This window comes from Mobula hypostoma, chromosome 11 (assembly GCF_963921235.1).
Source record: "Mobula hypostoma chromosome 11, sMobHyp1.1, whole genome shotgun sequence".
Classification (NCBI taxonomy): Eukaryota; Metazoa; Chordata; class Chondrichthyes; order Myliobatiformes; family Myliobatidae; genus Mobula; species Mobula hypostoma.
The window spans coordinates 95,790,977-95,915,898 of record NC_086107.1 but is presented as its reverse complement, the minus strand read 5'-3'; the positions used below and the strand labels follow the sequence as shown (position 1 = coordinate 95,915,898).

The window sequence follows — 124,922 nt, the reverse complement described above, 5'->3', positions numbered from 1 at the left end:
AGGCAGAGGGGAGGAAGCTGTTCCTGAATCATTGGGTGTGTGTCTTCAGGCTCCTGAACCTCCTTATTGAGGGTAGCAATGAGAAGGGGGCACATCCTGGGTGATGGAGGTCCTTAATAATGGACACTGCCTTTCTGTGGCATCGCCTTTTGAAGGTGTCCTGGATGCCCATGATGGAGCTGGCAGAGTTTAAACTTTCTACAGCTTTTTCAATCACCTGTAGTGCCCCCCCCCATACCAGACGGTGATGCAAACATTTGATCGCTCTCCACTGTCCCTTTGTAGAGATTAACACAATGACAAAAACACGAGAGATTCTGCTGATGCTGGAACAAGTACAAAATGTTAGAGGAACTCAGCAGGTCAGGCAGCATCTGTGGAGGGAACTAAACAATTGATGTTTCCAGCCGAGACCCCTCATCTGAAATGCCCACTTCGCTGCCGCTGCTACTGTGTGGTAACCGGAATCTCCGGAGCAGAAGGCCCCGAATCCTCGGCTTTGCGTGTTTCAGCGGCTGGGGAGAGGTCGAAGGCCCTCGGCAGAGGATGGCGCTCAGGAGGCTGTATCGGAGGGGCTGGTAGGAAGCTCGAAGTTTTCGGATGGAAGGACTCAGTGTTGGCTGTGGTTGGCTGCTTCCAAGGCATCGGCAAGTTGACGGTGCCTGGAGGTTTATGGCAGGGAGTCTCTCCTTTTTGCCGCCTGCTATCGGGGACTCGGGAGTCGATCGACTCGGGACTTCTGAGACTTTATCTACCATGCCCATGGTTTGTTCTTCATCAAATTATGCTATTGCTTTGCACTGCTGTAACTATATGTTATAATTATGTGTTTCTGTCAGTGTTAGTCTTTGGTTTGTCCTGTTTTCTGTGATATCACTCCAGATATCATTTCATAATGCATGTATGCATTTCTAAATGACAATAAAGGGGACTGAGTGTTCACATAATCTAATCTAATCTAATCAGGGCTGGACAATTAATTAATCATGATACCAATGCAAATCTGAGAGAGAGAAAAAAAATACAGGTTCAGTTCTCTGTTCTGAGAATTCTCTGTGGAAATACATGGATATTTACCACTTGCTCCTGGTGGCCGCCACAACTTTCTTCACAGAGAGGGAATTTATAATAATTATCATTGTTTTAATGTAGAAGCGTTGGCTTAGAGTCATGAAAAAATACAGCACAGAAACAGGTCATTCGGCTCATCTAGCCAGTGCTGAACCATTCAAACTGCCGAGTCCCATCAGCATGCACCGGGACCATACGGCCCTCCATACCCCTACCACCCATGCCCCTTGAACATTGAAATAAAGCTGGCATGCACCACTTGTGCTGCCAGCTCATCCCACACTCTCACGGCCCTCTGAGTGAAGAAGCTCCCCCCACCCACCCCCGAGCTCCCCTTAAACTTTTCACCTTTCACCCTTAACCCATGTCCTCTGGTTGTAGTCCCACCCGACCTCAGTGGGAAAAGCCTGCTTGCATTTCCCCCACCTACACCCCTCATAATTCTGTCTACCACTCCTCAGAAGTTACTGTTCTACCTTTAAACGCTGTTTAATTATTGTGACTTCTGAACCACTGGCAGTTCAGTGATGGCCCAGTACGGAAAGAGAGACATAGACCCAGAATGAATAGTTCACTACATTTTAATAAAACCAATCTCAGAGTTGTATTCTGCATACTTACTTTGATAATAAAACAAACCTTTGAACCTTATCACGCCCTGAACAAGAAGGCACAGCAGTGCCTCCACTTCCTAAGAAGATTGAGGCAAATAGGGCTTCCCCCACCCTCCATTTTGACTGCATTTTACAGGAGCACCATTGAGTTGCAGCTCCATCTGGAATGGGAGCAGTAGAGCATGGGACAAGAAATCCCTACACAGGACTGTGAGAACAGCTGAGAAGATCATAGGGGTCTCCCTACGATCCATCAGGAACATTTATCAGGAGCGCTGTGTACTCAGGCCCTTGATCCCACCCATCCATCCAGCCAGGCAGGAGACTCCGATGCATAAAAACGAGAACGGTCAGGATGAGAAACAGTTTCTTCCCTCAGGCCGTTAGGCTTCTGAATTCCCTGCCACATCGTATTCGAGGTGTCACTGGTTAACCTGTTCCATACCTTACAATATTTAATAGTAATGCACTTTAGTTTGCTATTTATGTGTGAGTCATCTGTAGATTTTATCCGTACCTTCATAAGTTATTGTGTGTTACTGTGCTTTACATCCTGGTTTGGAGAAATGTTGTCTTGTTTCTATATACATTATAAGGTTATATATGTTATATACATGTATATAGTTAAATAACTTGACTTGACTTTAATAAGAACGAAGGAAGATAATAAACCCTAGGCCAACCGGCATTCAGCAGATCTGCAACCTGCCACACTCCCTGAGGGAGGTATTCCTCTGCGAAGAAGCTGCCGTGAGACAATGCCCAGAGATACTGTCACTCTGACATTTCCGTTTCAGAGCAGAGAAATGCTGTGGTTAAAGGGAATGGCTTGTTGATGGTGACAGCTGCTTGTTGGCAGAATGCAAACCAAGTTATTCCAACTGATGCCAGTTTATTTTTGTAAGTTGACTGGAGGAACAGAGATATCCATGAGCTGGTTTCTCTGATTCCCACAGATTTCTGTCTCTTGCTGACGTATTCACATTCCTGTGCTTGGTAACTGTGGATCGAAGATGCCAGCTCGCATTCACTGGGCACCAGCACTGGGAAACTGCTAGAAGAGCTCAAGGAAGGGGAGCAGGACACCACCCAGCCCCTCAAACCTGTTCCACCACACAAAAGGGTCATGGCTGATCCACCCAACCAGAATCAGATCTACTATCACCAGCATACATCGTGAAATTTGTTAACGGTGCAATGCAATACATGATAATAGAGAGAAAAGGGAAAACTGTGAATTACAGTAAGTATATTTATTAAATAGTTCAATAAGTAGTGCAATAATTAGGAAATAAAAAAATAGTGAGGTAGTGTTCACGGGTTCAATGTCTAATCAGAAATCAGATGGCAGAGGGGAAGAAACTCCCTGAATCGTTGAGTGGGGGTCCTTAATGATGGACGTCACCTCCCTGAAGATGACCTGGATACTCTGCAGGCTAGTGTCCATGACAGGGCTGGATAACTTTACAACTCTCTGCAGTTTACTTCAATCCTGTGCAGTAGCCCCCCTTCCCCATAATGCAGCCAGTTAAAATGCTTTCGACAGTACACCAGTAGAAATTTGCAAGTGGTTTTTGGTAACATACCAAATCTCCTCAAACTCCTAATGAAACGTAGCCACTGTCTTGCCTTTTTCATAGCTGCATCAACATGTTGGGTCCAGGTTAGGTCCTCAGAGATACTGACATCCAGGAACTTGAAATTGCTCCCTTTCTCCACTTCTGATCCCTCTGTGATGATAGTTGTGTGTGTTCCCTCGTCTGACCCTTTCTGAAATCCACAGCCAGTTCTTTGGTCTTACTGATGTTGAGTGCAAGCTTGTTGCTGAGATACCACTCGACTAGTTGATATGTCTCGCTCCTGTATGCCCTCTTGTCACCATCTGAGATTCTGCCAACGATGGTTGTATCGTCAGCAAATTTATAGATGGCATTTGGGCTGTGCCTAGCCGCACAGTTACGGGTGTAGAGAGAGTAGAGCAGCGGGCTAAGCACACACCCCTGAGGTGTGCCAGTGTTGATTGTCAGCACAGAGATGTTACTTCCAACCTGCACAGATTGTGAACTTCTAGTTAGGAAGGCGTGGATCCCGTTGCAGAGGGAGGTACAGAGGCCCAGGTTCTGGAGCTTTTCAATCAGAATTGTAGGAACGATGTTGGAATCCATGTTCGTTGTATACTCTTTCATAATAACCCTCAATTTCCCCACTGGTCAGATATCTCGCTACCTGAGCCTTAAATGTGATCAAGGACTGTGGCAAGGAATTCTGAAAACACACAACCAGCACTGAAGAAACGAAATCCTTCCTCATCTCAGTCTCAAGTGGGTGCATCCATTTCCCCCCACAGTGCCCTCTTTTCTGAGATCTCTGTATTTACCCTGTGTAATCCACACACACACTGTATGTTTCTCAGTAGGGAAATTCTGTAGATGCAGAACATCTGAAAAATAAACCTGTAGATGACGACGATATGAAATGATGGGCTCAGTTTTAAAAACAAAATAAATTTTATTCATAATAAAAAAGCTTACAAGAATAAACAGTTCACTGCCTTTTCATTCTTTTCACACATGGTCATACTGTTCGGTTACATTCATACATATTAATAGTTCTGCTGCCACTCATGTAGCACCCTAGGGTGGTGTTCTATCTACTACGATAATTGAGGAGCTTTCTCCCCCCCACAGCCCGTCCCTCTCCAGTAGAAGAACCCGACATTGTGGTTTCAGTGCGTCCCTCAGCACGTACTCCTGCAGCCGAGAATGTGCCAGTCGGCAGCATTCTCCCACGGACATCTCCAAGTGCTGGTAGACCATCAGATGCTCTTTGGTCGGCCCAAAATTTTTGATGTTTGCCTCTGTGTGCATCCCCGGGAACAGCCCGTAGATCAGGGAGTCTTCTGTCATGCAGCTGCTGGGGGTGAAATGGCGCCACAGACTCTTTCATCTTTCTCCGCACCCTCAGTCAGCAAAGAGGTGACGTACCTCAGCAACGATGGGCTCATTGCTCAGTCCAGAAGCCGGCAGCATTCCTGACTGGGGGCGAAGAGTTACTGCCAAGTCCCCAGCTCACAGCAGTGGCAGCTGGTACACAGAAGCTTGTGGACTTGGGGCAGGAATAGACTGTCGACTGTTCTACCGTTCAACAGGATCACGAATTGACGTTAATCGACTCCAGCTACCCACAGCAACTTCCCACCCCTGGCTTATTAATTAGCTATGTACCTCTGGGAAATAAGAACAGCTAATAACTATAACTAAATAGCATTAAATAAAGAAGAATGCAGCAACTATTGAAATGGTATTAATTGTAACTACCTGGCATAAAGGAGGCAACACACACAAAATGCTAGAGGAACTCAGCAGGCCAGGCAGCATCTACGGAAGAGTGTTTTGGGCAGAGACCCTTCATCAAGTGAGTCCTGTTTACTCTTTTTCATAGATGCTGCCTGGCCTGCTGAGTTCCTCCAGCATTTTGTGTGTGTTGCTCGGATTTCCAGCATCTGCAGACTTTCTCTTGTTCAACGTAAAGGAAGTGTTGATTTGAAAGTGATTATCCCCTGGGAAATAGGGGTACGGCGAAACACCATGGTCTCAGTTGTTGTGTCATGTGAAGCTCTGGGGTGCAGCTTACCTCCTGGGAGACCACACATCCAGAAAGTGTTGTCAGTCAGAATCGCTGGAGTCCCAGTGTGCAGAACCCAAGCAGCAGCTGGAGTTCTACAGTGCACCTAGCAAGCTGAGAGCTACATGACCAGTGTGTAGGTAGGGGTAGTATGGGTGACCATTAGACCAGGAGTGTACAAAGATTCCCCGAGCTCATTTCATCGGAGCCGGGGTTGTGGGTTCACAGTAACTGTCGAGAAATTAGCCTCAGCCAAACTAGAACTGTCACACTGATGGAGAGTTGAATATCGCCAAACCCCAGCGACATCAGCAGTCACTCCTCCCATGCCAACAGTAACAAGGTGGCCAATGCTGGAACTCATGCAACATCAACTGAACCAAAATTGTATTGCCTCTGATTAGTCTGATTAAGGATGGTCAATTGCCAAGGGAATGTTGCAACGGTCAGCACCACAGTTTATTGAAAATTGTACTTTGCTTCTCGTTCCATTTGGATGGACTTCAGTTACACTCTGTCAGGTTAAAGGAAGAGAGCAGTCACAATGTGCTGATGTGAACCTTCCTTGGTTTCTTTGGATTTACTTGGCATACGAGGATCATCAGATTCCACCAGGCTTGGTTGACTTGCTTGAGCTACTGGGATTGGTGGGTTTGCTGGGATTGGTGGGATTACTTGAGCTACTGAGATTGGTGGGTTTGCTGGGATTGGTGGGATTACTTGAGCTGCTGGGATTGGTGGAGCTGCTTGAGCCACTGGGATTGGTGGAGTTGCTTGAGCTGCTGGGATTGGTGGAGTTGCTTGAGCTGCTGGGATTGGTGGTACTCAAGCTGCTGGGATTGGTGGGTTTACTTGAGCTGCTTGGATTGGTGGGATCGGCAGGGTTGGTGGGATTACTTGGGCTGCTGGGATCAGCAAGTTTGGTGGGATTAGTAGGATTAGGATTTGTGGGATTGGGATTACTCCAGCTGCTGGGATCTGTAAAATTGCTTGGGCTGGTGGCTTCAGTGGGCATGGTGGGATGGGCAAAGGTGTTGTCATCGATAGGCTTGCTGGACCTTCTAGAACTACTGATGCTGGGATTGGCTGATGCCGCAATGGATTCCATGATACTTCTATTCAGATCAGGGAGGAAGTCCATGATGGACTGCCGCTTGATACTTGAACGATCTTTCTCAGCCTCCCCTTCCTCAGTATATTGTTCATCTTCAGTGTTACGGTAGTGAGAAGTGGTGTGGACAGACAAGACTGGGGTCACAGGGAACGGTGATAAGTCTGAGACGTGGTAAATCTGAAACAAAGTACAATGATAATTGGTCACTATTTTAGATATAGGCAATTATATCAATTAGCTTTATACATCAAAAATTCCATTATTGAGTCATGTAGTACAGGAAAGGCCCATCATGGCCGTGATGATCATTGGGTACCCATCTGTTCTAATCCCACTGAAAAGCATGTTGTCACTGGCCTTCTGCACCTTGGTGATTCAGCTGCATGTCGAGAAGCCTTGTTAAATGTGGCGAGTGTCTCTGCCTTCAGCACTCTCCGAACTCCAAGCACTCGGCGAAGAAATTCCTCCGGTTATTCCAGATGGGAGTGCGTCACAGCAACGCATCAGCCGTGCTCCAGAACACAACAGCTGCAGCACGTCGTCTCCTACAAACAGAGTGGGGAAGTGCAAGAGCCCTGAGAGGGAAGTGAGTTACTAACCACACCGATGAATTGCTTCCCAAGCTTCCCTTCCGGACCTGCTCATGGAACTCGTAGCGGAAGGGGAGGAAAGAAAGCTGGAGAAGACATTCAGAAGGCTCTCAGAGAAGTTGGACGACTGACTGTGCAGTGGGTCTGGTGACTCTGGTTCAACACTTATCACCAGGTACAGGAGAACCCTGAAAGATCTATAATTATATTATGAGCAAACGGGGTAACTCGGGAGAGAATAGGTTCCTTAATGATCAGTGTGGAGCTACAGAAGATGGGTCAGGTCATGAGTGAATAGCTTTCTATATTTACCTTGGAGGTCAGGGAGGTCAGTGAGTCCAGGGGAGAGACAGTAATATCGTGAAACATTTAGACGTTATGAAAGGAATAAAGAATTGAAGAGACACACATAAAAGTTGTTGGTGAACGCAGCAGGCCAGGCAGCATCTCTAGGAAGAGGTGCAGTCGATGTTTCAGGCCGAGACCCTTCGTCAGGACTAACTAAAGGAAGAGCTAGTAAGAGATTTGAAAGTTGGAGGGGGAGGGGGAGATCCAAAATGATAGGAGAAGACAGGAGGGGGAGGGATGGAGCCGAGAGCTGGACAGGTGATAGGCAAAAGGGATACGAGAGGATCATGGGACAGGAGGTCCAGGAAGAAAGACAAGGGGGGGGGGACCCAGAGGATGGGTAAGGGACAGAGGGAGAAAAAGGAGAGTGAGAGAAAGAATGTGTGTATAAAAATAAGTAACAGATGGGGTACGAGGGGGAGGTGGGGCATTAGCGGAAGTTAGAGAAGTCGATGTTCATGCCATCAGGTTGGAGGCTACCCAGATGGAATATAAGGTGTTGTTCCTCCAACCTGAGTGTGGCTTCATCTTTACAGTAGAGGAGGCCATGGATAGACATGTCAGAATGGGAATCAGATGTGGAATTAAAATGTGTGGCCACCGGGAGATCCTGCTTTCTCTGGCGGACAGAGAGTAGGTGTTCAGCAAAGCGGTCTCCCAGTCTGTGTCGGGTCTCGCCAATATATAAAAGGCCACATCGGGAGCACCGGACGCAGTATATCACCCCAGCCGACTCACAGGTGAAGTGTTGCCTCACCTGGAAGGACTGTTTGGGGCCCTGAATGGTGGTAAGGGAGGAAGTGTAAGGGCATGTGTAGCACTTGTTCCGCTTACACGGATAAGTGCCAGGAGGGAGATCAGTGGGGAGGGATGGGGGGGACGAATGGACAAGGGAGTCACATAGGGAGCGATCCCTGCGGAATGCGGGGGGGGGGGAGGGAAAGATGTCGCGTAGGGAGCGATCCCTGCGGAATGCAGAAAGAATTGAAGGGTCTCAGTCCAAAAGGTCAACTGTTTATTCCTTTCCACAGATGCTGCCTGACCTGCTGAGTTCCTCCATCATTCTGTGTGTGTTACTTCGACTTTCCAGCACCTGCAGAACCTTTTGTGTTGATGACATTAAGAAAGAAGAAGTGCTGGATGTCTTAAGGTGTATAAAGGCGGATAAATCCCAGAGACCTGACCAAGTGCACCCTCAGGTGCGTGGGAGGGAAGAGATCTCTGGCAACTTGGCTGGAGATTTATTTGATCTCCCCTAGCCATGTGCGAGACACCAGAAGACAGGAGCTGACTAATGTCATCCTCTCCTTCCTGGCACTTTTCTTGTGCACTTTTCTCTGGACCTTCTCGAGAGTCAACAAATCTTTACTGCAGCTCAAAATTGCTCACAGACTGGTGTCGGTACTATCACTGTTTGCCATTTACATTAATAATGCAGATATGAATGTAAGAGAAATGATTTGCAAGTTTACAGATTTCATGAAGATTGGTTGTTGTAGTTGATTGTGAAGACGAGAGGCTCAGTTTACAGGAAAATATTGATCAGTTGTTAAAATGAGCAGAACAGAACAGATGGAATTTAATCCTGATAAGTACAAGGGAGGACCAATAAGTGCAGGACATACACGGTGAACTGCAGGACTCTCAGAAGTATCAAGGAACAGAGGGAGCTTGGGATACAAGTCTAAAGATCCCTGAAGGTGGGGGGTGCAGGTGGATAAAGTATGTGAAATGTTTCACTCAATCTGCTGGAGTTAAAATATAAAAGCTGGAAGTTTATGGAAAACTTTGTTAAAGATTGGTTAGGCCACAGTATGTGTGTTCATGCTGTGTGACATTCTGTCTGTTATACCACAGGAAGGACTGCACTGGAGAAAGTCTCAAGCCTGCTATGGGCGGATGAAGCATGTAGTTTTGCGAAACTGGAGTGGCTGGTCTTGTTTTCCTTGGGTGAGGGGGAGAGATTTGGAGGAGAAGTCTAAGGAGGAACATATTTACTAAAAGAGAGGCTGGGATCAGGAACCTGAGAGCCTGAGGAAGCAGAGAGTCTCAGTGCATTTAAGAGGTATCTAGTTCAACAGTGGTCAGTTACACTGGACAATAAAGATCAGTTCGTGAATACTTTTGTATGGATCTTATGGATTTTTGGCTGCTGATTGTGAAGATCACCACAATATTTCCCTATCTCACACACACCGAAGTTTGAAATTGTCCATATTTGTCATTTCAATTCATAATCCAAGTCAGAATAACCGATGCCATAATTAAGGAAGGGATTTTTGTTGGTCCACAAATCAAACAGGTCATCAATGACAGGCAATTCCAAGAACTTGTAGAGGGACTGGAGAAAATTGTATGGAATGCATTGAAGGGTGCTGCTGAGATTTTTCTTGGCAACTACAGAGCACCAAGCTACATTCAGCCGGTTGACAACATGCTTCAAGGATACAAAACTATAAAGTACATGTCACTAAAGATTCATTTTCTTCATTCCCATTTAGACTTCCACCTTGCAAATCTTGGCACTGTCAGTGCTGAGCATGGTGAAAGGTCTCACCAGGACATTGTTGTCGTGGAGAAACAGTATCAGGGCAACTGGAATCCATCAATGCTGGCTGATTATTGTTGGACATTTAAGTGAGAAGCTTCATATACTGAGTACAAATGAAAATAATCAACAGAACATTTTTAGCTTAGTTGAGCTGAGCAAAGCATCAGCACCATTATGCAATTAATCACATTATATTCAATAAAAATTAGTTTTTCTCCAAATTCCTATGCAATACATGTAGCCTTAAACTATATTTGAGTCGAAGTGGTCTACAAAAAACAAAATGAAATCTGAGGAAGCAACACTTTTGAAAAAACTTGTTGACCGCTGTGTGGTCCAAGTGCTGGGAAATGGGACTTATTTAGTTAGGTACTTGATCGTTGGTATGGGTATGCGAGTGGGGGGAGGGGGTTGCTGAAGAGCCTGTTTCTGTGCTGTATCACTCAACTATATCTCAATTTCATCTCTCCAGGACTAACATAATCTATAGGTCACATCAGCCTCCCTCTACTTCCTGAATACGTGTTGCCTGGAAGATGAAGTTTCTAATGTTCCATGTAGTTGAGCCAGGCAGCCAGAAATTCCATCTGTAGAATCCTAACCAGTTGCTTATCTTTATTCCAAACTATGACTTAAAGCTCACCCACCTCCACCTCCAGAATGTTCAGCATCTCTCGATGACCAGAACTTGTATGAAGCGTTTTACCAACTACTGAAGCTCCTGCATCCCTACTTTATCTATCTCTGAAGTTTTCTGCTTCTAGCCCCAAGTTTAGGAAGGTTGCTAGGAATGGGGAATTGGGATTGAGGAGATCAGAGCTACTGGACTTCAGGGAAATTGGGGAACACAGTAAATAAGGGAAGAGGAAATGGGATTGGCAGGTAGGGATGTAGGGATTGGGAAGATGGGGGTTGAGTAGGAGAACGGTTACTAGGGACAACGGGAAAGGACTGGGAAGTGTGAAAAACAAACTCAAACGGGATTCAGCAAAGGGACAGAGGGAAAAGGGATATAGAAAGTGAAAGAGTTCGGGGACAGTAGATGTAGGGTTTGAGGGTTGGGAAAGGCGTGAGAACAGGAGTCTGTGAATGGAGATGCTATTCATGGGTTTTAGGATGGGATGTGATTGGGAGGGGGAAAGGGTGACATTTGGGGAAGGGGAGATGAGAGACCAGATGGAAAGATAGGGAAAGAAAGGCAGGAACTGGTCAACATAACTACAGATGGAAGACAGTGGGAGATGAATGTTTTATTGTTTATTGGAAAGATACCATCTCTGGCCACTGACATGGTAAGTGTGGATAATGTCTGGGAGAGGGGCAGACTTTTTCCTCCTCAAGCTTCTCTTTGATTCCTAGTGCAGTTTTATTAATTTATTTTGTTACTTACACTTGAAACTCCTAACACGTTGTGGCTGAATTCATTGGGGAAAGCTTTGGCAAGAGCCAGAAGCCTGGCATGATTGTAATACTGAAAGAAAAAGGGTAAATACACAGTTTAAATGAATTGGGGAAAATAGCCCTCTCATTCCTCCTTCCATTCACACATCATTTCACCCCTTCCATTCATGTCTGCCCACTCCCCCAATCACCCTTCCCTCTCCCCCACTCTATTCACTCCTCATTCTAAGCATTCATACCATTCTTCCCTTTTGACACACTCCTCACATCATCATCATGTGCTGTGTTGTAAGACGGAGGTGACTGGTCTTTGACCATGATTGCTCTTGGCAAATTTTCTACTAAGGTAGTGGACACCTTCTGGGCAGTGTCTTTACAAGACAGATGACCCCAACCATTATCAATACTCTTCAGAGATGGCCTGCCTGGTGTCAATGGTCACATAACCAGGACTTGTGATGTGCACCAGCTGCTCATATGACCATCCACCACCTGCTCTCATGGCTTCACGTGACCCTGATCAGGGGGGCTAAGCAGGTGCTACACCTTGCCCAAGGGTGACCGGTGGACTAGCGGAGGGAAGGAGCACCTTACATCTCCTCTAGTAGATAAGTACCTCCACCCTGTCACTCCTCTCTACAAACCTTAAATCAGTAAGTTTCAAAATGATTATGAAAGGGGACGGGAATAGTCCAAAAACTAACTGTCTGAACTGAGCAAAGCTCAATTTCAAAATCATGAGATGGTATCCAGACATTGTAAACCAGGAGTGATTTCTTGTTGGAAAATTTACCTCCAAAAGTCCTGTAAAGGTAAAGTAGTGAGAGCTGTAGGCCAACATGTTCTCACAAGACTGAAGGGTAAGAACAGCAAGTTTACAGACTGGACTCTGGATTAAAGGATCTTGAGGATTTGATACAGAAATATATGGTACTGTAGGTCCAGAGAACTGAAAGTAGGGAGAGGCCCTTCAAGAAGATAGAGAGTGCAAGGGAGTTTGAAAAAATTATGAGGGCAAAGAGGGTTGATGAAATATCACTGACAGATACAATCCTGAAGCATTTCATGTATTGTAACGCAGAGGATACAAAAGCCCAACAGCATGTACCACCAGGCTCAAGGACAGCTCGGTCCCACCGTTATATGACTACTGAATGGCCAACTAGTACAATAATGCGAACACTCGACCTTCCTCTTCAACTGAATCCTCAATTCCTAACTGGAAGACCAAAGTCTGTGCGGATTGGAAATAACATGTCCACCTCGCTGATAATCAACACTGGTAAACCACATGGATGTATGCTTAGCCCACTGTTCGACTTTCTCTACATCCATGACCATGTGGCTAGGCAAAGCTCAAATGCCATCTATAAATTTGCTGAGGACACAACTATTGTTGGCAGAATTTCAGGTGGTGACAAGAGGGCATACAGGTGCGAGATACATCAGCTCATTGAGTGGTGTGTCAGCAATAACTTTGCACTCACTGTCAGTAAGACCAAAGAACTGATTGTGGACTTCAGAAAGGGTAAGATGAGGGAACACGAACCAATCCCCATCAAGGGATCAGAAGTAGAGAGAGTGAGCAATTTCAAGTTCCTGGGTATCAATATCTCTGAGGATCTATCCTGGGCCCAACATATTGATGCAGCTACAAAGAAGGCACAACAGCAGCTATATTTCATTAGGAACATAGAACAGTACTGCACAGGAACAGGCCATTCGGCCCACAATGTTGTACTGAACCAGCTAAAAAGCAAATCAAAAACAACCAAACACTAATCCCTCTTACCTACACCATGTCCTTCCATCTTCCTTACATCTATGCGCCTATCCAAACATCTCTTAAAAGCCTCTAATGTATTTGCCTCTATCACCATTCCAGGCATCCACCACTCTCTGAGTAAAAAACTCACCCCTCACATCCCCCTTGAACCTACTCCCTCACACCTTCAATGCATGCCCTCTGGTATTAGACACTTTAGTTTGAGGAGATTTGGTATGTCACTAAAGACACCCACAGCTTTCCACAGAAGCACTATGGAGAGCATTCTAATTGGCTGCATCTGGTATGGGGGGTGTTGTTGTGGGTCTGCTGCACAGGTTGAAATAAGCTGCAGAGCATTGTGAACCTAGCTCCATCATGGGTGCTAGCCTCTGTAGGGTATTCAGGACATATTCTCATTCAGGCGCCTCCATCATTCAGGTCTCCCATCACCCAGGACATGCCCTATTCTCATTGCTACCATCAGAAAGGAGGTATATACTTACTGTAATTCACTTCTTTCCCCTCTATTATTACATACTGCATTGCACTGCTGCCACAAAGACAACAAGTATCATCATATATGCCAGTGATATTAAACCTGATTCTGATGATCTGCCCCATCACGACCTTACACCTTATTCTTGCTGATGCACTATCAATTACTCCAAAAGACTGGAAGTAGAGTAACTACTGAAAGGCTTTTATTAACAGTAAAATGGATCCCCGTCCATGCTGTATGTCTGTCCTGGACTGTGGGAGCAGCAGTGACACAATTGCCTTTATTCAGGGGTCTGTGGGGGGAGCCACAGGAGCAGTCAGCAGAGGGGCGTGTCCAGACAGGTAACCCACTTACAACCTATATACATGGTTCACCACAGTTGCCTGCACTACACTTTCTCTCTTGTAACACTTTATTCTGCATTCTGTTATTGCTTTCCCTTGTATTATCTCAGTGCACTGTTATGATGAATTAGGAATGTCCCACAGAGCAAAGTTTTTCACTGTATCTCGGTGTATGTGACAATAATAAACCAACAATTGATACCAATAATTAGCAACGATTTGTTGGTGGTAGATCTTGTCTGACTAATTTAATTGAGTTGCCTTTGATGAGGTAGCTAAATGTATTGACGAAAGTAATGCGGTTGATGTGTGTTACAGACATCACTGAAGCCTTTGACAAGGTCCCACATGATGATTAGTCTAAAACAGGGGTTCCCAACCCTTTTTCATGCCATGAACCCCTACCATTAACCGAGGGGACCGTTGGGAACCCCTGGTCTGAAAGGTTAGAGCTCATGGGATCCAATACCTCAAAACTGGTTCAGTATAGGAGATAGGATGGTGGTGTAAGTGTTTAAGCAGTTCGAGTTCATAGGACTAGATGTTTCAATCCCTTTGATAAGCAGATCCTAACTCGGGTCATAGCATAGAGATCTTGAGGTGGGGCTTGGTGGGTGGCAGATGCTTCCCAGGGGTCATCAGGTGGGCACTCCCTTTCTTAGATGCTTCATTGGTTTAAGACCAGAAGACAAGACCATAAGACAAAGGAGCAGAAGTCGGCCATTCGGCCCATCGAGTCTACTCTGCCATTTTAAGTCCACTACATCTCCAGAGGGCTCAACTGTGCAAGCCGGCATTCCAGATGCACACCCCCTTCACATCTGGCCACCCATGGGTCATTTTAGGGCCCAGTGGCCGTCACTCCTCTTCATCCATAACCAGCGGCTGCTTCGCTCGGCTACCTCCGAGAGTTCTCTTATAGCTTACCGCTGGCCCTAGCCTCGGGCTCCCAATCCCTTCAGCCATCTGACCATGGAAGGAGCCACAAATACTCTGCACAAGAACTGATTGCTGCTCATAGGATCCCCTATTTTCATTGTTTATATTAATGAGTTTGATGTCAATTGAGGTGCTATGATTAATAAGTTTGTGGATGATTAGTTTTGTTGTTGATAGTGAGGGAAATATCAGGTTATAGAATGATGTAGATCAGCTGGTAAATTGGACAGAACAATGGCAGAAGGAATTGTCCCTGACAGGTGTAAGATGATAATTTTGGCAGGGTCAGATAAGGTAGGGCAGGGCAAAAATCAAAAAGGGCCACTTTTCAACATAATTGTATAAGGGCCAGTAAAAGCAAGCCTGAAGGCTTTGTGTGTCAATGCAAGGAGCATTCATAACAAGGTGGATGAATTGAATGTGCAGATAGTTATTAATGAATATGATATAGTTGGGATCATGGAGACATGGCTCCAGGGTGACCAAGGATGGGAACTCAACATTCAGGGATATTCAATATTCAGGAGGGATAGACATGAAAGAAAAGGAGGTGGGGTGGGGTGGCGTTGCTGGTTAAAGAGGAGATTAACGCAATAGAAAGGAAGGACATTAGCCGGGAAGATGTGGAATCGATATGGGTAGAGCTGCATAACACTAAGGGGCAGAAAACGCTGGTGGGAGTTGTGTACAGGCCACCTAACAGTAGTGGCGAGGTTGGGGATGGCATTAAACAGGAAATTAGAAATGTGTGCAGTAAAGGAACAGCAATTATAATGGGTGACTTCAATCTACATATAGATTGGGTGAACCAAATTGGTAAGGGTGCTGAGGAAGAGGATTTCTTGGAATGTATGCGAGATGGTTTTCTGAACCAACATGTTGAGGAACCAGCTAGAGAGCAGGCTATTCTAGACTGGGTTTTGAGCAATGAGGAAGGGTTAGTTAGCAATCTTGTCGTGTGAGGCCCCCTGGGTGAGAGTGACCATAATATGGTGGAATTCTTCATTAAGATGGAGAGTGACATAGTTAATTCAGTAACAAAGGTTCTGAACTTAAAGAAGGGTAACTTTGAAGGTATGAGACGTGAATTAGCTAAGATAGACTGGCAAATGATACTTAAAGGGTTGATGGTGGATATGCAATGGCAAGCATTTAAAGATCGCATGGATGAACTACAACGATTGTTCATCCCAGTCTGGCAAAAGAATAAACCAGGGAAGGTCGTGCACCCATGGCTGAGGAGGGAAATGAGGGATAGTATCAATTCCAAAGAAGAAATATACAAATTAACCAGAAAAAGCAGCACACCTGAGGACTGGGAGAAATTCAGAGTCCAGCAGAGGAGGACAAAGGGTTTAATTAGGAAAGGGAAAAAAGATTATGAGAGAAAGCTGGCAGGGAACATAAAAACTGACTGTAAAAGCTTTTATAGATATGTGAAAAGAAAAAGATTGGTTACAACAAATGTAGGTCCCTTACAGTCAGAAACAGGTGAATTGATTATGGGGAACAAGGACATGGCAGACCATTTGAATAACTACTTTGGTTCTGTCTTCACTAAGGAGGACATAAATAATCTTCCGGAAATAGTAGGGGATCGAGGGTCTAGTGAGATGGAGGAACTGAGGGAAATACATGTTAGTAGGGAAGTGGTGTTAGGTAAATTGAAGGGATTAAAGGCAGATAAATCCCCAGGGCCAGATGGTCTGCATCCCAGAATGCTTAAGGAAGTGGCCCAAGAAATAGTGGATGCATTAGTGATAATTTTTCAAAACTCTTTAGATTCTGGATTAGTTCCTGAGGATTGGAGGGTGGGTAATGTAACCCCGCTTTTTGAAAAAGGAGGGAGAGAGAAACCGGGGAATTATACACCGGTTAGCCTGACATCGGTGGTGGGGAAAATGCTAGAGTCAGTTATCAAAGATGTGATAACAGCACATTTGGAAAGCGGTGAAATCATCGGACAAAGTCAGCATGGATTTGTGAAAGGAAAATCATGTCTGACGAATCTCAAAGAATTTTTTGAGGATGTAACTAGTAGAGTGGATAGGAGAGAACCAGTGGATGTGGTATATTTGGATTTTTAAAAGGCTTTTGACAAGGTCCTACACAGGAGATTAGTGTGCAAACTTAAAGCACACGGTATTGGGGGTATGGTGTTGATGTGGATAGAGAATTGGTTGGCAGACAAGAAGCAAAGAGTGGGAATAAATGGGACCTTTTCAGAATGGCAGGCAGTAACTAGTGGGGTACCTCAAGGCTCAGTGCTGGGACCCCAGTTGTTCACAATATATATTAATGACTTAGACGAGGGAATTAAATGCAGCATCTCCAAGTTTGTGGATGACACAAAGCTGGGCGGCAGTGTTAGCTGTGAGGAGGATGCAGGGTGACTTGGATAGGTTAGGTGAGTGGGCAAATTCATGGCAGATGCAATTTGATGTGGATAAATGTGAGGTTATCCACTTTGGTGGCAAGAACAGGAAAACAGATTATTATCTGAATGGTGGCCGATTAGGAAAAGAGGAGGTGCAATGAGACCTGGGTGTCATTGTACACCAGTCATTGAAAGTGGGTATGCAGGTACAGCGGGCGGTGAAAAAGGCAAATGGTATGCTGGCATTCATAGCAAGAGGATTCGAGGACAGGAGCAGGGAGGTACTACTGCAGTTGTACAAGGCCTTGGTGAGACCACATCTGGAGTATTGTGTGCAATTTTGGTCCCCTAATCTGAGGAAAGACATTCTTGCCATAGAGGGAGTACAAAGAAGGTTCACCAGATTGATTCCTGGGATGGCAGGACTCTCATATGATGAAAAACTGGATCGACTAGGCTTGTACTCTCTGGAATTTAGAAGATTGAGCAGGGATCTGATTGAAACGTATAAAATGCTAAAGGGATTGGACAGGCTAGATGCAGGAAGATTGTTCCCGATGTTGGGGAAGTCTAGAACGAGGGGTCACAGTTTGAGGATAAAGGGGAAGCCTTTTAGGACCGAGATTAGGAAAAACTTCTTCACACTGAGAGTGGTGAATCTGTGGAATTCTCTGCCACAGGAAACAGTTGAGGCCAGTTCAGTGGCTATATTTAAGAGGGAGTTAGATATGGCCCTTGTGGCTAAAGGAATCAGGGGGTATGGTGAGAAGGCAGCTACAGGGTTCTGAGTTGGATGATCAGCCATGATCGTACTGAATGGCGGTGCAGGCTCGAAGGGCCGAATGGTCTACTCCTGCACCTATTTTCTATGTTTCTATGTTTTTATATATCATGAATGGAAGGTTTCTAGTGAGGACTGAGGAACAGCAGGTTGTTGGTGTACAAGTCCAGAGATCCCAGCAAGGGCAGTGAAGCTTGCATAGAGTATGAGAGAGAAGTCTTCATAAAACATTGGTTAAACCACACTTGGACTCCATTGAGCTCGTGGCACAGACGCAGTAGCTTTGTAAGTCCGTAGGGATGGTTTTAGGAACAGAGAGGGGAGTTAGAGGTCGGGTTAGGATTTAGGGACAGGGATGTGAGGGAAGTTAGAGGTCAGGTTTGGATTTAGGAACAGGGATGTGGGGGGAGTTAGAGGTCTGGTTAGGATTTAGGGACAGGGATGTGGGGGAGTTAGAGGTCGGGTGAGGATTTAGGGACAGGGATGTGGGGGAAGTTAGAGGTCGGGTTAGGATTTAGGGACAGGGATGTGGGGGAAGTTAGAGGTCGGGTGAGGATTTAGGGACAGGGATGTGGGGGAAGTTAGAGGTCGGGTTAGGATTTAGGGACAGGGATGTGGGGGAGTTAGAGGTCGGGTTCAGGTTTAGGGACAGGGATGTGGGGGAAGTTAGAGGTCGGGTTAGGATTTAGGGACAGGGATGTGGGGGAGTTAGAGGTCGGGTTCAGGTTTAGGGACAGGGATGTGGGGGAAGTTAGAGGTCTGGTTAGGATTTAGGGACAGGGATGTGGGGGAAGTTAGAGGTCGGGTTCAGGTTTAGGGACAGGGATGTGGGGGAAGTTAGAGGTCGGGTTAGAATTTAGGGACAGGGATGTGGGGGAAGTTAGAGGTCTGGTTAGGATTTAGAGACAGGGACGTGGGGGAAGTTAGAGGTCTGGTTAGGATTTAGGGACAGGGATGTGGGGGAAGTTAGAGGTCAGGTTCAGGTTTAGGGACAGGGATGTGGGGAAGTTAGAGGTCAGGTTCAGGTTTAGGGACAGGGATGTGGGGAAGTTAGAGGTCGGGTTAGGATTCAGGGACAGGGATGTGGGGGAAGTTCGAGGCTGGGTTCAGGTTTAGGGTTAGGATTGTGGAGGTTAGGTCTCCATGCTGCGGCTGAAGTCCAGCGCCATGGACAGGTGACGAAGGACATTTGGAGTCCAGGCCTCAGCTCTGCCTTTGAAGGCCGGTGACATGAACGCGGACGTCCGTGAATGTCAGGTAGTCCCAGGTCGTTGGGTCCTGGGAGTGGATGTTTGTGCAAGCAGGAGGCACAAGGGCAGGTCAGACAGTGAGCCCAGAGTTCGAGCCGGAAACTCCTCAGCCTGGAGAACTAGAGTTGGAATATTGTCCATGTATGTGGGTAGGAGGGAGGAAATGGGCCTGTTTTGCTTTTGTTGTTTAGTTGTTTGTTGTGTTTTGTTTTGTTTTTTCTTGTTCTGTTTTGTTCTGCCAAGTATTGTGGGATCCTTGGGTGTGTTGGCTTGTAATGCAAATGATCCTTTTTACTGTACATGTGATGTACACATCTGAATCTGAGTATTGTGCACGATTCTGATCACTGCATTATGTGATTGTACTGGAGTGGGTGCTGAGGAGATTTACCGGGATGCTGCCTGGGATCAAGCAGCTCAGTTTTGAGGACAGACTGGATTTTTTTTCCCTGAAGTGAAAGGGGCACCTGATAGCGGGGCATAAATATGGTAGACTGTAAACATGGGAGGTTCTGCAGATGCTGGAAATCTAGAGTAACGCAGACAAAATGCTGGAGGAACTCAGCAGCTCAGGCAGCATCTATGAAAATGAATAAACAGTTGATGTTCCAGGTCGAGATCCTTCATCAAGACTGGAAAGAAAGGGGAAAGACAACAGAATAAAAAGGTGTGGGGAAGATAGCCAGAAGGTGATGGGTGAAGCCAGTTGTGTGTGTGGTGGGGAGGGAGGGAAGATAAAGGGCTGGAGAGGAAGGAATCTGATAGGAGAGGAGAATGGAACATAGGAGAAAGGAGAGAAGGCAGGGTACCAGGGGCAGGTGATAGGCAGGTAAGGAGATCAGGCAAGAGGCCAGATTGGGGAATAGAAGAGGGAAGGGGGAGGGGAAGAGAAAAAAATTACCAGAAGGAGAAATTGATGTTCAGCCCATCAGGTTGGAGGCTACCTAGACAGAATATAGTGTGTTCACCACCCTGAGAGGGGGCTCATCATGGCAGAAGATGGCCATGGACCAACATGTCAGAACAGGGAGGAGGATAAAAATCAATATGGTTGGCCACTGGGAAATTCCGCTTTTGGCAGATGAATCGGAGGTGCAAGGAAATTTCTCCTCGTGGCAGGGGTGCTCAAGCCCAGAGGTCATGGGTTGAAGGTGAAAGGTTTTAAGAGTGGACCGAGGAAGATTTTTCTTTACTCATTTTACAACCTGGAATCCATGGCCTGAGAAGGTGGTGGAGGCAGATACGTACATACTCCATCTAGAAAGCTCTGATTCACCAAGGGATATTAAGCTACAGACCAAGCACTGGTAAGTGGGATTAAAACAGAAAGGTACTTGTAGGTCAGCGCTGACATGGTGGGTCGAAGGACCTGTTCTATCCACTATAAATGTCTGACTCAGTCCATTTGGGATTCTACTCTTGAGTTACCCAAAGATGCTGGTGAAGGACAGTTTGTTTCTGAAGCTGGTTGCTCTGTTCACAGGGTCACTTTCCTCCACCAGGGGTAGGGGTGACATCAGGTGAATCTTCAGAGGCAATTTTAGAAGCCAAAACTTTGGAAATATAACTAACAGTGTAAACAACACATACAGACTTCAGGTGAATCAGAGGTGATGCATGGCAGAATGGGATGGAGAACTGACAATTAGTGGGACAATAACAGGGTGCAGGGACAGCAGATATCTGGGAGATATCTATGGTTCTTTGCGGGAATGGGACCTGTTCTTGGGGTTTCATAACCAGCCGTTGTTGTTCAGCACGTCAAGGGCTTGGCCTAAAAGTCCAGCTCGGATTTGGAAGCCTAGGATCTCAGGGCTCTGGAGAATGGCGGATCGAGGGTCGGTGTCACGACAGGAGACCCGTGTGTCGTCGGGGGAGTCGGAATATCTGCTGTTGTGTGCCCAGATTTTTGGGCACAGAGCTCGAGAAAAGTGACATGGGGGACTTTTAACATCGTAAACCAGTGAGTTGTTTGTTATGTCTCCCTGCTCGCTGGGAAAACGGAGACAGCTCTTTCTCCCTTACTAGGGAGACAGAGAACCTGTGGTATGTCGAATGCTGGGCAAACAATGTAGTCTTTGGGGTAACTGCAAGTCTGTGTTTTTACCGTTGCTTTGCTCACGCTTGAGTGCTTGGTGGCGGGTGCCAATGCTTTTTTTTGCTGGTGGAGGGAGGGGTGATTGTTGCTTGCTGCTGCTTACAGCGGGAGGGGGGAGCTGGGGGGGGACTTTGGGGTTCTAACATTTGACTGTCATTCATTCTTTGGGGTACTCCTCTGTTTTTGTAGATGGTCGTGAAGAAAAAGCATTTCAGGATGTATGTTGTATACATTTCTCTGACATTAAATTGTACCTTTGAAACCCTACCTTTGAGTGTTACTCAGAGAAATAACAGGGTGCAGGGACAGCAGATATCTGGGAGGGTGTTACTCAGAGCATTGAAAAAGCTGCTGCAAAAGTCACAGAGATCCTTGGCTCTCGTCAATGGAACCGTTTCCATTCCTCTCCTTCTGAACCAGTCTCCATGTCCCACAAATTCATAAACCTTCATAGATCCATACAACAATATACCAAGGTCTTGTCCCTTCTCCTTTACTCCTTTGTCAAATGGTGCAAGCTGAATCATCTGCAGCTCAGCATCAGTAAGACAAAGGAGATGGTGATGGACTTTGGGAAGAGTAAGCCTGCACAGCTCCCTGTTACCACTGATGCTGAAGACCTACAAGACAGGATATATGAGGTCATTATTACCCTTGTCCATTAAACTCTATAATGAGTCACCCTATAGCCAGGGAAGTGATGACCCCCTCCTGTTAGAGGTAACATTTTTAAATTTTTTCTTACTTCTCCTCTAATATGTGTATATCTGTACACTTGTAACACTGCTGTGACACTGCAATTTCCTTTGGGATCAATAAAGTATCTACCTATCCTAATACAGTGGTCCCCTTCCTTGGCCATCGGCAGAAAGCATATGAAAAGTAATCTTCTCAATATGGATCCATTCTCCCATGGAGGTCAGATCCTGATGCAGCTCAATCTTCTTAACTAAAAGGTGACAGCTCTCACGAACCAGTCCACCATCTATCAGGTCTCTGCAGCACTTCCTGCAGATCCCATTGATGGGACTGAGCATGAACCCACATTGGACCCACATCTCATTGTTACCCATTACAAAAGGGGCTAGTCAGGCTTCTCCAGTTGTAAACATTGATACTTGAAGGACTCAAGAAACTGCAGAGGGAAATGGGCATCAGCTGACTGGCTTTGTAACTAATTCCTGACTTAGCCTTATGTCGAATCTTGTGAAGATAAGCAGCTTCCCATTGTCACTGGTGAGATGACTGTGGGGAAACTCTCCCTGTGTACTTCTACACGGTTCTCTTCAAAGCTCTTCTTACCCGGCCAAGGTAGTTCCAATCCAGCAGATCAGAGAGGCGCTCAGTTCGATTTCGCTGGATGATTCTCTGGCGTCGGGACTGTTGACAGAAGCTGTACAAAAACGAGGTGAGCTGATTGCAGCACTCCTCCGGACTCTTAAAGCGGCGATCCAAGATGTAGATCCCTGGGAGAGAAAGATCAGTACATTCAATACAACTTACTTCCCATGCAAAACCATGGGCATTCCTGGTTGCTTTGGAATTCTAAAGCAGCCTTGGTCAGTGCCCATTGATGACATTGCTGAGAGTTTCATTTGGTGTCTGTCCCACTCCCACATTTGATCAGATTAATTGACCAAACCTAAATATTGTCTACAAGCACCTGATTTCGAGTAGAGGGATGTCAGGGCTAAAGGACCAGAAACGAGGAGGACGGGGTGACCTTATCTGATTGCGGCTCAGACAGCATCGATCACTGATCCTCACCGTATACTGATGGGTTTGTGATGTGTTCCTCCATGAAGCAGCCGAAACCAGAGAGGTTAGTGGAGACACTGGGAATTCCCAGCACTGTGCATTCGGCTAGAAGAGGAAAAAGCACTCAGAGGCAGATCAAACACAACACAACAAGCACTACACATGGGGCATCCCACACCCTTCGTACCTCCGCAGTCCCTGGTGTCGCCATTTCTGGAATACATAGAACTATACAAAATTCAAAGTTCAAAGTAAATTTATTATCAAAGTACATATATGTCACCATATACAACCCTGAGTTTCAATTTCTTGTGGGCATTCTCAATAAATCTCTGGAATAATAAGCACAACAGAATCAGTGGAAGACCCACCCAACCAGGAAATTTCAAGCACAGTGTTCAAGGATATTTTCAAACTCTCACTGTTACAGGCAGCAGTTCCTGTTGTAGCATGGGTTGAAATCACCGGAGAGACAGAGTCACTGGTAGATACAAAGCAGCACACATAAAAGTTGCTGGTGAACGCAGCAGGCCAGGCAGCATCTCTAGGAAGAGGTGCAGTCGATGTTTCAGGACGAAGGGTCTCGGCCTGAAACGTCGACTACACCTCTTCCTAGAGATGCTGCCTGGCCTGCTGCGTTCACCAGCAACTTTTATGTGTGTTGCTTGAATTTCCAGCATTTGCAGAATTCCTGTTGTTTGCGTAGATACAAAGAAGCTTCTTTATTCAACACAACAAGGTACAGCAGGCACCATACGGACGGAGACGCTTTCAGTAGAAAGGTCTGCTAGCCCAATGTGGGCTCGATATTTATATGCTAAACACAAAGGCAATCGCTACTTAAAAAGTTATAGACAATGCTTCCTATTGAAGCTACATACAAAATATCACACCATCCTTTCCTTCCGACGCCAACATGTCTGGGTTGGTATCCACAGCCTTTAGGAATGCAAGTTAAATCCACAATACATTTATTTGGCATTTTACGAGCTAACATAGAAGACAATTAATATTTATAAAGTATAGATAATGCTGTCTTCAAAACTACAGCATCAGGTGAAACTATGGTGCCAGAAGCATCTGGTATTCACACCTTTTTAGGAAGCGCATTGTTGTGGACTCAATCCACAGTACTTTGTCAAATAGAAGTCTGGTGGCCAAAGTCATTTAAGTGTAAATGAATCATCTACCAAAAACTCACTCTAACAGTTCCCACTTGCTTCTAAAAGGCAACAATAATGCCAATACCCAAGAAGAATAATGCGAGCTGTCTTAATGACTATCACCCAGTAGCACTCACATCTACAGTGATGAAATATTTTGAGAGGTTGGTCATGACTAAACTGAACTCCTGCCTCAGCAAGGACCTGGATCCATTGCAATTTGCCTATCACCACAATAGGTTAACGGCAGACGCAATCTCAATGGCTCTTCACATGGCCTTAGACCACCTGGACAACACAAACACCTATGTCAGAATGCTGTTCATTGACTGTAGCTCAGAATTTAACACCATCATTCCCGCAATCCTGATTGAGAAGTTACAGAACCTCGGCCTCTGTACCTTCCTCTGCAATTGGATTCTCGACTTCATAACTGAAAGAACATAATCTGTGTGAATTGGTGATAACATCTCCTCCTCGCTGACGATCAACACTGGTGCACCTCAGGGGTATGTGCTTAGCCCACTGCTCTATTTTCTATATACCCATGACTGTGTGGCTAGGCATAGCTCAAATACCATCTATAAATTTGCTGATGATACAACCATCATTGGCAGAATCTCAGATGGAGACGAGAGGACGTACAGGAACAAGATATACCAACTAGTGGAGTGGTGTCACGGCAACAACCTGGCACTCAACATCAGTAAGATGAAAGAGCTGATTGTGGACTTCAGGAAGGGTAAGACAAAGGAACACATACCAATCCTCATAGAGGGATCAGAAGTGGAGAGAGTGAGCAGTTTCAAGTTCCTGGGTGTCAAGACTTCTGAGGACCTAACCTGGTCCCAATATATGGATGCAGTTATAAGGAAGGCAAGACTGCGTTAGGAGTTTGAAGAGATTTGGTATGTCAACAAATACACTCAAAAACTTCTATAGATGTACTGTGCAGAACATTCTGACAGGCTGCATCACTGGTATGGTGGGGTTACTGACAGGACCGAAAGAAGCTGCAGAGGGTTGTAAACTTAGTCGGCTCCATCTTGGGTACTAGCCTACAAAGTACCCAGGACATCTTCAAGGAGCGGAGTCTCAGAAAAGCAGTGTCCATTATTAAGGACCCCCAGCACCCAGAACATGCCCTTTTCTCATTGTTACCATCAGGTAGAAGGTACAGAAGCCTGAAGACACACACTTAGCAATTCAGGAACAGCTTCTTCCCCTCTGCCATCCGATTCCTAAATGGACATTGAACCCATGAATAGTACCTCACTTTTAAAATATATATTATTTCTCATTTTTTGCACAAATTTAAACTATTCAATACAAGTATACTGCAATTTATTTATTTATTTATTATTATTTTTCTTCTATATTTGGTATTGTATTGAACTGCTGCTGCTAAGTCAACAAATTTCACATGCAAGCCGGTGATTATAAACCTGATTCTGATTCTGACCAGGGCATTCAGCCAGAATACAAAAAGCAGAAATAATAATAATAATAATAATAAACAAATAAGCAATAAATATTGAGAACATGAGATGAAGAGTCCTTGAAAGGGAGCCCATAGGTTGTGGGATCATTTCAGTGCTGGGATGAGTGAAGTTATCCCCTGATGGTTGAGGGCTAATAACTATTCCTGAACCTGGTGGTGTGGGTCCTGAGCTCCTGTACAGCACTGAAACAGGCCCTTCTTGCCACCTTATCTGTGCCAACCACGATCCCTGAATGTTCATGTGTAAGTCTCAATGCCTCTTAACTATTGTTCTGAAATCTGCTTTAGCAACCTCCTCAGTCAAAAGTGTTCCAGGCACAAACCTCCCCCTGCACAAAAACATCTCACCCTTAAAACCTCCCCCCATCACCTCAAACTTTTGTCTTCCAATATTCAATATTTCCACCCTCAGAAAAAGACCATCTACCCTCCCTGTGCCTCTCATCATTTTATAGCTTTATCAAGATGCCCCTGAGCCTTCATCACTCCAGAGAACATACCAGAAGCCTGTCTAACCTATTGACTTCCAGACCTGTATCGCTATACAGGGCAGTTGTACTGTGTGCAGGAAGCTCATCCATCCCAAACAGACTGAAATTTCCGGAGCTCAGTTCATCATCTGTACTGATCTGAACATGAGGAGCTGTAACCAGTCCCCATCATTGTCTAAGGGCCTGAATATCATTGCAGAATCAACCTTGCCAACCAGCTCTTTTTAATAATATCATGAGCCTATGCTGGGGAATGAGCATTGGGGTATTAGGAAGCGCTTGTTAGGACAGAGATCTGTCTAGGTAGCCTGAAGAGCAGATCCACATAGAGAATGCAGACCTTAAGCTGAAAGGAGCAATCAATTCCACACTCCCAGTATTTATTTATTGATTGAGCTACAGTGCAGAATAGGTCCTTCTGGCCTTTCGAGTTGCACCATCCAGTAGCCCCCCACCCCCCACAATTTAACCCAAGCCTAATCACAGAACAATTTACAATGACTAATTAACCTACCAACCGGAGGAAACACACGGGGTGAAGGGGAGAACGTACAAACTCCTTACAGGCAGAGGCGGGAATTGAACCTGGGCCGTCGGTACTGTAAAGCGTTGCACTAACCACTATGCTACCTTGCTGCCATTCACACAGTCCCAGTCACAAGGATGATAAAGAGTCTGTGATGTGGAAAATGGAAATTGTGCTGTGCATCATTTAATTTATTCAAAGTTTCAAAGTACATTTATTATCAAAGAATGTATAAATTGTACAACCTTAAGATTTGTTTGTCACAAAGCAAGAAATCTGAAAGAACCTAATTTTAAAAATAAAATAAAGACCAACACCCAAAGTGCAAGAAAAGGGGGAATAAACACAAATCATGCAAACAACAGAAGCGAGGAACAACATTCCAAACCAAAATGAGTCCTTAGGTCCGAACCCCAGAGCAGCCCAGTGTCAGTTCATCATGTTAGCAGGTATGGAGCACAGCAGCCAGGGTAATCTTCATAGCCTCAGCACCACGAAGAGAGGAATGAACATCATGGGAGAGCAAGAAAATCCAGCTCTCGCCTCTGATCCTGACATCCTGTCTTTCCAGTCTATCTGGGTCAGTGTTTAAACTGTCTAAACTGCGTATCATACCTCGTACTAGGACCCGGACACCACTGCAGCGAAAGGCTTTGGGCCTAGATCACGCCACCCAGCAACTCGCTCCGGGCCCAGATTTCACCATCCAGTCCAAACACTGAAGATTGTTGAGCCATAGGAAAATTCAGGGTTAAGAGGATGAGACAAGAAAGTAGACTAAAGGACAAATGTTGAATGAGTGAAGATCTTCCTGAAAGGTAGAAAATGCTTGAGGAGCATATGGCCTGCTCCTGCTTCTAAAGTTCTTATTTAAAGTTACTGAAGAGGACCTGAGTGCTGTTGTAATGAGAATGGGGTGTCTCTGTGCCAGGGACTCCGGTTCAATCCTGCCCTATGGTGCTGTCTGTTATGACTTTACGTGTTCTCCCTGTGACCATGTGAGTTTCCACTGGTGATCAAGTTGCCTCGAACATCCCAAAGATATGCGAGTTAGCATGTTCATTGGTCTCTGTAATAGCCCCTGGTGCGTAGGTGAAAGGTAGAATTTAGAGTGAGAATGTGCGGAGAAAGGGAATTGGGATGGATGTAGGATGGGAGGTGTTGAGGTGTGTGGAGTGTCCAGGGAGGGGTAGCACCTCTGCTGAATGGCTTGTTGTGCTCGTTCTAGGGCACCTTACTCACCTTTGGTCCCCACTGGACACAGCTCTCACCCGTGGGTCCAAGTAGCTGTTAGGATTCGACAGCAGCCATGCTCCGGCACACCACTTTGACAGGCACGTTAAACCAGGCGGGGGTAGCTGGGGGGCCTCGTACCTCGGTGAGACGGGGACATGCCTGTCCTAGCGTGCAAAGTCAGGTCCAGCGGACTGGGTGGCTGAGATCAACAGGGAGATCCCAACGGCCAGGAATTCGGTTCTGCAATGGTTTGTGGAGAGCGAAGGGCACGACAAGGCGCAGAAGACGACGCGGTCATCCACCGTAACCAAGGAAGACCCTAGTTGTGATGACTACTCATACCACTGGACCTGGACTTCTGAGGCCAAAAGAGTGGAACTGCCCTAGTGCAACGGCTTTTCAACTTTAAAAACTCTTCTCCCAAAGGAATCCTATCATCGTGGGACACGACAGACGACCACCAGGATGGGAGAATGTGGTCAACACAGTACTGGTGGGCTGACAGGCCTGCTCCAACACCCTGTCTGTTCGTCTGTGCAACTGGATCCCTGATGTAATCACCTACGTATCTCAGTCAGTGTGTGGGCACGTCGCCAAGTGGTTAAGGCATTGGACTAGCGACCCGAAGATTATGAGTTCGAGTCCGAGGCAACGTGTTGTGTCCTTGAGCAAGGCACTTAATCACACATTGCTCTGCGACGACACTGATGCCAAGCCCAATGGGTCCTAATGCCCTTCCCTTGGACAACATCGGTGTCATGGAGAGGGGAGACTTGCAGCATGGGCAACTGCTGGTCTTCCATACAACCTTGCCCAGACCTGCGCCCTGGAGAGTGAAGACTTTCCAGGCGCAGATCCATGATCTCGCAAGACTAACGGATGCCTTTAGTATTTAATCTCAGTCAGTGCGGATTAGTAACATCTCCTCCACAATAACCATCAGCACAGGTGCACCACAAGCCTGTGTGCTTAGCCCCCCGCTCTAACTTTAAATTCCCTGGCGTTATCATATCAGAGGATCTGATCTGGTACCAGTGCTTAAGTACCATCACAAGGAAGACACAGCAGTGCCTTAACTTTATTAAAACTTTGTGTACATTCAGCATGTCACCTAAAATTTTGACTAATTTCTATGGGTGTACCTTGGAGAGTATCCTTACTGATCGTTTCACAGCCTTGTATGGAAACACCAATCACAGGAACAGAAACATCTACAGAAAGTAGTGGATACGGCCCAGTCAATCTTGGCACTATTGAACACATTTACAAGGAGCGCTGTCACAAGAAAGCAGCATCCATTATCAAGGAACCCCACCACCCACGTCATGTTCTCTGCTCGCTGCTCCCATTGGGAAGGAGGTCCAGGAGTCTTAGGTCCCACACCACCAAGTTCAGGAACAGTTATTATCCTACACTCATCAGGCTCCTGAACTGATGTGGATAACTTCACTCATCAAATCTGAACTACTTCCACAGCCCACAGACTCACTTTCAGGAACTTTACAACTCCTTTTGTCGGTAACATTTAAATATTTATTATTTCCGCAATTTGCATTCTTTTGCACATTGGTTGTTTGTCAGTCTTTATGTACAGCTTTTCATATGTTGTATTGTATTTCTTTATTTTCTTGTAAATGCCTTCAAGGAAATGAATTTCAAGGTAGTATATGGTGACATATACTGTAGGTACTTCGATACTAAATTTATATTGATCTTGTTATTCAAATAATTTTAAATAAATGTAATTGTAATTCAAATAAAGGAGCAAGGGTGAAATAAAGAGGGAAAATAATTGAATAATAAGACAGAGAAATAAAAGAACTCTCCCTTCAACCTGAAGCAGGAGTCACACCCCAAAGGGACAAGACTTCACATTAATCAGGGACAGGGGAGTTACTGCATAAAGCCAGAAGAGGAAAGTGCGGTTTGAAAAGCCTCCTTCAGTCATCTGTTTAGACCATCTGTGCCATCAGCTTCTGTATGTTTCAAACAGGAGTGCTTTGCTGCACTCATTAGAAGTTACTTTTGGCCTGTGTAGTAGCTAAGTCAATATGACCTGTTATCCTTGTCAGCAGTCTGGTTCCTGTGGCAGTCAGTAACTCCCTCACTGGCAAGTGTGACATGTTGAACTTCAGGAGGTCAAATGTAAATAGACAGTGCACTGATAATGGCAGGATCCTCAGTGTTGATGTGCAGAAGATCTTGGGCTCCAAGTCCAGGTACTGTCTCCAGAAAACCATCTCACCTGTGAAGCGGCAATTCCAGGTCAAACATGAGTCACTGGCGAATGGTTGACAGCTGTGGCAGGGCTTGAATGCTATTACCTCTTACAAAGTGGAACCAAGCAATACGGGAGACAACAGAGCTTAGCTTCCAGATGAGCTCAATGCCTTCCATGCTCACTATGACCATCAAAACATGGAGGAACCTTCATGAACTCTCACAGCCCCCAGTGACCCTGTGATTTCAGTCTCTGAGGCTGACATGAGAGCATCTTTCAGGAGGGTGAACCCATGGAAAGCATCCAGCCCAGACGGGGTGCCTGGTTGATCAAATGGCTGGAGTGTTCATCGGTATCTTTAAGCTCTCATCTCAGCAGTCTGAGGTACCCCACCTGCTTCAAGCAGGCTTCAGTTACCGGTGCCCAAGAAGAATGTGAATAGCACCTACATCCACAGCGATGAAGTGTTCTGACTGGTTGGTGATGAAACATATCAACTTTTGCCTGAGAAGTGAGTTGGATCCACTCCAGTTTACCTACTGTCACAACAGGTCCACAGCAGATGCCATTTCATTGGCTCATCACTCAACTCTGGAACATCTGGACAGCAAAGATGCATACGTCAGGATGCTCTTTATTGATTACAGCTCAGCATTCAATACCATCATCCCCTCAAAACTAATCAATAAGCTCCAATACTTCCTTGTAAAATGGATCCTGGATTTCCCCACTTGCAGACCCCAGTCAGTTCAGATTGGCAACAAAATCTCTCCCACAATCTCCATCAGAACAGGTGCACCACGAGGCTGTGTGCTTAGCCCCCTGCTCTACTCACTTTATACTAAAGACTGTGAGGCTAAGCACAGCTCCAAGGCCATATTTAAGTTTGCTGATGACACTACTGTGGTCAGCTGAATAAAAAGGTGGTGATGAATCATATAGGAGGGAGATTGAAGATATGGCTGAGTGGTGGGAGGGGCAAGTTCGGGGAAAATGAGCAGACAGGTTGTCTACACAGAGTTGGGTGGGTGCCTTGAATATTCTGTCGGGAGGGGAGGGTGCTGGAGGCAATACAAATGAGGCATTCAAGAAGTTCTTAGATAGGTGCAGGAAAAAGCAAGATATAGATGTTATGTAGAGAGGAAATAAGTTCAGTCCACTTGCTCAGATACATCCACTCCGCCTAGTTCCAAGTGCGAGTGCTGATTCCTCCACTCACCTGGCGTGTAACCCCAAGGCTCATAGTACGAGGGAAAGACTCCCAAATGACAACCACGTACAAACTCCTCGTAGTCAAGTGGAAGCAGTGGGCTGGTGGATGACAGGAACTCTGGATGGAAGATCACCTGGACAACACAAGCCTTGTTACTTTTGCTCCTCCCAAAGTGAAAACCCATCACCTGATTATGCCTCCAGAATGCAGAGGAAATGATATATTGCTGGGAGAGTGGCACAGAGGGTAAGATAGATACGTGGATTTTCTCTTCACCCCACACCAAACCCTCCAGTCTCAAACCTTGCACCTTGGACAATGCAGCTTTCTCAGTACATACCCTCCAGCTACAGGCAGTCACATGGCCCAAGCTGTGTACGTCGTGCTAGGTAGATAGAGAAGGGTTTTTGTTTCACTGCTACCTGGGTCCCCTCACACAACTCCATTGCTACTCCCCGCACTCATGCAGATCTCAATATCTTCATCACTTTTGCATCCTAATTCCCCGCTCGCTCCTTCACACAGTTCATCCCCAACTTCTCCCCTTTCCCTGTCTCCATCTCATGGGCTAGCTATCAACATCCCCAGCACGCCCGCATAACTCCCACAAAGTACCTTGACTTTATTTCCTCCCACACCATCTCCACTGAACTATTCCAATCTCTCAGCTCCTCCATCCCTGTCACATTGGCTTTGATCTCAAGACTTACTGCACAGATGCCTCAGTGAAATTTTTCTCCTTCCTGAAGCATGGCTTCCTTCTAATATAGTGGAGAGAGTTCTTGTCTGCATCTCAACCATTTCCAACACCTCCAATCTCACTGCTCCTTTTTCTGGACAGAGCAAGACAAAGAATCCCAGTTCTCACCTTTCAACCGCACCAGCCTCCACACATACAACGCATTAGTTAGTTAGTTACTGCCTGTTACACTGCTGGAGTTTAGGACAGAAGCCACCAAATATGCACCAGATCCCACTTACAGACTGACCCCTTAATTAAATGTGTCACATTCTGGGGTTGATCTCCATGGCCACAGCCAGTAACTCCAGTTGGGAGATGTTCACCACGAAACAGCTGTGATCAGATTGGACATGCCTTCCTGCTCTCTATTTCACAACTCTCACGTTCTTTTGTCTCTCTTCTCATTCTCTAACTGTTCCCATTCAGTCCCTGACCAGTAACCAGCTCACCCACACGTCACCCCAGTTTCACCCTCTCAGCAACGCCCCTCCCCCACCCTTCCTGCTGTTTAACGAGCTCTGACAAAGAGTTAACTGCTTCTCTTCCCACAGATGCTTCCTGACCTACCGAGTATTTCCTACATATTATGCTTTTCTCTGAGATTTCCAGCACCTGCAGTTTCACTGGTTTGCATGATTACTGCATGTTGCACCTTGAAGTGAGATGACTGTCAGGAAGCGTCTAGCTTCTGACCCATATTCCAGAATATTCCGGGACAGAGGTCATTCTGCACACTACAGATCACTAGGCGCCTTTAGATTGTGCGTAGCAGGAGAGACATTTGGAAAAAAAAGTGAACGGGGGGTGGCTGAGACACTCTGGATGCCACAGGTTACTGGGAGCTGTTGGATTGTGCATAGCGAGAGCGAGATTTAAAAAAGTAGTAAGCAGCAGCAGTTGGGACAGTCAATGTGCCACATATCATGGGGTAATTAGGCACTTGGCAAGGGCCAATAATAAGAATTGGGTTTAAGTGGAGTGACGATTGTGGGAGCGGTCATTGTGGGAATGGGCTAGTGTTAGAGTGGGAAGTTTAGGCTTTGACTCCTAGAGGCTACGGCAAGGAGAGGTGACGGCTGTAGGTAGATTTCTTCGTTTAATTTTTCTTTCTATTTCATCGCACAGCCAGAGCAGTGGAGATGCCAGGCTGGATAGTGGAATGCTCCTCTTGTGGGATGTAGGAAAGTAGGGAGACCTCCAGTGTCACTGATGACTAACCACACTGACAAGACGTGCATCCAGCTGCAGCTTCTTACAGACCTTGTTAAGGAATTGGAATGAGAGCTGGATGGACAAGAGATCATTTGGGAGGCAAAGGGATAGGTTGACAGGCGATACAGGAAGATAGTTACACTGAAGGTGCAGGACACAGGTAAATGGCTGACTATCAGAAGGGGGAAAGGGGATAGGCAGTTAGTGCAGGGTACCCATGTGGCCAGTCCACTCCACTCAATAGAAGGTATACCACTTTGGAGACTGTTGAGAAGGATAACCTAGCAGAGGAAAGCCACAAAGGTCAGACCTCTGGCACTGAATCTGGCTCTGGGGCTCAGAAGGGAAGGTTGGGGGGGGGTGCAGGGAGAGGAGGTGAGCTGTAGTGATGGGGGATTCATTGGTTAGGGGAATAGACAGGAGGTTATGAGGATGAGAACAAGATTCCTGGATAGTATGTTGCCTCCCGAGTGCCAGGATCAGAGACACCTCGATTGAGTCCATAGTGTTCTTAAGTTGGAGGGTGAACAGCGGACAATGTCAGTATCAATGACATTGGTAAGAAGGGTGGAGGTCCTGCAAAACGAGATTAGATAAAGTTTAGATGCCAAGATAAAGTTCAGACCTCCAGGGCCGTGATCTCAGGATTGCTACCCATAGCACTTGCCAGGGAGGCCAGAAATAGGACAATCCAGTTCAACACATAGCTAAGGAGCTGGTGCAGGAGGGAGGGCTTCAGACTTTTGGATTGTTGGGTTCCCTTCCAGGGAAGGTGGGACCTTTACAGAAGCGACAGTTTGCACTTGAACCAGAGAAGGGCAAATATCCTTACAGGTAGGTTTGCTAGTACTGCACTAGCTGGTCTAAACTCGAGTCGCAGGGGGATGGAAAGCAGAACGCCAGAGCAGATAGTGGAGTGGTTGTGAAAAAAGATGTGGAAAAAGTCTGCATACAAAGACAGGAATCAAAAGGTTGAGCATGATGGGCTCTGAGCTGCATCTATTTCAGTGCAAAGAGTATTGTAGGAAAGGCAGATGGTCTTAGAGAATGGATCAGCACGTGTAATTATGACACTGATGTCATTAGTGAGACTTGTGCAGGCTGGGCAGGACTGGCCGCTCAGTTTTTCAGGGTTCCATTGTTTTTTCGACATGGCAGAGCGGGAAGGAGGAGTGGAGGCAATACTAGGCTATATGGGTGGAAGTGAGGAAGAAGAAAGAGATGGCCATGTTAATGGGATTATATTCTAGACCACCCAATAGTCAGCGAGATTTATTACAGCAAATTTGTAGAGAGATCGCAGACTGTTGTAAGAAACATAAGGTTGTGATAGTAGGTGATTTTAACTTTCCACATATTGACTGGGAATCCCATACTGTAAAAGGGCTGGATGGGATAGAGATGGTTAAATACATTCAGGAAAGTTTCCTTAATCAAACTTCAGTGTTTGCAACTAGAGAGAGCGTGATACTGGACCTCCTACTAAGGAACAAGACAGGGCAGGTGACAGGAGTGTGTGTGAGGGAACATTTTCGATTTAGTGATCATAATGCCATTAGTTTCACCATAATTATAAAGAAGGATCGGTCTGGTCTTTGGGTTGAGATTCTAAATTGAGAAAAGCCAATTTTGATGGTATCAGAAAGGGTCTGGCAAGTGTGGATCGGGACAGATTGCATACTGGGAAAGCTGTACTTGGTAAGAGCACAGGCAAGGAGAGGAGGTTTGGGGAACCTTGAGTTTCAGGAGATATTGATGCCCTGTTTAAAAAGAAGGTGGTATAGGCAGGAACGAACAAATGGGGAACCTGAGGAGGAGAATAAGAAACTCACTTAAGAAGGAAATCAGAAGGGTTAAAAAAGGTACAAGGTTGCTCCAGCAGACAAACTGAATGAGAATCCAAAGGGTTTCTATAGATATATTAAATACAAAAATAAAGTAAGAGACAAAATTGGTCCTTTTGAAAATCAGAGTAGCCATCTATGCATGGAGCCAAGAGAGATGGAGAAGATCTCAAATGGACTTATTGCATCTTTATTTACACAGGAAACAGACACAGAGTTTATAGAAGTGAGGCAAAATAGTAATGAGACAATGGACCTTATATGGACTACAGAGGAAGAGATGTTTGCTGTGTTGAAGGAAATTAGGATGGATAAATCCCAGGGATTGTCAATGTGTTCCCTTAGAACTTATGGGAGGCTAGTACAGAAATTGTAGGGGTGCTGGCAGAGGTATTTAAAATGTCCTTTGCCATGGGTGAGCTACTGGAGGATTGGAGTTTAGTTGTTTAAGAATGGATCTAAGAATAAAATGGGAAATTATAGACCAATAAGCCTGACATCAGTATTAGGTAAGTTATTGGAAGGTGTCTTAAGGGACCAGGTATACAATTAGTTGGATAGACAGTGACTGATTAGGGATAGTCAACATGAATTTGTGCATGGCAGGCCATGTCTAAGCACTCTTCCAGAGTTGTTTTGAGGAAGTGTCAGGAAAGTTGATGAAAGAATGGCAATGGATGGATTTTAGCAAGGCCTCTGCCAAGGTCCCGCCTGGGAGGTTAGTCAAGAAGATTCAGTTGTTTGGCATTCAGGATGAGGTAGGAAATTGTATTATAAATTGGCTTAGTGGGAGAAATCAGAGAGTGGTAGTAGATGGTTGCCTCTCTGACTGGACGCCTATCACTAGTGGAGTGCCAGAGGGATCAGTGCTGGATCCGTTGTTGTTTGTCATCTACATCAACGATCTGGATGATAATGCGGATCAGCAAATTTGCAGATGACACTGAGATTGAGGGTGCAATGGAGAGTGAGGAAGATTATCAAAGCTTGAAGCGGGACCTAGACCAGCTGGAAAAAAATGGGCTGAACAATGGCAGATGAACTTAATACAGATAAGTATGAGGTGTTGCACTTTGGGAGGCCCAACTAGGGTACGGCTTACACAGGGAGTGGTAGAACAGAGGGATTTGGGAGTACAGATCCACAATTCTTTGAAAGTGGAAGATAAGGTTGCAAATAGAGCTTTTGGCTCTTGGTCTTCATAAATCAAAGTATTGAGTACAGGAATAGGGATGTTATCTTGAAGTTGTATAAGATGTTGGTGAGGCCTAATTTGGAGTATTGTGCACAGTTCTTATCACCTACAGGAAAGATAACAATAAGATGGAAAAAGTGCAGAGAAAATTTACAAGGATATTGAGGACCTAACTTATAGTGAAAGGTTGAACAGATTCGGACTTTATTCCCTGGAGCATAGGAGAATGAGGGAAGATTTGATAGAGGTGTACAAAATTAAGAAGGATATAGATAGGGTAAATGCAATCAGACTTTTTCTATTGAGGTTAGGTGAGACTAGAACTAGAAGTCATGGGTTAAGGGTGAAAGGTGAAATGTTTAAGGGGAACATGAGGGAGATCTTCTTCACTCAGAGGGTGGCAAGAGTGTGGAACAAGCTGCCAGTGGAAGCGGGTTTGATTTCAACAGTTGGGAGAAATTTGGATAGGTACTACATAGATGGAAAGGATATTTAGGGCTATGTGGGGCTGAGGAGGGGTGAACATGATCAGCTGCAATTGAATGGCAGAGCAGACTCAATGAGCCAAATAGCCTAATTCTGCTCCTATGTCTTATGGTCTGGGTTCAGGTTGGTGGGACTAGGCAGCATCAATGATTGGCATGGACTAGATTGGCCGAATGGCCTGTTCCTGTGCTGCAGTGTTCTACGTCTTTATGAATCAGGAAGCGCGTGTCTCTTCCACCTTCCACTCTCCACTGCCATTTTGCTTCCCTTACAGAAAACCAGAGAATATTCACTCGGACATTCTATGCTGTGAATGCCAAGCTCATGTCGAGTCCGTCAGCACCAGCCAGGGTTCTCACCTTTACCCGGTCATTGGGGTGGTTAAACAAACCAATGCGTCGAATGGTGTTCAGGATCGGGTCAGTGGCATCATCCAACATGTTGTGAGTGCAGATGGGAGGCAGCGAGTGTCGCTGGAGAGTACAACAAGATTAGATTTACAGCTGACACCTTCAGATCTGGCAGAAGCAAAATATAAAACAATAACTCTCCGAGAGGCGGCCATGCTGCTCCCTGAGCAGTAGCACAGTCCCCCTGGATTGAGGAGGACTTGTTCTGTCTCTGCTGGGCCAGAGATGTACCTCTTTCACTCTATTCCCCAGAGCGTCTGTATGCCCTTAACACATGGACTTGGTGCTCAGGGCCATCCTGAATACTCCTCTGTTTTGTGCAGTTGAGAGCCAGGGATTCCCAAAATTTGGTAGGAAGATCACCTTTTCGAAGGAGGTTTTGGGGAATGTCCTTGACTCTTTCCTGCTGCCCACCCGATAAATCCTTTGGGCCAGGACTCAGAGTAGAGTCTGATGTTGGGATTTAATAGTTCCATTCAATGTCAGATAAATGTACGCAATATACATCCTGAAATTCCTGTTCTTCGCCGGCATCCACGAAAACAGAAGAGTGCCCCAAAGAATGAGTGGCAGTTGAAATGTTAAAACCCCAAAGCCCCCCCCAACTCCCACCTCCCATGCACAAGCAGCAGCAAAGCAATGACCATCTCTCACCCCCCCACCCACTTCTGCAAAAAAGCATCAGCCCCCTCCACCCACCAAGCATGCCCAATAAAGAGCACGATCTGCAGTACAACAAACACTAATTGTTCACCCAACAATTTGACATGTCACAGGAATCGCTCTAGTTTATTCTCCATCCATAGCAGGTACAGTATATCTCAAGGCAAGTTTCATCCACCTATTGAAGCTCCCCAGTTCACTCCCTCCCCTTACCTTTGAGTGGAGCACTCTCACCTGGGTAGAAAACAATGCTCGTTTCATCATGGTGATATCTTCCCGGTCAATCAGCCTGCTCATATTTGGTAACTCCCCTCTGCACTCGAACAGAAATGAATTTGGTTTAAGAAAACCAGTCAGTTCCAAAGCTGCTCTTCGGTTAAAGCATTACATTCCAATTTACTCCATCCCCACCATACAGACAGTGTTAACTACACAAAATCAATATCCTTTGATTCAGGAAAATTCGTATTTGACAACTCTGCGCAATATCACTGGCATATGTCATGAAATTTGTTGTTATGCAATAGCAGTACATTTGCAGGACGTTCCACTACTTGGGTTGGCCCCATGCCACAGCAGGTAGAGCACCTGTCTCACAGCTCCAGAGACCTGGGATGGATTCCGACCTCAGGTGTGGAGTCAGACCTCTGTGGAGTCTGCACTCTCCCCTGGACTACATGGGTTTCTCCCTGGTGCATTGATTTCCTCCCATATTCTAAACGTAGGCGGAGAAATCCGCTGGTGTCCACAAAACGGAGTTTATATGCACATGTAACAGGTTAGGAGAGATTGCTCTCAAAGCTGGCATAGATATGATGGACTGAATGGTCATAGGAAGTGACAAATGAACTACCTTGCACTGCTGATTTGCTTGGTCCCAACATAACCAGTAGATGAGGCCACAAAGACTTTCTTCAGTGATCCAGTGCAACAGCCCACTGAGTTTGGCGGGCTGACCACATGTGGACCTCACACCACTTGGTGAACACTGGACCAGATTCTTGATTGTGAAGATTACCACCATGCAGTTCTGATGCAGTCACGAAGTGTCCACCACCCTTCTACCCCCATACACACTGCCTGACCTGCCGAGTTTGAGCACCCACCCACCCATGCTTCCCAAAGCCTGTTCTTCAACTTACCTAAAGCACGCTTGGAATGGTCATCTTAGACTTGCTGCAGCAACCAATGTGTGTGGAATTCAATCAATAAAATTAATATTAACTAACTATTGTCTTGAAAATATTGGCTGTAATTCCAGTGCATGAAAAACTTGAGTAAAATAGATGATCTCCCTTTATTTTACCAACTGTTTAAGCCACAGTTGAGAACTTTACAGCAGGTTTTTGCCAAGAGAAATAGAAATATTAGTAATAAGATACAAGAACTTTTAATTATTGGCAGATCCTTTGACATATAAGTTTTATAAAAACTAACTTCTCTTCAGAGGATGAAAAGCCTTTGAGAATGTTTTGATCTAAACCCAAAGCCATCGCAAAATTGAAGCTTAACTTAACTCCACCTGCTTTGTTTTCATTGGATACGGACCGGGGCAAGGGTCATTCCATGTATGTCAGGTGATAGCTATGTTGCTGTGCATTCATCAAGAGATTACTCATCTGTGATGTATAACTGAAAGCTGGATAACGCAGGTTACCTACGACCATGTGCAGAGAATAATCATCTCTGTATGATTCATGATATTAGTTCATTCCAGACCTATAAGACCATAAGACACAGGAGGAGAATAGACCATTCAGCCCGTCAAGTCTGCTGGGAGAGGGAAGCACCAGAGAGACATTCTGTATTGATCAATAAACCAATTGTTTGGAATCAATTGACCTTGCCTGGAGTCTGCACTCACATCACCAATCACTCCCCGGCACTCCTTCTCTGCCATCTGTCCCACACCCCTCCCAAGCCACTCCACCCTCACCATTCCCAACATCCTTTGCTCCAACTTGCTCTCTGTTCCACATTAACAAATGCAGTACTGTGCAAAGGTCTCAGGCATACTAGCGATATATATATATGTGTCTTCGGCTGTATATATATGTGTCTAAGACTTTTGCACAGTACTGTACAGGGTAGCAAGAACATATGAGATATCAGTAAAATACAGTCACAGAAAAAAAACATAGTCCAAGACCATGAATGTTTCAGTGGTTTGCAGTCGAACACAATACGCCTCGTCTTCTGCTGAGTGAACACTGGGGGGCAGCATTGACTCCAGCTTCGATGTCGCGCCACACTGCCCCGGCACTGCAGTGGAGAACAACAACTCCAACCCTTCTCCCCCAGGAAGCTGTAAACAGGCAACACCGCAGTTTGAGGCCTAGACCGCGCTACGACTGAGGTCAATAAATCAGTGAATCGGACTTGCAGCATTTCACACTAACAATGTCCAACAGGCTCTTGCTATCACAAGAAGAACAACTAAGACTGCACACTGCCTTTGGAGACCAAATCCTCTGACGCAGGCAGCAGCACGATCTGCAGCAAGTCCAGCTCGGGCTGATCCTCATTCCAGAGGAAGGACGTGATTGTACAGGAAAGGCTGCCACAGAGTTTTGCCAGAATGTTGTCTGTGATGGAACATTCAGTAATAAGGGAGACTGGATGGGCCAGGTTTCTCCTTGGAGTGGAGGAGGAGGGAGGGCGGAATGGTGGTTTGTCATAGAGGTAGTCAATATTATGCGGGGCACAGATAGGATGGATAGTGAGAAATCTTCCCCATATGTGCCTTATGAAAACAGGTTGAGTGAACTCGGCCTTTTTTCCTTGGAGCGACGGAAGATGAGAGGTGACCTGATAGAGGTGTATAAGATGATGAGAGGCATTGATCGTGTGGATAGTCAGAGGCTTTTTCCCAGGGCTGAAATGGCTAGCACGAGAAGGCACAGTTTTAAGGTGCTTGGAAGTAGCTACAGAGGAGATGTCAGGGGTCATTATTATTTTTTAAATTTTTATTTATTTATTTACGCAGAGAGTGGTGAGTGCGTAGAATGGGCTGCCGGCAACAGTGGTGGAGACGGAAATGATAGGGTCTTTTAAGAGACTCCTGGACAGGTACATGGAGCTCAGAAAAATAGAGGGCTATGGGTAACCCTAGGTAATTTCTAAGGTAAGGACATGTTCGGCACAGCTTTGTGGGTCGAAGGGCCTGTATTGTGCTGTAGGTTTTCTATGTTTCTATGTACAGGGCATTAGCTTACAGTGAAAAGAAGGGAAGTTAGAGTAAGTTGGAGAATTACCAAGAGGTGAATGCAGATTGAAACTCGCTGGTGGAGACAGATCAACACACATACATGAAATACTTATATTTGGATGAGTACTTGAATTGACAAGGAAAAACTGGCTGGCAAATCTTCCCGGGTTGAGTCACTTTTGCTCCTCCGTGCCCTGATCACAAACACCCCACCTCTAAAGTGACCCTCCAAAACAGCCAGTACTTACACCAGCAGCGATTCGTACAACTTCTTTCCAAAATTCTCCTTCACTGAATTTGCTGTGTCCCTGTAGGAGGAGAGAGAGACAGTTATGGCTGTGGTAGAACAGAGCATACTCAGTATATGTGAGTGGTAGAGGTGGCTACAATTATAATAATTTAAAGACAGTTGGATGGGTATGCAGAATGCCCATAAAAAGTATTCATTCTCCCTTGGAAGTTTTCATGTTTTATTGTTTTACAATGTTGAATCACAGTGGATTTAATTTGGCTTTTCTGACACTGAGCAACAGAAAAGACTCTTACGTGTCAAAGTGAAAACAAATTTGTCTAAATTGATTACAATCATTAAACACAAAATAATTGATTGCATAATTTTTAATCTCTCCCTCTTCCAATGTAGAGTGCACCCCCGCTTCAAAACATCCACCATTATCCCTGAACTTAAAAAGACCAGAGTAACATGTCTGAACGACTGGCGTCCTGTCACACTCACCTCAATAATAAGCAAATGCTTTGAGAGGCTGGTCAAGGACTACGTCTGCAGCTTGCTGCCACCCACACTGGACCCCTTACAATTCGCCTACCGACCCAACCGATCGACAGATGACGCAATAGCCACAGTTCTATACACCACCCTTACACATCTGGAGAAGAGGGATGCTTATGTGAGAATGCTGTTCTTGGACTGCTGTTCAGCATTTAACACCATAATTCCCTCCAGGGGAAGAAGCTCAGAGACCTCGGCCTTCACCCTGCCTTGTGTAGCTGGATCCTGGACTTCCTGTCAGATCGCCGGCAGGTGGTAAGAGTGGGCTCCCTCAACTCTGCTCCTCTGACCCTCAACACAGGTGCCCCTCAGGACTGTGTACTAAGCCCTCTGCTTTACTTTCTGACTGTGTTGTCACCCACAGCTCCAATCTGCTAATTAAATTTGCTGACGACACTACACTGATTGGCCTAATCTCAAGTAGTAATGAGGCAGCCTACAGTGAGGAAGTCATCACCCTGACAGAGTAGTGTCAAGAAAACAGCCTCCCTCAACATCGCAAAAACAAAGGAGCTAGTTGTGGACTACAGGAGGAACGGAGACAGGCTAACCCTTATAGACATCAATGGATCTGGGGTTGAGAGGGTGAACAGCCTTAAGTTCCTCAGCATAAACATCACCGAGGATCTCACGTGGTCTGTACATACTGGCTGTGTGGTGAAAAAGGCACAACAGTGCTTCTTTCACCTCAGACAGTTGAAGAAGTTTAGTATGGCCCCCCAAATTCTAAGAACTTTCTATAGGGGCACGATTGCTCATCACTGCCTGGTATGGGAACTGTACTTCCCTCAATCGCAGGACTCTGCAGAGAGTGGTGCGGACAGCCCAGCACATCTGTAGATGTGAACTCCCCACTATTCAGGATATTTACAAAGACGGGTGTGTAAAAAGGGCCCGAAGGATCATTGGGGACCCGAGTCACCCCAACCACAAACTGTTCCAGCTGCTACCATCAGGGAAACAGTACCGCAGCTTAAAAGCCAGGACCAACAGGCTCCGGGACAGCTTCTTCCACCAGGCCATCAGACTGATTAATTCATGCTGACACAACTGTATTTCTATGTTATATTAACTATCCTGTTGTATATAATATTTATTATAAATTACTATAATTGCACATTTGAACGGAGACATAACATAAAGATTTTTACTCTTCACGTATATGAAGGATGTAAGTGTAACCCTCAGCCTCGGCCAGCACGTGTTCAACCAGGGGAAAACAACTTCTGGCCCGCCAAACTGAGAAATCTCGGTTGTGTGGATGCTGCATGATGTGTTGCCCAGTTACAAATCCACACCGCAAAAAATCAAACTGTACACAATATGCGATTAAACAATTGATCTTTATAATTCAATTCTTAATTTGACTATGTGGTTAGCAAAGAAACAAAAAAAAAGAAAAGGGCCCATTCTCGTCTAACAGTCTATTGGGCATCGTTGGAGTTCACTGTTTGTTCATTTGTTCCTATCGACCTCGAAGCGTAGCCAGCTCTCGGACCCTCGCTCCTCAGTCCACTCCATCCGGTGGTCTTCCGACTCTCTCCATTTGCGTCCTCTTCCTGCATCGCTCCCCGACGAAAAACCGCGAAAAACCTGGCTCCCAGACACACAAGAAAAGACAACATTTCTCCCATCGGATAACTTACATTCCAAAGCCCCGTTATCTCCTGTATAGCTTTGGCTTTATGTCTGGGGTCATTGTCTTGCTGGAAAACAAATCTCCCAAGTTGCAGTTCTCTAGCAGACTGCATATGGTTTCCCTCCAGGATCTCCCTGTATTTTCCACATTCATTTTGCCCTCTACCTTCACAAGCCTTCCAGGGCCTGCTGCAGTGAAGCATCCCCACAGCATGATGCAGCCACCACCAGGCTTCACGGTAGGGATGGTGTGTTTTGACGATGTGCAGTGTTTGACTACACCAAAAATAGCATTTAGTCTGATGGCCAAAAAGCTCAATTTTGGTCTCATCAGACAATAGACCCTTCTTCCGGCTGACTTCAGAGACTCCCACGTGCCTTCTGGCAAACTCTAGCCGAGATCTCATGTGAGTTGTATTTTTTAAAAAAACAGTTGCTTTCTCTTGGCCACTCTCCCATAAAGCTGTAACTGGTGAAGCACCCAGCAGTTGTTGTCTGCACAGTCTCTCCCATCTCAGCCACTGAAGCTTGTAACTCCACCACAGTTGCCACAGGTCTCTTTGTGTCCTCCCTCACTGGTCCCCTTCTTGCACGGTCACTCAGTTTTTGAGGACGGCCTACTGTAGGCAGATTCACACTGTGCCATATTCTTTCCATTTCTTGATGATTGACTTCACTGTACCCCAAGGGATATTCAGTGACTCGGAAATTTTCTTGCATCCATCTCCTGACTTGTGCTTTTCAATAAACTTTTCATGGAATTGCTTGGAGTGTTCTTTTGTCTTCATGGCGTAGTTTTTGCCAGGATACTGACTCACCAGCAGTTCGACCTTCTTATTCCTCTGACTTTTAATGGTGGTTGGCAGTCCAATTTAAAGGTGCATTACTGCCACCAACTGGACTGGTGTGTGGTGTAGAGAGTTGGGAAATAAAACCCCTACTAGTTCTTTATCAAATGAAAACTAAATTATTCCAGAAAGTCCTATAGATTGTAAATAATGAAAGACGATATTGTGAATTAAATTAAAGTCACTTCCGTAACTTAGTAAGGTCTTTAAATGAAAACTATCAACCTCCAAGGATAGTAGTGAATCCTGCATTTGATTTCTTTCAACCTTATATGCTTCACATTGTAAAAGAACCTGTTCAACTGTTTCATAATGATGGAAAAACCTACACATCCTAGAGTGATGTTTCCCAACAAGATACAAGGAATAATTAAGCATAGGATGCCCAATTCTAAGTTGAGTCAATACATTCCTTCCCTTCTTGTTTTACCCCTTTCTCCTATCAATCCAACAGTTTTATGGATTCTGTAAAGATGTCTCCCCTTATGCTCAATATCCCACAGGTTTTGCCATAATCCCTTAATTCTTAGCCCCACCAACCACTTAGCTTCTGAATTGCTGAGTGGAATGTCTATATCCACAGCTGACAGCTTTTTTGGCCAGTCAATCAACCCACTCATTCCCCTCAATACCTCTATGTGCAGGAACCCATAAGAAGCAGGCATGTAAACCAATACTTTGAAAATGAAATAAAGTTTGAAGAGCTTCCAGCAGTAAATCTGACCTGCTGCTAGAATGACCTGTTTTAATACTAGTCAAAACTGAAAAAGAATCTGACAAATTACAACATTGCAAGGACAAATTTCCTCCACCGACTGTAAGGCCAAAATGATGGCAACCAGTTTTGCTGTATATTTTGATAAATGGTTAGTAAGGCGTTCCTTTATAGTTACCTGTAACTCAGGCACAAAAACAGCCACACCAACATTCCCAGTTAAATTATCTTTTGATCCATCAGTAAAAATGGTTAACATTATATTTTTCTTCTTTTGTATTTGCAGAATTTGTTGCCTTATGCGCATTGGTTATTGTCCATCCTATTGAGGACAGTCCTCCATTGATTCTATTGTGTTTCTTGTATTTACTGTGAATGCCCGCAAGAAGAGAATCTCGAGGTTGGACACAGTATGCTGATGTATGTACTTAAATAATAAATTTACTTTGAACTTTGAATTTGGAAAGTCTCTGAAATAAATAAAATCATAAAAAAGTTTAGAAAGAGCTAAGAATTTAACTTCCAGTAACATGGAGACAAAGTGAGAAAGGGTGATGAATGCACGACTAGAGATGTTATAGTTGAATGCACGCAGTATACTGAATAATGTAGATAACCTTGTAGTACAGTTAGAGATCGGCAGGTCTGACTTTGTGGGCATCACTGAGTCAAGGCTGAAAGAAGATCAAAGTTGGGACCTTAACATCAAAAGATACGCATTGTATTGAAAAACTAGGCAGGTAGTAAGAGGGTTGGGATGGCCCTGATGGTTTAAAAAAAAAATCAAATTTTAGAGGTGATATAGGATTGGAAGATGTAGAATCTTTGTGGGTACAAGTTAAGAAACAGCAAGGGTGAAAATACCCTGATGGGAGTTAAATACAGGCCTCCAAACAGTAGCCAGGATGTGGGGTACAAATTACAATGGGGGATAGAAAAGGTATTTAAAATGGGCAATGTTACGATATTCATGGGAAATTTAAATATGCAGATAAATTGGGAAAATCAGGTTGATGCTGGATCCCATGTAGAGGAATTTGCAGAATGCCTATGAGATAGCTTTTTGGAGCAGTTTGTGGTTGAAAAGGCAAATCTGGATTGGGTGTTGTATAATGAACCAAATTTGATTAGGGAGCTAAAAGTAAAGGAACCCTTAGGAGACAGTGATCATAATAGAATTCACCTTGCAGTTTGAGAGAGGGAAGCTAAAATCAGATGTATCAGTATTACAGTGGAGTAAAGGGAAATAGAGAGGCACGAGAGAGTAGCCGGTCAAAGTAGATTGCAAGGGGACATTAGCATAGATGAAGGGAAAACAACAATGGTTCGAGTTTCTGGGAGCAATTTGGAAGATGCAGGATGGATTGATTGCAATGAAGAAGAAATATTCTAAAAGGAGGATGAGGCAACCTTGATTGACAAGGGAAGTCAAAGACAGCATAAAAGCAAAAGAGAAGGCATTTAATATAGCAGGAATTAGTGGGAAGCTGGAGGATTGGAAATCTAGCAGGGAATAAGCAGGGAGTCTGCAGAAGGACTTAGACAGATTAGGGGAATGGGCAAAGAAGTGGCAGATGGAATACAACATAGGGAAGTGAATGTCCATGTACTTTGGTTGAAGGGATAAAGGCCTAAACTATTTTCTAGATGGAGAGCAACTTCAGAAATCAGAGGTGCAAAGGGAGACCTCATGCAGTGTTAGCACTCATTTTGAGAGGCTGGACTATAAAAGCAAGGATGTAATGCTGACAATTTATAAGGCATTAGTTAGGCCACACCTGGAGTATTGTGAGCAATTTTGAGCCCCTTATCTAAGAAAGAATGTGCTAGCATTGGAGAGGGTCCCACAGGAGGCTCACAAGAATGATCCCAGGAATGAAAGGGTTAATGTACGAGAAGGATTTGATGGCCCTGGGCCTGTACTTGTTGGAGTTTAAAAGAATGAAGGGGATCTCACTGAAACATCCTTGTTCATCTAAGTGTTGTTACAAAGAAGGTATGGTAGTGCCTCTACTTAGAAGTTTGTGAAGATTTGGCATGTCTTCTAGAACTCGGACAAACTTCAACAGAGTATTCTGACTGGTTGCATCACAGCCTTCTATGGAAACACCAATACCCGTGAAAGGAAAAGCCTACAAAAAGTAGTGGATACAACCCAATCCATCACAAGTAAAGCTCTCCCCACCTTTGAGCACATCTACAAGAAGTGCTGTTGCAGGTAAGTCGTGTTCATCATCAAGGAGCCTCCACCATCCTGGCCACACTCTTCTTCTTGTTGCTGCCATCAGGGAGGTGGTACAGGAGCCTTAGGTCCCACACCACCAGGTTCAGGAACAGTTATTACCCTTCAACTATCTGGCTCTTGAATGAGAGTGGATACTTCACTCATCCCTACACTGAACTGAGTCTACAACTGACTCACTTTCAAGGAATCTACAACTCATGTTCCCAATATTTATTTATTATTAGTCTCTTTTTTGTGTTTGCACAATTTGTTTTATTTTGCACATGGGTTGTTTGTTCATACTTGCTGTGTATGGTTTTTCATTGATTCTGTTGTGTTTCTTTGTACTTAATCTGAATGTCCACAAGAAAATGAATCTCAGGGTAGAATATGGTGACATATAGTGTATATACATAGTGTTGGGCATGTGGCCAAGTGGTTAAGGCATTGGACTAGCGACCTGAAGGTTGTGAGTTCGAGCCCCAGCCGAGGGAACGTGTTGTGTCCTTGAGCAAGGCACTTAATCACACATTACTCTGCGACGACACTGGTGCCAAGCTGTATGGGTTCTAATGCCCTTCCCTTGGACAACATCGGTGGCATGGAGAGGGGAGACTTGCAGCATGGGCAGCTGCTGGTCTTCCATACAACCTTGCCCAGGCCCGCGCCCTGGAGAGTGAAGACTTTCCAGGCGCAAATCCATGGTCTCGCAAGACTAACGGATGCCTTTAAAATAGTGTATGTAATCTGTTAATAAATTTACTTTGAATTTGAAACCTATTGAATATTGAAGTGTCTAGAGTGGAGAGCATATTTTCTATACTGAGAGTGTTTAGGGCCAAAGAGCACAGCTTCAGAATAGAAGGACATCCCTTTCGAACAGAAATGCAGAAAAAAATATCTTTAACCAGAGGTTGGTGAATCTGTGGAACTCATTGCCACCAATGGCTGTGGAAGTCAAGTCATTGATAAACTTAAAGCAGAGGTTGATAGGCTCTTGATTAGCAACTACGACAAGGATTACAGGGAGAAGGCAGGAGAATGAGGTTGGGAGGGATAATGGTGGAATGGTGGAGCAGACACAATGGGCTGAATGGCCTAATTTTGCTCCAATGTCTCATGCTTTGTGGTTCTCTGACTGACCAGCAGCTTCAACGTTTTGCTTTATAGTCCTGCATCTTCTTTACGATGGGCATTTCGACGTGGTCGCTGTCCCCTCGGAGGAGACTGGGGCACAAGCAGCCAGCTCGACCCAGCTTCAGTGTTCCTCCTCAACATTCCTGTCCAGGATGACAGTGGTCAAGCCCACTGACTGTCGCACTACCCCTTATACCATGAGGCAAGATCCTCACACCCCGCCCCCCCCCCGAACCAGGGCCAGTGACCTCTGATCCTCCCCTGCCGCGTGTTCATTGACCCACAACCCTTGAGACAGGTCGCATGACGTATGACCTCCCCAAGACAGGATCAATCAGCTGTGTGGATCATACTCCCACAGCGAGGGCTCACCGGTCCAATCAGGGGTGGAAAAAAGGAAAGGAAATTGCCTTTTAACTCAAGGGGAGCATAGGCCATCAACCTTTTGTTGTTGATGTTTCTGTAGCGGGCAATTTCTTTTTTACGAGGTCGAGTTGCTAGCTCGAAGCTCAACCCAGCACGGATGGAAAGCGTGCCTGGGGTGCTGGCTGGGTTCGAACTCGGGTGCCTTCGCTCCGAAGTCCAGCGCTGATGCCACTGCACCACCAGCCAGCTAATCAGGGGTGACAGTGGCCATTATAATGGGAAGGAGTGGGGTAAAGGGGGTGCAAGGTATTTACTCGTTTTCCTTCGAGGCACTGTGTGATGAATTTTCCAGTGAACAGTACACTGAATACGCTCCAGATGCCTTGTTCTTAAGGGGGCAATAGCTGGATAAACATCTCGCAGGGGAGGGAAGACTGTGTTCTCACTCTTAAAGAACTGCTTCATGTCTTGTCTGTGACTGTGTGCCCATTCCCACCTAATGGGAGTTATCCACAAGCCCCCAAACAGTAGTCTGGATGTAGGGTGTAAGTTGAATCAAGAGTTAAAATTGGCATGTAGCAAAGGTAATGCTACAGTTGTTATGGGGGATTTCAACACGCAGGTAGACTGGAAGAATCAGGTTGGTACTGGACCCCAAGAAAGGGAGTTTGCAGAGTGCCTCCGAGATGGATTCTTAGAACAGCTTGTACTGGAGCCTACCAGAGAGAACACAATTCTAGATTTAGTGTTGTGCAATGAACCGGATTTGATCGGGGACCTTGAGGTAAAGGAGCCATTAGGAGGTAGTGACCATAATATGACAAGTTTTACTCTACAAATTGAGAGGGAGAAGGGAAAATCAGAAGTGTCAGTATTACAGTTGAACAAAGGGAAAGGAAATGTCAGTATTACAGTTGAACAAAGGGAACTAGGATAATGGAGCTACGAGGGAGGAGCTGGCCAAAGTTCAATGGAACAATACCCCAGCAGGGATGACAGTGGAACAACAATGGCAGGTATTTCTGGGAATAATGCAGAAGGTGCAGGATCAGTTCATTCCAAAGAGGAAGAAAGATCCTAAGGGGAGTAAGGGGAGTAAGGGGAGGCCGTGGCTGACAGGGGAAGTAAAGGTAAAGGACAGTATAAAGATAAAAGAGAAGTACAACATAGCAAAGATGAGTGGGAAGCCAGAGGATTGGAAAACTTTTAAAGAGCAACAGAAGATAACTAAAAGGGTAATAAGTGGAGAAAAAATGAGGTGCGAAGGTAAACTAGCCAAGAATATAAAGGAGGATAGTAAAAGCTTCTTTAGGTATGTGAAAAGGAAAAAAATAGTTAAGACCAAAATTGGGCCCTTAAAGACAGAAAAGAGTGAATTTATTATGGGAAACAAGGAGATGGCAGACGAGTTGAACAGCTACTTTGGATCTGTCTTCACTCAGGAAGACACAAACAACCTCCCAAATAAAATAGTGGCCAAAGGACTTAGGGTAATGGATGAACTGAAGGAAATTTATAGTAGGCAGGAAATGGTGTTGGATAGGCTGTTGGGTCTGAAGGCTGATAAGTTCCCGGGACCTGATGGTCTGCATCCCAGGGTACTTAAGGAGGTGGCTTTAGAAATCGTGGATGCATTGGTAATCATTTTACAATGTTCTATAGAATCAGGATCAGTTCCTGTGGATTGTAGGGTGGCTATTGTTGTCCCAATTTTCAAGAAAGGAGAGAGAGAGAAAACAGGGAATTATAGACCGGTTAGCCTGACGTTGGTGGTGGGAAAGATGCTGGAGTCAATTATAAAAGATGAAATTACGACACATCTGGATAGCAGAAACAGGATTGGTCCGAGTCAGCATGGATTTATGAAGGGGAAATCATGCTTGACTAATCTTCTGGACTTTTTTGAGGATGTAACTATGAAAATGGACAAGGGAGAGCCAGTGGATGTAGTGTACCTGGACTTTCAGAAAGCCTTTGATAAAGTCCCACACAGGGGATTAGTGGGCAAAATTAGAGCACATGGTATTGGGGGCAGAGTACTGACATGGATTGAAAATTGGCTGGCTGACAGGAAACAAAGAGTAGCGATTAACGGGTCCCTTTTGGAATGGCAGGTGGTGACCAGTGGGGTACCGCAGGGTTCAGTGCCGGGACTGCAGCTGTTTACAATATACATTAATGATTTAGATGAAGGGATCAAAAGTAACATTAGCAAATTTGCAGATGACACAAAGCTGGGTGGCAGTGTGAAATGTGAGGAGGATGTTAAGAGAATGCAGGGTGACTTGGACAGGCTGGGTGAGTGGGCGGATGCTTGGCAGATGCAGTTTAATGTGGATAAATGTTAAGTTATCCACTTTGGTGGTAAGAACAGGAAGGCAGATTATTATCTAAATGGAGTCAAATTAGGAAAAGGGGAAGCACAACGAGATCTAGGTGTTCTTGTACATCAGTCACTGAAAGCAAGCATGCAGGTACAGCAGGCAGTGAAGAAAGCTAATGGCATGCTGGCCTTCATAACAAGGGGAATTGAGTATAAGAGCAAAGAGGTCCTTCTGCAGCTGTACAGGGCCCTGGTGAGACTACACCTGGAGTATTGTGTGCAGTTTTGGTCTCCAAATTTGAGGAAGGACATTCTTGCTATTGAGGGAGTGCAGCGTAGGTTCACAAGGTTAATTTCCGGGATGGCGGGACTGTCATATGTCGAAAGATTGGAGCGATTGGACTTGTATGCTCTGGAATTTAGAAGGCTGAGAGGGGATCTTATTGAAACATATAAGATTATTAAGGGATTGGACACGCTAGAGGCAGGAAGCACATTCCCGCTGATGGGTGAGTCCAGAACCAGAGGCCACAGTTTAAGAATAAGGGGTAGGCCATTTAGAACGGAGTTGAGGAAAACTTTTTCACCCAGAGAGTGGTGGATATGTGGAATGCTCTGCCCCAGAAGGCAGTGGAGGCCAAGTCTCTGGATGCTTTCAAGAAAGAGATGGATAGAACTCTTAAAGATAGCGGAATCAAAGGTTATGGGGATAAGGCAGGAACTGGATACTGATTGTGGATGATCAGCCATGATCACAGCGAATGGCGGTGCTGGCTCGAAGGGCTGAATGGCCTACTTCTGCACCTATTGTCTATTGTACCTTGCTTTCTAACCTCTGACAGCTCTTCTGTGTTCTGCTACCATGTCAAAACTCACACGCTGCTGGTCATCCTTAAACCCTGACTCCAGATCTAGAACTAAAACCTCCACTATGTGGTAGTGTAGTGGTTAGCACAATGCTTTGCAGTACCAGTGACCCAGGTTTTATTCCCACTGCCATCTGTAAGGAGTTTGTATGTTCGCCCGTGACCGCACGGGTTTCCTTCGGGTGCTCCAGTTTCCTCCCAAAGTCCAAAGGCGTACCAGTTGGTAAGTTAATTGGTCATTGTAAGTTGTTTCGTGATTAGGCTAGGATTAAATTGGGGCATTGCTGTACGGCACAGTTCAAAGGGCCAGAAGGGCTTATTCCACACTATATCTCAATAAATAAATTTAAAAAATCTTCCTTGCCTGTTCATGTGCACGTCTAAATGCCTCTTAAATATTCTTGATATATCTGCTTCCACTATTGCCCTGGCAGCACAATCCAGCACTGTCTGTTTTAAAAAAAGACTTGCCCTGCATATCTCTTTTAAACTTCCTTCCTCATCTTAAAGCTATGGCTGCCGCTATTTCACATATGTGACGGCGTCCTGAATTACCCCTATGAACTGTGCTCGATTACCCCTGTGAACTGGGCTTTTGAAAAGAGAGAGAGAGAGAGGTGCTCAACAACTGACAACTTGTTAAAAAGAGAAAGAGAGAGTTATTTTACACCGACATCTTGTTTTTAATAGAGAGATGAAGACTGCTTTGAGATGGTGTTATGATTTTTCGGCAGCATGTTTACATTTCTACAAGGACATGGCCTGCTTGTACATTCTTAGACAGAGAGAGAAGGGAGGAGCTGATTTGAGAGACAGTCGGTATTCAGCACAGGGAGATAAATAGAAGGTCAGATGATAGACCTGCAATACATGATTTTGGACACTGAATGAGCTTTGTTGTGCCCACAGAAAAAGTGGGTTTTTGGAGGATCGATCAGTGGCTCTTGCAGTGTAAAAAGGAAGTGACCGGTGGGGAGTTGTTTGTGTGTCCAACCCTCACCTAGGTTGATAGCTCCACCACAGAAGAACGGTCCCCTTTGTTGTGGTCATGGTCGGTGACTTCTAAAGGAATTCGGAGGACAACAGGAAGATCGACGGTGTCAGCTCACCTGAAGACTCAAATCTCTCCCTCTCTCTCTCTCCATCACTACTCAACTCAATACCACGAACTGAACTGAACTTTACTCATCATCGTAAGACTATCTATTTACCCCTAGACTTGAAGAAGCTTGGTTTTCATATATATTCCACCCTTATTTATATATAATCATTGCTAACCTGTTTGATTTATCTGCATTTATATTACTGTATTGTGTAGTTACTAATAAATATCACTAGTTAATAACAATACTGGACTCCAAAGTGTTTTCCATTTCTGCTGGTGCTTTAACCTGTCACGGGGTATGTGACACATCAAAGAATTTGGGTAAAAGAATCTCTTTACCCCACCTATCTGTCTGATAATCTTATAAACCTCTATCAGATCTCCCCCCAGCCTCTGCCGCTCCAAGAAAATAACCCAAGTTTGTCCAACCTCACCTTATACCTCATGCCCTCTAATGCAGGCCACACTCTGGTAAACCTCTTCAGTTTCCTCTCCAAAGTCTCCATTTCCTCTGTAATACTGCAGCCAGAACTACATGCAATACTCTCAGGTGTGACCTAACCGGAGTTTTACACATCTGCAACAATGCTTCCTGACTCAGCACCCTGACCAATAAAAACAAACACGCCCTATGCCTTTTTACCACCCTCTCCACTCTGTTACCACTGTCAGGGAGCCTTGGACTTGCACTCCAGATCTCTCTGTACATCAATGCTAAAAAGGGTCCTGCTCTTCCTCTTACATCTGACCTCTGAAAGTGCAACACCTCATGCTTGCCTAGGTTATACTCCATCTGTCATTTTCCTGCATTTAACTGCGACGAAGGTACTCTCAAGACCGTAGAGAATGATACCATTAAGAAAGTCTTTGACTACAAGTACCTTGGGTCAAGAATGATGAGTTCGGAGAAGGACATAAAGATACGGAAGGCACTGGCGTGGAGGACTATGAACAACATGAAGGAAATCTGGAAGTCGAACCTGACCAGAGGGCTTAAAAAGAGGATTTTCATGCAGTCATAGAGTCCATTCTCACGTACAGATGCGAGACATGGACACTCACCAAGACGATGCGAAAGTCTCTAGATGGTTGCTTTACATGAATGCTCCAGATGGCTCTTGACACAAGTTGGCAACAGCACATGATGAACGTTGAGCTCTATAACAACCTACTGATGCTCGTCACTAAAATTGAAGCGAGAAGACTGCAACTAGTGGGGTACTGTCTGCGCCACCCCGAGCTACCTGCCAGCCTAGTCATTTTGTGGGGGCCCAAGCACGGGAGGATGAACCCTGGGCGCTCTCCCAAGACTATGGTCCTAGAAGACAGCGGCACGGCTAATGTAGATGAACTGAACACACTGATGAGGGAGAGGGAGAAGCGCAGAGTCCGTCATCGTGCCCGACGCCAGCCCCCTAGGCCTGAGTTGACGTAGTAGTAGTAGTAGTAGTAGTGCCATTTCCAAATGATTTACACCCTACTGTATCTTTGACAGCCTTCCTCACTGTTCACAACTCCACCTATTTTTATGTCACCTGCAAACTTACTGAACAGCTAATCTATATTTCCAACAAAACCATGTATGTATAACACCAAAAGCTGACGTTCCAGCACAGATCCTTGTGGAATACCAATGGTCACAGACCTCCATGTCAGAGAAGCACCCCTTCACCACTGTCCTTTGACCTGTATGACCAAGCCAAAATAAGTGCAAATGGTTCAGTCATCAATGGATCCCATACACCTTAAGCTTCTGGATCAGCCTTTTATGAGGGACCTCGTTGAATGCTTTACTATACTATATATACAACCTCCACTACCCTGCCCTCATCAATCATCTTCTATGCTCCTTCTTTTAAAAATCATGTAGAACTTTGTTTAATTTATGTTTTCTTGTGATTGCTGCTTATATGGTGTTACATGCCTGTAACACTGCTGCAAGTAAATTTTTCATTGCATCTGTGCATGTGACAATAAACTTGACTTGACTTGACAAGACCATACTGATGTCCCTAATGAGTCACAGAGTCATAGAAAAGTACAGCACGGAAACAGGCCCTTTGGCCCATCTAGTCAGTACCGAACCATTTAAACTGACTACTCCCACCAACCTGCACCAGGACCATAGTCCTCCATACCCCTACCATCCATATATCTATCCAAACTTCTCATAAACATTGAAATTGAGCTTGCGTGCACCGGTTGTGCTTGGCAGCTTGTCCCACACTCTCACGACCCTCTGAGTGAACAAGATTCCTCTCATGTTCCCCTTAAAATTTTCACCTTTCACCCTTAACCCATGACCTCTGGTTGTGGTCCTACCTAACCTCACTGGAAAAAGCCAGCTTGCATTTACCCTATCTATGCCCCGCGTCATTGAGTATACACCTCTATCAAATCTCCACTCAATCTTCTACATTCCAAGAGATAAAATCCTAACCTATTCAATCTTTCCTTATAACTCAGGTCCTCCAGACCCGGCAACATCCTTGTAATTTTTCTATGTACTCTTTCACCTTTATTTACATCTTTCCTGTAGATAGGTGACCAAAACTGCACACGATACTCCAAATTAGGCCTCACCAATGTCTTAAACAACTTCAACATAACATCCCATCTCCTGTACTCAATACTTTGATTTATGAAGGCCAATGTGTCAAAAGCTTTCTTTACAACCCTATCTACCTGTGATACTACCTTCAATGAATTATGGACCTGTATTCCCATTTCCCTTTATTCTATCACAATCCTCAGTGACCTACTGTTTACTGTATAAGACCTGCTCTGGTTGGTTCTACCAAAGTGACACACCTCGCACTTGTCTACATTATATTCCATCTGCCGTTCTTCAGCCCATTTTTCCAGCTGATCCTGATTCCACTGCAAGTCATGATAGCCTTCTCCGCTGTCCACTACACCCCCAATCTTGGTGTCATCTGCAAACTTGCTAATTGAATCAACCACATTATCATCCAGATTGTTGATATAGACGACAAACAACAATGAACCCAGCACCGATCCCTGTCCTCCACTCGTCGCAAGCCTCCAGTTAGAGAGGCAACTATCTACTACCTCACTCTGGCTCCTCCCACAAAGCCAATGACTAACCCAATTTACTAGCTCATCTTGAATTCTGAGCGACTGAACCTTCTTAACCAATCTCCCATGCGGGACCTTGTCAAATGCCACATACGCTTACTTGCCTTCATCAACTTTGTTTTCAGATTATGAGAACACTCAGTCCTCTTTTATTGTCATTTAGAAATGCATACATGCATTAAGAAATGATACAATGTTTCTCCGGAGTGATATCACAAAAAAGCAGGACAAACCAAAGACTAACACTGACCGAGCCACATAATTATGACATATAGTTACAGCAGTGCAAAGCAATACCATAATTTGATGAAGAACAAACCATGGGCACAGTAAAAAAAGTCTCAAAGTCCCCGGGTCGATCGCCTCCTAAGTCCCCGATAGCCGGCAGCAAAAGGGAGAAATTCCCTGCCATAAATCTCCAGGCACCGTCAACTTGCCGATGCTTTGGAAGCAGCTGACCACAGCCGACTCTGAGTCCGTCCGTCCAAAAACTTTGAGCCTCCGACCAGCCCCTCCGATACAGCCTCCTGAGCGCCATCCTCTGCCGAGCACCTTCGACCTAGCCCTGGCCGCTGAAACAAGCAAAGCCGAGAATTCAGGGCCTTCTGCTCCGGAGATTCCAGTTACTACACAGTAGCAGCGGCAGCGAAGCGGGCATTTCAGAAGTTTTCCAGATGTTCCTCCGTACTCTCACGTCCATCTCCATCAAATCAGAATTGTGCACGGTCCCCTACTATACGGATTACAGATATCATTCACCGGAGAGGCCGCGCGCAACTTTCCCAGTAACTTGCTCGAAAAACTCTATAAAATTGGTTAGACATGACCTACCACACACGAAGCCATGCTGACAATCCTTAATCAGTTCATGTATATTCAAATACTTACATATATATCTGGTCCCTTAAATCACCTTCCAATAACCTACCCACTACTGATGCCAGCCTATAATTTTCTGGTTTATTCTTAGTGTTTCTAAAACACTGGAACAATATTGACTATCTTCCAAACCTCTGGCACCTCACCTGTCACCTAGGGAAGAGTTAAATATCTCTGCTAGGGCCTCTGCAATTTTGGCACTTGTCTCCCGCAGGGTCCAAGGGAATACCTTGTCTGGCCTAGGGGATTTATTCACTCTAATTTGTCTCAGGACAGTCAACACCTCCTCCTCTGTGATCTGTATAGAGTCTCTGACCTCGTTGTTGCTAGCCTCACTTCCATAGACAGTGTCCATCTCCTGAGTAAATACAGATGCAAAAATTCATTTTCCATCTCCCCCATTTCTTTCAGCTCCACACATGGATTACCATTCTGATCTTCCAGATGACCAATTCTGTCCCTTACAGTCTTTTCGCACTTAACATATCTGTAGCATCCCTTAGGATTCTCCTTCACCTTGTCTGCTAGGGCAACCTCATGCCTCCTTTCAGCCCTCCTGATTACTTTCTTAAACGCTCTCTTGTATTTCTTATACCCCATAAGCACCTCGTTTGTTCTTACTTGCCTATGCCTGCTATGCACTTTTTTCTCAACCAAGGCCTTAATATCTCTTGAAAACCAAGAGCTTTTATCATTATCTTTTATTCTGACTGGCACATACAAGCTTTGTACTCTCAAAATTTCACTTTTGAAGGCCTCCCACTTACCAAGTACACCTTAGCCAGAAAACAGCCTATAACAATCCACACTTTTCTGATACCATCAAAATTGGCCTTTCTCCAATCTAGAGTATCAATCCACAGACCAGACATAACTTTCTTCCATATTTACTTTGAAACTAATGGCATTGTGATCACCAGATGAAAAGTGTTCCCTTACACAAATTTATTTCACCTGTCCTGTCCCATTCCCTAATAGCAGATCAAATATCGCACTCTTTCTCATTAGGGCTTCTACATAGTGATTAAGGAAACTCCCCTGAAAACTTTTGACAACCTCTATCCCACATAGTCCTTTTACGTATGAGAGTCCCAGTCACTGTGTGGAAAGTTAAAATCACCTACTATAACTTATGTTTCTTGCAACAATCTGCGATCTTTCTGCAAACTCGATCCTCTAAATCCCTCGGACTTTGGGTGCTCTGTGATATGGCCCCATTAATGTGGTCATACCTTTCTTATTTCTTCATTCTACCCATAATGCCTCACTAGATGAGTTCTCCATTTTGTCCTGACTGAGCACTGCACTGCAGAGGCATTTTCTCTGACTAGTAATACCACCCTTCCTCCTTTAATCCCTCCCGGCTCCGTCGAGTCTAAAACAATGGAACTCCGGAATATTGAGCTGCCAGTCCTGCCCCTCTGCAACCAAGTCTCCCTAACAGCTACAATATCAGAATTCCAGATGTTGATCAATGCCCTGAACTCATCTACCTTTCTAGCAATGCTTTTTGCATTGAAATGCATAAAGCTCAGGGCAGTAGTCGCACCATGATCAACTTTTTGATTCCTGACTTTGTCTGAGGTCTTAAACATCTGCCTCCACAACCTCTCCACTAACTTTTCTGCACTCTGGTTCCCATCCCGCTGCAATTCTAGTTTAAACCCCACCGTGCAGCACTATCAAACCTTCCTACTAGGATATTAGTGCCCTTCCAGTTCAGATGCAAACTGCCTCTTCTGTAAAGCTCCCACCATCCTTGGAAGAGAGCCCAATGATCCAAAAATTTTATCCCCTCCCTCCTACACCAGCTCTGTAGTCACATGTCAAATTGTATAATCTTCCTATATCTGGCCTCACTACCATGTGACACAGGTAGCAATCCTGAGGTCTCAACCCTGGAGGTCCTGCCCTTTAACTTAGCGCCTAACTCCCTGAACCCACTTTGCAGAGCCTCATTGCTCTCCGTATCTAGGTCATTGGTACCTAAATGGACCACAACCTCTGGCTGTTCACCCTTCCTCTGTTAGGTCATACCCCCCCTCCCCAACAGTATCCAAAGTGGTATGCCTGTTGTTGAGGGTATGGCCACAGGGGTACTCTGCACTGGCTGTTTAACTCTTTTCCCTTTCCTGACTGTTACCCAGTTTCCTGTGTCCTACCTCTCTATATGTCCCATCTATCACCCCCTCAGTACCCCAGATAATCCAGAGTTCATCTAGTTCCAGCTCCCACTCCTTAACGTGGAGGGTTAGAAGCTGCAGGTGGATGCACTTTTTGTAGTTGTAGTCGTCAGGTACACTGGATATTTCCTTGCCTTCCCACATCCCGCAAGAGGAGCATTCCACTATCTTACTTTGTATTTCTACTGTTCTAACTGAGCAAATATAAAGAAAGCAGAACAATAAACTGCAGGGACTCTGCCTACAGCTTTTTTGCCTTCTCTCATTCATCTCTCCTCACTGAAGCCTCGAAGAGCTAAAGACTAAAAAAAATCTCCACTCTAACTCTGACCACTCCAATGATGGCCGCTCCAATGATGCTTGCCCCCTGCCTTACTTTAATTTGTTCTTGCCAATCAATCCTGAATGCTGATTGGCTGCTGCTCAAAGCACTGAACTGCCGTGAGTCGCTGCCTTTTCTACTCAATCGGCAAACCTGAGTGAGCTACATCTTTTTAGGCTTCCGATCTCTGATTGGGCACTGCTCCAAATGCTTTTCCAAATGTGAGCAAAGCCTATCGCTAAGAATTGTCACCAGTAATTTTCCTACCTCTGACTTAAGGATTACTGGCTTATTACCTGGTGTGCCCCTACTTCCCTTCTTAAATAAACGAGCAACACTTGTAATTCTCCAGACCCCTGATATATCATCTCTTGTCTCTCAATAACCTGGGATCAATCCTATCAGGACTTATCCAGTTTTAAGTTCAAAGTTAATTGTCATTCAAACATATATGAATACAGCCAAACAAAACTGAGTTACTGTGGACCCAAGGTACAAAACAAAGTACCAAAAGTCATACACAGCACAAGGTACATATAGCATATATAAGACAGCAGTAAAATACAGTCACACAAAAAATATAGTCCAAGTCCCTGAGTCCATGTTGCAGTAGTCTTCCATTGAGCAAACACTGGAGGGCAGCACCAAAGCCAGTAGGTGCGTCCAGCATCGACTCCGATACTCTCTCCTGGATGGCTGCAAACAGGCAATGCTGTGGCTTGAGGCCTAGTCGTCCACCGAGCAAACACTAGAGGGAGCTCCGACACCAGCATGGACACCCTGCCATACCACCTCCCCACACCTCTGTCCTAAACAGCCGCAAACAGGCAACACAGCGGCTTGAAGCCTAGTCCTTGCTCTAACTGAGGCCACACAGCTCTCCTGCCACTGGATCTGCCAATGAACCAGTGAACCGGACTTACAGCATTTCACATCACCAATGTCCGACAGGGTCTTGCGATCACAAGAAAAGCGACTCAGACAACATTTGCTGTTATCGCACACTACCTTCACGCACTGACCCTGACATCCCTCTTGTAGCACGCAGCACAAGGTCCAGTTCCTTCAGTTTCTCCGCCAACGAGCAACTCGCTGATGGGGTAGACCTACAGGACTTTATGTTCTTAATGTCCAGCAGGGTCTTGCAATTGTAAAAAATATGCTTAAAAAGACAGTAACATCTTCGTTTGACCCTGTCTGAGAGCATGCCTTCTTACTGTTAAAAGACCTAATACTTCCTCCATTTTATATCATTATACTCTGGGAAAATCAGCATACAGTTCCCTTATTTCTCTACGTCCATGCCTTTCTACTTGCTGAATACTGGTGTGAAGTATTAATTTCACATCTTGCACCCTCCCCTTCATTAACTGGAGCTCTTGTTTGACTAAGCTCAATGAATGTTTCAAAAAAAATCACAGGGTTATTAACACGGGCAAGTGCAGTGGTTTCTGTGGACTTCTGAACAGCCTTTGACAGGGTGCCACATAGGGCACTGGGCCCCTCAGGATCAAAGGTAAAATGGTAAAATGGACCCAAAATGGTCTTGGTGATGGGAGCTAGGGGGTGACGGCAGAACATTTAATTCTGTGAATGGGAGCCAGTGGCGAGTTGCACACCACAGAAAGAGACCCTGAGAGACAAGAGAAGTAACATCAAAGGAGATGTGTGGAGCAAGTTTCTTTACATCGAGCAGTGGGTGCCTGGAATACACTGGTGATTGATTGGGTGCCTGGAATACACTGGTGGTGGTGGAGGCAGGGATGATACGGACATTTAAGAGACTCTTAGTTAGGCACATGAAGGGAATGGAGGCAAATTGACATTGTGTAGGCAGAAATAATTAGTTCAATTACACATTTAATTACTAATTTAATTAGTTCAGCACAACATCACGGGCCAAAGGGTCCGTTTCTTGCTATACTATCTTTTGTGATCCAGGAGATATTGCCTGGGATGGAATATTTCAGTTACGATGAGAGACTGGATTGGCAGAGTGTGTGGATCATGAAGAAATAAGAAGGTATTACAAAGAATTTGGAAGACACTTGGGTTTGGATTCTGTGGCCTTTATATTTAACATTATTGCAACTTTACTGCGTACTATTTTAATGCAAGGTGCCCTGATGCCAACAGTTGTGTCTTTGAACCAGCAGTCAGACAGCAAGCGGTCATCAGCACACTCTGTGCTATGAGCTGCCTCCCGCGGCTTCAATCTGGCATCGTTGCAGGGTCTAACACTTCCCTCTCTACTGGTCCAGGTACTCACCACAGCTGCTTCCGCACTGCCTGACCTTTCAGCGACTCCACATTGAAGTTGTTGGTCCGGGCGGGCATGATGAAGAATGCAATGACAGTCACGACACTCTGATGGGTCTGAAACAGCAAGTTTAATGACGTGAATCATTTTGCATGAAGTGAACAGGAAATGAATGGACTGCATCCTGGCTGATGACAAATACAATTCAACGGCCTCACGTCATTTCTCAGAACACCAGCTATAATAATAAATGCATAGATGTTTGGCAATCATCCCTTCCTTGCATTATCTGTGCCATTGTTAGGATCTGTATGGGCTTTTATTAGGTTCTGGTAGGCTGCTACGAAAAGTTAGATCGCATGAAATCTAAGAGGAGCTGGTTAATTGGATCTGTATGGTAGAAAGCAGAGGATGGTAGCTGCATGGAAAGATAAGGCAGAGGTTGATAGATTCTTGGTTGGTCAGGGTATTCAGGGATGCGGGGAGAAGGCAGGAGGTTGGGGCTGAAAGAGAAAATGAATCAGCCATGATGAAATGGTGGAGCAGACTCGATGGGTCAAATGGCCGAATTCTGCTCCTATATCTTATGGTCTTATCTGTCAGGGCGCGTGGCCAAGTGGTTAAGGTGTTCGTCTAGTGATCTGAAGGTCGCTAGTTCGAGCCTTGGCTGAGGGACCGTGTTGTGTCCTTGAGCAAGGCACTTAACCACACATTGCTCTGCGACGACACCGGTGCCAAGCTGTATGGGTCCGAATGCCCTTCCCTTGGACAACATCGGTGGTGTGGAGAGGAGAGATTTGCAGCATGGGCAACTGCTAGTATTCCATACAACCTTGCCCAGGCCTGCGCCCTGGAAATCTTCCAAGGCACAAATCCATGGTCTCACAAGACTAGCGGATGCCTATAGAATATATATAGAATCTGTTAGGGGTGGAGGTAGTGGCAGATAAATTAGTGGTATTTAAGAAACTTTTAATGTATCTAAGAAACTCTTAGATAGGCACATGGATGATAGAAAAATGTAGAAGAGAAGGGTTAGATTGATCGTAGAGTAGATTAAAAGGTTGGCACAACATTGCTGTCGGAAGGGCCTGTACTGTGCTGTAATGTTCTATGTTCTAGGATGATGGTAGAAGATTGTTTCTTTAGACTGGAGACCCGTAGCTTGTGGTGTGCTTCAGGGGCTGGTGCTGGGCCCACTACTATTTGTCATCTACTATATCAATAATTTGAATAAGAATGTACAAGGCAAGGTTAGTAAGTTTGCAGACGACACTAAAATAGACAGTAGAGTGGATAATGAAGAGAGTTATCAGAAATTAAAGAGAGACCTTGATGAGCGAGGTAAGTGGGCCAAGAATGGTAAATAAAATTTAAATTGGATAAGCGAGGCTTGTATTTTGGGAAGATAAATAAGGGCAGGACTTTCACAGTGAATGGTAGGGCCCTGGAAGATGCTGTAGAACAGAGTGACCTTGAAGTACAAGCACACAGATCACTGTAAGTGGCATCACAGGTAGATAGGGTGGCTGAGGCAGCTTTGGTGTGCTGGCTTTCATCAGTAGGCACTGGGTATAGAAGGTGGGCTGTTGTGCTGGATTTGGATAAGAGATTGGCGAGGCCACATTTGGGAAAGGTCTTGGCATCTAACGTCGACTGTACTCCTTTCCATAGATGCTGCCTGGCCTCCTGAGTTCCTCCAGCATTTTGTGTGTGTTGCTTCGATTTCCAGCATCTGCAATCCTTCTCTTGTTTGTGTTTGGAATATTGTGTTCAGTTTTGGTCAGGAAAGATGCCAGTTAGCTGGAACGAGTGTAGAGAATATTTGAGAGGATGTTGCTGGGACTTGAGGAACTCAGTTATAGAAGGAGGTTGTTCAGGCTAAGAAGTTATTCATTGGTGTGTAAGAGAATGAAGGTGATTTTAGAGATGTTTATAAAATTTTGGAGCAACATGCGTTGTACATAGAGCTCATATGTCTAAGGATAAATTACCTCGTTATTACTCTCATATAAACCCTGTATGTGATAGATGTCATTTTGAGATAGCCTCATTAACTCATATGTTTTGGTCTTGCCCTTTATTGAAGAAATAGTGGGATGACATCTTTGATATCATTTCAACTGTTTTGAATATTGATTTACAACCCCATCCTATTACTGCAATCTTTGGTTTACCAATGATAGAACAACATCATCTGACTTCCTCAGCTTGTCGGATGATTGCTTTTGTTACACTAATGGCTAGAACATCTATACTATTGAATTGGAAAGAGATTAATCCTCCTACATTTCATCACACAGCTGATTTCTCTCACAGCTATCTGGACTATTCCTCTTCTCACCCTGTCTCTTGCAAAAACGCCATCCCCTTCTCGCAATTCCTCCGTTTCCGCCGCATCTGCTCTTAGGATGAGGCTTTTCATTCTAGGACGAGGGAGATGTCTTCCTTTTTTAAAGAAAGAGGCTTCCCTTCCTCCACTATCAACTCTGCTCTTAAACGCATCTCCCCCATTTCACGTACATCTGCTCTCACTCCATCCTCCCACCACCCCACTAGGAATAGGGTTCCCCTGGTCCTCACCTACCACCCCACCAGCCTCCGGGTCCAACATATTATTCTCCGTAACTTCCACCACCTCCAACGGGATCCCACCACTAAGCACATCTTTCCCTCCCCCCCTCTCTCTGCATTCCGCAGGGATCGCTCCCTACACAACTCCCTTGTCCATTCGTCCCCCCCATCCCTCCCCACTGATCTCCCTCCTGGCACTTATCCGTGTAAGCGGAACAAGTGCTACACGTGCCCTTACACTTCCTCCCTTCCCACCATTCAGGGCCCCAAACAGTCCTTCCAGGTGAGGCATCACTTCACCTGTGAGTCGACTGGGGTGATATACTGAGTCCGGTGCTCCCGATGTGGCCTTTTATATATTGGCGAGACCCAACGCAGACTGGGAGACCGCTTTGCTGAACATCTACGCTCTGTCCGCCAGAGAAAGCAGGATCTCCCAGTGGCCACACATTTTAATTCCACATCCCATTCCCATTCTGACATGTCTATCCATGGCCTCCTCTACTGTAAAGATGAAGCCACACTCAGGTTGGAGGAACAACACCTTATATTCCGTCTGGGTAGCCTCCAACCTGATGGCATGAACATCGACTTCTCTAACTTCCGCTAAGGCCCCACCACCCCCTCGTACCCCATCTGTTACTCATTTTTATGCACACATTCTTTCTCTCACTCTCCTTTTTCTCCCTCTGTCCCTCTGAATATACCTCTTGCCCATCCTCTGGGTCACCCCCCCCCTTGTCTTTCTTCCCGGACCTCCTGTCCCATGATCCTCTCGTATCCCCTTTGCCAATCACCTGTCCAGCTCTCGGCTCCATCCCTCCCCCTCCTGTCTTCTCCTATCATTTTGGATCTCCCCCTCCAACTTTCAAATCCCTTACTCACTCTTCCTTCAGTTAGTCCTGACGAAGGGTCTCGGCCTGAAACGTCGACTGCACCTCTTCCTACACAGATGCTGCTTGGCCTGCTGCGTTCACCAGCAACTTTGATGTATGTTCCTCCTACATTTCAATGGTTTTCCCAAACTATGTCTCGTTTAAATTTAGAAAAAATTAGAAGCGTCATTTACGACCCTTCTATTAAATTTGAAGAGAATTGGAGACCATTTATTCAATACTTTCATATGATGTAATTTGACCCTTTCTAATTCTATTTTGTTATTCTATATACGGGGAGAGGAGCAGAGTTAACGACACTAATGGTCTTATCTGCGGTATCATAATAGCCCATTCTTTTTCTTTTTTTTTCTTTAGTTTAGTTTTCTTCTAGTTGGTTTAGATTTTTTTCTTTTGGGGTATATATATATATTTTTCTTTTTCATGATATTTTTATATTTTCACTTTATATTTTTCCTATATTATATTTGTACTTTGTGAGATTTTGGGAGGGTCGTTAATTATGTGTCAATTGAGTTTATACTTGTATAAACTAATTATCAATAATATAATCCCAATTGCTCTGTATCTATTTTCTGTAATGTTTATGATGCTGAAATTAATAAAAAGATTGAAAAAGAAAGAAAGAAAATTTTGGAGCACAATGCAGAATTTTTTTTCCAACATTGAGGAATTAGTAACTGGAGGGCATAGGTTTAGGGTGAGAGGGGAAAGATTCAAAGGGACATGTGGGGCGTGGTTTCCACACAGTAATTGGAATGTGTTTCCAGAAGAAGTGTCTGAGGCAGGAACACTTATAAAATACAAAACTGAATTGGACAGGTAGAGGGATAGAAAGAGATTAGAGAGGTATGGGCCAATGTGGGTTAGTATAATCAACATCTTGGTCACCATGGACCAGCTGGGCTGTAAGGCCTGTTTTCATGCTGTATAACTCTATGTCTCGATGAGTTGTAGCTCCTCAGCAGATCTTCTGGTTCCTTTCAATGTTCTGTTTCATCACGGGCAAGGCCAGCATTTACTTCATCCCAGTCTGTCCTTAAGGGGGCAGTGGTGAGTCACCATCTTGCATTGGCACAGACCTTCTGGTGCAGGTGCTCCTATGGTGTTTTTGAGGTGGGGGGGAGGGAAGGAAAATTTCCAGGATTTAAACCCAGCAAGGGTGAGGGTTTCCAAGTCAAGGTGCTGTGGGGTATGGATTGAATTGAATTTATTACTTACATCCTCATATACCTGAGGAGTAAAAATCTTTACGTTACGTCTCCGTCTAAATGTGCAATGTGCAAATTATAGTAATTTATAATAAATATTATGTACAACAGGACAGTCAATATAACATAGAAATATGTTGCATCAGCATGAATTAAGCAGTCTGATGGTCTGGTGGAAGAAGCTGCCCGGAACCTGTTGGTCCTGGCTTTTATGCTGCAGTACTGTTTCCCGGATGGTAGCAGCTGGAACAGTTTGTGGTGGGACTGACTCAGGTCCCCAATGATTCTTCAGCCCTTTTTACATACTTGTCTTTGTAAGTGTCCTGAATAGTGGGAAGTTCACATCTACAGATGCACCGGGCTGTCCGCACCACTCTCTGCAGAGTCCTGTGATTAAGGGAAGTACAGTTCCCATACCAGGCAGTGATGCAGCCAGTCAGAATGCTCTCAGTTATGCCCCTACAGAAAGTTCTTAGCATCTGGGGGCCCATACCAAACTTCTTCAACTGTCTGAGGTGAAAGAGGTGCTGTTGTGCCTTTTTCACCACACAGCCGGTACGTACAGACCATGTGAGATCCTCGGTGATGTGTATGCCAGGGAACTTAAAGCTGTTCACCCCCTCAACCTTGCTAGGGAAACTAGCAGGTGATGGTCCTTCCCGGCCTCAGTTGTCCTTGTCCTTCTCTGTGGTGGCTTTGGAGTTGCTGTTGACAATCTGCTGCGATGTATTTGCATGTCACAGTATTGCCCAGTTACTGCTTTGTTTACAGATAAAGCTGAAGTCTTTCTCTCCAGACTCCTTTTCTTACTCCCGGGATCAATGAAGGCATAATGAGAGATGTACCCTCCACCTCTGCTCACCAGTAGAATCACACATTGTTTCACACAGAGTCAGAGAGGGGTCTCACCTGTAGGAGATAGTTGAGTCGTGCTAAGGCCTCAAGGAATATATCGGCCCCTTTGTTTCTGAACTCATAACGGCCAGCAATGAAGAAATATAGGGTCTTATCCAGATCAAAATCCAAATGGCTAAACAAATCAAAAGAAAGCCAGTTAAGGTTTAGTATTCACTGCTTGGACAATTAATTCTATTTGCCGTGACTGCAAACTCAGGAGCATTTCCCGCTGCTCGGAGAGCTCCTCTGTTTGAGTGCTACCGGGATGCTACGGACCGGACCTTACTTCCGCCAGTACAGGCACAGTCGAGGAAGAAGTGGTGGAACTTGCGCTGTGCTGGACACAGAGCGATGATCAGAGGGGAAAGTTGAGTAAGGTGGAGGTAAACAGATGAGGGACGAGGCACGGCGCTGACCTCAGGAGCACCCTTCACAACATCCACCAGCCCCAACAAGATTCCATCACTGGATACATTCTCTTTCCCTTCCAGCACTTAACGGGGATCACTCCCTCTGTGACTCCATTGCACACTTTTCTGTCCCCACCAACCACTCCCCATCGTACAACCCTGCCCTTTCACCTCCTCTCTTCCCACCACCCCAGGACCAAATGTTCTCCCCAGGTAAAGCAGGAATTAACTTGTATTCTTCTCATTTTGTATTTTCTCATGGAGAGAAAATACAAAAGTCTGAGACACCAAGGGACTTGGGAATCCTTGTGCAGGATTCCCTAGAGGTTAAATTGCAGGTTGAGTTGGTGGTGAGGAAGGCAAATGGGATGTTCGCATTCATTTGAGGAGGACTAGAATATAAAAGCAGGGATGTAACTTTGAGGCTTTATAAAGCACTGGTGAGGCTTCACTTAGAGTATCGTGAGCAGTTTTGGGCCCCTTTTCTTAGAAAGGATGTGCTGAAATTGGAGGGGTGTTCAAAGAAGGTTCATGAAAATGATTCCAGGATCAAACGGCTTGTCATATGAGGAGCGTTTGATGGCTCTGGGCCTGTATTCACTGGAATTCAGAAGAATGAGGGGTGACCTCATTGAAATCTGTCGAATGGTGAAAGGTCTTGATAGAGCGGATGTGGAGAGGATGTTTCCTATGGTGGGAGTCTAATATCAGAAGGCTCAACTTCAGAATAGAGGGGTGTCCTTTTCGAATGGAGATGAGGAGGAATTTCTCTGGGGAATTCGTTGCCACAGGCAGCTGTGGAGGCCAAGTCTTTATGTATATTTAAGACAGAGGTTGATAGAGTCTTGATTGGTCAGGGCATGAAAGGATATGGGGCTGGGAGGAAAAAATGGATCAGCCATGATAAAATGGTAGAGCAGGCTCGATGGGCCAAATGGCCTAATTCTGCTCCTGTATCTTATGGTCATTCAATGCACTGCATCACAGTGTGGTTTCCTTGACAAATGCGGGCTGGGTGATCACACTGTTCAGCACCTGTCCTTATCCACAGAGGCCATTTGAATTCACCATTCCACTTTCACTTTGTTCTCTCTGTCTGTGACTTCCTGCTCTGTTACAACCAGACCCACGCAAGCCCAGGAAACAACATCTCACACTCCACCTGGGCACAGTGCAGCCTTAATATTGAACTCTAGGTTTATAGAACATAACAGCACAGAACAGGCCCTTCAGCCCAGGATGTTGTGCTGACCTTTGAACCTACTCTAAGATCAATCTGACACTTCCTTCCTACATATCCCTCTCCTTTTTTCTATCATCGCTGGCAGCTAGTTGAGCTTCTGCCTCAGTTTCACTGACTGGGTTCAATCCTAAACTGTGTGCTGTGTGGAATGCACATTCCCCCTTTGACTACATCGGTTTCCACTGGACGCTTTGTTTTTTTACCCATAATGCAAAGGTGCCAGCTGATGGGTTGACTGGCAGCTATAAATTGCCCCAGTGTGCAGGCAAGGAGGGAGTTGATTGGAATAAGACTGAAATAGGATTAATGAGGGTCAATGCCAGATTAGGTAGGCTGAAGACCTACGTTTGTGCTAAATTGACAGCTTGGCTCAATCCTATTCTACAACAAAAGTAAACTACCAACTCACAAATTGTATCTGCTCACAGTAACAACTGCACCCACCTTAAAGTTTACAAACTTTGATAACCAAAGGGGGCCACAGTAGCATAGTGGAGCATCTGTAGAGGCAGTATCCATCATTAAGGACCCCCCATCACCTCTTCTCATTCCTACCATCAGGGAGGAAAGCGCACACTCAACAATTCAGGAACAGCTTCCTCCCCTCTGTCATCAGATTTTTGAATGGATTTTAAACACACGAACACTACCTCACTACTGTTTTCCCTCTTTTTGCACTACTGATTTAATTCAACTTTTTAAAATATATTAAAAAAATTAAATTAATATATATTTCTTAATATAATTTATACTTTTTATTATTATGTGTTGCAATGTACTGTTGCCACATAACAACAAATTTCATAACATATGTCAGTCATATTAAACCTGATTCTGATTCTGAAATGGATTAATAAAGGGTCTTGGCCCAAGTCATTATACTGCCACGTACACTATCTCACTATTTTTCACTCTCTTTATGCACTAATTTGTTTTTTTTAAACATATATTTCTTATTGACACAGAAGCTGTGCACAAGAAAGACCAGAGTCGTCTCTACTTCCTGAGGAGAATGAGGCCCTTTGGAGTATACAGGCCTTCTCCTTCACATGTTCTACCAGTCTGTTGTCGCCAGTACAATCTCCTATGCCGTGGTGTGCTGGGGCAATGGCATCAACACAGGCGATGCCAACAGGCTCAATAAACTCATTAGAAAGGCTGGCTCTGTTATAGGAGTCAAACTGGACACACTGGTGGTTGTCGTAGAACAAAGGACCCTACGGAAAATCCTGGCAAGTCTGGACTATGTGTCTCACCCTTTGCATGCCACCTTGGCTAAACAGAGGAGCACTTTTAGTAATGGACCAAGCCAACTGTGCTGCTCCGAAGAGCGCTATACGAGGTCATTCTTACCCTCGGCCATTAGGCTCTATAATGAGTCAACCTATAGCCGGGGAAGTGATGACCCCCTCCTGGTAGACTGTTTGTGGTAACATTTTATTTTTTATTCTTTCTACTTCTCTTCTAATACTTATATCTGTGCATTTGTAATGCCACTGTGACACTACAATTTCCTCTGGGATCAATAAAGTCTCTATCAGTCTATCCATCTTATTGTAATTTTATGGTGTTATCATCATGTATTGGACTGTACTGCTTCTGCAAAACAAAAAATTTCATGACACGCCCCAGTGATAATAAAACTGATTCTATTTCTTATTTTGACATCGACTGTTCATTCCTCACCACAGATGCAGGCTGACCTGCTGAGTTCCTCCAGCACTTTGTATGTGTTGCTCAAGATTAGCAGCATCTGCAGAATCTCTTGCGACACTGAGGTAGGCAGACATTGTGAAAGCACTTGAGAATCTATGTAAAATTATTTCCTGTGAGAACAAGAATCACAAACCAAACTGCCATTCAGAACCAGGTTGTGAACTTGGCAACCAGCTCTCTGTTAAATATTAATTACTGCCTTGGACAGGATTGACATGTGGAGCAATGTATTGAAGGGTCTACAGTGAAGTCAGGAGACTGGAGATGGACATTTAGAGCAGGGGTGGCCAGCTTTTACATTCCATGCGTCAATCTGTTCATGCACGAGTTCAGATGCGATTTTTTCACGTACAAGTTCTATATTAACATATTTTTACAAGAATTGTTGGGGTACAAGAGTTGTATGGCACATCTGAACTCATGTGTGAAAAAATTGATGCATGGAATGTAAAAGGTTGGCCACCCCTGACTTAGAGGAATACCACAGCTCCACAGAGACAGTAACAATAGAAGAGACACTCTTACCCATAGAAATGGCCTCGTATAAACTCCTGAATCCGCATCTTGCTTATAGAATGCAAATTCTGGAACTCATGCATTACAGCGAATCTCTTCAAATTCAATCCATTTGGAGTGACCACATCTGTGGAAAGAAAGCAGAAAGTTATTAACTCAGAGAGTCTGTGTTGGAACAGGAAGTTTTAATCAATTCCAAGCATAATGGACGCTAATATCAACAACCCTGAGAGGGACCCTCACCCCCACCCCTCCCCACCACTTCTGAGACCAACAGCCGAACACGATCCCAGGCTAAAACCTGCCCAGTATGGAGACAGTACCTATCCTGATATTTCTGCATCCCAACCAGTCCCAGACAACCCCAGTCTAAGAGTGACCTCAACCCATTGATTTGCCAGTCAGCAACACTCCAATCTAGCACCACCCGTCTCCTCAGTCTAATTAAATGGAACCAATTAAAGGGACTCTTGGCCAGGGCTTCTAAACCCGACCATTGCATCTCCCCACCACCACCTAGGAAGTGCATTCCAGGGACCCACTGTGTGAAAATACTTGTCCCACTCATCTCTCACCTTAAATAAATGCTTAACTTGTTTTGGGCTCCTTATTTTAGAAAGTATATACTGATGTTGGAGAGGGTTCAGAGAAGATTCACGAGAATGATTCCAGGAATGAAAGGGTTACTGTATGAGGAACGTCTGGCAGCTCTTGGAGTTCAGGAGAATGAGGGGAGATCTCATAGAAACATTCCAAACGTTAAAAGGCCAAAACAGATTAGACATGGCTAAGTTATTTTCCATGGTAGGGAGTCTAGAACAAGAGAGCACGACTTCAGGATTGAAGGACATCTATTTAGAACAGAGATGCGGAGAAATTATTTTAGTCAGAGGGTGGTAAATCTGTGGAACTTGTTGCCATGAGCGGCTGTGGAGGCCAAGTCATTGGGTGTTTTTAAGGCAGAGAAAAATGGGTTCTTGATTAGTCAGGGCATCAAAGGGTATGGGGAGAAGGCAGGGGAGTTGGGATGACCAGAAGAATTAGATCAGCCCATGATTGAACAGACTCGATGGGCCAAATGGCCTACTTCTGCTCCTATATTTTATGGTCTTAACATTTTGACACTAGGAGAAAGATACTGGCTGCCTATTTAATTTATGCTTGTAGTCTTACAAACTGCTATCAGGTCTCATCTCAGCCACGGCCCCTCCAGAGAAAACACCCTAATTTTATCCAGCCCCTCCTTATGGAAGATGTCTTCTAACCCAGGCAGTGTCCTGGTAAATCTCTTCTCAACCCTCCCCCAAATCCTCAACATTCTTCCTGTAATGGGGCAATCAGAATGGGATGTAATACTCCAGATGTGGTCTAACTAGAGCTTTATAAATCTGCAGCATTGTGATTCTTGAACTCAGTGCTTCAGCTAATAAAGCCAAGCTTGCTATATGCCTTCTTTACCACTCTATCAACCCAGGTAGCTACTTTCAGGGACCTATAGGCTTGAACCCCAAAATCCCTCGGTGCATCAACACTGTTAACTCCGTATTGTCCCTTTATGTTAGATTGCTCAAACTGCAACACCTCGTAGTTGACCAGATTAAACTCCATCTGTCAATTTCCCGTCTATATCTGCAACTAACCTACATCTTCTACACTATCACCTGTCCTAGTATGGTCAGAGAACTTACGCTTTCATCCAGGTCATTTCTGTGCAGTATATCATAAATGGGGTGGAGATATATCTTTATCAAAGGAGGTGTAAGGCACCCCTTCCATCCGCTAGCCTGCAGGTCACCATTGGGCAAGGTGTACCACCTGCTTAGCACCCCCCCCCCACCGATCAGGGTCACATGAAGCCATGGGAGGAGGTGGTGGATGGTCGTATGAGCATATGGTGCATATCATAAGTCCTGGTTATGCAACCACTGACACCAGGCAGACAATCTCTGAAGAATATTGATAACGTCTGGGGTCACCTGTATTGCAAAGCCACTGCCCAGAAGAAGACAATGGCAAACCACTTCTGTAGAAAAAGTTGCCTAGGACAATCATGGTCAAGGAAAGACCATGATCGCCCACGCCATATGACACGGCACGTAATGAATGAAAGACATCATTAACAGTAGAGATCCCAGTATGGACCCTGCAGAACATCATTAGTCACAAACCTCCAACCAGAATAAATCCCATCGACCACTACCCTCTCCTATGAGCATGCAAATTCTAAATGTTAATGGCAAAGTCACGGTGGATCCAATGCATCCTAATATTCTAGATGAGCCTCCCATGAAGGAGCTTGTCAAATGCCTTACCAAAGTACATGTAGACAACACCCACAGATCTTTCGCTACCAATCACCTTCATCACCTTCTCAAAAAACACAAGTCAGTAAGACGTGACCTACCCCACACAAAGCCATGCTGACTGTCCTTAACTAGGCCATAGTTTTCCAAATGCTCATAAATCTAGTCCATATGAATGACCTCCCGTAGCTTCCCTATCACTGACACAAGACGAGCCGGTCTCTGGTTTCTGGGATAATCTCTATCTCCTTTCCTGAATAAAGGAACAATAGTAGCTACTCACCAATCATCTGGGACTTTGCATATGGAAAGAGAGAACAGAAAATCATGTCAAAGCCCCAGCAATCTCATCTCTTACCTCTCTCAATATTGTAGGCTATATCCCATTAGGCCCTGGGGACTTATCCATCTTAATTTTCTTTAAAAGGCTCAATACTATCCCCATCTTTATGTCAAAATGCCATAGAATATGGCATTTCCTTCACACTGATCTCTATCCTCCATGCCCTTTTCCTAGGTAAATACTGATGCAAACTACCAATTCAGGACCTCATCCACATCCTCTGCCTCCAAGTACACGCTCCCTCTATTCTTCATGTTCCTACCCCCTCCCTAGTTATCCTTTTGTGGCTTGATATTCTCTTTAATCTGAATTGCCAAGGGCTTTCATGGCCCCTACTGGGTCTCCTAATTCCCTCTCCGAGTTCTTTTCTATCTTCTTTATAATCCTCCAGAAGCTTTGTTCAATTTTAGCTTCCTAAACCTTACCTATGTTTCCATTTTCTTCCTGAAAATTCACTACCTTTCTCATATTCCAAGGTTCTGTTACCCTTTCCGTACGTCCTCCCTTCTCTCTGGCACACATCTGTCCTGTACTCTGTGCAGATGGTCCTTCAACACCCTTCATGTGTCAGATTATAAACTTGCCCTTAAACAGCTGTTCCCAATTCACATTCCCTAGTTCCTGCCTAATACTCTCGTAATTTGCCCTGCTTAAAATTAATACTCTCCTGCAAGTTCTGTATTTATCTTTATCTTCAAACTTAGGGAATTGTGGTCACTGTTATCTAACTGTTCTCTACTTTAAGGTTCAGCCACCTGGCCAGGCGCATTTCCCAATACCTAGTCCAGAATGGCTACTCCTTTTTTTGGTCTATCTACATATTGATTTAAGAAACTCTCCTAGATGCAACATTTACAAACCTCTTGCACTACAGAGGTCCCAATCTACTATATATTAGGAAAGTTGAAGTCACCCACTGCAACAACACTGTCGATTTTGTACCTTTCTCTAAACTGCCTTCCTATCTATTCTTCAATGTTCCGGTGGCTCAGTGGTATAATCCCATCAGAGTGATTGTATCTTTCTTAATTTTTAGTTCGAACCATATAGACTTAGTTGGATGTCCCCTTTGAGTGCAGCTGTGAAATTGTCTCCGATTAATAGTGCATCTCCCCTCCCTACTTTTAGCTCTCTGTCATTTGTAAATCACTTAAACAGTGCAGCATTAAGTATCCAGTGCTGTCTTTCTCTTAATCAAGTTTCTGTAAAGGCTTTGAGACCATAGTCTCGAAGCTGGAGCTGAGGGGTACATTTCGCACGGGGTGGCAGAGGTTACTCACGAGGTTTGCACTTGAGCAGGTGTTCTGCTTCCATGGCTGTGATCCCTGACACTGTGGTGAAGACGTGAGTACAATGGACAGCTGCACGCTCCATGCAATATCGATGGTAAATCTGCCTCTCACCTGCCTCACGGTCCACATCAAACTGAAATAGACACTGTCATAGCGTGAACAGCAGGAACTCCAAATGCTGGAAATCTGAGATTAAAAATGCAAGACACTGGAAGCACACAGCAGGTCAGACAGCATCTGTGAAGCTGTTTGCTTCAGGAGAGACTCAAGAATGTGCAAAAGAAACAAACGCCTGCCTTTCATTGGCACCCCTAAATCTAACAGTTGGTAACCATCCAAAACCATTGCACAGACACCTCTTACTGTGCAGCCGAACATCAAAGCATTTCCAGAAAAGAAACAGGAACTGCTGAAAACCCGAGCAAGACAGGCAGAGGTTGAAAATTTATTTCTCCTATTTCTCCCTCCACAGATACTGACTGACCAGCTGCCTGTTTCTCCCTCCACAGATACTGACTGACCAGCTGTCTGTTTCTCCATCCACAGACGCTGACTGACCAGCTGTCTGTTTCTCCCTCCACAGATACTGACTGACATGAGAGGGGATTTAAATAAAATGTATAGATCAGGCCTTGTGAAAACAGGTGACAATGTTCTCTATTAGAAATTGCTTGAGTTGACTGGACTAAAGCATTGACCAGTGACCAATTACTGAGATCAAAAGCTTGAGGGGATGGAATTCACAGGTTCACTGGTCAAGTATTAAAGGCTGTGACTCACGGTAGCTTTTTTTTTTAACTTTGACCAGCAACCAATCAGCATTTGGGAATGATTAGCAAGGACAAATAAAAGGAATGCAGGGGCAAGTGAAATGGCCACTGGTGAACGCAGCAGGCCAGGCAGCATCTCTAGGAAGAGGTGCAGTCGACGTTTCAGGCCGAGACCCTTCGTCAGGACTAACTGAAGGAAGAGTTAGTAAGAGATTTGAAAGTAGGAGGGGGAGGGTAAGATCCAAAATGATAGGAGAAGACAGGAGGGGGAGGGATGGAACCAAGAGCTGGACAGGTGATTGGCAAAGGGGATATGAGAGGATCATGGGACAGGAGGCCCAGGGAGAAAGACAAGCGGCGGGGGGGGGGGAACCAAGAGGATGGGCAAGGGGTATAGTCAGAGGGACAGAGGGAGAAAAAAGAGAGTGAGAGAAAGAATGTGTGCATAAAAATAAATAACGGATGGGGTACGAGGGGGAGGTGGGGCATTAGCAGAAGTTAGAGAAGTCAATGTTCATGCCATCAGGTTGGAGGCTACCCAGATGGAATATAAGGTGTTGTTCCTCCAACCTGAGTGTGGCTTCATCTTTACAGTAGAGGAGGCCGTGGATAGACATGTCAGAATGGGAATGGGATGTGGAATTAAAATGTGTGGCCACTGGGAGATCCTGCTTTCTCTGGCGGACAGAGCGTAGATGTTCAGCAAAGCGGTCTCCCAGTCTGCGTTGGGTCTCGCCAATATATAAAAGGCCACTTCGGGAGCACCGGACGCAGTATATCACCCCAGTCGACTCACAGGTGAAGTGTTGCCTCACCTGGAAGGACTGTTTGGGGCCCTGAATGGTGGTAAGGGAGGAAGTGTAAGGGCATGTGTAGCACTTGTTCCACTTACACGGATAAGTGCCAGGAGGGAGATCAGTGGGGAGGGATGGGGGGGGACGAATGGACAAGGGAGATGCATAGGGCGCAATCCCTGAGGAAAGCAGGGGTGGGGGAGGGAAAGATGTGCTTAGTGGTGGGATCCCGTTGAAGGTGGCGGAAGTTACGGAGAATAATATGTTGGACCCGGAGGCTGGTGGGGTGGTAGGTGAGGACCAGGGGAACCCTATTCCTAGTGAGGTGGCGGGAGGATGGAGTGAGAGCAGATGTGCGTGAAATGGAAGATATGCGTTTAAGAGCAGAGTTGATGGTGGAGGAAGGGAAGCCCCTTTCTTTAAAAAAGGAAGACATCTCCCTCGTCCTGGAATGAAAAGCCTCATCCTGAGAGCAGATGCGGCGGAGACGGAGGAATTGCGAGAAGGGGATGGCGTTTTTGCAAGAGACAGGGTGAGAAGACGAATAGCCCAGATAGCTGTGAGAGTCAGTAGGCTTATAGTAGACATCAGTAGATAAGCTGTCTCCAGAGATAGAGACAGAAAGATCTAGAAAGGGGAGGGTGGTGTCGGAAATGGACCAGGTAAACCTGAGGGCAGGGTGAAAGTTGGAGGCAAAGTTAATAAAGTCAACGAGCTCAGCATGCGTGCAGAAAGCAGCGCCAATGCAGTCGTCGATGTAGCGAAGGATGCTGATCCCAACGGGATCCCACAACTAAGCACATCTTTCCCTCCCACCCCCTCTGCTTTCCGCAGGGATTGCTCCCTACGCGACTCCCTTGTCCATTCGTCCCCCCCATCCCTCCCCACTGATCTCCCTCCTGGCACTTATCCTTGTAAGTGGAACAAGTGCTACACATGCCCTTACACTTCCTCCCTTACCACCATTCAGGGCCCCAGACAGTCCTTCCAGGTGAGGCGACACTTCACCTGTGAGTCGGCTGGGGTGATATACTGCATCCGGTGCTCCCGATGTGGCCTTCTATATATTAGTGAGACCCAACGCAGACTGGGACACCGCTTTGCTGAACATCTACGCTCTGTCCACCAGAGAAAGCAGGATCTCCCAGTGGCCACACATTTTAATTCCACATCCCATTCCCATTCTGACATGTCTATCCATGGCCTCCTCTACTGTAAAGATGAAGCCACACTCAGGTTGGAGGAACAACACCTTATATTCCGTCTGGGTAGCCTCCAACCTGATGGCATGAACATTGATTTCTCTAACTTCTGCTAATGCCCCACCTCCCCCTCGTACCCCATCCATTATTTATTTTTATACACACATTCTTTCTCTCACTCTCCTTTTTCTCCCTCTGTCCCTCTGACTATACCCCTTGCCCATCCTCTTGGTTCCCCCCCCCCCCGCCGCTTGTCTTTCTCCCTGGGCCTCCTGTCCCATGATCCTCTCATATCCCCTTTGCCAATCACCTGTCCAGCTCTTGGCTCCATCCCTCCCCCTCCTGTCTTCTCCTATCATTTTGGATCTCACCCTCCCTCTCCCACTTTCAAATCTCTTACTAACTCTTCCTTCAGTTAGTCCTGACGAAGGGTCTCGGCCTGAAACGTCGACTGTACCTCTTCCTAGAGATGCTGCCTGGCCTGCTGCGTTCACCAGCAACTTTGATGTGTGTTGCTTGAATTTCCAGCATCTGCAGAATTCCTGTTGTTTGCATAGCAGGTATTGGCAGGTAGGAATAAATGAGCTGCTTGTGGAGTATAAGAAATGCAAGAGAATACTTAAGAAAGAAATCAGGAGGGCTACCAGAAGGCAAACAAGTGAAAATCTGCAGATGCTGGAAATCTGAGCAACACACACACAAAATGCTGGAGGAACTCAGCAGGCCAGGCAGCATCTGTGGAAAAAAGTACAGTCGACGTTTTGGGCCAAAACCCTTCGACAGGACTTAACTTATAAGAAGGCATGATGTTGCTCTACCAGGCAAGGTGAAGGAGAATCTTAAGGGATTCTACAGATATACTAAGAGCAAAAGTACTGTAAGGGACAAAACTGGTCCTCTGGAAGATTAGAATGGTAAACCAAAACAGATGGGGGAGATCTTAAATATTTTTTCTGCATCTGTATTTACTCAGGAGATGGACACAGAGTCTATGAAACTGAGGCAAAGTGGCATCAACTTCATGGATCCTGTACAGACTACCGAGGGGGAGGTATTTGCTATCCTGAGGCAAATCAGGGTGGATGACAACCCTATGGGAGGCAAGTGCAGAAGTTGCCAGGACCCTAGCAGAGATACTTAAATCATCCTTAGTGACGGGAGATTTACCAGAGGATTGGAGGATATGTTGTTCCAATGTTTAAGAAAGGCTCCAAGCATAAAGCAGAAAATTTTCAGGTGGCAAGTCTGGTATCAGTTGTGGGAAAGTTATTGGAAGGTACTGTATTCTAAAGGATTGGATATAAAAGTATTTGAATATACACGGACTGATTAAGGATAGTCGGCATGGCTTTGTGCATGGTAGGTCATGTCTAACCAATCTTATAGAGTTTTCCGAGCAAGTTACCAAGAAAGTAGATGAGGGCAAGGCAGTGGATGTTGTCTACATGAACTTTAGCAAGGCATTTGACAAGCTCCCACATGAGAGGTTGGTCAAGAAGCTTGTGTCACTCGGTATTCAAAATGGGGTAGTAAATTGGATTAGACATTAGACATTGGAGAGTGGTAGAAGATGTTTGCCTCTCTGACTGGAGGCTTGTGACTAGTAGTGTGCTGTAGGGATCAGTGCTGGGTCCATTATTGTCTGTCATCTATATCAATGATCCAGATGCTAATGCGGTTAACCGGATCACCAAATTTGTGTGTGACACCAAGATTGGTGGTATAGTGGTCAGCAAGGAAGGCTATCATTGCTTGTAGAGGGATCTGCATCAGCTGGGAAAATGGGCTGAAAATAGTCGATGGAATTTAAAGCAGACAAGTGTGAGATGATGCACGTCAGTAGGACTAACCAGGGTAGGTCATACACAGTGAACAGTAGGACATTGAGAAGTGTGGGGGAACAAAGGGATCGGGAAATACAGGTCCAAAATTCATTGGAAGTGGTGTCACAGGGAGATGTTGTGTAAGACACTGGTGAGGTGTAGTTTGGAGAATGGTGTGTAGTTTTGGTCACCTACCTACAGAAAAGATGTAAACAAGGTTGAAAGAGCACAGAGAAAATTTACAAGGACGTTGCCGTGTCTGGAGGACCTGAGTTATAAGTAAAGATTGAATAGGTTAGGACTTTATTCCTTAGAATGTAGAAGATTGAAAGGAGATTTGATAGCGGTATACAAAATTATGAGGAGTACAGCTAGGGTAAGTGCAAGCAGGCTTATTCCATTGAGGCTAGGTGTAACTACAACCAGAGGTCATAGGTTAAGGGTGAAAGCTGAAAAGTTTAAGAGGAACATGAGGGGAAACTTCTTCACTCAGATGGCTGTGAGAGTGTGGAATGAGCCGCCAGCAGAAGTGGTACATGCGAGCTTGATTTCAGAGTTTAAGAGAGTTTAGATAGGTATATTGATAGTAGGAGTACGGAGGGCTGTGATCCCACTGCAGGTTGATGGGAGTAGGCAGCTTAAATGGTTACGGCATGGACTAGATGGGCCAAAGGGCTTGTTTAAGTGCTGTACTTCTATAAAGAGACTATGAGGAGAAGAATATTGAAAGCGACAGAGAAATGGTTTCATGGAGACATCAATTATCTGTGATAATTGAATACTTCTGAAGCCAATGTCAGGCTGAAATCCCCAGGGATTACTTTATGGATCACACCTTTCACTGAAGAATGAACAACCTGCATTTAGAGTTGAAGGTTGGATGTCAAAAGCTCGGCAATCAGAATGGAGTGACAAGAAGATGACTGTCAGTTCACATTGAGTCTGTACCTGGGCCACCCACTCCGTCTCCTCCTGGCACCAGCTGAGGTTTGCAGAGATTATCACCATCAGCAGTATCATTTATTTCTTGGAGGGTAGGAATCCGAGGGTGACTTTATAGAAGTCCATAAAATCATGAGGGGGATGTTTCTTTTCCTCTCTCAGGGAAAGGGAATCAAAAACAAGAAGACACAGAATTAATTTCAGTAATTTAAAAGAGATCTGAGGGGCAACTTCTTCAAGCAGTGGCTAGTGAGTGTATGGAATGAGAAAATCTGCAGATGCTGGAAATACGAGCAACACACACAAAATGCTGGAGAAACTCAGCAGATTTCCTCCGGCATTTTGTGTGTGTTGGTATGGTATGAGCTGTCAGGAAGTGGCTGAGGCAGGTACAATAACAACTTTCTAAAGGCAGTTGGGCAGGTACATGGATAGCAAATTGTTTGGAGGAATACGGTCACCTGGGGCAACATGGACCAGTTGGGCCAAAGGGCTTGCTTCCGTACTGTATAACGCTATGATTCCATCACTGAGATCCTTCCTTCTCCCTCTGTCTGGCCTTTCCTCTGCTGCTGTAACCATCATTTGTGCCTTTGTTACCTGGAGCTGACTGTTTCAGCTACCTTCCTCCTGCCCTCTAACTCCATCACCACCTACCCACCTTATCCCTCTCCTCACTGATCCCTATCACTCCTCTGAGCTGGATCCCCACCCAAACCCTCTCTATCTTTCAGATATTTTTAAAAAGCCCCATCTCTGGATGAATGTTGTCTTTAGCTGACTTGCTCATCCTGTGCCTGGCGGTGACCCGTGGTGTGATAGCTCCACGGTGCATTGACCGATCCCAAGCCTCTACATTTTGAGTCGGGGCCACTGCACGGGACCAGAACCCGGCCCAAAAGCCCGCCACTGTTCACACTGCTGACGCTTGACTGTACTGCGAGCTCCAGCTCTAATCATATCGTCAAGTTCGCTGATGACACAACAGTGGCTGGCCTCATCAGCAACAACAATGAGACAGCATACAGAGAGGAGGTCAAGTGGCTTGTGGACTGGGGTGAACACCAACAACTTGGGTCTCAATGTGGACAAGAGCAAAGAGATGACTGTGGACTTCAGGAAGCCACTGGCTGACCGTTCCCTGCTGCACACCAACCTCTGCTCCATGGACAGGGTCAGGAGCACCAAGTTTCCTGGAGAGCACATCTGGAGATCTCACCTGGTCCCTCAACAACACCTCTTCAGTCGAGAAAGCACAGCAGCCCTCTATTTCCTGAGAACATTGAGTCGAGTGAGGCTCCTCACCTCCATTCTAACTATATTCTACCAAAGCACCATCGAGAGTGCCCTGACCAGCTTCATTACCGACTTGTATGGGAACAACACGACAAGACCGCAAGACCCTGCAATGGATTATGAGGATTGCTGAGAGAGTCATCGGGTCTCTCCCCCACACGCATCCCCCCCCCACGATCCAGGACACGTATCAGAAACTCTGTATTCGCAGCACCCTCAGCATTGTCCAGAATTCCTCCCACCCATCTCTTTGACTTCCTACTGTTAGGTAGAAAGTGCCACAGGAAAAGAACAAGGCAGGGTAACAGCTTCTTCCCCCAGGCTACCACCCAGTACACACTATCTATGACACTGCCAGTAGCATTATACTGTTGTATGTTTAACTCTATATTGTACATACACTATGTTAATGTGCACATCTACAGAATGTTAATATTATTGCGTTCATATTATTTTATCTACTCTATGTGATATATGTTTTGTGTTTTTCACCTTGGCCCCAGAGGAATGTTGTTTTGTTTGTCGGTATACATGTGTACGGTTGAGTGGCAACTAAACTTGAACTTGCCAAAGCTGCAGAAGGTTGCAGACCCATCATGGATTCTAGCCTCCCCAACACCGAGGACATCTTCAAAAGGCGATGCCTCAAAAAGTTGGCATCCATCACCCAGGACGTGCTCCCTTCTTACGACTGCCATCAGAGAGGATGTACGAGGGCCCAAAGGAGCCTCTCAGCATTTTAGTTACAACTTCTCTTCCACCATCAGATTTTTGAGCAGACAACGAACCAACCCATGAGCACTACCTCACTATTCCACCTTGATAGAATGAATATTAATTTCTCCTTCCGTTAAAACAAATATTTTTCCTCCCCCCCCTTCTATTCCCCACTCTGGCCCCTTTCCTATTCTCAGCTGGCCTTCACATCCCCCTGGGTCTCCTACTCTTTCCTTTTCTCCTATTGTCCTCTCTCCTCTCCTATCAGATTCCTTCCTCTCCAGCCCTTTACCTTTCCTACCCACCTGGCTTCACCTGTCACCTTCTGGCAATCCTCCTTCCCCTTCCCCCCATCTTTTTATTTTGTCGTCTTCCTTCTTCCTTTCCAGTCCTGAAGAAGGGTCTCGGCCCCAAATGTTGGCTGTTTATTCAGTTCCATAGATGCTGCCTGGCCTGCTGAGTTCCTCCAGCCTTTCGTGTGTGTTGCTTTATCTACATTAATTCTTTATATATATTTCTTATTGTAATTTATAGTCTTTTCATGTATTGCAATGTACTGCAGCCACAAAACAACAAATTTCACAATCTACATCAGTGATATTAAGCCTGATTCTGAGTGAAACTGAGGGAGTATTGCACGATTCAGGATACTGGACAGAGTTCCGAACCGTGCCATAACAGAAATGGAAGGATGTTTACGCACGTTTGGAAGGTTGTTGTAGAAATCGGCATTCCCAGCACACAGGTACCGTCCCAGCAACGTGGCGTGTGTTGTAAAGATTGTGGCCACAGGAATCTTGCGGAATCTGCACATGATCAGACCAATACCGGACTGCCACTCGTGGAAGTGAGTGATGATAAATGGACAATTCTCCTTGCACTGGGAAACAAACTGAAAAGCAAAAGCATCGGGTTAGACATGGACAGAAAACACCGTTACAGAATTATTCAAAGTCACCAGCTGGTGTACATCAGCCAGTGCATCTCAGGAGCAGTGGTTACCAGGGGAAAGCTGACAACTTATGCTCCAGAGCATAGGGCCATGATGTCTGTGCCAACCATGATACGAATTTAAGCTGTACATCTGTGTGTAGTGTAGTGGCTAGTGTGACACTATTAGAGCTTGTGGCGTCAGGGTTCAGAGTTCAATTCTGGTGACCTCTGTAAGAAGTTTGTGCATCCTTCCCTTGAGGGTGTGGGTTTCCTCTGGGTGCTCTGGTTTCCTCCCACAGTCCAAAGACGTACTGGTTAGTAGGTTAATTGGTCATTGTAAATTGTTCTGTGATAAGGCTAGGGCTAGAGTTGCTGGGTGGTGTGGCTCACTGGACCAGAAGAGCCTGTTCCACACTGTATCTCTAAATAAAATCTACTTGCACATGGTCTAAATGCTTCCACCTTCCAGGTACCTACTGCTTTCTTTGGAAAAAAAAATTGCTAAAAAATCTTCTTTATAATTTACCCATCTTATAACTGTGTCTTCTAGCATTTTACATTTCCATGCTGGGAAAATGACTGTTTATCTCAGACTTGTGTATGCCTTTCATGCTAATCCCATATTATTCGCCCCATATTCCCATCTAACTCCGTAGATTCTGCCACTTACCTATATATTAGGGTCAATTTAAATTGGCTAGTTAACCCACCATCCCACATATCTTTGTTTGGGAGGAAACTAGGGCACTTTGTGGGAACCTACGTGGTCACAAAAAGTGGCAGGGCCTGGGTATGAGAGTGAGAAGCAAACCAAGGTTTGGACAATTTAAGGGCCAGACCAGATTGAAAAGGTCAGGGAGTTGGGGCCAGAGGTGAGGTTTACTCGTCTCTGCGCTGAACTGAGGCTGTACTCTGCAACTAATGGGCTCCTGAATCGGCTGCAGTGATGACCGACTTCGTGGCTGTCGACTCACTTTCGTGAACTTCAGCTCTGAATGTTATTTGCTTACATTTATCAGTTGCACAATTTGTTTGTTTTTCCCCTTGCACACTGGGTGTTTGATGGCCTTTTTTAAAAAATAGGTTCTATTGTGTTTCTTTGTTTTGTGGCTGCCAGTAAGGAGATGAAACTCAAGGTTGTATGTTGGTCACATTAGTCCACAATGTATTGCCAACCCTTTCACCTACTCCAAGATTAATCTAACCCTTAGTCCTCTATTTTTTCTTTCATCCATCTTCATTTAAGGGTTTCTTAAATATCTCTAATGTATCTGTCTCTACCACCACCCCTGGCAACACATACCATTCTTCAAACCGCTTATAGCTCAACTTAACTGCTTCAACATTTAGAGAACAGAGCTCAGGCTTGGGATCAGTCAATGCCTCATGGAACTATCAAACCGTGGATCACACAAACCTACCTCTGACATCCCCTCTGTACTTTCCCTCGAACACTTCAAAGTTATGCCCCCTCATATTAGCCACTTTCGCCCTGGAAAACGTCTCTGGCTGTCCACTCTTATGCCTCTTATCACCTTGTACACTTTGAATGAGTCACCTCTCACCCTCCTTCTCTCCAAACGGAAAAGTCCTCGCTTGTTCAACTGTGTTTTGCAGTCTCATCAGCAGCTGGAAGGAGCCAGCAGTGTTTACAAATTGTTTTCAGGAATGAAAGGGAGGTAGGCTCCAGTGGAGTGGCTATTTTCGGGAGGTGTAGGCACCGTGTGAATCAAAGTGCCAAGGGTTTGGTTTGTGAGGTAGCAAATCATAAACATAAGAGATTCTGCAGTTGCTGGAAATCTAGAGCAACACCTGCCCTCACTCCATCTTCCCACTGCCACAACAGGCATAGAGATCCCCTTGTCCTTATCTACTACCTCACAAGCGTTCATATCTGGCACATCATTCTTCATAACTTCCGCAATCCTCAAAGGGATCTTACCACTAAACACATATTTTCTTCTTCCCTCTGACCGCTTTCTGCAGGAATCACTCTCTATGTGACTCCCTTATCTATTCGTCCCTCCCCACTGATCTTCCGCCTGGTACTCATCCCTGCAAGTGGGACAAGTGCTGTACCTGCCTGTATACTTCTTCCCTCACTGCTACTGAGGGCCCCAAACTATCCAGGTAAGGTGACACTTCAACAGTCTGGGTCATCCACTGTACCCAGTGCTCTTGGTGTGGCCTCCTCTACATCGGTGAGACCAGACGTAAATTGGGGGACTGCTTCACAGAGCACCTTTGTTCCATCTGCCATAAAAGGTGGGATTTCCCAGTGGCCACCCTAGTGTTACAGTTAAGCATGTGTCTAAGGAGATAGTGCAACAGGGAGAGCTCCAGATTTTTGGATCATTGGGCTCCCTTCCAGGGAAGGACCTGTACAAATGGGACAGTTTGTACCTGAACTGAAGGGGGACCAATATCCTTGTGGGAAAGTTTGCAAATGCTGCTCCAGAGCTGCAGGGGGTTGGGAACCAGGGTGTCAGGGCAGATAGTGGAGTGGTTGTTGGGGAAGATGATGTTAAGCCTACATATAAAGACAGGAATCAAAAGTTTGAGCATGGTGGGAGTAATGTTCTGAGTTGATCTCTCTTTCACTGCAAGGAGTATTGTCAGTAAGGTGGATGTGCTTAGAGCATGGGTCAGCACATAGAATTATGACATTGTAGTCATTAGTGAGACAGTTGGAGAAGGGCAGGACTAGCAGCTCAGTGTTCTGGGGTTGATTTGGGCATGAAAGAGGAGGAGAGATTAAAAGGGGAGAGGTGACAGGGAAAATATCATGGTAGTGTTTAGACAGGACAGACTGGAGAGCTTGTCTACTGAGGCTATATGGGTGGAACTGAGGATAAAGAAAGTGATAACCACATTATATATTATAGATCTCCCAATAGTCAGTGGAATTTAGAGGAGCCAATTTGTAGATACTGTACAGACAGTTGCAAGAAAAATGAGGTTGTGATAGTAAGTGATTTTAACTTTCCACATAGTGACTGAGACTCCCATATTGTAAAAGGACTGGATGGGATAGAGTTTGTCAAATGTGTTCATGAAAGTTTCCTTAATCAATACATGGAGGGCCCAACTAGAGAGAGTGTGCTACTAGATCTCCTGTTAAGGAACAAAACAGGACAGATGACAGAAGCCTATGTAGGGGAATACTCGGCATCTAGTGATCATAGTTTCAAGATAATTACGAAGGATAGGGCTGGTCCTTGGGTTGAGATTCTAAATAGGAAAAAGGCTAATACTAATAACGTCAGAAAGTTGTGGATTAGGAGACATTGTTTAAAGGCAAGGCATGTTTGGTTAGAGGGAGTCCTTCAAAAGTGAAATATTGAGAGTACAGAGTTTTTATGTTCTTGGTAGAATAAAAGAAAGGCTAACAGGTTTAGGGAACCTTGATTTTCAAGGAATTTGAGGCCCTGGCTAAGAGGAAGGAAGTACATAGCAGTTATAGGCAGCAAGGAACAAATGAGGAACTTGAGGAGTATAAGAAATGAAAAAGAACTTTTAAGAGGTAAATCAGGAGGGCTGAAAGAAGGCATGAGACCACTCTGGCTGGCAAGGTGAAAGAAGATCCAAGGGCTTCTACTGGTATATCAAGAACAAAAGGACAGCAAGGGACAAAATTGGTCCTCTTCCAGTGGACCAATTTTGTCCCTTGCTGTCCTTTTGTTCTTGCTATACCAGTAGAAATCCTTGGACCTTCCTTCACCATGCATGGAGCTGAAGGAGATGGGGGAAGCCTTAAGTGGACTTACTGCATCTGTATTTACTCTAAAGACTGACACGGAGTCTATAGAACTGAGGCAAAACAATAGTGAGGTCATAAACCCTATACGGATTGCAATTTACAAGGAGCGCTGATGCAGGAAAGCAGCATCCATCATCGAGGACCCCCACCATCCAGGCCATGCTCTCTTCTCATTGCCGTCATCAGGAAGGAGGTGCAGGAGCCTCATGTCGCATGCCACCAGGCTTAGGAACAGTTATTACCCCTCAGTCATTAGGGTCTTGACCCACAAACAAGAAAAAATCTGCAGATGCTGGAAATCCGAGAGACACACACAAAATGCTGGAGGAACTCAGCAGGCCAAGCAGCATCTACGGGAAAGAGTACAGTCGGTGTTTTGGCCCAGGACGTTGACTGTACTCTTTTCCTAGATGCTGCCAGCCTGCTGAGTTCCTCCAGCATTTTGTGTGTGAGGCTCTTGACCCAGAGGCTTTAACTTCACCCAACACTGGACGGATTCCACAATCTATGGACTCAGTTTTAAGGACTCTACTACTCATGTTCTTGATATTTATTTCTTGTTTGTTTTTCTTATTATTTTTATTTCTTTTCTTTTTCGTATTTGCACAGTTTGTTGTTTTTTTGCACACTGGTTATTTGTCGATCTTCGCCGTGTGCAATTTTTCATTGATTCTTTTATGGTTCTTTCTACTCATTTTGAATGCGTGCAAGAAAATGAATCCCAGGGTAGTATATGGTACTTTGAAAATGAATTTGTTTTGAACTTTACACGGATGACGTAGAGTCCAGTACCCGGGATAACTCCACATGGATTTCACTGACCTCTCCCAGGAACCAAGTGATGAGGAAACCAAAGAGAACAGCATCATTGGCTTCTCGGTCGTACCAGGGGACCCCGATGGAGCAGCAATCCCACAGCTCTGCTTTCCAGCGGTCCAAGTTCCAAGCTGAAACACCAATATCGAACAGGACAACAGATGGGTTCCCCTCAATCAGCCACTTCCCAAAGTACACCTGCATGTAGAAACAAAACAATAAAACAGGACCAATTACTGAGCGTGGTTACTGTGGAGTGACTCTGTATCCTTGGGAGAAACAGGCTTTCCCAATCACTTAATCTGCTCAGGGTGAGAAGGTTATAAACTCCAGCCCAAGTTCAGCACTGCACAGTCTGACAGTCTACCACAGCACGAGGGAGCACTGCACTATCAGAGGCACAGCCTGCTAGATGGAATGTCTACCCCCCTCAAGTGCACATTACAGATCCCACGATACCACTTCACAGGGCATCGAATCCTGAGGATCTTGAGACCCATAGGACCCTCGGTGTCCAGACATGTCCTCACGATGGCTGAGCACCTCAGCACCAAGAACGATTCACACAGGCAGTAAACCAGGCAGAAACAGGACACTACTTTGAGATACTATTATTCTAGATTGTAAGATATTTACAAAATGCCAACCTACGCATGTAATTAATGCAGAAGATAAAATCTTCCAGGGTTGAAAGAAAGGGCAGTGGTGAGCTAGGTACAGATAGTTGGGCCGAGGTCACTGCCCTCTGGAACTCCATCTTTTAAAAATAGTGCAGCCTGTAATTATAACTTTAATGTCCAGTATGATTTTGAAATATGTATTTGAACAAATTATTTGAGTTACACTCTAGGGTCGATAACTTTTCAAGTAGTTGTATAAAAACCCGCATTCATGCCTCAATGTACAAACTTCTCATGGCATTTTTATAGACCTCAGACATGACAGCACAGTACAGTACAGGCCATTCACTGCCAACCTCTTATCCTGCTCTAATTTCAGTCTAACCCTTCCTTCTTACATAGCCCTCCATTTTTCTAACTTTCATGTGCCCACCTAAGAGTTCCTAATATGCCCCTAATGTTTCTGCCTCTACCATCATCCCTGGCAGGGCATTTGACACATCCACCCACTCCCTGTGTAAAGAACTTACCTCTGACATCTCCCTTATACTTTCCTCCAATCACCTTAAAATTATGCCCCCTTGTATTAGCCACTTCTGCCCTGGGAAAAATTCTCTGGCTATCCACTCAATTCATATCTCTTAGCATCTAGTATACCTATCAAGTCACCTCTCATCTTTCTTCACTCCAAGGAGAAAACCCCCATCGCAGTCAACCTAGCTGCATAAGACATGTCCTCTAGTCCAGTCAGCATCTTGGTAAATCTCCTCAGCACCCTCTCTAAAGCTTCCACATTCTTCCTATAATGAGATGTCCAGGACTGAACATAATACTCCAATTGTGGTCTAACCAGAGTTTTATAGAGCTGCAACATTACCTCACGGTTATGGAACTTAATTCCCTGCCGAAAGAAAGCCAACCCACCATACGCCTTTTTAACAACCCTATCAATTTGCATAGTAACTGTGAGGGATCTATGGACAAGGACCCTAAGATCCCTCTGTTCCTCCACACAGCTAAGAATTCTGCCGATAACCCTGCATTTCTCTTCCAAATTCGGCCTTCCGAAATGAATCATTTCACACTTTTCTGGGTTGAACTCCATCTGCCACTTCTCAGCCCAGCTCTCCATCCTGTCAGTGTCCCGCTGTAACCTACAACACACTATCCACAACTCCACCAACCTTCATGTCATCTGCAAACATACAAACCCACCCTCCCACTTCCTCAGCCAAGTCATTTATAAAATGACAAAAAAGCAGGGGTTTCAGAACAGATCCCCACTGAACACCACAGGTCACCGTCTTTATAGGAAGACTATCTTGTAAATTACTGAACTTATCCTTTTACTGAGCTCTTGGCAAATCCGTGCCAACAGGACAGCAAATGGAGGAGCTGAAAATCACAGTGAAGTATCAGGAGATTGAATAAAGCTTTGCAACAATCCATCTGGGGTCTGGGTTTTATCGAGAGAGCGATTGCCATTTATTTATTTATTATTTATCTACCTTTTTTTATATAGGCATCCGTTAGTCTCGTGAGGCCATGGATTTGCACCTTGGAAGGTTTCCAGTGCGCAGGCCTGGGCAAGGTTGTATGGAAGACCGGCAGTTGCCCATGCTGCAAATCTCCCCTCTCCACGACACCAATGTTGTCCAAGGGAAGGGCACTAGGGCCGATACAGCTTGGCACCAGTGTCGTCACACAGCAATGTGTGGTTAAGTGCCTTGCTCGAGGACACAACACGCTGCCTCAGCTGAGGCTCGAACTAGCGACCTTCAGATCACTAGACCGACGCCTTAACCACTTGGCTACACGCCAACATGCGCCAATCTATCTATTGTAACTTAGAATAATTTTCATGTTTGCACCATGCTGCTTCCATAAAACAACAATTTTCATGACATGTATCAGTGATAATAATTCTGATTTTACCTTGATGATCTCCATTTACAATAAAGCACAGAAACACCACTTATACAGGACATTGGATGAGCAATAAACACTGGTCTTGCTGGTAAAGTGTAGATGCTGACCACAGATGAGAGAAGAGGACAGCACAGGAACAGGCCATATGGTCCATGATGCTGTGCCAAACTAATTAAATTAAAACGTAAATGCCAAACTAAACAGACCCCTTCCTCCTTGCAATCCATGTGTAATTTAAGCCCTCCATTATCTGCACATTCGTGTATCTATCTTAAGAGACTCTTGAATCCCTCTATCGTATTGCCTCCACCATCACAACTTCCAGAACATTCCACCACTCTCTGTACAAAAAAACATCTCCTTTGAGCTTACCCCTTCTTACCTTAAATGCCTACCCTCTACTGTTAGACATTTCGACTTTGGAAAAGACTTGGACTCCAAGATCCCTCTATACACCAGAACTGTTAAGAAATCTTGTCATTAATTACATATTCCCCCCAACCCTTTACCTTTGGTTTCCCCAAGTGTAACACATCATATTTATTTATTATCATTTTGAGATACTAGAATGTAAACAGAGATACAGAGAAGATTTACTAGAATGTTGCCTGGGTTTCATCTCCTAAGTTACAGAGAAAGGTTGAACAGTTTGTGTCTTTATTCTTTGGACCATAGAAAATTGAGGGGGGACTTGATAGAGATATTTAAAATTATGAGGGGGATAGACAGAGTTGACGTGGATAGACTTTTTCCATTGAGAGTGGGGGAGATTCAAACAAGAGGACATGAGTTGAGAGTTAAAGGGCAAAAGTTTAGGGGTAACATGAGGGGGAACTTCTTTACTCCGAGAGTGGTAGCTATGTGGAACAAGCTTCCAGCAGAAGTGGTTGAGGCAGGTTCGATGTTGTCATTTAAAGTTAAATTGGATAGCTATATGGACAGGAAAGGAATGGAGGGTTATGGGCTGAGTGCAGGTCGGTGGGACTAAGTGAGAATAAGAGTTCGGCACGGCCTAGAAGGGCCGAGATGGCCCATTTCCGTGCTGTAATTGTTATATGGTTATATGGTTATACAGCACAGTAACAGGCCCTATGAACCCACGTTGCCTAATTGCACATGTGACCAATTACCTACTGACCTTTTAGCCTATGGGATGTGCGAGGAAACCCACGTGGCTACAGGGAGAACATATAAACTTTGTGGAAAGTGAAAAAGACAATTAAACAAGACCAAACTTCACAGGATTTGATGGAGAGCTTGGATCAGGCAGATGAATTCATGAAGAATAGAAAGAATAAGGAAAGATTTGTGATGGGGATCAGCATACTCAAAAACGTTTCAGAGAGAGTTATCAGAAAGCATGCATGAAGAAAACACAGGAAATATCACAATGATTGTTATAACAATGCCTATGGTAATGACAGGAGACCAAATAATGGAGACACCAGGAAGACAGTAATAATAAAAAAAAGGCTGCTAACAGACTGGATTAAGCTCCATCTGCCATTTCTCCACGTATATCTGAAACTGATCTATATCCTATTGTTTCCTTTGGCAATCTTCTACACTATCCACAACACCCATCAAGCTTTGGATCATTTCCCAACTAATCTACCCGCCTACAGTTTAAACTGAGTGTTGTATCTGGGCCATTGTCCCGGGTCCATGTGGGTATCCTCCAGATGCTCTGGTTTCCTCCCACATTTCAAAGATATACGAGTTAGTTGGTTAATTGGTCACTGGGTGTAGTTGGGCAATTTGGGCTCATTGGGTTGTTACCGTGCTGTATCCCTAAATAATAAATAATATATATCACAAACTGCAAAGATTCACTTGGCATGGATCAGCAGCCAGAATAGTCCCACAGATACCTATCTTCTACGGGAAGCCAGTTCTGAATCCATACAGACTAATCACCATGATCTTCTTAACCTTCTGGATTAGCATCCTATGAGGGATTTATAAAGTGTAGACAATATCCACAACTCTGCCTTCATCAATCACCTTCATCACCCCCTCGAAAAATTCATCGAATTAGTAAGAAACCATCAAACACATGCTCTCTGCCCCGATTACTCATGGTGCACAAATTCTATCTCTGAAAATTCTCTCCAGTAGCTTCCCCACCACTGATGTGAGACTCATAGTTCACAGGATTATCCCTATTTCCTTTCTTGAATAATGGAACAAATATTAGCTACTCGTCAGTCTTCCAGAATCTCAGCTGTGGCAGACAGAGCTCAAGGAACTTCATCAAGGCTCCAGAAATCTCATTTCTTGATCTCTCAATAACCTGGGGTGTATCCTATCTGGCTCTGGGGACTCATCCACCTTACTGTTGTTAAAGAGACATTAACTCCCTCCGAAAAAGGAAAGTTTCTCATAAATGCCTCAAAATGACAGAAGCTTTAGTTCATTATTGGTGTTGAGTGAACATTAATGTGGAAGTCATGAATCTCCCTGTTGAAAGCCAATGCGAATTCAGGTCTTACTCCCTCCCAAGTATCCGATACCTTACAGCCCTTGGAATTCATTGAGTTAATGGTGTGTTTGATAGCAGGGTTCTGTGGCTCCACCAGCTCCACTTGTGTTCTGACGTTATGCTCAAAATATGGACCCATCAGCACATAATTCTCTTGCCATTCGTCTGTCGTGAGCTTTGCCTTTGTTTGAATCACGGTGTAGATACCTCCAACTGGAAACAGAAAGTGAGACATTACAAAATATCCACAGAGGACCCAAAGACAGACTCCAGGACACATACAATATTGGTGAATTTGTCTTCAAGAAGTGTAGCATGCTCTGTTCTGAGCTGTTGCATTCCTCAGTATGAGGTCACCTGCCTATGTGGGATAATACACTCAGAAACCGGAACTTGCCAGAAGGGTTTCAAATAGTGGGAGGGTCCTCCAGAATGACCATAGGGAGTTAAATAGAAGGTTATAAAGTAGGACCTCAGTAATTGCAAACTCTGGATTCTGCACCTGTGCTCTGTGCTAGTAAGAGCAACAATGGAGTAAATGTATGTTCAAAGTTCAAGTAAATTTATTATCAAACTACATATATATAACCACATAGAACCCTGAAATCCATGTTCTTGCAAGCATACTTAATAAATCCATAATAGAATAAATGAAAGACTGGACCAACTGGCATTCAACCGGTGTGCAAAAGATGACAACCTGTGCAAATACAGAAAGAAGAATTCATAATAATAAATAAGCAATAAACATCAAAAACGTGAGACGAAGAGTCCTTGAAAGTGAGCCCATATGTTGTGGGAACATTTCAATAATGGGGCAAGTGAAGTTACCCTCTTTGGTTCAAGAGCCTGATGGTTGAGGGGTAATAACTGTTGCTGAACCTGCTGGTGTGAGTCCTGAGGTTCCTGTTCCTGATGGCAGCAATGAGAAGAGAGCATGATCTAGGTGGTGTGGCTCCCTGATGATGGATGCTGCTTTCCTCTGACAACGCTCTGTGTAGATGTGCTCAATGGTGGGGAGGGCTTTACTGTGATGGACTGGGCTGCATCCACTACTTTTTTTTTTGCGGTGGAAGGTCTGGTGTAAGAGGGGTGTATTCATGGTTTTGGACCATCGGGATCTCTTCTGGAGTAGAGGTGACCCATAGAAGGAGAGGGGCATTTTGTACCTGAATTATAAGGGGACTAATATCCTGGCAAAATATCCTAATTGTACCTGGGAAGGTTTAACCTGACAAGACGTGGGATCCAAAGTAGCAGTGATGCCGATGGGAACGTAGAGCAATATAGAAGTTAAAGTGAGCAAGATCCGTAGGCAGATCAGGCAGGACAGGAACAAGGAAGGTCTGATGGGCTGAACTACATTTACTTAAATGCAAGAAGCATGGACTTATGGCATGAGTGGGTACAAGGGAGACATGAAAGCCTCTGCAGATGCAGGAAACCTGGAGAAACAAACAAATGCCGGCGTAACTGTAAGTCAAGCAGCATCTATGGAGGGAAATAGACAGATGATATTTCAGGTCGAAACTCATCATTTGGACTCAGGGATATTACTGTGTGGACAGTTAAGACAGAAATAAAGAGTAACATCAAAGAGTTGGAAACAAAGAGACCCTCTATGTCTATTCTATGCCCCTTATAATTTTATAAATTTATACAGTCTCTCCTCTGGCTCCACCACTCTAAACATCCTAAGTTTGTCTAACATAACCTTACAGCACATACCATCTAATCCAGGCAGCCTCCTGATACACCTCTTCTGCATCCTCTCCTAAACCTCCACATCCTTCCGATAAAGGGGTGACTAGACTTGAATGCAATACTCTAGATGTGGCCTAACCAGAGTTTTATAAAGCTGCAATGTAACATCTTGACTCCTAAACTCAGTGCCTCAACTAATGAAGGCAAGAATGCCAAACTCTTCCTTTATGTCCCTATGAACTTGTACCATCACTTTCGGGGAGCCATGGACATGGATGCCAAGATCTCTTTGTACATCAATACTGTTAAAGGTCCTGCCATTAATTGTGCAATGCAAAATCACACTCTTGCCATTCCTCTGTCCTTAGTTATAGAGAACTATATCACAGAAACAAAAACTTCAACACATCTAGTCTATGCCAAACTGTTACTCTGCTTAGTCCCATCGACCCTCACATGGACCATAACCATCTACACACCTCATCCAAACTTCTCTTAAATGTTGAATTATTGACAACTGATTTATATACCACTGTAATCCTTGGCAATTTTTAACATTATCCACATCACCAACAATCTGTGTCATCAGCAAACTTATTAATCTCCCCATCCATGTTTACATTCATGGGACTTATATGTAGCTAAGGTCCCAGTATGGGTCCTTGGTAATACCACCAGGCACAGGCCGCATCCAAAGTAAGTCCCATTGACGTCTATCCCTTGCCTTCTATGGACAAGCCAACTCTGACTTCAAACAGCTAAGTTACCATGAAACCAATGCACCTTAATCTTCTGGATGAGCATCCCATATGGGACCTTGTCAAATGCCTTATTAAAATCCATGTAGGCAACGTCCACAGCTTAGCCTTCCTCAAGCACCTTGGTTACCTCCTTAGAAAACTCAATCAAGCTAGTAAGGCATAACTTGCCCTGCACAAAGCTACGTTTGCTGTCCTTACCTAGGTCATGGTTTTTCTAATAAACTTCTCAATAACTTCTGTACCACTGATATGAGACTCACTGGTCTAAAGTTTCCAGGATTCCCCCGTTTCCTTTATTGAACACAGGAACAATATTAGCTACAAAACAGTCTTCCGGGACTTTGCCTGTGACTAGAGAGGTCACAAGGATCTTGGTCAAGGGCCCTGCAATCTTATCTCCTGCCTGTCTCAATAACCTGGTGTATCTCATCAGACTTAATAAGTTAATATTATTCAAAAAATATTAACACTACCTCTTTCTTTATCTCAAAGTACTTGAGCATATTACCATCTCCACACTGATCTCATGATGCTTTCCTTGGTGAATACCGATGCAAAGTACTTATGTTCAGTCACCTGGACAGACACATTTCCCAACACCTGGTCCCTTTACATAGAGTCGTAGAAAAGTACAGCACAGAAACAGGCCTTTCTGCTCAATTAGTCCATGCTAAACCATTTAAACTGTCTAGTCTCACCAATCTGCACCCAGACCATAGCCCTCCATACCCTTACCATCCATCTACCTATCCAAACGTCTCTTAAATGTTGAAATCAAGCTTGCATGCACCACTTGCGCTGGAAGCTCATTCCACACTCGCACAACCTTCTGAGAGCAGAAGTTTCCCCTCGTGTTCCCCTTGAACTTTTCACCTTTCACTCTTAATCTCTGGTTGTAGTCCCACCCAACCTCAGTGGAAAAAGCCTGCTTGCATTTACCCTATCTATACCCCTCATAATTTTGAATATCTCTATCAAATCTCTCCTCAGTCTTCTATGTTCCAAGAAATAAAGTCCTAACCTATTTAATCTTTCCTTTTAACTCAGTCCTCCAGTCCTGGCAACATTCTTGCAAATTTTCTCTGTACTTTTCCGACGTTATATACATCTTTCCTGTAGGTAGGTGACTAAAACTGCACACAATACTCCAAATTAGGCCCCAGTAATATCTTCTACAACTTCAACATAACATCCATCTCCTGTACTCAATACTCTGATTCATGAAGGTTAGTGTGCCAAAAGTTTTCTTAACGACCCTATCTACCTGCCACGCTACTTTCAATGAATTATGGACCTGTATTCCCAGATCTACTTGTTCTGCCGGACTCCTCAGTGCCCTACTGTTCATTGTCTAAGTCTGGTTGGTCCTACTGAAGTGCAACACCTCACACTGATACCGATTTAAGTATTACTTTTGAATGCACTTAACAAACTACCCCATATAAACCTTTTGCAGTGGCGTGGAGAGGGGAGACTTGCAGCATGGGCAACTGCCGGTCTTTCACACAACCTTGCCCAGGCCTGCACCCTGGAAACCTTCCAAGGCGCAAATCATGGTCTCATGAGACTAACGGATGCCTATATATAAAAACCTTTTGCACAAAGGGGCTCCTCCCAGGCTACACTGGGGAAGTTGAAGCCATTATCCTGTTGTGTTTTCTCCTTTCCCTTGTCTGCCTACGTGTATGTTCCTTAGTGGGGTCATAGCAGTTCATGATTTTCATTTCCCTAATATTGACTGGCTCTGTCATAATGCTAAGTGATTGGATGGGGCAGAATCTGTTAACTATGTCCAGAAAAGTTTTCTGGAGCATTATCTATAGGTCCCTACGAGCGAGGAGGCAACCTGAACTTGACTCTTCCTGAGAAAAAGATTATGTAAGTGACCATTGTGTCAGTGGGAGAGCACTTTGGGAACAGTGGCCATAATTGAACTGTTTTAAAAATAGTCATGGAAGCAAAGTACTGGTACGCAAGTTAAAATCCTAAATGGTGCTGAAGTTAATTTTGATGGCATTAGGTAGGAGCTTGGAAAGTTTGACTGGGAAAGGCATTTAGCAGGGTAAGAGGCTTTTACATGACAAGAGGTAGGTGAAATTACAACATTTAAAAAGTGAGATAGGGAGAATTCTGGGCCAGTGTGCTCCTTTTAGAGTGAATGGCAAGGCTGGGAGGATTTGGGAACCCTGGTTGATGAATATTGAGGTTCTGGTGGGGAAAACAGAGACAAATATCAGGTATGCAGATATGGGATCAACTGGAGCCCCTAAGGAGCGTAAGGGATGCAGGAATATCCCGGGAAAGGGAATCAGAATGGCAAAAAGGGGTAATGAACATCCTTGCAATGTTCCACATGGTAGGCTGGCTGGAAGATGGGATCCAGGGTAAGCTAGCTAAATGGCTGGGGGGCAAGGGTGGATTGTTGTTTTTTAGATTAGACACCTGTGACCAGTGGGTGTGCCACAGGGACCTGTGTTGTTCAGTTTATGTCATGTCACAGCTGTATAATTATACCTATCTAGATCCTCACCTTTGTTGGCCACTTCCCATGCTACCTCGACCAGCATCACATCTTCCTGAACCAGCGTCCGGAGGCTATCTGTTCGATTGATCGAGGCAGCGGATGGTTTGTTAAGCAGGGAGATCATCGATCCTCTGGGAACGGCACTCATGATGCATCACAACGGAATGGGAGGGGAGGAGGAGCAGTCTCGGATTTGCACGCTGTCCTCACTTCATGTAAACCCAAAATTGTACTACGGCCAGGGACGAGCTCCGGTGAATGTTATTCAATACATCGGGAGAGGTACTAACTCCTGACCAAGATTAGACCATTGCTTCTGACAAATGCCAATATTGTTCAGTAGCTGGGGAAAGATATTAACTCTTGGTCAACGCTATCTCTGGCTTGGAGAGGGATGGATGAGTGTTTTCTTTGGCCTGGGAAGAGATGACAGGTCCCGACAGGTGTTGTCTGTGGCCAGGGGGGAGATGGCAGATACCGGTAGGTATTCTCTCTGGATGGGATGGGGTGCGGGTCGGCGGGGGGACGGATGACGCCTTAAATTCCGAGAACAATCAGTTGTCCTATATCATCGCCGCTGTCAGGGTTTGCACAACCAATCAGCGGTCCGATGCGAACGTTCATCCAATCAGAAGCACGAGAAGGGCAACATGTGCCTACTGTGATTGGCAGATAATTACGTCATAAAGCCCGAGGCTGCGGCGGCGTGTATTTCCGGTATATTTATATAAGGGCGCGAACGGAATGGGATGGTTGAGGGTTCGGTTCCCTTCGTTCTTCAACCGGTAGCTGCTTTCCGGGACAGAGGGAGACGTGGCGGGTCCCGGACGGGGATGGGAAAGAAATGTTCTTTTAACATTAATATGCAATTTTTTGGGGGTGTTGGGCAAATTTTTAGGAGCAATGAATGTGTGTGGAAAGAGTTGGGCGAGTACATGTGGAAAGATGCTGTCAAAAGAGGTGAGAAATTGGACAGGACCAATGAGAGGGAATCATAGCGTAGGAGAGAATCGCTGATGTTTTAACCATTTCAGTCATGGTCGGGGTTATATAGCACGGAAACAGGACCTACCTGACCCACTCCCTCAGGTAGGCATGGACTGGAGCCATTTGCCTGTGTTTGGCCCAAATCCCTTTTAATCCATGCACACGTCCAACTGCCTCAGATACCCGCCCCGCCACTTCCTCTGGCCGCTGGCTCCATACGCCCACAGCTGCCCTTTAAATATCTATCTCTCCCTCTCTCCCTCTCTCCCTCTCTCCCTCTCTCCCTCTCTCCCTCTCTCCCTCTCTCCCTCTCTCCCTCTCTCCCTCTCTCCCTCTCTCCCTCTCTCCCTCTCTCCCTCTCTCCCTCTCTCCCTCCCTCCCTCTCCCTCCCTCTCCCCCTCTCCCTCCCTCCCTCCCTCCCTCCCTCCCTCCCTCCCTCTCTCCCTCCCTCCCTCCCTCCCTCTCTCCCTCCCTCCCTCCCTCCCTCTCACCTTACTCCGGGGGAAAGGGTGAATGGTACAGCCTATCTGTACCCCTCATAAGTTTATACAGCGCTATAAGGTAACCCCTCAGCCACCTTTGGTCCAGTGGGAGGGGAACTACTAAACTGTTGTACCATAAGCTGGATGACAGCAAGTGCCAGCACCATGGGTGAGCGGAAGCAGAAAGCGAGCAGATACCTTTGCCTGAATTATTGCGGGTGGCTGGAACCATTATGTTGCTAAAGTAACAATGTGTTCAATGATGTTCCAGTGAGATGTGTACAAACGAGGCCCCATTACATAATCATTTTTATTAGGGGCCCAGTATGTTTGGTTGCAAGGAAAGAGTGGTCAAGTATCTTAGAGTAAAGGGGGGGGGAGGGAGGAGGAGAGAAGAAAGAGAATGTCAGGTGGGTATGCTGAACAGGGGAGAGTGTAAAGAAAACTCGCCAGGATGGTATCTTGGATTAGTTATGAGAGAGACTTTTCCTTGGAGCAAAGGGGGTAGGGGAGACCTTTTAAAATAAAAGATGAAAGGCATCCTGCTCCTCTCTTCTGTTTCCTCTCCTCCCCACCAAAGAAAATTCATCATCATTATGTGCCATGTCATATGACATGGGCAATCATGGTCTTGACCATGATTATTTTTGGCAATTTTCTCTACAGAAACTGTTTGCCATTGCCACCTTCAAATCTCTTACTATCTCTTTTTTCGGTTAGTCCTGACAAAGGGTCTCGGCCCAAAACGTTGACTGTACTTCTTCCTATAGATGCTGCCTGGCCTGCTGCATTCCCCGGCAATTTTTATGTGTGTTGCTTGAAATTCCAGCATCTGCAGATTTTCTTTTGTTTGCAGAGATAAGTGCCTGGAAGGAGATTAGTGGGAAGAGACAAATAGACAAGGGAATCACGGAAGGAGCAACCCCTGGGGAAAGCAGTGGGGAGGGGTAAGGTAAAGACACGTTTGATGGTAGGATCCTTTTGAAGATGGCAGAAGCTGTGGAGATGATGTGTTGGATGTGGAGGGTGATGGGGTGGTAACTAAGGATGAGACGAACCATCACTATTACAGCGGCAGGAAGATATGATGGGAATAGTATAGATGGACAAAGAAAGCCAACATTGACTTGATGTGACAAATAGCTGTACATCTGAGGGACAGTGCCCAAAGAAAGAACAACATCACTACTCAATGCCAGGAAGGAAAGCTGCAAGGTCAACTCTTCAAAGGGTTCTGTGGTAAAGTTTTAAGTGCAAAGCCAGTTTAGACAAGAATATCTGCTGGACTCAGAAGTTCAGAAAGGGAATTGGAATGTTGTACTGAGAGAGTGGAAAAACTTTTGTAAGCATCCAAGCAGAATTGCAAACCAGAGCAAGAGTAAAGCAATATCAATGCTGAATATAGTGTTAAATGCAGCACAGGCAGGCAAAGTGCAAGGGTCAATGACAAGGAAGTTTGAGGGAAAGTTTTAAAATTGTACAAGAGGTCTGTTCGGGAGTCGTATAATGGGGTAAAAGCTGTCCTTGAGCCTGATGGTGCATTTTTAAGCTTTTAAATCTGCCCAGTGGAAGGTGGCATAGGCTGGAAAGAAGCAATCTAGATAGTTGCTTTTTGATAGGTGAAGATTTAAAGCCCAAATGCAAGTTTTCCCCTCTCAAACAGAAGGTGGTATGTGTATGAATATTGCTACTCCCGGACTGGAAACAGCTTCACAGATTGGAGTAGCTGAGTGAGGAATGTCCAGTGGCACAATTAGTAATGGCCTTGCACCAGTGGCAATAAAATCCAACAGCTTGAAATTGCTTTCTGATAGAAGCTTGCTACATGCAACCAGTGGTTTCTAGTATTAATTGTTATAATCCAGTGCTTTATTTTTTCTTTAGAACATTAAGACCACTGACAAGAAATTTCATTTCCAACCAGCAACTACGGTGGCAGCAAATCCAACAATCAAGTTGAAGAGGGCAACTGGCAAGAGCACAGTGATCACAATCGTTGGAAGATCGCAGTCCAGCATCCCACATATTGATAGAGGTAGCTCAGATGGTCACCTGTAAGAGATGTAGTTTAGGTAAGTGCCGCAATTTCATGAGGCTACAACATGCAGTTTAGAATTAGTACAGCACAGAAGTAAACCCTTCAGGCACATGTGATCTCATCCGTACTGAACACAAGTACAAGACGTGCTGGAAATGTTGATCAACACATACAAAATGCTGGAGGAACTCAGCAGGTCAGGCAGCATCTTTGGGAAGGAAGAAACAGTCAATGTTTCATGCCAAGGCTCTTTACGAGGACTGGAAAGGAAGGGGAAAGGATCAAGAATAAGGTGGGGGAAAGAGTACGAGCTGGCAGGTGAAGCCAGGTTGAGGGGAAGGTGGGTGAGTGGGGGCCAAACATTTTAATTCTGCTTCCCGTTCTGACATGTCAGTACTTGGCCTCCTCTACGGTCACAATGAGGCCACTTTCAGATCGGAGGAGCAACACCTCATTGTCTGGTTAGCCTTCAACCTGATGGTATTAACATAGATTCCCAACTTCCTGTAATTTCATTCCTCTCCCCCTTTTCTATTCCTCATTCAGGTTTTCCTCTAACCTGCCTTTCCACTTGCTCATCACCTCCCCATGGTGTCCCTTTTTCCCTTGGTCCACTCCTTTACTTTAGTTCTTTACTTCTTCCAACTATCATGTCCCAGCTTCTTACTTCATCCCCCCCTCCCCTCATAGTTTCACCTACCTTTATCCAGCTTGTATTCTCCCCACCAGTGTCAACTGTTTATTCCTTCCATACATTTTGACCGACCTGCCGAGTTACTCCAGCATTTTGTGTTTCTCCATACTGATCCTGTTTATCCACCTTCTCTACCTTATAATTCAAGAGCTTGTGTTGTTTCTGCCTCCACCCCCATCTCAGGCAGTGCTTTCCTGGCCATCCATTGTAGCATAGATGAGGGCATTCCAGAGTTCAGAGTTCAATTTTGGTGACATCTGTAAGGAGTTTGCATGTTCTTCTCATGACCATGCGGGTTTACTCCGGGTGCTGCGACTTCCTCCTACAGTCCAAAGCTGTACTGATTGGCCATTGTGGAGATTGTCATGTGATTAGGCTCGTGTTGAATAGCAGGGTTTCTGGGTGTTGTGGCTCATTGGTCCATAAGGGTCTGTTCTGTGTCTCTAAGTAAATATTCCCTGTCAGATCCCCTCTAAACTACCTACCACTCAAATGTATGCTCTTGTAGGGGAAGGTACAAGAAAAAAAAAGTGTTTTCTACATGATCAATTTCCTTCAAATTTTGCATTCCTTAGTCTCCTCTCCCTAGCCCAGCCTAAAGTCCCCATTCATAGCTACAGTCTGATAAATCTTCCCTACACCATCACAAAACATCTCGGCCTGGTTAAACCGTACTTGCTCTTATTTACAGCTACAGTCAAAGGTATGGGATGTTTGCCTTCAGCAGCTTTTCCACCCAAGCTACCTTAAGGATCAGTGCACAGTGAAATGAACTTTTAAGCCATAGACATCAGGTCATTGGCTGATAAATGGTATACAACGCAAGAAAATCTGCAGATGCTAGAAATCTAAGCAACATACACACACAAAAGGAAGAACTCAGCATCTATGGAGGGGAAAAAAGTACACAGTTGACATTTCAGGCCGAGACCATTCATCTAGACTTTGAATCCTGATGAAGGGTCTCAGCCCAAAACATCAACTGTTTTCCATTAATGGCATACAACCCTGGCAGCAGAGAATGGCTAGGCAATTTAGTGCAGAAGTTAGCCCTTCAGTCCTCTGTCAGGCTACAAAAACAATCTCCCACTTTAGCAGCCATTCAAAATTAGTTTGTAGAAAGATTTCCTCACATCTTGTCAGGATGGAGTCAGACCACTGTGTCATAATCAGGGATTTTCCAGATACATCCAGAAGTACATAGAGAATTCTGAGAAGGCAAGAAGTGAAGGCGGCCATTAGATCTCCATCTTGGATATCCACTTATTAACTCTAAGAATTAACAGGTTACTGGATCTCCTCAATCATTATATCCTCGAAATACAAATGTGAAAAAAAATGCAAGATTCAATATGGTCAAGAAAGTCTAATTAGTGACTAAAACAAGTTATTTCAGATTATTTTGCCTAGCAAAAGACTTGGCCAACATTTGTTGAGCAAGGGGAATATTCTTCTGACTTGCAACACTTACTTGAAAGCCTGCCCTGGCAATACCTTCTCAATGCAGGGGCCATTCTTGCAAACAATCCTGGGCCCCATTTGATAGGCGGCCACTGGTGGTTCAGAGAAGTAATTGCAATGAGGCTCTGGATATTTATGGGGCAGGACAAAAGTGCCATTGTCCACTGAAGAAAGCAGAGAGATGGGATTTCATTAATACGATCCTTCAAGTCAAACATTGCTCTGCAATCCAGGCCCATTACCAATACAAATGCTTCAAGATCAGCAAAGTCTCACCTTCTCTCAAAATATCAACCACAATGGATGTTGAAGAATGAGGACTGACCATCCAGTCAGGTGTCTGAGCAGTCCATGTTTCAAACAGGCAGTAGGCAGGACGTAACCACACCACAGTTACAAGCATGACAAGTCTCCACTGTAAGGCACAATGTTGTAGTCTGGGGGAGAGCACAGCGCTCATGTCAAAGCAGTGTTGCACTAATAACAAGCTGGAATTTCCAGTCACTAGACTGAAGTTTCAGGGTGGGATTGAGAGATTGCAAACAGTCCCAGAACACTTGGACCAGATATTTACACTAGGGAGATACAAGTGAAGCAGTAGACACCTATGTACTTTAAACTCTAGGCAACATTCAGGCATTGATAACTAGCATTTAACACTGACAGCACAGAATTACCCATCAATGACCATCTCCGGAGTCTTCTCATCAATCGCCGACATTCAATGTGATTCTCATTATCAAATCTTCCACCATCAACATCCTGGAAGCATCACCACAGAACAGCAGCTCAGCTGGGGACAGCTACCCTGATCTGTTGGTCGAACCACCACTACTTGCAGGAGGGGTGAAGACAACAAAATCCACCGTATCCTCCCCTTCCCCACCCATCTGCACCTTCTGCAGTGACCACTGATTTCCTGGTCCACTCAGCCCTCCCCACTGAACCTCCTTGACAACAGCACTTCCACTTGCAACTTCTCCCTACATCTTCTCTCTTTTCTGCATCCAGGGGCCTCCTCCAATACTCACAATGTGGCCTTGTGGCATTTGTAAGGACCAAGCACACTGGGAGATTGGTTTGTGGAGCACCTGTGCTTTGTCCATAATGGACATTTTGAGCTGTTCACGTGGCCGTTCAGTCTCCTTCCCATATTAATCTATCGGTCTTCCACCTTGGAGAGGCTAAACAAGCCACGGGAAAACCTCATTCTACCCAAGTAACTTACAACCCAACAACATGAACACTGCAATTTTCCTACTTCAGGTAACCTACACTGTGCTCCAATTTCTCCCAATCCTGCTCTCTCATACTCTTCCAGCCCTCCCCTTACAGTACCATCTACTCAGTTTATCCACTGAATCTCCCTCTCCATCTTGTTCCACCTGCTCACATTAGCCAGAATTTTTCCTGATCATCACCTACCTTAAACTCTGCCCCCACTTGTCACCCTTTCTCCATCCTCTTACCCACACCTACTGTCATCCTCTCACTGTTAATCGGCCCTCCCATCACCTACTGGCCCTTGTTCCACCCTTTTCTCTTGGATATCTTCCCCGTCACCCCCCCAAAAAAGCTGCTTTACCTACAGAGTTCTCCAGTAGGGAGTTTTCACAAACTACAGCTACAAGATCAGGTCAGAGGATTGCTTTAAAATATTCTTACCTGGTTCAGTTTCTGAGGTGTTCACCCACCAGGGCTTTGTCTGCTCACAGAACAAAACCCTCCACACCTTCTACTAATTTTTCCAAAAATAACCTCATCTCTATTTTTGCCACAAGTTGCTGCTGCTATGTACAAGAGGCAATTTAAACTGCCCAATTAATCTTCCAAGCAGCTTGAATGAGCAGTTAAGTGAAAAGTTAAAAAACAAGTGCTGGGAAATGGGAATCAGTGTTCACAGGTACAAGCATGGAATGGATGACCCATTTTTGTATAGGCCCAATCTATGAAACCAAGTGGTTGTGCATGCCTGTCAATTGATTGTGCTGTGAATCAATTGAGGTTCCTACACCCTTGAAGCTCTCTTTTTGCGCAGGCTTTTGAGTGCACACATTCAAGTTCAAGGCTCAGTTCATTGCTCCACACTGCGAGTTGCCCAAACTGTACAATGGTTAACATTTGGTAAAAATGTTTTACTGTACTAGCCCACTTCCCATACATACAGAACATTGTGGCTGAACCCAGAGGAGCAGCTCTACTATTATACTGGCCATTGTTGGGCTTTATAGTCAATCTCACATCCTTATCCAGTCCAGCCTGCAAATCACAACACACCAATGCAGCTCAATTCTTAATTAACCCATCACTAAAGTGAAGAAGAATAGGATTGACAAACCATATAATCAGAGCAGGATTTGTACCCAGGAACTGAATGGACCTTACCTACAACAAGCTGAGAATTACACAAAGCAACAATCACCAGTAACACAACCAGACTTCCTGAGGCTCCCATCATTGTTACTGGTTCCCAATAAAGAGACACAAGGAAAGTCCTGCTGCTTCCTCAATTTATTCTGACCCAGCTACTGAATGTCCAGTCTCATTTATCAAGATCAAGTGAATGGTAAATATCACCTGGTTCATATGGATGGGCCAATAAACAAGTTGGGCAGCTGACTGGTGTCAGCCCAGCCCAGACTTGGATAAACACACATAAAATGCTGGAGGAACTTGGCAGGCCAGGCAGCATCTAGGAAAAGAGTACAGTTGACGTTTTGGGCCGAAATCCTTCAGTTTCCTAGTTGCTGCCTGGTCTGCCGATTTCCTCCAGTATTTTGTGTGTGTTGCTCGAATTTACAACATCTGCAGGTTTTCTTTTGTTTGTGATTGGATTACCACACTCGGATAAAGTTATTTTGTACTGAAAAATAGGATCTGGTCCTTGCAACCTGTACCTAGGTGTGACAGTTCGTGGAGAACGTGTCTTCTATTATGAGGCACTCCCAAGTGAGGGGCTCTCTGGACATGACCCTTCAACCACTGAGGATAAGCCAGGTGATGCAGCTTAAGGGGGTCCCATGCCCTATTACAAGCTGTAGCCTTTATAAATTAGATATGGATAGAAAATCATTTTTGTGAGTCTTAAGCTTAAGTAATGAAATTAGTTTGTGGGATGTTGGATAAATGATATTTGGAGAGCAGTTCAAAAGATTTAATTGTAGCTAAACAGTTACAGATATTCTCTGCAGTAAAATGCAATGAAATCAAACCAAAATAGCTGTTAACCAGAAGGTAAAGGGGAATGAGGGCTCTGAAAATGGGTGTCATGAGAGGAAAATAACTGGGCAAGGAGATGAAACTGGAGGCTGACAAAATGCCTACAAATGTACGTCTGCCTCTGAGAATTTCAAAAGGTTAGGCTAGTGATTGGACAAGTCTGAGCTAGTTGTCAGATTAATCCCGTTCCTTGGTAATTACCCTGTAACCCAGGAGTTCCCAACTTTTTTATGCCATGGACCAATGCCATTAAGTAAGGAGTCTGTAGACCCCAGGTTGGGAACCCCTGCTATAACCTATTCTCTCTCTATAACTTATTTCAGATTCTCCTTCCAGCCACCTTCTCAAGGGGTAACGTACAGTAGTGTTAACCTACCAAACACCTGTTTTTGGGACGTGGGAAGAAAGTGGAATACCCGAGCAGGGTCACAGGAGAATGTGCAAACTCCACTCAGAAAGAACTGGAGACTGGGACCGTATTCATCTAACTGTAAGTATAAGACAACAGTAATAACGTACTGAGCCACTGCAATGTCTTGCAGAATTCTCTCTTTCACTCCTGGAGCAGTTTCAACAGATTAGAAAACAGTCAGTGTCAAAATGATAAAGAATGGAATACAGCCCAGTCAGTCTTACATCAGTTGGTAATTAGTTATTAGTTCATGTACCAAGATAGTGTGAAAATGTTCATTTTGCATGCCATCTATACAGATCATTTCATCGCATCAGTACGTCCAATGCCACAAGGGTAGCCAGTAATTGAATGCAAAATGAAGTGTTACAGTTACAGGAAAAGTGCAACGCAGGCAGGCAATAAAGATGCAAGGGCCACAACAAGATTGAAAGATTAAGAATTTCTCATAAGAGGTCATTTCAGAAGTCTTATGACAGTGGGATAGAAGTTGCCTTTGAGTCTGGCAGTGTGTTTTCAAGTTTTTGTGTTTTTTGCCCATTGGAAGGGGGGAAGAAGGGAGAATGCCCCGGGTGTGAGGGATCTTCAATTATGTTGGCTGCTTTTAGAACATAAAGTATTGAAAGATTCCTAAATGGACGTTGAATCTTTGGACACTACCTCACTTTTTACTATACAGTATTCCTGTTTTTGCTCCTTTTAGAAATCTATTCAATATACGTAATTGACTTTATTTATTTTTTTATTATTATTCTCTGCTAGATTATGTATTGAATTGAATTGCTGCTGCTAAGTTAACAAATTTCACGTCACATGCCGGTGATTATAAACCTGATTCTGATTCTGAAGACTCTGTGAAATGGAGGCTGGTTTCCATGTTAGACTGGACCCTGTCTACAGCTCTCTGCAATACAGATATCAAGAACAAGGGGATAGGGAGAAAATAGAACCACTCAGGATAATGGAGAGAACATGTGCTTGGGGGTGGAAGATGTGGTCCAAGTCCAAAATCAGTAAATACTTTGCATCAGGATTTGCCAATCTGAAGCATGTGGATGATGAGGTGTTTTGAGATGAAGAAAGAAGTTGTGTTGAGTCTCTTGATGATCATTAAGGTGGATAGGTGTCCAGGGCCTGATGGGATATACTCCTGAGAGAGGCAAGAGATGAGATTGCTGGGGCCTTGGCCAAGATCTTCATGTTCTCTTCAGTCACATGTGACATCCCAAAGGACCGATGAGCAGCTAATGTTGTTCCATTATTCCCAGAGCGAAATGAGGATAACCCTGGAAGCTATAGAACAGTGACTCCCACATCAGAATGGAAGCTATTGGAAAAGATTCTTGTGGATAGGATTTATGAGCATTTGGAAAATTGTGGCCTAATCAGGGACAGTCAGCATATTTTTGTTTTCTGTAGAGCAAGTCACATCTTCCTAGTGTGATTACATTTTTCAAAGTTGATTGATGAAAGTAGAGCTGTGGATGTTGTTCACATGGAATTTAGTAAGGTGTTTGACGAGGTCCAGCATGGAAAGCTGATCTAGAAGATTAACATGCATGGGATCTACAGTGACTTGGCTGTTTGGACTTGGAAGTGTCTTGTCTGTAGAAGACAGGGTGTGGTCAATGGGATATTCTGGATAGAGGTCGGTGACTAGCTGTGATCCACAGGGATACATAACTGAGACTGCAGAGAATGGAGGGATGTGGGACATTGAGCAGGCAGAAACTTCACTACAACATTGTGGGGCAAGGTCCCTGTTCCAGTGTTGAATTGTTCTGTCTTATGGTCCCTCTGACACTTCATTCACTTGTCCAATCACATTGCATGCGAGGGGTCCAGTGTTGCGCCCTCTGTCAAGACCATAAGATCAGAAGGCCTAGGAGCAGAATTAGGCCATGCAGCCCATCGAGTCTGCTCCACCATCCCATCATGGCCGATTGATTATCCCTCTCAACCCCATTCTCCTGCCCTCTCCTTGTAACCTTTGACACCCTTCCTAATCAAGAGTCTATCAACCTCCACTTTAAATATACCCAAAGACTTGACCTCCACATCCATCTGTGTCAATGAATTCTACAGTTTCACCACCTTCTGGCTGAAGAAGTTCCTCCACATATCTGCTCTAAATGGACTGCCTTCAACTCTGAGGCTGTGCTCTCTGGTTCTCGACACCCCCACTATAGGAAACATTCTCTCCACTTCCACTGTATCTCAACCTTTCACTATTTGTTAATTTTCAATGAGATTCCAACCCCCCCCCCCACCACCACCATTCTTCTAAACTCCAGAAAGTACAGGCGAGAGCCATCAAACGCTCCCCATGCGTTGACCCTTTCAATCCCAGGATCATTCTCATGAACCTCCTCTGGACCCTTCCCAATACCTGCACATCTTTTCTTAGCTAAGGGGCTCAAAACTGCTTGCAATACTCTAAGTGTGGTCTGAACAATGTCTTGTAAAGTCTCAGGATTATATCCTTGCTTTTATATTCTCGTGTTCTAGAAATAAATGCTAATACTTGCCTTTCTTACCACTGACTCAACCTGCAAGTTAATCTTAAAGGGATCTTGCATGAAGACTCTCAAGTCCCTTTGCACCTCTGATTTCTGAATTTTCTCCCTGTTTACAATATAATTATTGCTTTATTCCTTCTATCAAAATGCATGACCATACACTTCTCTACACTGGATTCCATCTGCCACTTTGTTGTGCATTCTCCTAATTTGTCTAAGTCCTTTTGCAGAGACCCTGCTTCGTCAACACTACCTGCCCTTCTACCTACCTTTGTATTGTCCACAAACTTCACCACAAAGCCATCAATTCTATCATCCAAATCATTGACATATAATATGAAAAGAAGCTGTCCCAACACCTGCTCTGCAGAACACCCCTAGTCACCGCTAGCCAACCAAAAAAGGTACCCTTTATTCCCATTCTTTGTCTCCTGCCAGTCAGCCATAAGACATTAAGATACAGGAACTGAATCAGGCCAGTTGACCCAACGAGTCTGCTCCACCATTCCATCATGGTTGATTTATTATTTCCATTCTCATACCTTCTCATAACTTTTGATGCCCTGGCTAATCAAGAACCTATCAACCTACTCTTTAAATATACCCAATGACTTGCCCTCCACAGCTGTCTATGGCAACAAATTCTACCTATTCACCACCCTCTGGCTAGAGAAATTCCCCTTCATCGCTGTTCTAAATGGACATCCCTCTTTTCTGAGGTTTTGCTCTCTGGTCACAGACTCACCCACTATAGGAAACATCCACTCTATCTTGGCCTTTCACTGTGCAATAGGTTCAGTGAGATCCCCCGCATTCTTCTAAGCTCCAGCAAGCACACGCCCAGGGCCATCAAACGCTCCTCATATGTTATCACTTCCATTCTCGGAATCATTCTTGTGAACATCCTATGGACCATCTCCAATGCCAACATGCCTTTTCTTCAAAAAGAGGCTCAAACTTGTTCACAGTACTCCAAGTGCAGTCTGACCAATGCCTTATAAGGCTTCAGCCTTACGACACTAATGCCAACCTCCTCTCCATGCCAGTATCTTTCTGATAACATAGACACTATTAATCATGACTAAAGCCCTCATAATCTCTTTAGCCCTAGGATGTAGTCCATCCAGTCCAGGTGAATTAACTACTTTCAGACTTTTCAGCTTCCCAAGTACCTTCTCCTAATAATAGCAACTACACTCACTTCTGCCCCCTGACATGCATTTGAATTTCTAGCATACCGCTAGTGTTTTCCACAGTAAAGGCTGATGCAACATGCTGATTAAGTTCGTCTGCCATTTGTGTTGTTCCCTATAACTATCTCTCAGCATCATTTTCCCATCAGGGTCATTTTATCCTTGCAGTTTCTGAACTCTACCCACAGGATTCTACATCTTCCAATCTATGTCACCTCAATGTAAGGATTTGATTTCGTTTCTTCCCAACAGAGCCACACCAACCCCTCTACCTGCCTGTTCTTTTAATACAACATGTGTCTTTAGATCAACACACATCAAAGTTGCTGGTGAACGCAGCAGGCCAGGCAGCATCTATAGGAAGAGGCGCAGTCGACGTTTCAGGCCGAGACCCTTCGTCAGGACTAACTGAAGGAAGAGTGAGTAAGGGATTTGAAAGGGGGAGGGGGAGATCCAAAATGATAGGAGAAGACAGGAGGGGGAGGGATAGAGCCGAGAGCTGGACAGGTGATAGGCAAAAGGGGATACGAGAGGATCATGGGACAGGAGGTCCGGGAAGAAAGACGGGGGGGGGGTGACCCAGAGGATGGGCAAGAGGTATATTCAGAGGGACAGAGGGAGAAAAAGGAGAGTGAGAGAAAGAATGTGTGCATAAAAATGAGTAACAGATGGGGTACGAGGGGGAGGTGGGGCCTAGCGGAAGTTAGAGAAGTCAATGTTCATGCCATCAGGTTGGAGGCTACCCAGACGGAATATAAGGTGTTGTTCCTCCAACCTGAGTGTGGCTTCATCTTTACAGTAGAGGAGGCCGTGGATAGACATGTCAGAATGGGAATGTGTCTTTAGATGTTAAGCTCCCGACTATGATCTTCTTTCAGCCACGACTCAGATGCCCATAACGTCATACCTGCCAATCTCTAACTGTACCACAGGATCATTTACCTTATTCTGTATACTGTGGGCCTTCAAATATAATACCTTCAGTCCTGTATTCAAAACCCTTTCAAACTTCCCCTCGTGTTACCAGAAGTTAAATTATTATCCGTTTCAGGAGATTGGGGTGCTGCTCATTTCTTCAAGCAAGGAATGGGACGCTGGTCTGGTTTCTGCTGGACAGCTGGGTTAGAGAGGTATTTTCATCCCCACACGAGTATGTCACAGCCAGGTGAAATCCAATGAGAATTCAGTACAAGCTCTCTCACCTCTTCTGTGTTCTTCTTGCACTTTCCCTTCTCACTGAATTGTTTTGTCTCATTCAGTTTTGACCATTAATTTATTCAGTTCAAGCCTCGTTATTTCCTCAAACCCTCCAAATCCTCAAAAATATTTCATTCTTTTTAAAATGAAGGAGTTGTCCAGTCAGGAAATTAAGGCATCAAACAGAATGAAGGCAGAATACAGGGTTAATGGCAGGATTCTTAGCAGTGTGGAGGAACAGACAGATCTTGGGGTCAGTGTCCATAGATCCCTCAATGTTGCCGTAGATGTTGATAGTTTGATATTAGTTGAGGGACTGAGTTCAAGAGCATGAGGTAATGTTGCAACTGGTCAACTGCACGTGGAATATTGAGGTTAGTTCTCATTCTAGGGAGGATGCCGAGGCTGTAGTGGGGCTGCAGAGGAAATTTACCAGGATGCTGCCTGGACTAGAGAGCGTGTCTTGTGAGGAGAGGTCGAGTAAGGTAGGGATTTGCTTTCTGGAGAAAAGGAGGTTGAGATAGAGGTGTACAAGATGATAAAGAGGCATAGACTGAGTGGATAATCAGAGGCGTTTTCCCAGAGTGCAAACGGCTAATAGGAAGGGGCATAATTTTAATGTGATTGAAAGAAAATATAGGGGGGACATCAGGGGTAATTTTTTTTTTAACAAGTTATGGTGGATGCATAGATTGCCCTGTCACGGGTGGTGGTAGAAGTAGATACATTGGGGGCATGTAAGAAACTCTTTGATCAGCACATGGATGATAGAAAAGTGGAGGGTGATGTGTGAGAGAGAAGGGTTAGATTGATCTTAGAGCAGGTTATAGATTTGACTCAACAATGTGGGCCAAAGGGCTTCTATTAATATATGTAGGGATAGTGTAAGTGGGACCTCAATGCTTGGCATGGCTCACTGGCTCTATGACTCTCTTCGTGTTTTTTTTCCTCGGAGAGTCACCAGGGCTCCAAGTTACAGTCACACAAGGTGTGAACTTATTCAGTAGCGGATCCAGTTTGAGGGGCCAAGTAACTGAGGTCTGTTCATATGAGTTTGTATCTATGTTTATAATCTCATAGCTTGTGTCCTTTCACCATTCCTGTGCTCAATCTGGAGAGCTGTTGTATTCGTAAGCCATTGTAAAATCTGTAAAGTTTGGTCTTTTCAGTCAGACCTCAGCAGGAAACCAGGGGTACACATCCAGCCAGTGTGATCAGGCCATCACTGGGGTCCGGACATTGTCGTGGGCTTAGCACACAGGCCTCTCTATAAAGGGCAGAAGCTGCAGCAGCAGTGCCTTTCACGCCATCTGGCCAAGGCCGTTGTTTATTCCGTGAAAGTTGATTTAATGGGCAGTGTTTGACAGCTTGTGACAGGATGGAAGTGTCCCATCTGATGAGCGATCCTTCTGGGACCTGATTGGTAGATGAAGAAGCAAGTTCAAAAAGCCAGTGCTTATGTGAACCCATCGTTCAGTCCTGGCAATCCCCATTCTGCACCAAACCTGATCTCTCTCTTTCATTCTGCAGCCTTCCTGGTTTATCACCAACTCAATGAGTATCTTTCTTTAACTGTGTACAGTAAATGCTGTGATGATTTCTGGGTGTGGATGATTTAATGTTCACCTCTGTACAGACGGTAACTTTTTCGATGAATCACATTCTCTGTGAATAATTCTGCAAGCCTCTTCCCAATGTGTGAAACCAGTGCTGGATGCCCTCTTCTCAGAATTCCTTCAGATGCTATTCCCAGAAGCACCAGTGTCCGGTGCAACCCTTCCCACAGTGACAGCACCCAGTTACAGAAAACCCCTGACCCCTGCCCAATGCACCAGTACGAAGTGTCTCCCCTCAGTCTAGTGGCCCGTATGGTGTTCACTTACATAGGTCGATGAGTGTTGGACTCTGCTCCCGCATCAAGTACAGGTCTGTTTCAAGGTCATGGGGTTCACATTAACCTTTGAACCCAGACACTCCACTGTCTGCCAGGCCAAGCCCCTTATTCTTTAATAGATTTTCACACAGGACAGAAACAGGGCTTTTGCCCCATTCATTCTGTGCTGACCATTGTGCACCGACCTAAACTGATCCTCCTTTCTTCTCTTCCCACTCTCATTGACTGTCCCCGGATTCTACCCTTCCTCAACACCCACGGGGCAGGTTACAGAGGCCATTTAACCCATCAAGCTACACGTCTTTGGGATGTCCTGAGGAAGGATGATTCCATTGATGTCACTCTTTCCCTCCACCCCTCCCTCCCTCTACCTTCACCATTTACCCCAGCCCCTCCCCAGTGAATCTCCTTTCACTGCCCGTTTGGGAAGTGCGTTCCATTTCACAACTCTCTGCTTGAAAACTTCCTTTCCCGGCCTCTGTAACTTGTCCTCTGCCACTGGAAATAATTTATCTGTATTCTTCTTGCACATTTCAGAATGAGGTGCCTCTGTAAATCTCCTTCACTGTTCAAAGAGTTTTCCAGACTCTACACAGTCCTGTAAATTATCTTTCCAGCCCTACCTGTCTTCCTGTGTAATCCCGACCCTCGCTCAGCTACATCACCCTGCTCTCTCTGTCCTTCCACCTTTCCCCTTCTCTGACCGACATCCAATGGCCTCACTTTCTTGCCCCCACTCTTACCTCCCCTCCCTCATTGTTACCTCCCTCCTTACCCCTAATCCAGCCCCTCCTTGACTTCCCATTCCTCTGTCACACTCATCCATTCCCAATGTGATTCCCCAGCTGCTGACTCCTTGGACACACCCACTGCCCACACCCTCCTCTGTTGGGCCCCTCTACTCTACCTGCACCCCAGTACCCACAGAGGGCTGTGGGTTGGAATCCACCCCAAATCAGCTGTCAATCATAAGCTGCTGTTTGCAATTCTAAAGCATACAGGAGACAATGTCGTTGCAGAGAAATTTATTAGAGTTCAGGAGTGAATCCACGTGGAGACATTGAGACTTTCTGGAGACTGCACAATTAGGTAAGCACAAGGCGGCTTATCATTGACTTCAGCCATTTTTGCCTCTCCAGAGCAGCCAATAACTTGCTCTTTTCTCGGAAAAGCACATCATCCGCCACCACAGTGCTTCGCTTTGCTTCTGTTTTGGTGCTGGGCTCCAGCCAGTCAGAGCCCCAGCTCTTGTCCAGCAGAGCCCCAGTCCCCCCTGCTCCACTGTCAGAAGTGCTGCGCTCCAGCGAGGTCCCATCGAGGCCTTCTCTTGAATTTAATGCCGAAATCTGCCAGGTCCCAGAGTCTTTTCCTGGGAGACCTCTGGCACCAGCAAGGGTTGCCATTTCCTTCACATTGCTCCCACACTCTGGGCCAGAGGCATGACAGCCCATGATGATCTGCAGAAGGCTCCCCCACTGCTCGTCTCCCATCATACCCGGCCGCTTCGTAATTGTCCCAGACCTAGACATGGACAAAGCAAATCTCAGCTCCTGCAAACCTTTCACATCAAGTGTTTTCCAGTGATAGAAACAGCCTTTGTAGAGTGCTCTCTGCAGGGCATTGTGTTCAGGGAGTCACAATTTAGAAAGATCAGAGAAATGAGGAAAATGGGGAACTGGTATGGAGATCAGCCAGGATTAGGTGGAATGATGGACCAGATGGCCACAGGAACTCCTCCATTTGCTGTGGGAATTCTGAGAGACAGGATCTAAAACATCAGGAGAGACAGGATCTGATTCCGGTCAGTGTGTCTCTGTGTATGGGATTTGGTGTCTAACAAATCTCTTGGAGTTCTTTGAGGAGGTAACTAAGAGGCTAGATCAGGGTAGGCTGCAGATTGTCCATATGGACTATAGCAAGACCTTTGACAAGGTCCTCCATGACAGGCTATTCTGCAAGATTAGATCACATGGGAATTGGGGACGATAGCAGAACAGGTTTATGATTGGCCCAGTGGGAGGATGCAGAGGGTGATGGTTCAGGATTGTTTCACAGACTGGAAGCCTGTCACAGGAGTCGGTGCTGGGACCTCTGTTGATTATAATTTATATGAATGACTTGGATGTGAATGTATAAAGTTTGTAGATGATATAAAAATAGGTGGGTTTATAGATAGGGTAGAAGGTTATGAAAAACTACATGGGATATTGATGAGCTCGGTGTGAGGGCCGAGGCTTGGCAAATGGATTTCCATCCAGAGCAATGTGAGGTATTGTATTTTGGGAGATCAAACCAGAGAGGACTTGTCCAGTGAATCCTTCGGTCCTAGGGAGTGGTATGAAAGAGGGGCCTAGGATTACAAGTGCAAGGCTCGTTGAAAGCGCGTCACAGATAGATAGGGTGCTGAAGATAGTATTTGGTGTACTAATCTTCATCAGTCTAGACACTGAGTATAGGAGTTCAGATGCTTTGTTACAATTATTTAAGTTATTGGTGAGGAGCATTATATACAGTTATAGTCATCCTGTTATAGGAAAAATGTTGTTAAACTAGCAACAGTACAAAAAGATTTTGGCTGGAGTTGGGGGTGTGAATTACAAGGAGAGGATGCATAGAACATTGGCTCTTTGACCCACAGTGATATGCCAATCTTTTAACCTACTTTGAGATCTGTCCAACCCTGGGCCAGCTGGTGGCGCAATGACATCAGCGCCGGACTCCGGAACGGAGGTTCCCGGGTTCGAACCCGGCCGGGTCCATTCCTGAGTACGCTTTCAATCCGTGCCGGGTTGAGTGTCAAGATTGCAACTCGACCTCGTAAAATAAAGGGAAAAATACTGCAAAATGGCTGTGTGAGGGGTGGCACGCCACATAGTCTCTCTCTCGCTCTCTCCGCGCCTTGTAAAGGCAGGAAAAAGACATCGTCCCACCAACATCGCACACACATGTGCAAAAAAAAGATCTTTCTAACCCTTCCCTTTCACATAGTCCTCCATTTTTCTATCATCCATGTGTCTATCCAAGAGTCTCTTAAATGTCCCTAATGTATCTGCCTCTACCACCACCCCTGGCCGGGCGTTTCACACACCCGCCACTCTTGAGTGGAAAAAAACCCACCTCTGACACCCCCCCCTTAATTTCCTCCAATCAACATAAAAGTATCCCCTGTTATTAGCCATTGCTGGGAAAAAGTCTCTGGCTGTCCACTCTATCAATGTCTCTTATCTTGTACACCTCCATCACGTCTCCTCTCATCCTCTGACATTACAAGGAGAAAAGCCCTCACTCACACTGATTTTCAACTAGGCTGTAGGTTCAGACTTTATTCCCTGGAATGTAAGGGGTTGAGGGTGACATGATAAAGGTACCCAAGATCATAATGGGTTTGGACGGGGGAAAAGTATACTATCTTTTTCTCAGGGAAGGATTACTATAAACTGGAGAGCATAGGTTTAAGATCAAGGCTGATATATTTAATAGGGATGTCAGAGGCAGTTTCATCACACACAGGCTGGTGTGTAATTTAAATGAGTTGCCAGAAATAGTGTCTCATACAGCTGTAACATGACATTCCAACCCCTGTACTCAATCCCCTGACCAAAGAGCTTCTTCACCCTCCCTCCCTCTGTCACCACTTTCAGGGAACTACGTAACTGTAACACTATAGCTCTGCTGACAATGCTCCCCCGTTTCTGTTGAAGTCCTGCACTGGTTTAACAATCCAAAATGCAGCACTTCTCACTTGTCGGAGTTAAACTCCATGTGTCATTCAAATGCAGCCTAGATCCTGCCCCTCAGAATCACTTCCAGTAACTTTGACACCACTGATGAGCTCACCAGTCTGGAGTTCCTTGGCTTGTCCTTGCCTCTCTTCTTAAATAGAGACACAATGTTTGCCATCTTCCAGTCTTCTGGCACCTCTCCTATTGCTGACGATATAACTATCTCTACCTGGGCTCCTGGAATTTCTCCCCTGGTTTCCCATAATGCACTTGGTTAGGCCCCTGGGGATTCAACCACCTTTTTGTGAGTTAAGACCACCTGCACCTCCTCTCTCTTCTCGTGGACATGATCCAAGCTATCACTATTCTCTCCCTGAATTCCCGAGCTCCCATGACCTTCTCCACGTTTAATACAGACGGCACGTGGGCAACAACAACTGTTGCTGAGGGGATTTTACCTCTCTGAGTGTCGAGCCGAGGCAGGAACAGCTTCAGCACACGGGGGTGGAATACAGCTCAGTCCCAGTACCAGTCCCATCAGCAGCACTCGAGCATAGGACCAAGGCTCCATGACCTGTGAGAGAAACAAGAAACAACGGCCTGAATGTTCGTTTCAGGCCCACAGTAAAACACAGGGCAGGTTGGGGCTGCAGCTTGTGTGAAACCAGTGGAGTTACATTCTGCCAACGGGACTGGTTCTTCCTCAAGGATGTACCTGGCAATCAACTCACACCCAGACACACACCCGATAGTGACTCACACCCAGACACACGTATGCAGAATCTCACACCCAGTAGCAACACACACATACTTAAATCACCTGCACCAAATCACACCTAATCATACAATAGAGCATGTAGTTCTACAAAATCCCACAGAAGCTAGTCGATTCAGTCCAGTACATCATGGGTAAATCCCTTCCAACCACTGAGTACATCTACATGAAACACGATCGTAGGAAAGCAAAATCTATCATCAAAGATCCTCACCACTCAGGCCGTGCTCTTTTCTCACTGATGCCATCAGGTAGAAGGTACAAGGGCCTCAGGACTCGCACCACCAGGTTCAAGAACAGTCACTACCCCTCAACCATCAGGCTCTTGAACAAGAGGATAATTGCACTCATCTATTGAGATGTTCCCACAACCATTGATTTCACTTGTCTTGTTATTGGCTACCCATTTTAATTCCACTTCCATTCCCATTCCAATATGCCCATCCATTGCCTCCTCCCCCGTCGGGATAAGGCCATACATAGGTTGGAGGAGCAACACCTAATATTCGTTTGGGTAGTCTCCAACCTGATGGCGTGGACATCGATTTCTCAAACTTTCAGTAATGCCTCCCCTCCCCCCACCCCTTCACCATTTCCTATCCCCTTGTCCCTCTCTCATGTTATCTCCTTGCCCGCCCATCACCTTCCTCCGGTGCTCCTCACCCCCACGGCCCCCCCTTTTCCCTTTCTTCCATGGCCTTCTGTCTCTTTCACAAACAACTTCCCAGCTCTTTGCTTCATCCCTCTCGCTCCAAGTTTCACCTATCACCTGGCATTTCTCTCTCCCCTTCCCTCATCTTTCAAACCTACTCCTCAACCTTTTTTCTCCAGTCCTGCTGAAGGGTCGCGGCTCGAAATGTCGACTGTACTTTTCTTTCCCCAGAGATGCTGCCTGGCCCGCTGAGTTCCTCCAGCAGTTTGTGTGTTGCTCGGATTTCCAGCATCTGCCAGATTTTTTCTTGTCTGTGATTGTTATTTCATGCTCTTGTTATTGATTGCTATTTATTTACAGTTGCATTTCAACAGTTCATTGTCTTCTCTGCTCTTGCTCTTTCATTGATCCTGTTTACAATTATTATTCTATAGATTTGCTGAGTATGCCCACAGGATAAAGAACCTCTGGGTTGCATGTGGTGAAGTGTCTATACCCTGATTTTACTTTGAATTTTGATATATACACCCCAACCTGCATGTAACATCTTATATCTTTATATGCACAATGCAAAGCACGCTGATATAATGGTAATACACCGCAAATGACGTTGGATACACACACTGACATAGACACACGTACACCTCTTTCAACCACCCACACACCGCTCAAGAACTGGGTTGTAAGCACTTAGTCTATCTTGTCCGGCAGTCCAAAGTCGCAGGTTGTCAGTGGGACTCCCGGAGTGATTACCATACATTGTTAGTGGTACCAGTCTAATGGACCATGTCATCTCCACAGACTCCATCTGCTACTGGAAATCTGAAATAACAGCAGAAAATCCTGGAATTTCTCAGCAGATCAGGCAGCATCTGTGAGGAGAGAAACTTTTCACATTAAAGACTCTTTGTCAGAACTGGGAAGGAGCTCAAGGCAGCTCGGTAAGCAGCAGGGAGGGTTGGGAGAGGAGAATGTCACTGGGAGGATGAAACTGAGGAGAATGGATTCATCCCTAGATACCCCTAAACAACAGGTCTGTTGAGAGTAAATCTTACAGGTCGGTCTGGGATCACGTATGAGCCCATCCCAGTGAGGACAGCAGCATTCCTTCTCCAAGGGACATCATGAACTAAATAACATCCACCATTACTGAAAGAAGTATTTTATAAGATAAAAATTCCAGATTAACAATATAACTTGCATGGGAATTTCTAGGGTTCCAACTCACATCTCCGGATCAATGGTGAAATTCTGGTTGCAGTCCAATATGTCAATCATTGAACCCTTTGGGGTGCAGCTGACCACTGGGTTCTGGTGGGTGGGAGCCACTGATAGGAAGACTATGGTGATGGAGGATTGGGTTACAAGCACCAATGGATGCAGGATTTCCCTGCTGATCAAAGGATTAATGCAGATCTCTGAAAAGCATCGCAGTGAGGTATCTATTCACTTTCATATTCATTTCAGTTCTGACTTCACTTTCGCAAAGAAAACATTGTACTCACCAGAAATACTGTGTTTCAGTCTTTGATATCAGACAAGTGTCTTAGTGGTAGTGGATGGATGTCAGTCGGCGTGAGCTGGTCTCAGTGTTGGTCAGTGTGTGCTCGACCCTGTGCTACTGGGTTTATATAAGACTCAGGGACAGAGATAGTGACATCAATAAACTCATTAGGGAAATAAAATTCTAACAATGCCATTCTTTAAAGTTTATAAAAATCCATTTCAAAAGACAGCTGGGAGATAATGAGGATGCTGTGGGAACAGAAACTCGGGGCAAGTCACTAAATTCCCTTGGTTTCAAATCACTTGCCCTGAACTTGGTTTTAATAAACCTTCTGTGTGTCAAGTCCCTGTTGTTGTAGAAGAAAACTCAGCAACCATTTCATTTAAATCTTTGAAGTGGACATGAAAGAATGGTTGCCACGACTCTTGAACATTAAAAGATGATATTCTGTTTCCTCAAATATGGTTCAGATTGTGTGTATTCTGTGCAAATTAAAAGCTGTCCTTTAATGAGCGATGTAGACGTGGAAGATGAGATGTGATTCACTCTCATTAACCAGAGGCCAGGCCAGGCCCAAATATTGATTCTCGGCATCTTCTCATTAGTTCATGTTTCTTCCCATAGATGTTGGGATGGTATTGAAGTGGCAGACACACCCAGCATCAGATGGTTACAGAGTATGAGTTGCGAGATGGTGTGTTCAATGAAGTGAAGATGATTTTATTGGGCTCGAAGTTAAAGTCATGCAGTCAACACGACAAAACATGCGGTGTTGCACTTTGGGAAAGCAAATGTGAATAAAAGACAGTATGCAGTAATGGCAGCTCCCTTAGCAGTGTTGGTGTACAGAGGGATTTAGGGATTTATAATTCCCTGAAAGTGAATGCACAGGTTGAACGGATGATAAGGCATGTGACATGCTTGCCTTTATTAATCAAGGTGTTGAGTTTGAAAATAGATAGAGTAGACATACAGCATCTTTTACCCAAGGTTGAAAAATTTAATACCTGAGGGCATGCATTTAAAGCAGGGCTTTTATGCCATGGACCCCAAGTTAGGAATTCCTGATTTAAAGTAAGTTCAATTAAATGTGCAGGGCAAGTTCTTTTACACAAAACGGTGGGTGTCTGGAATGCACTGCCAGGGGTAGTGGTGGAGGCACGTGTGATAGAGGCGTTTAAGAGGCTCTAAGATAGGTATACAAATGTAGAGAGATGGAGAGATAAGGTCTTCTATAGGCAAAAGGGATTGGTTAGTTAGGCTTTTTTTTTTGTTGTGTGCCTGCGTGCGTGCGAGTTTGTGCGTGTACATGCGTCCGTGATGATGTCTTTTTCATGTCTTTTACAAGGCGCAGAGTGAGAGAGAGAGAGAGACTGCGTGGTGCGCCACTCCTTACACAGACATTTTCGCAGTATTTTCCCTTTATTTTATGAGGTCGAGTTGCGATCTTGACACTCAACCCGGCATGGATGGAAAGTGTACACGGGAGTGGACCCAGCTAGTTTCGAACCCTGGAACCTCCGCTCCCGGGTCTGGCGCTGATGTCGTTGCGCCACCAGCCGGCCCTAGTTAGGCTTTCAATTACTAGTTTAATTAGTTTGGTACAACATTGTGAGCCAAGGGCCTGTTCCTGTGTTGTACTGTTCTATATTCAATGTTCTCTGAACAGAGGCACCCCACTAGTCACGGCCCTCCAGTCTGAAAGTAACATCCTCCCTTCATCATCCTCTGCTTGTTATAATCAGGCCAATTCTGGATCTACTTAGACAGCTCTGCCTGGATCCCATGCAACCAGATAGCAGTCTACCACGTAGGACCTTATCAAAGTACTGACTGAAGTCTACAAACACCACAACTAACCAACCCTTATCGACCTTGTTTACTGCTTCAGAAACCTCAATCATAGTGGCGAGACGCTAAACCTGCAGGTCAGTACGAGACTGGGATCTGAAAGGCTTTGTTTTCCTCTCGTCCAGCACTGTTCAATTCTCAGTAGCTGCTGAAGGGACCTGACAGTGACAGTGTCCCAGGAGGCTTGATTGTAACTGCCCTGGGTGGGAAGGGGCTGTACAGGAGGAGGGACAACTGGCTGCGACTGTACCCAGAGGACATGATTATAGCCAAGCTGTGTTGATGGGTGTGTTGAGTTCTGTAACAACAGTGAGAAGGTAGGAGTGGTGGTACATTTCTGTTATGGGAGGGATGGGAAGGTGAACTGGTGATTAACGGAGAATTGATGGGGTAGGTATTATTCCCTAGAATCACTCATTGCCCATTCCCCCAATGTGTTCAAGTCCTTCTACAGACACCCTGCTTCCTCAACACCACCTGCCCCTCCACCCATCTTAGTATCATTTACAAACTTGGTCACAAAGCAGTCAATTCCTTCATCCAAATTAATGACATACAGTAGAACATGAAAAGAAATTGTCCCAACCCTGACCCCTGCGGCACATCACTACTCATTGCCAGCCAACCAGAAAAGGCCCCCTTTATCCCACTCTTTGCCTCTTGTCAGTCAGTCAGTCAATCTTCTATCTATACTAGTACCTTTCCTGTAATACCATGGGCTCGAATGCAACACCTTGTCAAAAGTCTTCTGAAAATCCAAATGACAACTTTCACTGACTCTCCTTTGTCTATCCTGTATCTTATTTCCTCAAAGAATTCCAACAGATCTGTCAGGCAAGATTTCCCTTTCAGAAAGCCTTGTTGACTTTGGCCCATTTTATCATGTGCCTCCAAGTAGTCCAAAACCTCGCTCTCAATAATAGACTCCAACTGCTTTCTAACCACTGAAGTCAGGCCAATTATCCTATAATTTCCCTTCTATTGCCTCCCTCCCTCTTTTAAAAAAAAATGCAGTGATATTTGCAATTTTCCAGTTCTCAGGAACCTTTCCAGAACGTAGAGATTCTTGAAATATCATTACTAATACCTACACAATCTCTTCCGCTACCTCTTTCAGAATCCTGGGGGATCCAGATGACTTGTCTTTCTACAGACCTTGCGGCTTGCTGAGCATCTTCTCCTTATTAATAGCAACTACACTCACTTCTTCCCCCTGCTACTCTAATTTAACTAGCATTCTGCTAGTGTCTTCCGCAGTGAAGACTGATGCAAAATTCTTACTCAGTTCATCCACCATTTCTTTGTCCCCCGTACTACCTCTCCAGCATCATTTTCCAGCGGTCTAATATCCACCCTCATCTCTCTTACTCTTTATATTTCTGAAAAAAAAATTACCCTCTATTACACTATTGTCTCACTTACCTTCATAATTCATCTTTTTTCTCTTTATGGCATTTTTAGTTTCCTTCTGTTGGTTTTTAAGAGCTCCCCAATTGTCTAACTTCCCACTAACTTCTGCTGTATTATGTGGCCTCTCTTTAGCTTTTGTCTTTGACTTCCCTTATCAGCCACTGTTGGCTCATCCTCCCTTTACAATACTTCTTTGGGAAGTATCTATTCTGTACCATTTGAATTTTCCCCAGCAGCTCCAACCATTGTGTTCTGCTGTCATTCCCACGAGTGTATCCTTCCAGTCAACTTCGGCCAGCTTCTTTCTCATGCCACTAATTCCCTTTATTCCACTGCAATAATGATATATCCAACTTTAGCTTCTCCTTCTCAAACTATCGGGTGAATTCTATCATATTATGATCATCGCCTCTTAAGGGTTCCTTTACCTAAAGCTCCCCAA

At 45.0% G+C, this 124,922-nt stretch overlaps 1 protein-coding gene across 1 annotated transcript; it reads right to left on the bottom strand.

The window, feature by feature from the left end:
* Positions 1-5,794: 5,794 nt before the first annotated feature.
* LOC134353511 (glycogen [starch] synthase, muscle-like) lies at positions 5,795-98,615 on the bottom strand. Its single transcript, XM_063061509.1, has 16 exons — positions 98,474-98,615; positions 93,510-93,691; positions 88,454-88,645; positions 83,642-83,830; positions 75,383-75,527; positions 71,466-71,583; positions 67,584-67,704; positions 62,003-62,109; positions 41,487-41,546; positions 38,265-38,343; positions 37,317-37,430; positions 31,485-31,611; positions 23,137-23,232; positions 22,672-22,835; positions 11,303-11,383; positions 5,795-6,600 (listed from the first exon to the last, which is right to left on the bottom strand). Exons 1-16 carry the CDS (start codon positions 98,613-98,615, stop codon positions 5,911-5,913), a joined length of 2,607 nt encoding a protein of 868 aa, XP_062917579.1. The 3' UTR covers positions 5,795-5,910.
* Positions 98,616-124,922: the final 26,307 nt, after the last annotated feature.

Bases quoted from the DNA above. Each gene is read 5' to 3' on its own strand.
- LOC134353511 (XM_063061509.1), bottom strand. From the start codon at position 98,615: ATGAGTGCCGTTCCCAGAGGATCGATGATCTCCCTGCTTAACAAACCA. The intron at 71,584-75,382 runs GTGAGTAACCTC...TTCTTTCCACAG, and splicing joins CCTGCTCAAGTGCAAACCTC to ATGTGGTCACTCCAAATGGA. The intron at 37,431-38,264 runs GTGAGAGTGCTC...TGTACTCTCCAG, and splicing joins GAGCATTGTTTTCTACCCAG to CGACACTCGCTGCCTCCCAT.